The 143,100-nt window shown below is 39.8% G+C and overlaps 11 protein-coding genes across 17 annotated transcripts in view; 6 read left to right on the top strand and 5 right to left on the bottom strand.

The window, feature by feature from the left end:
* The window catches only part of mical2a (microtubule associated monooxygenase, calponin and LIM domain containing 2a), a 31,364-nt gene extending 27,396 nt beyond the window's left edge, over positions 1-3,968 (bottom strand). For all 3 annotated transcript variants that reach the window (XM_080032560.1, XM_080032561.1, XM_080032562.1), the window contains exon 1: positions 3,844-3,968. The gene's annotated coding sequence lies outside the window, so the exon portion shown is untranslated. The remainder of the gene's footprint in view (positions 1-3,843) is intronic.
* Positions 3,969-5,168: 1,200 nt separating this feature from the next.
* dkk3a (dickkopf WNT signaling pathway inhibitor 3a) lies at positions 5,169-8,402 on the top strand (the record flags this gene model as incomplete). Its single annotated transcript, XM_080028441.1, has 7 exons — positions 5,169-5,444; positions 5,743-5,862; positions 5,956-6,015; positions 6,824-6,916; positions 7,806-7,950; positions 8,049-8,205; positions 8,315-8,402. 7 exons carry the CDS (start codon positions 5,169-5,171, stop codon positions 8,400-8,402), a joined length of 939 nt encoding a protein of 312 aa, XP_079884567.1.
* A 3,789-nt stretch (positions 8,403-12,191) lies between these two features.
* Positions 12,192-31,338, bottom strand: usp47 (ubiquitin specific peptidase 47). 2 transcript variants are annotated; one of them, XM_080025037.1, is made up of 28 exons: positions 31,087-31,338; positions 25,972-26,166; positions 23,835-23,951; positions 23,551-23,704; positions 23,364-23,460; positions 23,131-23,276; positions 22,940-23,019; positions 21,919-22,068; positions 21,648-21,743; positions 21,396-21,548; positions 21,030-21,188; positions 20,496-20,627; positions 20,165-20,241; positions 19,927-19,982; positions 19,588-19,700; positions 19,357-19,458; positions 18,881-19,088; positions 18,549-18,664; positions 18,263-18,382; positions 17,326-18,148; positions 16,955-17,130; positions 16,783-16,863; positions 16,564-16,679; positions 16,356-16,474; positions 15,789-15,919; positions 15,455-15,502; positions 14,201-14,331; positions 12,192-13,779 (listed from the first exon to the last, which is right to left on the bottom strand). In XM_080025037.1, exons 1-28 carry the CDS (start codon positions 31,129-31,131, stop codon positions 13,605-13,607), a joined length of 4,116 nt encoding a protein of 1,371 aa, XP_079881163.1. In that variant the 5' UTR covers positions 31,132-31,338; the 3' UTR covers positions 12,192-13,604. The 2 variants fall into 2 exon arrangements, with proteins under 2 accessions (XP_079881163.1, XP_079881164.1); XM_080025038.1 differs by having other exon boundaries at positions 21,030-21,185.
* Positions 31,339-33,800: 2,462 nt separating this feature from the next.
* On the bottom strand, positions 33,801-35,042 carry clec3a (C-type lectin domain family 3, member A; the record flags this gene model as incomplete). Its single annotated transcript, XM_080025435.1, has 3 exons — positions 33,801-34,198; positions 34,754-34,840; positions 34,931-35,042. 3 exons carry the CDS (start codon positions 35,040-35,042, stop codon positions 33,801-33,803), a joined length of 597 nt encoding a protein of 198 aa, XP_079881561.1.
* A 3,869-nt stretch (positions 35,043-38,911) lies between these two features.
* vat1l (vesicle amine transport 1-like) lies at positions 38,912-49,595 on the bottom strand (the record flags this gene model as incomplete). The annotated part of the gene is made up of 9 exons (XM_080048750.1): positions 38,912-39,010; positions 39,836-39,919; positions 42,598-42,792; positions 42,953-43,008; positions 43,761-43,864; positions 47,750-47,892; positions 48,223-48,438; positions 48,603-48,732; positions 49,375-49,595. 9 exons carry the CDS (start codon positions 49,593-49,595, stop codon positions 38,912-38,914), a joined length of 1,248 nt encoding a protein of 415 aa, XP_079904876.1.
* A 2,941-nt stretch (positions 49,596-52,536) lies between these two features.
* bola3 (bolA family member 3) lies at positions 52,537-54,071 on the bottom strand. The gene is made up of 4 exons (XM_080033329.1): positions 53,935-54,071; positions 53,685-53,808; positions 53,098-53,186; positions 52,537-52,941 (listed from the first exon to the last, which is right to left on the bottom strand). The coding sequence occupies exons 1-4, from the start codon at positions 54,013-54,015 to the stop codon at positions 52,876-52,878; spliced, it is 360 nt and encodes a 119-aa protein (XP_079889455.1). The 5' UTR covers positions 54,016-54,071; the 3' UTR covers positions 52,537-52,875.
* A 1,877-nt stretch (positions 54,072-55,948) lies between these two features.
* Positions 55,949-73,098, top strand: LOC307251109 (polycystin-1-like protein 2; the record flags this gene model as incomplete). Its single annotated transcript, XM_080028430.1, has 41 exons — positions 55,949-56,270; positions 56,932-57,090; positions 57,188-57,376; positions 58,093-58,203; positions 58,462-58,609; positions 59,009-59,238; positions 59,328-59,738; positions 59,840-59,967; positions 60,096-60,237; positions 60,379-60,577; positions 60,819-60,930; positions 61,027-61,168; positions 61,365-61,544; positions 61,950-62,098; positions 62,198-62,377; positions 62,500-62,637; positions 62,946-63,092; positions 63,192-63,316; positions 63,400-63,520; positions 63,904-64,032; positions 64,127-64,352; positions 64,844-65,034; positions 65,138-65,368; positions 65,615-65,716; positions 65,867-66,045; positions 66,171-66,317; positions 66,418-66,617; positions 66,920-67,146; positions 67,234-67,450; positions 68,216-68,679; positions 69,463-69,559; positions 69,659-69,799; positions 69,893-70,078; positions 70,297-70,627; positions 71,222-71,355; positions 71,455-71,582; positions 71,686-71,846; positions 72,195-72,405; positions 72,507-72,608; positions 72,692-72,823; positions 72,928-73,098. 41 exons carry the CDS (start codon positions 55,949-55,951, stop codon positions 73,096-73,098), a joined length of 7,440 nt encoding a protein of 2,479 aa, XP_079884556.1.
* A 2,679-nt stretch (positions 73,099-75,777) lies between these two features.
* nfat5b (nuclear factor of activated T cells 5b) lies at positions 75,778-111,783 on the top strand. Of its 3 annotated transcripts, none has more exons than XM_080026917.1 (13): positions 75,778-75,999; positions 94,677-94,802; positions 97,323-97,956; positions 98,980-99,166; positions 99,954-100,144; positions 100,524-100,696; positions 102,214-102,348; positions 102,460-102,512; positions 102,928-103,060; positions 104,093-104,167; positions 104,299-104,402; positions 104,597-106,451; positions 106,974-111,783. In XM_080026917.1, the coding sequence occupies exons 1-13, from the start codon at positions 75,927-75,929 to the stop codon at positions 107,183-107,185; spliced, it is 3,951 nt and encodes a 1,316-aa protein (XP_079883043.1). In that variant the 5' UTR covers positions 75,778-75,926; the 3' UTR covers positions 107,186-111,783. The 3 variants fall into 3 exon arrangements, with proteins under 3 accessions (XP_079883043.1, XP_079883042.1, XP_079883044.1); XM_080026916.1 differs by having other exon boundaries at positions 104,594-106,451; XM_080026918.1 differs by lacking the exon at positions 75,778-75,999 and adding an exon at positions 96,742-96,804 and having other exon boundaries at positions 94,726-94,802; positions 104,594-106,451.
* A 1,302-nt stretch (positions 111,784-113,085) lies between these two features.
* kars1 (lysyl-tRNA synthetase 1) lies at positions 113,086-120,515 on the top strand. 2 transcript variants are annotated; one of them, XM_080027974.1, is made up of 15 exons: positions 113,086-113,145; positions 113,912-114,079; positions 114,357-114,501; positions 114,614-114,779; positions 114,880-114,973; positions 115,134-115,320; positions 116,761-116,886; positions 117,091-117,210; positions 117,419-117,581; positions 118,420-118,593; positions 118,786-118,871; positions 118,964-119,049; positions 119,138-119,264; positions 119,376-119,519; positions 120,061-120,515. In XM_080027974.1, exons 2-15 carry the CDS (start codon positions 113,940-113,942, stop codon positions 120,136-120,138), a joined length of 1,836 nt encoding a protein of 611 aa, XP_079884100.1. In that variant the 5' UTR covers positions 113,086-113,145; positions 113,912-113,939; the 3' UTR covers positions 120,139-120,515. The 2 variants fall into 2 exon arrangements, with proteins under 2 accessions (XP_079884100.1, XP_079884101.1); XM_080027975.1 differs by lacking the exon at positions 113,912-114,079 and having other exon boundaries at positions 113,091-113,145.
* A 4,374-nt stretch (positions 120,516-124,889) lies between these two features.
* gcshb (glycine cleavage system protein H (aminomethyl carrier), b) lies at positions 124,890-128,581 on the top strand. The gene is made up of 5 exons (XM_080033185.1): positions 124,890-125,135; positions 126,538-126,617; positions 127,773-127,836; positions 127,925-128,056; positions 128,188-128,581. The coding sequence occupies exons 1-5, from the start codon at positions 124,985-124,987 to the stop codon at positions 128,283-128,285; spliced, it is 525 nt and encodes a 174-aa protein (XP_079889311.1). The 5' UTR covers positions 124,890-124,984; the 3' UTR covers positions 128,286-128,581.
* Positions 128,582-131,544: 2,963 nt separating this feature from the next.
* Positions 131,545-136,433, top strand: rpl13 (ribosomal protein L13). Its single transcript, XM_080028189.1, has 6 exons — positions 131,545-131,588; positions 132,056-132,173; positions 133,837-133,978; positions 134,929-135,102; positions 135,873-135,929; positions 136,231-136,433. The coding sequence occupies exons 2-6, from the start codon at positions 132,070-132,072 to the stop codon at positions 136,387-136,389; spliced, it is 636 nt and encodes a 211-aa protein (XP_079884315.1). The 5' UTR covers positions 131,545-131,588; positions 132,056-132,069; the 3' UTR covers positions 136,390-136,433.
* Positions 136,434-143,100: the final 6,667 nt, after the last annotated feature.

Below are 143,100 nucleotides of genomic sequence, written 5' to 3'. Positions count from 1 at the left end.
ACACACACACAGACAGGACCAGGCTTGTGAAGCTCATCTGGCCCACAATGTGTGCTGCTCACCACCCCTTTGGAGAATGATCTATCTGGACACGCTGAGTCACACCTGCACAGCCAATGACGCAAACAATTCACTCAAACAATTAATCAAAATTTAAATTCATTGAAAACTCTAACTTCACATTCTCATGTGTGACAACAAATTAGTCAGAATATGTTATCATTACCGTGATTGTGTCCAATGTTGTAAAATAAAGAAAGCTGACCTAAGAAACAGATTCAGCCATCCAAACAATACGGGTAAATGAAGATGGATTCCCTTGGGTGTGAAACGTGCTCAATATAAAACAAAAAGAAAGAGACGGGCTACAAACGGACTAACACACTGACACGGTCAAAGATCAGTGGCCATTTCTCATTCATCCACATCACAAGCAGGGCACGGTGAAAGTTTAGATGGCAGTATTACTGCCTGGCAGGAATAGACGATTCTGTGAGCCAACAATCAGTAGAGCCAGGCTCAGAATAGATAAGTTTCATGTTGCAGAGGAAAACAGCACATGACCTGTAAATATATCGACAATTGTAAACAAGAGACCATGTAAACAAGACCACTTTATATCAACACGGAAATAGTGCAAAGTTCAAGGCAACTCGAAAAACTAGTTTTAGGTCACCTATTATGCAAATACACTTTTGTATGGTTTTTCAACATTAATATGGGACCCCGGTGTGGCTGGACACTCCCAAAGACTGAGGAAAAAACCAGCCTCTTTCTTTTTCTCCAACTTCACCTTTCTGAAAACCTGTGTTCATAACCCTTCATTGACCTTTAAAAACCAGCTATTCAGACACTATAGACCCCAGAGGCGTTTTGGGGGTCTAAGCTGAATCATGATGGTGATGCACTAGTAGAGTAGAAATGGCGATGCCTTGTTTTGCATGTCAAAAAAGTTCAGAGTGCTGCTCTGCTGCGTGAGCTCCCAGAGACGCCTCCCATCCAAACTCTTCCTGTGGAGCGTGTCTGGTTTCCTGTCCTGATCAAAGCTCGGAGGAGAGCTGCCCCTGTACAATTCCACCTCTTGTGATTTTAAAGCATGACTGTGATGATATGTTTAAAACCCCCTTTTTCCCTGTGTGTTCCTGTGCCCTCCAGATGGAAAGTGTTATTGAATGTACCACAGCAGCACAGTCTCCTTTGTAGTTCCTTCAGTGACTCCATCTTTAAAGGGAGCTATTGGTTTAGATGCGATAGGTCCCAAAATATATAATCTATCTATTGTTGTTTTTTCCTTTTTTTTTTCTTTCTCGTAACGGTGCAAACTTTTCGTTCAGGAACAATATCCCCCCCACCTACATATCTCTGGAGGTTCCCATCTCTTTTGTGCGGCTCATTCCTGGACATATGCGTCTGTTTTCCATGCTGTGGAACAAGGAAGGAAACATATTGCAGAGAGGAAGGAGAAAGTTTACAGCACCTCCCTGGCAATAACGAGTCAAGGCTTCCAGTTACAGTCACAGTTTGTCTGGTGGCGTTTAACACATTGACATCTTCATCAGCATGACAACCTTACATAGCTTTATTGCTCTGATTTATGAACCGATTGATTCATTCATTCACTGACTTCTCCATTTAATTGTGAAACTCTGTACAGTATATGTCCTTTTTAAATCTTGTGAACTATTTAAATAAAGTCTCACATGTGTTAGTCTTAATGATATTTTTACCTGTAAGCTGTAACCATTGACTTATAATATTAGTAGCTTTAAGCCTGAAGTAATTATTATAGCATATAGAGATCTTAAAAAGGTGATTCAACTGCTCTTGCATAATTGCATGAAACACTAAATTGTGTGTGGATCCAAGCTGACGAAGTCTATTGTGAGAGCATGGACAAGAGGCTGAAAATGAAAGATGTTTGAAATGCTTTTGTGTGTCGAGATATGCAAAAGACTAGGTGGTTAGTGCATTTTTAGATTTTGTTAGTACGCCGCATCATAATGTAGGCCCTTGGTTTTGGCTGCGGGGTTGTAGAAACCTGCACAGCTTTTTGTGTAATGCTGTTTTTCTCTCCACGCACCACACACACATGACGTTGTCGAGTTATACTCCAGTAAAGCTGGTAATTACGATCTATAAATGAAAGGCTGGCACAAGAACTTGCTGTTGTAAGGGACTTAAGACTCTCATGCCATGAGCTTTTTTTTTTTTTAAGTTTGGAGGTATGGAAATGTCAACTGATTTAGAGGTTTTGCACAGGTTTCTCATTGTTTTACATTCAACTACAGGACATTAGTTACATCTTGTCCATACGGCTCTAAAACGCTGCCTTTTGATCTATTGATGGTTGAGTGCTCTCTCACCTCTAAAGTCACTGTATTTGTTGAAAAGAGGGGAACTTGATTTCCCAAAAAGACTACTTATCATACCTAGCAACACGCTGTTTACTGTGCCTTTCCATATTGTTTATATCATAGCACATGGGTCGTGACTCAAAACAAATGGAAAAAAGGGCTTATCAAGAGGGAAATTCCAGCAGGACCAAGATAACTTGGGGAGCAGTGAATGTTTATGCACAAAGAGGTTGCTAATCTCCATGACCATAACTCAAACGTATAGCATCAATGTCTGGGCCAGAGACAAGGTACGACTGTAGCCTATACTGTATGTGTAAGCAGGGTGCACTGTTTAGATGTTAGTTCGTTCACTCCAAAATAAAGTTTCGAACCTTTACAGATGAACGGAGATGGCTACTCTGTATTTTCAGCAGAAAAGGTACACAGGAAACTATTGCTCATACAGCAGTGGGAAGGAGAAGCATCTGCTGTTCGTGTAATTCTGCTTGACCTTCCTCAAAAATGCTGCTGAGCGAACCATGCATCATCATGCAAAACAAATGAATCACACTCATGCAGTTCCTTGAAACATGGAAGAGGGATAAGCAGAGTTGATCTCTCTCTCTAAGAATCTATGTTGATCAAAGGGTCAATTGTGTGGCTGCATATTAACCACACTAGAAAACATGCAATGGCCAGCGTCTGTAAAGGTAAACCTGGCAGTATGGGCCCGCCAACACCACACCTTTCCTCCTAATTATCGTTTTTACAGCCACAAAGACAAGCTGGGGACTATTTACAGACTTGGAACTGCCGAGCAGGTGGAGTAAGAATCGAGGGGGCGAAGGAGAACATTGTAACCTAGATTTACCAGTTTTTACTGTCTTTGAGTAAGTTGAATAGAATTTTTCCTTGAGGCGTGTTTCGGCAGCAGCAACAGAAGCAGGTATTCAGAAGTTATTTATGTCAATACACCACTCAGCGTAACAGAATGCAGCTTGCTCAATACGTTGCTGATAACCTTTATGTGTTATCAGAGAGCAGAGACAAGCCCAGATGTCTGACTCCAGTCCTCCTCTGTGATGACGTTCAAACACCGCCGCGTTCGCGATAAAACACAGGAGATTTAGCACGTGTTGGTTAAACTCCAAACTCAGTAAAAACACCTTGTCACAGCCAATAGGCAGCACAACAAATTGCAATATCGTCAAAACTCCGTTGTAATTGGCTGGATTTGGGTTTCAGCGAGTTCATACAATGATCCGTGGGGGGTGCTTTTGTCATTCCCTCTGCCATAACTTTTAATATAGGCTAACATTGTCCAATTATCATAGCCTACCTTAGTTAAACTTGATAGCCTAAATACAGTTCAGAAGTTGTTTGTTTGTTTGTTTGTTTGTTTGTTTGTTTGTTTGTTTTTAATAAGAAAAACTTCTGTCAGGTGTTATCGCTTCACACCACCCACTTGAGGAAAAAAAAAACAAGTGTTTAAATATAAAGGACTCACCTCATATCTCAAACCCAATCCAAAGTCTTATTCCCTCCAAAGTTTTCCGTAAAAGCAGGTCCTGGTCTGTTGTGTGCGGCTCCTCACTCAGTCAGTCAGTCAGTCAGTTTGCCTGACAGGCAGCGGTGTCTCTCCGCAGCTGGGTCCACTGGTAGAGTTTGAGGGCGGTGCTCTGAGGTCCGACACATGCCTGAGCCTGAGCAGCTACTGTGGCTGCTGTTTAATCCAGAGGATCCACACTCTCTCTCATGCCAGATAGGCCTACACAGTTCACTTACTAAACCGACCACCCACCGTCTGCTTCTTGCCCCACACGGAGAAATAACACAAACGATTGGATTTAAGCATATTGATTGGGAAACATGGGAAGGAAGGAAAACATTGATTTAAAAGCTAAATCATAGGCTTCTTCAATCAAATAAAAAAGTTAGGCTATTTAAAAGCCTGGGCATAGGCCTACATTTGAATGTAAATTATGAAGATAATTGAATATGCCTATACCCAGAATTAAAGGTAAATAGCCTAGCAAGAGGGAAGCTTTATTCTGATGCAATAGACTGGCTTTTTCACGTGTTAGTTCCTCATTTTGCTTGAGGCCACCTGGCGCCATATGGACCCCATTTAGTCAACTCATTATATTTTACAAAGGGTCAGCAGAAACTGAAGTCCACACAGTTCATGGACAAAAGCATTAAACAAACACCCGCTCAGTAGTCAAGTAGGCTGACTGCAGCCGCAGCCCGGTTATATGTTTACAAAGAAAACAAATTGCGCCATCTTGTGGCCAAGCTATGGAACTACCTGTAGGCTACATCGAGTACGGTTCGGTTTGGTTCACCCATGGATACACCTGACCTGTAAAAGAATAACATGCTTTCTCACCTTCCCAAAGAGAATCCCTTACAATCTCAAACATAATGGAGATTAATCTAATTTGTTTTAGTGTAACCTATTTATTTTTTTGGTGCCATACGGATTAAATTCCAATTGTTATTATTATTCCAATTAATGTTCACAGTTGTTATCATTCTTGATATAGCCTACAATTTTCAATATTCAGCTCTGAATTTGAAGTAGAATATGTAGAACCATTTTTACGGAGAATGTAATGTGTCAAACGTATGCTTAGGCTATGCTTTGGATAGATAAGCCGCACCACAGTGTTTATTATTGCAGTCCCACTTTGGACACCTACAACAGCGGGAAAAAAAATAAAGAAAAAAAAAGATTTTTCGATTTGTTTTTAATTCCACTAAAGTTTTTACCTGTTTTAGAAGTGGAGATTAGCCTATCAAACGAGGCGATGACCCCGGAAGACAGCTGTGATGGTGGTGGTGGTGACGCTGTTTGTGTTTCTTCTCAGCATCACCGCCACACCCTCCTCAGAGTGCAGCAGCAGCAGCCGCAGCAGCAGCAGCAGAGGCAACATGATGATGCGAGTCGCCCTCATAGTTTTGGCTCTCGCAGCGGTCTGCAGTGGCATCCTCCCAGAGATAGTGGACTCGGGCATCAGTCACATCCTGCAGGATAACTACGCCCCGGGACAAGCGGGGCTGGACCGCGTGTTTGTGGAAGTGGAGCAGCTGCCAGAGAATCCGCAGGTAAAAAAAAATAGGAGCCCGAGGATGTGTTTCACCAAGTAGACTGCAGACAGTTTGAAAGACAGATCTAGCTTTTTGCATGACACTGCATTAGTTCACTGCACACTGGCGCTTTTATTAGGTTATTAGGCTGGCGTTTTAAGAATCTTTAAGAGCACTTATACTACTATACTATCTCTGGACAGAAGTATACAAGGCAGGCATAGAGGAGGCAATGGAAGGGTTTTTTTAAAATATGGGAATCCTTTTTTAATGCATCTCTTTCCTTGCTATCTGCACTCTGATCATTCTAATCTAGAGGAACAACGAGAGCATCAGTCTCATCCCTCATCCCAGTCACCTTCCTCCAACTCTTCACAATGAAACTGCTTCTGATAACGTGATTGACAGTGAACCCTCCCACTCCTCAGCAGACCACGTAAGCTTATAGTAGTAATATATTAAACTTAACATGTAGAGTATTTGTTTTCCCTCCTAAATGAAACTTTGCACATGTCCCACCTTCAAACAGGAGACAAACAACATTACCACAGGCCTCCTGTCCGGTGACCTGGGGAACAATATTGATCATGTAAGTGTTATTCTGTTTACCTACAGTCTAAAATCATACACAGACAAATCTATTTTTAAACAGAACTTGTTTTTTTTTATTTCGCCTTTGACAGCTCAGTTTTAATTTCTCAAGTGTGTGTGTGTGTGTGTGTGTGTGTGTGTGTGTGTGTGTGTGTGTGTGTGTGTGTGTGTGTGTGTGTGTGTGTGTGTGTGTGTGTGTGGATGTTCAATATGCATTCAATTCAAGTGGAAAAGAAAAATGCTGATACGTTGATACATTTTTGATAAATAATAAAGTGATGAGATATGCTCATAATGGGAGTTCACTTTCAGGAGTATAGCTTCTAGCATCAGTGGGTACTATAATATAGTTGTATAAAAACTCAGTTAAAGAAGCATTTTCCTCATAAATTCACTTTTCCCGGCTGAGAGTGTTCCATGACAAGTTAAACACAGAAGACAAAACTTTGACTTGAATCACCTTTTCAGACTAATAGCCTAATGATGGCGACCATTAGCTTACCTTGTCAAGTCTTGTTATCTTGCTACTTTTATATCTTTACACTTTGTGTCTGTTGAATGGTGTGCTCTAAGACACGTTATTGAATGACAAGAGAAGTGAAGTCGAAATGGTAATTTCTTCTGCCAGCCTTCTACCCGAAACAGCGTATAAGTGGTCCATCAGGAGATCACTCATGTAAACAAAACCATTCCATTTCACCTTGATACCTGGAAAGCTCTCTTCATGCTTGTGCCCCGACCAGACCACAGAGCTACTAAAGGTTGAAACACACTGCTGTGTTATCTTTCCCCTCTCTTTTCTTTAGGGATGCATCGCTGATGAGGAGTGTGGGAAGGGAAAGTATTGCCTGTATGACGGCCACAACTCCAAGTGTTTGCCTTGCAAAGCAATGGATGTGGTAAGTGAACCTCAGTAACCCTTGAATGAGCACCTGCCCCGTTCAGTTTTCTGTAATATGCACTGTTTCTCAATCGTGTCACTTTCTCAAACACACCCACACACACACACACACACACACACACACAGCTAGCTCACTTCCCGGCAGCTGGGGTTTCTCTCCGACTGCATTGCAGTGTGTCCACAGGTGTAATCGGAGTGTTGTTTGTGAACACTCCGTCCTATGAGCTTCACATGAAAGGACAGCGTGTGTCAAGGTTAAAAAAAAGAGCTCTTCTTTTCTGTCTGCTCTCTTAGAGGACGTCCAAAACAAAAATAATATTAATTGAGAGCCTTCTCTGTAGAGACTCCTTGGCTTTATTTAAGACCCAGTTATGACTGCTGATTCTGTAGTGTCTTCATTGGATGAATGGGTATTGGTGTAGCCGAGCAAAAAGCAATGCAACGGGATGAAGATACTGGCAGCATGCCAAACAAGGCTACAGTGGTACAGGGATAATAAATGCACTGCTTCTCATCCAAAGTGCTGCACCAGGAAACTCTGCATGTACATAAGCAGAACACTGTTTACCGTATCCCCAAATAAACGATTAATAGGAGGTATGTGGGAACAGAAACCTGTCTCGCCGCCATCGGAGACACTTTGACCCAGCTGATATCATTTATATTTAACCAAAAACTTCACGCTTAGGCAATCATTTATGTCATTAATTCTCCTGTGAGTTTCAGCTTCGTTGAACTGAAGGCGAATGCCATGTTGTATTTGTGACATTCTAAGACGCCAGTGTTACATTAATAATTTGCATTAGTTGAAATGCTGTGGCGGTTTGATGAAATATGTTCTAATGACAGGTCCGGAAAGTGAAATACATTCTTTATTTTTCTTTCAGCCATGCACTAAGGATGCAGAGTGCTGCGGTGAACAGCTGTGTGTTTGGGGTCAGTGCAGCCAAAATGCTACTAAAGGAGAGGCTGGTAGCACTTGTCAATACCAGAGTGACTGCAGCCCCGAACTCTGCTGTGCTTTCCATAAAGGTACGGTAAATCAGCACACAGTACTGCAGTATATGCTTCTCAGTGATTGTCTGATTCCTCTTAGTGTATATATCCGTCTTTTTTCTCCTTGTGTTCAGCCCTGCTTTTCGCCGTCTGCTTGGCCAAGCCCATTGAGCGTGAGCGCTGCTTTGGCGCCTCCAACCACCTGGTAGAGTTGTTGTCCTGGGACATCCAGGACCGGGGACCCAGGAAACATTGTCCCTGTGCAGGAGATCTCCACTGCCAGCACCTGGGGTGGGTGCAGTACAATGTATAGCACAAGATGTCAAAAAGCTTAAGTATTTGTTGTGATCCTGTTAAAATACACCAAGGTTCTTTTAATCATTACGCATTGTTTTGACAGACGAGGGTCCATGTGCCTCAGAGGAGAGGACTCGAGTGAAGAGGACATGACAGACACTCTATACTCAGAGATAGACTACATCATCTAGACACGGCTTTGTAAACAACTCAACAGAAGAGACGGGGGGAGGGTCCGAGAGCTTTGTTGCAGAGTCTTTGCACTTTTCTCTGTTTGCCAGCTTAATCCAAAGTGGCACAGCTACACAGCTATGCATGGGTGAATGTATATTTATTTTACCTGCTTTAATTGAGACCTGAGGTATACAAGCCCTTACGGAAAATGAAGGCTCGATATCAAAACCACTAACAGATTTTAGTATTGTGTGTTGATACCTAACCCTGATGTTAAACTGCTACTACATTTTCTGCATATCACCATTGTATCATAACAATAACCGTTCTCAAATGTTAATCCAAGTTATACAATTAACAGTAACACACTGAATACAACTCTAGATGCTGAATATCTAATTTTGTGAGACCAAAATAGAGCAAAGTTACCTGAGCCATCCAGTTTGCAGGCTCACTGCAAATATTGTGCACTAGTAGGAAGGAAAATAAACCATATTTGCTTTGTGTGCTGTGTGACTGATAAAACAGAAGCAGGCAATAATACATTTATATGTGGGCTTCCTAGAATCACTTTACTCAACATCAAATATATATTCATGAGACGTCAGCATTGTGTCTGGTTTAGGATACTTTTAACACTTCAATAACAGCTGCCACTGGCTAATTTGCATCCTTATACGTCTGATAAAACCAAAACCGAAGCTTGTTTGATGTTAAATCTAATTATAACTTATTCAACATCCTACAAAGCTTATTTTTTCTCCACTGTGCACTCAGTGTGTTGGCAAACCTTGCTGCTTATTAATAGCTTTATCTACTCTGCTGACAAAATCCTCATGTTGCATTGTTCCACAGAGGTTATGTTTTTGCCAAGACCTCGGCTTGTTATAAGCATGACAAGAGGAAACACTTTGCATGAAGACATGTTGTGATTTACTCTATCAATGTTTTTATGTAGCCTATGTTTATTTATTTATTGTGTAATGAGTTTGTTCATGAACAGTTGTGTTCAAAATAATAGCAGTGTGTTTAAAAAATTGAGTAAAGATCAAAATCCTTATCACAGCTTTTATTTCCAAACACGCAAATGCATTGGGGACATTGCACATTCTATTCCAACTCCAAATATGAAGAAACATTTGTCAAATGTTTCTTCATCTTTACAGAAAGTGAAGAAAAAGGAATATTAGACTGTTCAAAAAAATAGCAGTGTCTGCATTTTTCTTTACAACTCAAACATTTACTGTATCAACTGAAAAATGCATGAAGATTTAGCTTTCCTAGGAATCACTGAACTAATATTTATTTGTATAACCTCTGTCTCTGAGCATCTGTGTTGCAGGGAGCCGACCGACTTATGGCACCTGCGAACAGGTGTTTCACCCTAGGATGATTGGACTACATTCCACAATTCCTCTGCATTTCTTGGTTTTGCCAGCATTTCTGATGTCACCACATAGGTTTTCTATTGGATTAAGGTCCAGGGATTGGGCTGGCCACTCCATAACGTTAATCTTGTTGGTCTAGAACCAAGATCTTGTTCGCTTACTGGTGTGTTTGGGGTCGTTGACTTGTTGGAACACCCATTTCAAGGGCATTTCCTCTTCAGCATAAGGTAACTTGACCTCTTCAAGTATTCTAATGTATCCAAACTGATCCATGATCCATGGTATGCGATAAATAGACCCAACACCATAGTATGAGAAACATCCCCATAACATGATGTCTGTGCCACCATTCTTCACTGTCTTCAAAGTGTACCGTGGCTTGAATAGGGGCCGCAGACAGTTAGTCAGACGACCCCCAAACACTGAATTCAAGCCACGGTACACTTTGAAGACAGTGAAGCATGGTGGCACAGACATCATGTTATGGGGATGTTTCTCATACTATGGTGTCGGGTCTATTTATCGCATACCATGGATCAGTTTGGATACATTAGAATACTTGAAGAGGTCATGTTGCCTTATGCTGAAGAGGAAATGCCCTTGAAATGGGTGTTCCAATAAGTCAACGACCCCAAACACACCAGTAAGCGAACAAGATCTTGGTTCCAGACCAACAAGATTAACGTTATGGAGTGGCCAGCCCAATCCCTGGACCTTAATCCAATAGAAAACCTATGTGGTGACATCAGAAAATGCTGTTTTTGAGGCAAAACCAAGAAATGCAGAGGAATTGTGGAATGTGGTCCAATCGTCCTGGGCTGAAACACCTGTTCACAGGTGCATTAAGTTGGTCGACTCCATGCAACACAGATGTGAAGCAGTTCTCAGAAACAGAGGTTATACAACTAAATATTAGTTCAGTGATTCATAGGAAAGCTAAATCTTCATGCATTTTTCAGTTGATACAGTAAATGTTTGAGTTGTAAAGAAAAATGCAGACACTGCTATTTTTTTGAACGGTCTAATATTCATTTTTCTTCACTTTCTGTAAAGATGAAGAAACATTTGACAAGTTTCTTCATATTTGGATTTGGAATAGAATGTGCAATGTCCCCAATGCATTTACGTGTTTGGAAATAAAAGCTATGATAAGGATTTTGATCTTGCCTCACTTTTTTAAACACACTGCTATTATTTTGAACACAACTGTATACCTACTCAATTCTGTTTCTTTATTTTAACAAAGTCCACTGTCTTTTAAACTGTCTTATATGCAGCCGTGTGTCAGCAAGCACAAGAAAATATAACATGTACGATCAAAATAGTACCTTATTCAAATGCATTCATTCGATTTTCAATATTTAAGGTATCTAAAAATACATTGGAGGTTTGTCAGTTTTGAACATTGACAGTCAGCTACAGGAAAGACAGCAATTGCCCGCTATGGAGAAAATCCCCAAATAGTTACTCTTTATACTGTAATGTCAGGTGCAAGCTAAAACTGTGCATCGCTCCGTTGAGCACAGTACTTTGCAGCACTGTAAAAAAATGCTTTAAAAAGCACAAACTCAGTTACAAGATATCAGGTACACTTGCATGACCCAATGCGTCTAATTCCTCAACCATGTAAAGAATCTGTCAGCTCTTCTTGACACAGATGATAATTTAACTAATGGTCATTTTTGAGTCCACACTATTCTGTCATAAGCATCACAACCACATGATCTGTTGCAAAGCATTCCATTATACAAGTGTACCTAATAAAGTGCTGGGTTTGAAGTGCTCTTTCACCAACACAAATACCAAAACTGTCTTAAAAAAGGTCCAGTAAAATTTTAAATTGTATTTTCCCCTCCTTTTTCAACAACCGCCTTGCAATTAACTAGAGATCAGAACATGTGGAGTGCTTTTCCTCCTATGAGGTAACATGAGTGAGAACACCACTGCAGATGGAGCATAGTTGTGAAGGGGCCACTATTTAACTGACCTGCTACCTTGTCAATTGAGTTCTGCTTTGAGCAACAAGCATTCAATGTTTATTAGCGCAAATATATATTTCCTGCTGGCCACAAATGCATCTCTGCATAATGTTTCACACTCCTTAGAATTGAAAACTTGCCATTAGTTCAGAACACCTAATGTTGCTTGTGTATTTCATGTCCCGGCAGGAAAGTGTGATCCTAATGAAAGCAATACATGATGTATGTGTAATATAGCAGTATTTGTGACAGGTGTTAACATACACACAGCTATCACACTGTCAAATAAAACCTGTTTTTAAGCACTGCAAGCTTGTACAGACTCTTGCCTTTAGAAATATAAATGTTTTTTTTTAGACACCAAATCTCTATAAAAAGGTAAATATGATAATAAGAGTTAAATGGAGCCATTTTAATTTACAGTGACAGAAAACTGCAGTTATGAAAAAAAGCATTTTTATTCATTTCTAAAATCATCTTACACTATTTTCACACAGGATTTAAATCTCAAAGAAAAAGATATTTTTTTTATTTCCATAAATTGGCATTTCTACAGTGGATAGTTGGAGGCAGCATCAGGAGCCCCCAAAGGACCAGGATGCTGAGCTTCAGTCCTCAGACCAGTTTTTCTCGGACAGACTTGACGAGTCCAGCAAGACTTTCTACACCCTCTGGAGCACAGTCTATCAAGCAGCAGCAGGTAGAAGCGCTAAAAAAACAACCTCACGCTCTCTGCCAAACAACCAGAGACAGCTCCCTCCCATCAGTACACCACACACACACACACACACACAACAACGGATAACACCAGAGATGTACACCATGTTGTTGACATGGTGCAAAAGAAGAAGAAAAAAAAAGATAGATAGACAAAGAAATCCACTTTCTAAATGAAATATTAATACAGACAATGTATGTGTGCCTGGTGCCTCACAAGACCTAATTGAATGATTAAGTCTGGAGTGAAATAATAATTTACAACAAACTAAAAACAAGGATACTCATACATAGTCTACATAGTTTTGTTTCACTGTACTTTGTATTAGAAAGGTTCAATAGCCTATGTATCACACCATCTAGTGGACGTGATGTCAGAGGTAAAGCTCCTATCAACCACAAAGAGCAGCAGTAGAGACAAACCAACACATGACTCCGGCATCACAGGAGCAGAAACAACCTCCACTTTACAATTTCATAACTTGTTGCTTTTTTGTGTGAATAAATGTTGTCTCAACATGTCTCAAAGTGACTGAGAGAGTGAGGTTAGCCTCGCCAGAAGAGGTGAGGCCGAGGAAGGCTGGTCAAGTAGTTCTAAGTTGTATGTGCTGCTGGTTTTTCATTATCGAAAAGGAAAGTGAGCGATGCAAGAATAAGAATTATTTCTCTAATAGAGCAGTGTGCTCAAAGAGCATATGGACTTTCAAGGTGGTCACAGATGAGTAGGAATCAACATCAATCCTGAAACAGGAAGACAAAACACGCAGCGACAGGGAGGAAAGTGAAAGAGAGACGGATGCGAAAGGAGACTTAAATAAGAAGACGGGACAGGATGTTTGCCTTACAGCCCAGTTTCACAGTCCTAAACATCCCTGCATCCAACTCTGGAGCTTTTAGGTTCAATTGATTTGTCTATACAGTTTTTATTTATTTATTGAATAGCTTTCATACTTCCCTTTAAACTTTACAGTACAATACACTATAGTGCACGATAGGGTTTCTGAGCGAGTCCTGGGGCTCGAGGTGGAGGGTGAGAGCGCCTCACCACGCTGCTTGATGTTCAAGTAACTATCTGGCCGGACACTCAGACCGAGTCCCATCAGCCTGGTTGCTCCTCTGAGTGATGCAGTGCACATCAGTCCTGCCCCGGGTCCTTGACAGGGCCTCCGTCCAGATAGATCTTAAGAGCCTTCTCCTTGCGTGGAGAGTAGCTGACGCGGTGTCCGGTCTTAAGCAGACGACTGCTCTCCTTCTTCATCAGTTCATTGCGCTCATCCTCCAACAGCTCCATTAGCTCCTCTGTGCTGTCCCTGCACGGACCAAGATCACAAGAGGGTTGATACCAAGTAGCGTGCTTCAAATTGAATACACCAAGGGGCTGTGATGCAGTCCATTGAGGTAATTACTATGTACTCTGCGGTGGATTATATATTGTAGTAATTAATATTATTTGTAATTCTGCTGAATGATAGAATAGCTGCCTGGATTTTGGATACTAAAATTTTTATTTTATTGTATGTAGAAAAAGCTCTCTTCAAAATGAGTTGTGTACATTATTATGTACATGATGTTATGGTGCACAGTGCCACCATAAGGGATTGGAAAATAGCAGATTCAACCATATAGTGAAGTAAAATCCATGTTCTAAAAATGTAACTTTTGCAGAGTGACAGGACAGAAAAACCTCAATTGGTATTTGAATGTGGACTCTGATGTATTTTGAGCTCTCACCTGTAGAAAACCACAGCTCCGTCATCACAGATGTACAGAGGCCACACATTAAGAGTGGACACCTTAGGGTTCCAGTCCAAATCCTGATGAATCTCCAGCACAGAAATATCACAAGGAAATGTTCCTCTACCCTGCAAAAGAACAGATAGATGGATGGATGGATTCTCTTTCAAAGATGGAGTCATATAGGAGACTCAGGGCGCACTCACACTAGGCAAGTTTGCCTGTTCCGTGCTGCAGGAAGATTCAGCACGATTCCCCCCCTCCCCACTCCCCCTGCTGGCCCGTGGTGACACTGCTCGTGGCCTGGGCACGGTTGCACCTTGCCTACGTCACCGTGCGCGTTTAGGATTTGGAGCGTAGTCTACTTGTAGGCTATACGACTGTTTGTGAATATTTTCATCCGGTCAAATTTGCATCATATATTCCACTTCCACATTAGAGCAACGAGAATCCTTAAGCTATTGTTTTTTTTAAATGTAGCCTTGACATAATAGGTCGCGGTTGACAGTCTCATATTTGTGCAGCACGCTGTTTATTATTAATATAACGGCCCGTCATCAGACACATCGATCGCTCCATCAAGTTATCCAAGTCAGAAATTTTTGTATGGGCAGAGATCGTTTTTTAAAGTGTCTTTATATAGTTTTTTGTAGGCTACTGTTTCCTTATTACCGGGCCGCGGAGTCCCGCTGTGTGTTGTTTTTGGTTCGTCTGAACCGCCATGCGTAACGGCAGTATTATGACAGCTGACGGGATGAAAAAGAAAAAAATCATCTGACGAACGTGAGTAAACACAAAACCCTTTTTGCTTTGCTTTCTGCGCTCACCTATTTAGCTCTCTCCCTCTTTTATTAGCCCACACACACGTTAATTCTCACACATTTTATGTAGCTACAAGTCCAAGTGGTGAGCAATTCTGATGTCAACTAGTAAAGCAGCGGACGTTAACGGACGTTAACGGACTATGCATCCTTAATAAATTCACGTCAGGAACGCCGCCTGTGCGCTTGCTTGTGCACGTGTCATCTCATTAGCATCTGTACTTTGGCCACGGCACACCTCTCCCAAGTGTGCCGTGGCCAAGGGGCTGTTCCGTGCTGGAATACGGATGGCGTGGTCACACTAGCCAAACGTTCTAGACTTTAGTATGTAAATGAGCTCGGGCACGGGGCCGTGGCCCTAGTGTGAGTGGCCCCTAAAGCGATATAGAGAGGTGAGAAAGTGTCATGTGCTTTGCTGCATTTCACATACCTTTGCAAACTCCAGCTGTTCAAGAGGAATTTCACTGAGTTCACTAAGCTGCAAACAAAATAAAATAAATGAGTTACAACAGGCCAATTAATTACAATGATTTATCACCATTTCTGAATAAAAATGTAATGATGTTGCTTAGAGAAAAATACTGCCTAAGAAGTTTTATTATGGAATATAGTGTTGTTGGTTTTTAATCTATGGATATAATTTCCTGCATTTTGGTTGATCCGGATGAAGGCAGATTAATTCGTATTCATGGATGACTAAATGGAACCTGTCGATCAGTATGAACCCTTGTGGCCAAAAACACTAAGCAGGACCTAGGACATACCTTCTCCTTGAGTTCTTCTACACTGCTGCTCTCCAGAATCACTTCCTGGAAGGGTCCCAGTTTCATTGTAGAGGGCGTCCACCTCCGGGTCAGAACAGCCAGCTGAGACATGGACTTCATCTTCTCCGGTTCTGAGAAACAAGATTGTGACGGACCACAGATTATTCCAAATTGTACTTTATTTCACCTGAAACAAGCACATGATTCCCTGCACTCTGGTAGTCGTTATCCGTTGGCATTGTGTAGCTTGAGCTTCATGTCATTAATAAAGACTGACATTATAAATCAAGTAATAACATCATTACTGTTATATTGCATTGAGTCTTTGAAAGCAACCGATAATGTGTACTTTTGTTTCTTTGTTTTTTCCACACTGGAAATCACTTTTATTTCATGGATCTTATGACATGTAGCTAAATAATTTACTTTTAAGTTGTAATTTTAGCAAGAAAGCTTTAGTATCAAGTCACATTGTACACTAAATAAATATGTATAGAAATAAACAGACAATTTTTTAAACCATAACAATTGTAACTTGTGTGAAAGAAATCACAGAATGAGTGTTACCATTAAGAACCTCCAGGAAAACCTCCCAGTTGGAGGAGATGCTGATGTCTTCCTCATAGACATGGTAGTCCAGAAACACAGTTCCCGGGTTCTTCCAGGTCTTTTTCCTGAGACGAACCCTAAACAAACACACAAAGTTTAGTATACCTTTTTGGTTTATTTGAATGTTTTTTTTTTGTATGCAAGTGTGTGATGAAAAGAGCGTTACCTTTCTATGCTGAGGTCAAGCTTGCAGTGCTCTGTCAACTGAGGTAGCAGCTCCTCCTTAGACTGTCTGACAGTCATACCTTTGGCAAACACCGTGTCCACAAGGAACTTGCAGGGCTGGAGGCACCATGACAAACGGATACATATCAATATTTATGATTACAACGTTCAACCACAACCATATGGAGCCTATTGACAAGAGAAGTCTTTCGGTTCTTACCTCTGCTTCATTCACGAGCAGTTGATACACTTTCACCCTGTATTCACCCTTTTTCAGTGCTCTTCCTAGTCGAATAGTTATCTAGGGGAAAAAGTAAAAGGCCCAAGTTAAGCCTAAATTCAATTAAGAGAACTAAATTGAGGGTAAAAAACATTCTTAAATTGATCCTGACCTTGTTATCATCAGAGAACGAGGAGAGTGTTTCATTGAGCCGTACACTCTCAAACTCCTGGTTATTGGCGTACACCCGAAACACCTTGAACTGGGTAGAGACGACTCCCACATAGGGCTCCAGGTTCTGTTTAAATGCTGCTAACGTTATCCTCTTGTCCACATGAACCACTAAACCTGAAGCAGACCACAACAAACAACAAATACAAAGTAGTCATATTTTTTTCCTAAAAAGAATGATGAATTTTTTGCAATTCATTCACTTGCACAATACCGTCATGGTGCTCTAAATAATGTGATGTGAAAACATTTCTCTTACTACAAAAGGATGATTAATTCTTTTAAAATGGATGATAAACAGAAGACTCATACATTTTTGTGCTTCTGACGAGGAGTCATCCTGAGAACAAGCCTCTGTTCTGAAGTACATGAACTGTGCCTCCGCCTTGCTCTTGCCGTTGTCGTCATACTCGCTGTCTGTGCCGGAGTCTTCTTCAGCAGTGTCCCACGTCTCCTTTTTGCCCTCGTGGGCTTTGGAGCGACGGCTACTTGTAATGCTGTGTGAGTCCAGGCCGTTGGCCAGCTGTATGGGCCCGCTGTCCGCATTGCACAGCGTGTCACTACTATGGCTGGAGCTCAAGATGTCGCTGTCCACCGAGCTGGTGCTGCGGTCATTGTTCACTTCAGAGTCCGAGCGCTCCTCAGCGGCAAAGTGGTTGTCTGGGTCGGAGGAGGCACCACTGCTGCCTCCAGCCGCGGCCGCACTGATCCGGTTCTCTAGCTCTCTGTTGTCTGCAGCAACACAGAGTGAAGAGTTTGAGTCGCCCTCTTGGATCGGGGATTCAATATGTTCGAAGTCACTGGCGTCAGAGCTTTTCTGGCTGTCACTAGTGCTAGAGCCCTGCTGCTGCTGCTGCTGCTGCTGCTGTTGTACGGACAGGGTCTTTAACTTTTCTGTGCTCTCCTCCAGGATAGCCTCTACAGTTTTCCTGTCACCCTTTGCCTGGTCAAAGGGCGCCTCAGAGTCACCGCCTGCTTTTTGGCAAAGAGTTCTGTTGACCAAAGTACCAGGAGACTGTTCAGGAAGCAGCACCAGGAGTCGGATGGTGTTCCCATGGCGATCCAACAGTTTCCACAGGAGGGAGTCAGTGAAAGCAACCTGATGATCTGTCGCCTCAGAGCTCTCCACAAAGACCTGGTCAAATAATAAAGAAAAAGGTAAAACCGATCCAATTCAAACTTAGTACATTGTTAGGTCAACTGGAACAACACACTGAAAGTTCAAGATTCAAAGAAGACGTATAGGGACCTTGTTGCTCCTGAAGAACCCCTCAGCCTTCAGTGTCTTGTTTGGAACATACAGGAGCCGGAGATCGTTGTAGCAGCGCTCCAGCACCACACGCATTGTTTCTGCACAAAGACCCGCAGCCTGGGAACAAAAAGATACACAAAAGTCTTAAGACTGTAAAACTGATAACACAGGTAATGTACACAGTTTATTTGACCCAATTTAGTTTCTGTTGATTCTTAAGATACAAAAAAAAAGGACGAGGAGGCTACAGGACAAAGTGAATGAACCGAGAAGAGTAGGGAACCTGTGCAATAAGCTGTTTGAATTCAGTGATGGACTGGTTCAGGTACGCTCGAACACTTATAGGAGAGGCGATGGTCTCACTCTTCAGGTCCACAACATGAACCTTCACCATCACTTCTGTAGAAGAATCACACAAGAGATAAAAAAAAAATTCAAACAAGATTTACATGGGACTTAGTAATACTTTAGTTTCCTTTTTTCTTTTACAAGTAATTGCACACAATCAGCCGTGCAGCGCTAAGTACAACACCATCTAAAAACAAGATGATTATCTCCGTCACTTTCAGACATTCCTAAAAGAATAATTTGACTCAACAGCAGCAGGTGACTGACCTCCGGGTTTGTAAGGCTGGAAGACTTGCTCTGGCTTGCGAGACTCGAGCAGCAAGTCAAACATATAAGAGGACTTGACTCCCCCCAGCAGCAGGCCCATGGGCGTGTCCTCTTCTCCTTCGTAGGAGCGCTCCAGGTACTCGTGAAACTCATCGTACTTTACCAAGCGGCAGCAGTCCAGAGAAACCACTCCCTCCAGCTCCGTCAGCTGAGGTACAGAATTCAACAAAGACCACTTTAGGTTAACGCAAGTTCTCTCTTGATGAATACCATATGAATGCTTCATTCCAATATCATATATACGTAGGTGCAAAATTAGCTGACGCTCAGAATAACTCTTTTGGCTATGTAACATTATTGTGTAATACAGAGTATAGTACACAATAATGACATTCATATTCAATAATAGAAAGGTCAGCTGCTGAAACTTGTTGCACAGCTCAGCTATGATGAAGACGAACGATAAACCGACAAACCTTGTAGGCCATGTCTGTCGCTTCTCTTAGAGTTTTGTCTTTGTGCACTTCCAGTTTACTCTCCATCATCATCTTTACAGGATGCATGCAGAAAAGCTTAATCTGGAAAGTGTAAAGCAAAGGGAGCAGTAATAGTTAAACTTGTTTTAACAGAGAGGCAACTCTTCAACTGATCCACCCTTCAACAGAACAAAATGAAACTTGAAACGCTCCGAAAAGAGGACCACATACTTTGCAAGTGTTGCGCTCAATCTCCCTCTGTCGCTTCTCCTGTTCTTCAGACTCTTTCTCCTTCTGAACCAAACTCTTTATGTGCTCTGGGAAGTCTTCTGCAACTAAATACTCTGACAGGACAGATAGGGCACACATTAAAAAACGGTGTGCTAATCCTGGGACCAACACATTCAAGGCAACCCTAGTAATAGAAACATTAGGCTTCTGATTCAAATATTAAATATCTACATAGCCATGCTACGCTGAAGGTGAAATCGGTTACACAAGCATGTCTGTTTTGGTGTCTCAGTCATTTTGGCATTACCTATGGCAGATTTAAATGAACAAATGTCTTACTTGCGTTCCTTGAGGGATCTTTCAATCTATAAATCAGCATATATGCATTTGTAGAGCTGTTGGGGGAAAAAAAGGTCTTATTAATGAATGTAGTGGAATATGTATTTAAAACAAAATATTGTTCTGTCATATTGACTTTCCCTTTAAACACAGATGAATAAACAGGTCTGGTTCATTGTTAATGAAGCCAATGTACTGTAGGCATATGATTTGTCGACAGATATCAGAAACAGCTGACCTTGCAAAGGCACTGGAATAATAGCCTCTGCTCCCTGAGGACCCTCCATACGTCTTCCTGATGTCATCTTGGGTGATCTGCCCAATAGAAATGCAGAGAAAAGTACTGACAATGACTTAACATATTCTACCATGGTAATGATAAGTTAAGTGGACATAATTTAGTTTTTATTATATTTTTATAAAACCATTTAAAGAGCGCTTTAAAGTCGAGTCCATTTACCATTTATTAAATCTGATTATCAATTATTATGAGTCATTCAGCCCGATATAAAGAGCTGTAAGAGGGGACGGATGGGGGGGGGGGCAGTAATGTAAGGGCTGAGGCTAACCTTGCTAACGTGTTGATCATTGAAACTGTACCACTGGCCATCACTGAAGGATTTGATGCAGGCATAGTAGTGGCCACCCGCAGCGCTACCAGAATGGACCATGACGGAGAACAGCTCAAAGGTCAACGAACTCTAATGATACACAGGAGAAAATTGTATTGTTTATTATTAAAGCAACAAACAAGTTTGTAAGTGGTGCATTTAGTTGGTGTTTAATTTGCATGGTAACCGATGTTGACAACAGGGACATTGAATCTGTTAAATGAAGGTTAAGATCTGATGACTGCAGAAGTTATAGCATGATATTCATATGATCATTTTTGTACTCAAACTTTCAATGACAGCTCTAACACATTTGCTATCTCTAATATTACAGTAGAGCAGCGTATAATACATGCAGGGACATGCTTCACTTTTTGGTCGACACACACCATTGATTTCACTGGTCATATGCATTTCCACATATATCAACTGTAACTAACCAGAGAGATCAACAACAGTCAGCAATAATTATACAGCGATCAAGGTGATTACCTTTGGCTTCAAGACCCTCTCTGTGCTGCCGGTGCTGTCCAAGCAGATTCCCTCATCCACACAATCATCAGTGGAAAAATCGTTGCTCATCTGGTCACTGTGACAACTGCCTTCATTCTCTGCTCCGCTGTCAGTGCAGCTCTCTGTCTGAGGCGACTTCTATATCAAAAACAATCATAGTTTAAAAAAAACATAGGCTTGAAACAGTAGAGTTTCTAAACATTGCAAGGAGCTCCAGATTTGTTAAAAACAAGAGACACCTGTAACACATCTGGAGTTTCCATAATGTAAAGGTATTTGTTAATTCATCTTTTGTGACATTACTGACACAGAAGCTCTATATGATGCTGTCGTTTCTCCTCTCACCTCATCTTCCACATCAATGAATGGACTCATGTCAAGTTCATCGGGAAAAGCCATGCGGTCATTGAGCTTGATGCGGTGCATAGTGGTGTAGTCAAAGTCAAACCTCTTCAGCTGGAGTGTCAGCAGGTAGGGGAAGTGCAGAAATCTCAGACCCTGTTTGGAGAAAGCATACATCAAATAATGGGTCAGGTCAAGAGCAGAACATCGCCTTTACTGAACACAACTACCATTTCACAGTTTCATTGTGCTCACCTTCCGCGCGTCACATTTCTTTTTGCAGCGTTCACAGAAGTACTGGTTGGGCCCATCCAGAGTTTCCGGTTGGACAAATGCCTGCAAAGCTTCTTCCTGTGGCAGGGAAATCATCAATAACTGTATTGAAATGACTTGCATATACTGAGTTTATGGTAGCCTTGATGTTGCCGTGAATTCCAAAGAGTGTATGAGTGTAAAGGGTGGCTGTCTGCGCTGTCAATGTGTTAGTTAAATTATTAAAAAGATTGAAATGTGAAGAGAAACCCACCACACTGCCGTAGGCCTGGTTGGCTCCAAAAGGTCTGATCACAAGAGGGATGTCCAGGTAGGTATCAATCCTCCAGCTCTCGTAGCCACACTCCAGACAACGAACATAATCCTTTAGCTTCCCCTGGTACAGGTGGTTGATCAGCTCAGCCTGGGGATATGGATGCATGACAGTCAGGCCTTCCCAGCCATGTTTCACTTGTAACAATACAGCATTTGTTTGGCCAACAAAATTCCTGCTCCCTCCCTACTACATGCTCGCACTAAAATAAGCCAAAGATGTGCAATGATTGCTGTGTGACGCAACCTGCAATCCAAACAGTTGGACAGGTTAAAAAAATAAAATAGAATAGAGATTAAAACCAACTATACTTTGATGACAACATGTTACATTCTAGAATTAAGGGGATCTCCACTGGTTGACACAAAGTGCCAGCTCTAGTCACAAGGAGTGCTACTGAAACATTTGCATAAGGCTTTCTTTGGTACAACAAAACAACTGTTTCCACAGGCTGTGGACCAACAGGAAACTAACAAGGCTAAAAATGTATGCTCATCCAATTACTAAATTGGGCCTTACAAGGAAAGCTAAATATTTGAAACTCATTTGATTTAATTTATTAAATAGTTCTCCTATTTGCCGTTCACTGTTTTAAACTTCAAATCCTCACTTTCAACTTATAAAAAGGAAACTAGAAATATTAACACCCATTAAAATAGATCACAGTAGAATGCTATTTGTAGAGTTTAATGGGGCTCAGTCACTCGCATTCATTGTGTCCTATCCAGGAGCTCTTGTTTACAGACCACATGGCTGTACATTTGCACACTAGACCAAGTGTTTGCAGTTTAGAACTCACTCCTGAGATAAGAAACAGCCAGCCCCAGGGTTTACTGGCCCATTTTTACTTTTCCCACAGTAGGTCTTTTGTTTTCATTGTTGGGGGGTGGGGGGAGCTCAGCCCACAAACTGGTTGCTTAATTTTTTTTGTCAAGGTCTAGGAAAACTTGCTTTCTCCTACCTGCTCCGTCTGCTTCCACTTTTGCTCCAGGGCATCAAACATGACCCTGCACAACTCCTGGACGTCATGCTGCTGCCAAGCTAAAAACAAATGCAAAGAAAATATTATAAAGGTGTGCAGGAGCAGAGGGACATGTCCTCTCCTTTCACAACCCATGTGAATCTGGTTACAGGAGAGAAGAAAAGGCTCACCTTCACTGCTGTCCCAGCCAAAGCTGCGAGTCACATCGGTGGTCTCGATGGCCCGTTTCTTACTAGTCTGCAGCAGAATAAACAGCCTTTGCAGCTGGTAAGGGATACTTGTGACTGGATCCTCCTCAGAATCCTCAAACGCCCAGCTGAAGTTGGACAGAAGTTATAAAAAATAATTTAAAAACATGTAATAGTAGTACTTCACTAAGACTTCTACTAGCATAGTTTCTTACTTGTAGAGGGCATTTCTGAACTCAGGAGTCATGTAGAGCGTTTGAAGAAGACTGTTCAAATAGCAGGTCATAGCTTGGTTGACCAAGCCCACGTAACCTATAGTGGGGGAAAGATACAAGAGTCAATATGGGGTTGCAACAAAATTATGTAGTTAGGTCAAATATTCTAAATCAGACAAGACCTCACCTGTGTCAGATTTGTTGAGGATAGATGAGTAGGTGTAAGATGGACTGCTGTAGTCCCCACTGCAGCCCACAGTGCCGTCTCTCGGTAGAGGACCAATAAACCGCTCCTGGGAACTGTCATCCAGTCCACTGCTGTCTGCTGTTCCAGACTCATCCTGCGTACATGAACATACAAAGAAGAAACATCACTTCAGTTCAGTCAATCTCACTGTAGTAGACCCATCAACAAACAAATGTGTTTGTCTTATATTATTTAACATTGATTGCTAATCTTGTACCACTCACCGATGCAATCTGGGGCTGCTCTCCATCTTTGTCAGTAAGATGGAGGAAATTCTTCTTACCACCAGGCTCAAAGGCAGAATCTGAGAGGGACATCTCACTGCTGTGCTCCAGTGGTGCCTAGAGACGTCACAAAAGTCAAATGGACTGACGACATTCAGATAACAACCAGCTGCAAAACATTCAAGACAAGTGCTTCTCTATATGCGACATATATGCGGATGAATTTACAAGACGATTTTTCAGACTACAACCAAACTCATTTTGAGCAAATGCTCTGTACTGACGGGAACTAGGAAAGTAGCTTGAAGCCAACATATGAACAACGCTGCGTAGCAAAAGACTCTTTCTTTCTCCAGACCGAGCAGAGGACGTGCAAGCAAAGTGCCGCAGTGGACACATGCAGTAGCTTGTAGCTTAATCCACTGACCTACTCAAGTGAGATAACAACAGACACAGCACCTGGGCTTTGGCCTGGGTCAGCAGCAGGATTAGCCTGTGCTCATTTAAGAGAAGGGAAGGGACTGGGAGTAAGGGTGGGAAAAATAATCGATTTTCCGATTAATCGCGACTCTCTCTCGAATGATTCCGAATCGATTCAAAAAAGTTAATAATCAATCGATTTTTTTTTTTTTTACTAGTATTTAATATTAGTATTTCCTGCGCAACTGCACATGCACACCACACAAGTGCGAGTTGTTAAAAGTGGCGACAAAAGGGCAGAGAGCAGCAAACCCATATGACCTGCACTGGCTTTGTGTCTGTTTACGTTTTTGTATAAGAGCTGAATTCCAAGCCATACTTTTTGCACAATGTGTTTAAATGACATAGAAAATAATAGAATAGAAATCCTATAGAAACATGATTCACAAGAGTAGAAAGAAAATTAAACTGAATCGGTTTAGTTTTTACATACTTCCATATTGTGTTGAAAGCTGCATTGATTATTGCACTGGTCATAGAAAGTCATATTTGTGACAAGAAAAGCTTTTTCTCTAATACAATATTAGAGAAGGCAATTCATCTGTTGATTGTATTTAATGATCATCACAAAAGTAGGAAGTGATTAGCAAACTCTGAGTAGCAAACTCAGATGTGTAAATAAATATATTTTTGAAAATCACACATAGGTATGTATGTAAAAAAACATTGAGAATCGATTTTGAATCGAATCGTTGACCTCGGAATTGGAATTGAATTGAATCGTGAGTTGCCAAGAGATTCCCACCCCTAACTGAGAGTAGTATGTATATGTACACATTCATTCATTCTATAGTTTTCTGTGCTTAATACAAGAGTGCGCTCGTTTTGTAACACCATTCGTCTTACACACTTATTGTTGTAGCAGAGAACAATGGGATGGCAAAATCATGTTTCAACACAGATAGGCTAGCTTAAAAAAAAAAAAACAGTTCACACATTCTGACTTTCAAACTATTTCCATCACTCAGAGCGGCTGAGAATGAGATGGTGAACATTGTATGGTGACACTGCCATTTCAATGTAGAAATGTTTGGGGCTATGAGTCCCAACATAAAACAATATAACCTTATACTCAGGCCCTTATTGAAGCTATTCAAGTTCAACTGAAATACTAACCCTGAAGTGAACTTCCCCAATATCAAAAGGCTTACCGTACTATCAATTTGGAGGCAGAGGGTAAATCCATTAACTAAGTGTTGACTTACAAATTCATATTAGATTCGCTATAGCGTAATATTGCCCATTTACTGGTACACGTCTAGCAGAAGGATTGGAACTACATTAGCATTTCTTAAGAGTTGTGTTTCTGCCCAACTGAAAAATAACTAATAATTAAATTATTCATTCTATTTCTGTTGAGGGACATATCTGGCTCTTCTGGTGATACATGTCCACTTGGATTACCAGTAAGTCACTAAAGTTAGGTTATCTAAGCTATTATGTTATACATAGCTTTACATGCCAAGCTTGATTTAAGTCCACTTTGTTTTTGTGTGAATATTAAAGTCCAGCAAGAGGAGGAAAAGGCTTTGCGGGGTTCACACTAAATGTGTGCAAATTTCAGTTGATGACACCGAGTGCTGCTGTAGATTCATGTGAATAACCGTTATCACAGGCTGGAAGACAGAAAAGTGACCACATGAATTCATTTCCTTACCATGTCCGACGTATTTCCCCATGAGAGGTCAAAAGTGCCATTCATATATTGTGCTTTATGGGCAACATCTTCATAAAGTTTGGAGAGGGTGGTGGAAGCAGGCAGGTTGAGCGTGAGCCTCTCATTGATTGTCTTGGCGCTGGTGGTGTCCTGAATTATACACAGCACTCGGGGCTCCTCGGCTGCATTTTGAATCTGCAAATCAAAGACAACAAGGACAACATTAGCGGAATGAATTGTGTGTATTGTGTGTTAAAAAGCAGCATGTGCTGGTGAATAAACTAAGCGTTAGAGTAATTGGTTAGAACTTTTGTAAGGCTGTGCAACAAATGCCATCATTATCTGAAACACGCCAGTAACCAAACGAAGAATACCATCTCATATAATTCCTTAGTACTGATATGACCAAAGTATGCGTTTCATTTCTGAACTTAATGATGTATAGCTGGATATGGAACCGTAATATGTTTCTGGTACCAACTCAAACCTGTCAGAGCATCGGAAAAGAACACGCCAAAAGCTGGAAAATCTTGACCTTGTTTTAGTTTACTTATTCTCTGATCTTGTTTGGAGAGATCTTGATTTAAAATAAATGATTGCCAATATTAGAAAATGTTCCTGTACGAATGCTTTTGTCAAGATAAAAATTAACATTAAAACACTTACTATTCCCAAAAATAGGCAGTGTGTTGGGAACAAGTGATGGATAATCTCAAATGATACACAGCCCTAATGAAGTCAGATCAAATAAATCATCATGAAAAACCACAAAACTACAAAGAACTCTCCCTAGAACTACATTTTATTCAGCTAAGATAGAATTATTATTGTTGTATTATTATAGATGGTAATGTTATGTTGGTATCTTTAAAAATTATTCAAAAGTTATGTTTTTGCAGTATGTTGTTATCAGAGTAAATGCAGAAACAAATCAAATTCTTACAATAACACAAATTGTCTGCTGACATTTTCTCTTGTCATTGTGGTTCTTCAAGGATCAATAGGAATTTGCTTGAGATACACTTCTTATCAAGTAGCTGTACAATACATGAATTAGATATACTACTGACAAATCAGCAGCTAATCTTCCTACACATGATTGGACAAGCCATTTTCTGCTCGGAAGTGAAATAAATTTGGTCACGGTTATCAAAACAGGAAAACAAGGTCAGGTTTTAAAATGATAGACTACAACACTGTCCACAATCGGATGCATAACAAAACTAATAAATAAAAAACAGGCCATGCAATTTCTGACACTCTTACTGTATAACACAGACTGGCAGTGGTTTTCCAAAACAAGCAGGGATTTCAGAACACAGCAAGTCACTTATGTCATCATCTCCCCATCTGATTGATCTGGTATACTGTACCTGTTCATTTCAAAATGATTTGCAAACTTAAAGCTGGTATCTTCTTTCTCCTAATGAGGAATGGCCTACTAACTAATGGTCATCACAGTGCTGCTTCATGCATCCATTTAACACCATGCTTCATCATGTGTGCGCTCTCTCCCACACAACAAATGCACATAAGGCATGAATACCTTTGTAATCCTCTTCATCTCATCAAAAATACTCTTTCTGCAACTCCAAAACGCACCCTAGTAATTGTAGAGATAGTCAGGATGAGGAACAACTCAAAAACAAACACAACAAATAAAATAAGTTTAAAACAAGCATGTTTATTTGACCGTGAATACCACATTTGGGCTAAATATAGCTGACTCATAGGGCAGCACCTACCACTGTTTAGCTGGCAGGTTATTAGAGGAACACTCAGTTATTACAGTTTTTGCAGCCTCTTTGGGAGAGGGTTTGTGATCGTGGCTAAATGTGACTGACAGGTCCTATAAAGAAGCTACAGCTGACAACAAACACGTGTAGTATGAGATTAAAGGTTATTTTTACCGTGGATATAATCACTAGGTGCTGACATGAAGCCACAGGTAGTGCAAAGCACAGGCAGTATTTCTTTACAGCTGTCACTGATTCTTAATGGAACATTATAATGATACACTGCTAATGGTGTGCAGTGTGGAATGTCAGTATCCATTAACAATTATCATTTAACTGTAATGCAAAGACTGAATGGCACACACATGAAAACAAGAGATGCAGGCAGTTCAACTAAAAACATCCAATGATTTGATTCAAATACAATATATTGTATATGGCAAAATAATAAACCTGACAATTTGCCAACTAACCAGCCACAAATGTGGATGGACTGCCATATTCCCCAACAAAAATGTTGGCAAGTAAAACTATTGGGGCACTAGCTGTTGAAAGCAGTAGAAAAGATAAAAATGGCAGTAACTGTTTAAATGTCATAAGAAATAAGTACTAAATCTCTATTTTTATTTATTTATCTATTTTTGTTTATTTTTATCGTGGCTTAACACATTTAGCTTCCTCAAATTGCTGATTTGTTTTAACTACCTCTGTCAGTGAAAATAAAACAACAAACGAGGTTGTATGCACAAATGCTAAATAATATTTTACTAAAAGAAAAAAAGTCAAACGACTCCGAATATTTAAAAGTAAATGGTGAGGAACTCCAGTGGCAACAAAATGTATTTTAGTTGTGGAGGCAAACAACACATCATCGCCTGTTCTTTTTTGACCAGTCATTTCCTTTCCTACTTTTTTCGAACAAATTAACTAAAGTGCAAAGGCTGTTCATGTTATTGTCCTAATCATGTTGCTCATTCTCACAGGGCACTGTGGAAATTTAGAAACAGCTAAATGTAGTAATTAAATATTTGCAGATAATTACCTCTACACAAAGTGGTGTGCAATGATACTAAATTACAGGCATTAAAAGGCATTATCATTTTACCAATACCCAGTACTTGATGTTACAGCTTTGTCAAAGTAGAGCTATTTTGAGATCCAATATCTATCTGTTCCAACCAAGACACAGGAAGGGAAGGGAGTGTAAAATGGATCTGAGGATGTATACATAAAGTACGGTGACATTTGGTTAAGGGAGTTTATCATCATAAATCTAAACAGCAAATCCTTCACAAAAAAAGCCATTCAGTACCCAGTCATAATGAATGTTACAGGATAGCATGTGTAAGTGTATTTGTGTGCCTGCATTTATTAACTGGCAAACATTTTCCCTCCTGACAAATGTCGAATTTAATTGGGCCCGGAATACCACACCACTACTGCCATACACTTTCAACATCAACCGCATCTTAAGTTACCTACAATTCCATTCCTACACTTGAGCTCATGTTTTACTCCCCAACGTTAGTCAATCATTTGTAAACTTGCCATTGCTTCCAAAACTTAAGTTATGGAAGTGATATTTCACTAGGTTTTCTGTTCCTTGCCTACCAGCATGTCTACAGACCTAAAGGGTAATCTGACTGACATATCTTCATGGTCAGCTGATGTTAAAATCTTGTAAAGGAAAAAAATAAGTTGCTACAGGCAGAAAAGGCAACAAAAGGCTTCCTCATCTATTTCAAAGAAGTGTTGTAATGTATTTGTGTTGCAAATGCCATTGTGTAAATCATTGTGCCATTTTTAAATCTGTAAAACGATTGTCTACAGTTGCGGTAATGTCTCTAAACTATTGGGGTTTAAACTTTGGACTGAGTTGCGAACACAACTTAAGTATGTTTTTCTGATCAAAAAATTGTGTAGGCCTATATTTGATTATCACTAAGTAATCACAATGTGAAATATTTGATATGGGATACTTAAATTGATCTAAAGCAAATTATTGGAACTGAAGTATGTAAGTCCACCAACCATTCTCAATCTTATTTATTTATTTAACCAGTCAAAGGGGATTTGAACGTGCAGGACAGAAATGTCTGCTTTGCTGCCAAAGTGAAAGTATATTAACCCATTTCCTCCTCACAATCTGAAGGCATCCATTCCTGTTCACAGTAAAGGCAGGGTTTTATTAGATCAGTAAATGAATCAATTACAAAGATTGTGTGGCTGAGGGCTACACTGTTCTTTTTACATAGTATACTATTTGAAATAAATGAGTATGCAGTGCTGCATCAACAAATCCAATTTCCCCAGCAGCCATAATATATGACGAGTGACGTCCTATGCTTGATGTATGACTGCTGCTGACGTCAATGCAGACAAAGAGCTTTAAACAGTTTATAAATGAATAAATAAAAAATAAAAAACACAATTAAATTGGGATTACAAAAACCTTGTAGAAACCCTTTAGATAAATAATATGACTGCGCCAATCATGCGTAATCATCCATATTATTTTTATCTATATGCCTATCTATCTGTCTGTATATCTATCTATGACTACACAGCAACATTGTATATTAATAGATGATAGTTTTAGCGAACATAGCATCCATAAACGGGACTGAACAAACAAGACAAACATGGAAATATAAACAAGCAAAAGCTAAGTAACTTATCATCAGACAAAGTAAATGGGAGAGAAAGGGCTAACATGTTATTAGTGTATCATTAGGGGCATTCAAATAATTAAGGTTGACGCTAACGTTTTTACACTCACACGTCTGCATCTTTACGAGTAACGTTATCAAACAAACTGGGGCAGGAAGGAAACAATGTAAACATAAATAGATTTATAAAAGTTAGCGTAAGGAGTTAACGTTGCTTCAAAACTGCTTGTCCTTTTCCGTCATGTAGCTTTTGACAATGGGTTTATCAACAAAAACAAATACATTAGCTTGTAGTTGTTATTGCTATAACCAGACTTAAAATGCTAACGACATTAGCCAACCAAATTGTGCTACATAAGCACACGAATGTCGGTTAGTGTAGTATAAAAGGCTCTGGGCCCCCATAGGTAAGTACATGATAATAGTGCTAACGTTTTAGCTGCCTATTTAAACTCACTTTCTCTGAAAAAGAGCTATGAAACAAGCCGCTAGCTGGTGTTAGCTAGTTAGCCAGCCGTGTCACGATAGGCCGTTCAAGTCATGTTTAGCTCACTATTAGCAGCTAAGTTAGCCTCTGAATGCTACACTCAGATAAGCAAACTCCCAAAGTGATGCAAAAGTTTCGTCATTGTTGTTGAGCATGGTTAAAGAGGGTGACAGCTAACCGCCGATACGGAGACATCGATGTGCTGGGTCCGTGTTAACCTCACCTCTTTGGGTACGAACTGGTTCTCCTCGCTAGGCACCATCTCCATTTGTGCGACAGTTTAGACAAACAAGCATCTATCCGGACGAGGATGTCAGCGACAACACTTTGCAGCGAGCAACACAAACATGTTTTGTGTGTGTCCGGTTTGCTTTTAAGTTTCGGATGGTTGGGGTAGCGAAATTTAACTTGTCAGAAAACTTGCAGGCTTATCAAAGTGATCGCAACACTTTCGGTTTGTACCCAAGCACAAAGTGTGTCCTGCTATTAAATGGAGAAAGATGGCCGGTGTTTTGCTCCGCGAGACTCTCGGGGAGCTTTGGCGTCACATTCCATCCATACAAGTTTTTTATTTATTTTTTTATAATAGGTTAAAGTCATAATGTACAAACAGAGCTTACAGGAACAGTAGGCATATGCTACATATACAGAGAAAAAGAGCCACAATGTGATACAACAGACAGATTATGTTTGGGACAGCCTTTTTCAGTCAGAGTCAGAAAGTAGCCTAATCACATAGGCTAGGCCAGTGGTTTTCAAACTGTAGGGGGGCGCGGAGTTATGGCAGGGGGGGGGGCGCGGATTTTTTGAGTTTGTGTTTTTGATATTAACATCATATTAAGCAAATGTAAGTTATCATACAAAAAAATTAATACAATGTGTTGGTCTACAAAACCTACTAGCCTAATAATTGAATCAGATCATCTGGGAGATAATCCGAGGTTAACTGATCACGTCACGTTCATGTCCTAGCACAGTGTGTATTGAGTTTATTTAAAAACATTTGGAAATGGGGATGCACTGTGTATAGTCTATAGCCTATTTCAGCCTTGTCTGTGTAAATAATAATAGCTGGACAACAGAGTTCTTCTGCTTTGTTCCTCTCACTGCATTTAAATGTAGTCACTATATTACAGAGAAATATGTTCCGTAAAAAATAAAGAGCTCCAAGCCCAACCCAGAGGACCCTGCATAATATTTTATTTTAAATTAATATTTTTATGGAAAATCCATGTGTCTTTCTTCAATAGCTTCTAATTCATCCGACCCAGTGTCTCCAAATTATTTGTTCACACAACATTTCTCAGATTTAGCCTCTTAATATTCCTCTCAAAGTGCACCAGATTCCTGCATTTCACTTTAAAAAGGTAAAAAAAAATCTCCCGGGGGGGCATACCCCTGGACCACCCTAGGAGAGTCTGCTTCTCCGCTGGCTACTATTTTCACCCAATGCAGGACATTGGAGGCACTAGAGAAAAAACACTGGGGGGGGGTGAATGACATTTAACAATAGTCAATCATTTGGGCAAGTCTGTCTGCCTATCTTTTTCACTCCGCTGCACACTCAGTCACTACTATCCATGCTTAAAGGAAGCAGGATTAAACCATGGATTAAGATGTTCAAATGTATTTAAAAAAAGCAAAACAAAAACATACTTAGATAAAGATGTTAAAATGTCTAAAAAAATTGTTTAAAACGCACAAATATGTTTAGAATGTTTAAAAAATATGTTTAAAATGTGTTTTAAATATAATTAAAATATCTTTCAAAACACACAGGGATTTAGATTTTTTTTTTGGGGGGGGGGGGCTCCGCTGAAATTTGTTCTCTGAGGGGGGGCTCACTCTCTCACACTTTGAAAACCCCTGGGCTAGGCTACCATTCTCCATATCATTCACTAGGGCAACACATTTTATTTTTAAATGTACATTCAAGGAAAACAGAAGAGCAATTTAAATTGTTTTTTTGTCACCAAACAGATCAGGAAGTAGCCAGCAGAGAGAGGCCCATTTATTAAGACATTCATTGGAGTAGAATTTGCATCCTCTGTGTAATTCACAGAAATACAATTAGGCCTACAGTTATAGATTTGTCATAGGTTAATTTAAAGATAGTTCTGACTGGGATGGTTAGGCTAAAATTACAATAGGAGAAGGCTTTCTTACTTAAATAGGCACAACTTAGCCGTCTGCTTTTAATTGAATTAATTAACAGGTAGACTTAGTCAGGATGGAGCTAAAGGCTTACTAGAACTAAACGTGCTGCATTTGTTAAATGATAAAACCAGACATACCTCTGTGTATTACTCTCATGTGCATTACTTCCTAATTAAACTCCTAAACTTTGTTTTGGGATTTTGTGTCATAGTGAGGCTCATGAGAAAAATGATAAACAGGCCAAAGGGAATTAAAAACACTTTGAGGAAATAACTACACGAGCATACACGAGCATTTGCTTAAAAATTAGCTGTTCAGTGGTCAGCCATTGAGTATTAAACAGAAGAACTCACTGTTTTTTATGCATACAACTATGCAAAGCACATTGATGAAATTAGCAAAGTTAATGCTGGAAATGAAGTGGAATTCTGTAAAAAGTGCACATACAAGAGGAAATTGTAGCAAAACAACAAAAGTTTACATTGTTGTTTATTTCTATACAATCTCATCCAAAATGACTTCCTGTCATCATCTGAGGCTATGGGATCACAGGGAAATCCCATGATGTCATCTGATTATCTGATGATTACAGTTATAGCCTATACTGTGTCCATTAAAACCAATGAGTGATACATAACCATAGAGATACATTTTTATTCAAATACATTTCATCACACATCGCCTAAAACAAGTCATGTTTCCATTCATGAATTAGCAGAGATTTGACAGAAGACATTCTTCACATTTTTAATCAAGTTGTCAACAACCACTCTGTCTCCTTCAGGGAATGGTGACTTCACAGATGTACCTTTTGAGGCTGCGGCACACCTCATCGTACCACTTTCCTTGTGCCAGGACTGAAAGGGCAACACAGCTCTCCCTCTTGGTCCCCGTGGGCTGCTTCTTGGAGCGGTCCCAGTTCAAGTAGCTGACTGGCAGGCTGTTGACATCCACATACTGGCCTTCTTTCACTATGTCCGCCACGCCGATCCAGAGGTCCTTAGATCCTGGAGCACTCCTCTTCGCGTAGTCTCTCAGTTCATTGTTTTCCTCCACGTCCCGCGGCGTAGCGAGAGTTCCCCCCTGTGCAATGCAGTCTTCATTCGCTTCATGGTAATGCTTGGGTTCCTCAATTGTGAGATAACACTTCCTGTGAGTTTTCATGCCTCGGAGACAGACTGAAAACACAAAGCACTGACTCAAATTGAAAAGTTAAATAATTAGGCTATTTGCTAGTTGAAGAGTTCAACACTTTTTGCAATGTTTGGTGTCCTCAGTGATAGGAATATGAGGGACACTGAACAAAACATAATAGTAATGTCTGATTTTAATAGTACTTTTTGAGTGTTTTGCAAAACAATAACAAATATTCACATGCATAGTACTTTCTATATCATCAGATAACAAAATTATATAAAAATATATATTTGAGATGTTTTTACATCCTCCATAAATGTTGTCTTACTAACACCTTTCCCCTTGTGCAACTAACCTCTTACTTTAAAATGTAGTGGCTGATATGAGTGCCGCTGCCCTCTGCTGTCCACTCAGCACACTAAGAAGTTCAAAATCAAGTTACTACTACATGTATCACTTATCTCAGTGTCCACACTCCACTTGCATGATTCTGCATTGATCTAACTGTCTCCTCTCTCTCTCTCTCTCTCTCTCTCTCTCTCTCTCTCTCTCTCTCTCTTTCTGTAACCTTCCTTTATTCTAGTTTAGGCTAGTACCTGTCTGCAACGCCTGCATCTCCTTCAGTGAATTCACCTCCTGCCACAGCCTATCGAGCTGGGACTTCACATCATCTTCCTCAGCAGCTGCATCTCGGCGAGAAGAAAACACAGGTCAGTTGAAAGTTTCTGCTGCAAAGGTGTCATTCATGAACAACTGTGTGCATGCATGGTTACCTCCAGACTGACGGGCTGACACGGCCTTCCTGGTGCGAGATGGACGGCCGGAGCTGAAGTGGAGCAGCGAGAAGCAGAGGACGAGGAAGACAGGGAGGGCCAGACGTGCCATTTCTGAGGGCCAGTGGATCATATACTGGACAGGACACAGTGGCACACCTTGTACTGCAGTGAAAAGAAAACCCAAAATCACTGCAGTAAGCTCAATATATACTGGCCCCTCTGTGTGCCTCTCTCTAGCCCCCCTCTCCTTTGCATTGGCTCCAACGCTGTTTGTGTTTGTCCAGACATCAGGAGGAGGTGAGAGAGGTATTAAGGGTGGGGTAACAAATAATGACCTCCCTGTGTCTGTTTTTTTTCATAAATATTTACTTGGAACAAGGTGCGCTAAGCAGTATCCTCTTTCATTTCGCAAACAAACTGGAAATGTATTGACTGCTTCACTATTACAGAGTGTCCTTCATCCCAGCCCCCCGCTCCATGTCAGTTTTTGGACATGCTAAGTCACTTTTTGACGACTGTAAAATTGTCTTAAAACCTTGCTGTCAACTTAGAAAACACATGTGAACTATCAAATTATACCAAACAACACTAGAATATAGGATCCACGTCAACTAAATGGTATTAATCTAGACTTCTATGGCTATAATTTGCAACTTCCAATGCATGAAAATTTGTAAACAAGTAAATGCTGCAACTGGACACCTTTTCAATATTTCAATCACACTTCCAGTTGTATAATCTTCAAAAAAGAAAAGCTTCTATTGGACCAGAGGAAGTCCAGCCCCTGGCTCTGGTGCAGGCCAAGTTATTTTTAGAGTGAGATGTTGTATGGGAAGGGGGAGTTAAATAAGTAAGAACATTGGGCATATTGTCTCAGTATAGCAATATACTGTAACTCTGAATCCCAGCTCAAGTATGTTTTCCATTATTTGTATAGTCATTGTATTATTAAATAATACAATGTTTACCAACCAAACATGGTTGTTAATGAAACACATAATTAATTAAATACAGTCCCTAATGACAATCTCTCTTCGCAGTCTTGATTCAAACATAAAAGACCCGACCCTGAGTTGATGATGAGACACATAGCTACTGTACACAGGGTCAGTTATTCTGGTTTAATTAATAATTAATGATCAAGACCCACATACTGTATATTTTTAAAGCTATAGGTCGTAACCTCTGTCGCCCCCATGAGGAATTCTTATAACAACACTGTTATTACGTCTACATTACGTAAGGCTTTGTTGATCATCCACATGGATTTGATTCCTTCTGCTGTACATCCAGGCTTTTTTCTTAGCAGTAGAATCCACAACCTTAACATTTTGTGGGCGCTTCTTTAAATCCTTCATCAGTGTCGGGGGGAAACACCAGCTCATAATGTTGCCATACTGAGTTTTGTGGAGCTGATAGGCTTGATCAACTTTCTGTCAACTCAATTGCCGATTAATTAAATGTCACTGTCATTAATTTATATGAGAAAATTACGCACTATAGCTTTTTTTAAATGCAGTTTTGCCAGCACACAATCATTAATCAGACATCAGCTTATCTTTCTTTCTCTCCTCAACACTTATTAAGTTATGTAGCACAAAAGTATTACAACCACTGTATGTAGATCTTGAAAATCCCTTTCCTATGTTGCCATCTGGTGCCAAGCTCAGGGATTGTACAGACTATAGAATAGTACTATATTCAAAATGTTGTAATGTACACTAGTGTTGTAGTAATCAAGAACGGTCTCAACACCATGTTTTTAAAGGTCTCGCTCTTATCTCGGTATCGACTTCTCAAAGCCTTGGTCTTGTCTCTGTCTCGGACCGAGAGGACTCGAGAATTTATGTCAAGAACAGTCGAGAGTCGAGACTACAAATGTGGGGATATTGCAAAATGAAAAAGTCCTAGTGACTAGTCAAAATAAAGCCAGACAAGATTAACAGGGGCCCGTGCTCGGCTACTATCTAAGTTTAATTCAATCAAAATAGTGATTTGAATATGGTTTTATTGATTTACAAATGCTTTGAATTCTTACAGAAAACTAAAACAGCAGTCTTGATCTCGACTTCTCAACGTCTAGGACCAAAGTATGTGGTCATGACTACAACACTAATGTACACTAAAAGATTGTTGTACACAAAAAACTTTTCGTGAAATAAACCCGAACTAACAAAACACATAATCACAAAATAACTTTGCAGATACATTTATTCAAGTAAACACAGACTCAAAGAAACTTTACAACAAAAATGTGACAAAAATATAAGACTGTAGTTTATAAGGAATTTTGTGAACACACTACCGTGCTAAACATTTCTTTAGACATGCTTTTTTTTTCCTTGTTTAATTTTTTAACAAGACACTCAAAATCATGCACTCTCTCCCTTTCACACACACAAACAGACGTCACATTAAAGGCAGCAAAATTTAGATGTATTTCCTACACGTCTACACATCATTATCCTCAATTCCAAGTCTTGAAATTAGTTTCTATATCTAATCACTTTAATACAGCCATTAACACAGCCTCTCCACTGTGCGGGGTGCAACACATTGTTAATTGTTTTAATAGTTGAGAAAATACTTTTTGACATACAGCATACAATCTAGTTTTCATTTTAATTATTCAAGTAAATAATAAATTATTCAGATGAAAAGCCAATATTAAAAAATGTGCTGAATGAGTATGGCTGAACAAAATTGTGAAAAAAAAATTAGACACAATAGTTTTTTGTAAAAAACGATCTGCAGCAGGAGAGTGTGAGTGTGTGAAGTAAAGCAGAGGGCGTCACATTGAATAAAGTAATACACAGTGTTGCTCAGATTTAAATCCCCCCTGCCCTGTTTATTGTAAAAATAAATAACGTTGGAGTCTTATGGCACTTTTATAGCGAGGCACCAGCAAGTAAACAAGTTTGGTCCGATGAGCAAAGCAGAGACTCCACAGGCTTTGGGCTGCAGTCTGACTGACCAATTCATGAAAATGACTGTTTGTTTGTATTTGCATATTTTCTGCAAGGTTTTGACATTTTGAAATTTAAAACTGAAATTTGTCGTTTATGATGTATTTGAGCAAAAGTTTTCGAATAAAAAAGGTATTATTGGGGAAAACGTGTTCTCAATCAAATCATTTTCTACATAACCAAAGCTCTGGTTGCACCACAGATTCCCCTAACTACAAATGATATGAGCAGACGAGGAAGAATCTGTAATAGTCTACATATCAATTTTCATAATCCAGTTAAAAATACCTTTCTCGTTGGTTTGTTCAATGCATACTTGACACAAGGACAGCAGTTCAAGTACACAACACTTGTTTGTAGCTCAAAGGCACTGGTGATCCCATAATAATACACTGTTGGCAGCAAAGAATAAAGTATTATGCAGCTATCTACAGACTATTTCACTGGCCTACTCTTGTAAAATGAGAGTTCTTCACTCCCATCAAAACATTGGGAATTTTTTCTCACAAATGTGCCAATTGTTTGCTCTCATTTTACATCTGTTATGACTAAAGGGAAGACATGCTATTAAAACCTGTGTTTTACTAAATGTGTAATTTAAAGGTGTGATAATAACAAGTCAGTAGGTATAAATGCACGTTTAGTACGTTGCTAATTCAGTATATCAGTTGGCAGATGCAGTTAACTGTGAAATGGACACAAACCTATTAACATTGTTGGCTTACCATAAAATAACGTTGTATTAGAGAACATAATACTATTGTGTTGCCTTGGTGAACAAACATGTTGTAGTCCCCCCCTCCCACCCCCCAGATGTTTGCTCGACCGATCAACTGACAAACGAAAGATAGCAGACAAGAGGCACAAATATATTCTGTACATGCATACATTCGTGCATACAGCTCATGCGTACAGACATAGACCCATACTGTACAGCACATGTGGTTGTGTTTCCGTGTGGCAAATCCCTCTGGGTCTCCGGCTGTGTTGCAGTGGGGGCGTTTTGTCAGCTTTAATGGATGAAAGGCATTCGCTCCTTGCTGTCGTTGTCTCCCTCGGGCTCCTCTTCTTCTTCTCCCGCTTCACTGGTCTCTGTGCTGTCACCGGCCATCTAGGAGTGTAAAATATTATAGCAAAAATCCATAACTGTACACTGAGCTACCCACGCAGAAGCACAGTGCCCTCTGCTAATGGGCACTGTTATGTTACAATAATCTGGGGTTTATACCTTCAATACAAGCATGTGTAGCAATTAATGGTTTTTCACCATGGCAACGAACACTGTAAAACAGGATTGAATCTTCCTCACTGGCTCGTTCTAACCCTGACTGGAACTGAAAATGTAGCAGTAGACATCACCTTTTTTTTCTGATGTAGGAATTTCTCGCCAACAAATACCCACTGCAAGACAGTTGGCAAATTAGCTGATTGGTGGAGTTAAGTATGGAAATAGGTCATCTTCAGAATGACATCCTTATGTTAACAGTGTTTCCCAAAAGCCTTTTCAATACAGATGTTCCTAAAATTGAGCTCAAAATTGGCTAAATAAATAAGGGACACAACAACTGAGAATCTAAACTGGTTAATCTCCTCTAGTATGCAGATTTATCCATTTTAACTAAATTAACTTTATTATCTTTATTATACTTTTAAAAATGAATCATACATACTGTAAAAAAAGTGCTCAGTGTTAAATTTTAAGCATATAAGGTGTATCCTGTTCAATGTTATGTTTTCTTATATTATAGTATGTCATAGTGAATGTTAATTTAGCCTGGTCTCTTTGAAATAATCCATTTGACTCTTACTCTAACAGTAGCAGATGCACAATCTTTGCAGAATTGCTACGTAACAGGTCTGTCTGTGTTTGATTTCGGATTAAACTTCATTCCAACGATTATAGAAAAAACAAACAAATGGAAGACGTTGCTGCTACCAGAGGGGTGGGAGTCTTCTCCACATCCAGAATGAGCTTTCCTATATTGCCTCTGTCATGAATTCTCTGCATGGCCTCTTTTACCTGAGGATAAAAACACAACAATTGATTTACTTTCAACAATAATAATTGGATTGTGCATGAAACACAAGTGAAGCTGTAGCACATACAGGTAATTAGGTGTATCCGTACCAACAGATGTGTCACTTTGGTTGGGCTGTTGATTTTAATTTAGTAGAAATAATAAATCCTGACTCACCCTGCAAGACTGAGTTTGACACAACACTGAACAACAGTCAAACAAAAGTACGCCTCACAGCTTCATTTTTACCAATGAAGAATATGGCTGTGTTTTGCATGGAAATTTGACTAAGCAGCTTTAGACCGACAGGGTAGAGCGGGGTCTAATAACAAATAAATTAAGTTTCTGCAGATTCCTTGAGGACATTATATATTCTCATGCAATTATAAAATTAGTCACATCCGGCGAACACCATTTATTTGAATATTCCCTTTCTTAAAATAAGCATACACCAACATAATAAAGTCCTCGGCTCTGAAGATACTTTATGTCCTGTTGTATAAGACACCTCTTGCCAACACAATAGATTGTTCTAACACAGCTCTGGACTCTTGTCCCCACTTATTCTAAATTACCATCTACTATGTTTTAAAAAAAGATTTTCCACAGTTCAGACTTTTATTTGTCAATGAATGTAGAGAAATATCCAATCAGAATAACCTCAATGGAACATTACAAAGTAATGCAGAAATCGTGTTTATTGAAAAAAGATAAACACACTTTAAACTGAGGAGAATAGTACAGATTGAACCCTGACTACAACATCAAGTCCATTATGCTGACAGTAATGATTCACACCTAATTGCGCTGGAAAATTAAAATAAAGTGCACCCGTCCGTAATGTTTTACTAGCCAACATTTTGTTTAACTATAACAACCTTCCTCACATTGCTACTGCTAGACAAACATAACAATATGACAGGATGTGTGATCTGACCACTTAAAGAAAGTCAGAGGGTGGGTGCATGAAACAGGACAATCATTGCGAGTGCAATCACTTTCCAAACTTTCTCCAAACTCTACAGATGAGAGGCAAAACCTCTAACAATAAATTATGCTTTATATGTAGTTTAATGGGATTATTTAATACCCCATGATTATTTAATACCCCATGTTTTCATAACACTGATATTGGTGGCTTACATGTACCTTATTTTATGAGGGTTTATTATGAAGGCACTACAATTGTGCACATATTGTGGTAATGCTTCTACAGAAACATTTTCTCATCTACAGCAAGACAAAGACACAACTGAATTACCCTCTTTGTCCGCAAGCTATTGGGTCACCACCATTGATTTGTTAAAAGAAATAGCTGATATCAAGCCAAGAGCAAAATATAGGTCAGAAACTTGTCCGGCACTTTGCCGCTATGAAGCTCCATTTGAATTTGAGGTGTAATTTGACTTTGCTAGTACTTAAAAAAAAATCAAGATACTGTACCTAAGGTTAAAGGTTATTTGTTCCTAAGTAAAAGTGCTGGTTGTCGGACAACCTCCTGTTATTGCCTTTCTGTCATGCACAGTCTCAAACATTTTAATCCAAAAAAAAGGAGGTTGCCATGGTTAGCCTGTACACCAACGCCCTCTCAATTCTCCTTCCAGGCATATAAACAAATGAGGCAGGCTGTGCCCCTGACACTACACCCACGCCATCCTCCCCTCTAATGAGATTCTTCATGGGCAATGGTTTCATTGAATGGCCTGAGCAGTCTGCCAAAGTTTAATGACAACAGTACAGGGGGAGTTTCCCATGAGAAATGAAAAATCTGTAGAAAGCAATCATTTCATCAACTTGTTCTCTCCCTCTTTATGTAGAAATCAAGTACAGAATGATTTGTAACCAGCTTCTTATGATGTATTACCTGCACTGCTTCATCTTTTATCGGAATTCCTTTGAGCACTTGTTGGTTGTGAAACAAATTCCACACATTTTACTTGTGCAGATAGATGGTGTGTTAGACACAGATGTCGCTGATTTGTCACCATCCCATTCAATAGGAATTAAGTAAAACGGTTGTGTCCTGGCCAGACCAAGCACACATTGCACTATTACTTCTCAAAATTAATTTCAAAAGTGTAAATTGTTGGCAAAGAGGCTGAAAATGCTTTCTGTAGTTGACAGCTTTTTGATAATAATCTATAAAGACCACCGTGTACAGGTAGAATTTAACAGTAAAAAATGCTTTTGAGATTATATTCAAATAATATTCACACCACCAACAGTCATTTTACATTAAAAATACGTTCAACGATGCTACCATTTTGGGTAACCAATAGCACTAACATGTTGACCGTTTTCCTGTACATTGGGCGAACCAAAGCCAAGAATAAATTAATATTGTGATAAGCATGTGTTTCCACCTACTTTAATGAAATCTCCACACAGGAAATAACCAGTTAAAGGGACACTTGAAGAGTTTGTAATTTTTTTTTAAATTAAATTGTGAGTGAAGTGATTGATTGACGTATGTCGTGTTGGGCTTTTATGTGGGTGTAAAATACTTGTGGAACACGAAGATGCAACCTACCCACCATCTGTGGAAGTATGTCCCAGAACAGCTGACGATTTCCCACAGAAAGCAGCAGCGGAAAAAAAATCAATGGCCTATCTGCTTATTTTCATTTGATTATCACTGCCCTCACTGTCATACTCCCTCTGTTTACCCTCAGGCTCATACCTCTTCCAGTGCCCACAGGGAGTCTACTACCGGCTTGATCTTCTTCTGATCATAAAGACACAGGAGTTTGTCCATCACCGATTTCACAAGACTACATTTCCCATGCTTGAAGAGGAGGTTGAGGAGCGAGAATCCGGCTATGACTTTGTTCTCCTCGTATAGTTTAATAGGGTTCACCTTCTCCACCTGCCACCACTAGAGGAAAAGAACAAGGACACGGTAATCCTGAGATGACTCATTTGTGCATGTGTGTGTATGTATGTGTGTGTTTTAAATATATAATGAAATGTGACTTGGTTAGCAACAAGGTACTGTTTCCTTCAAATGTTCATAAAAGACTGTATCTTTGACTCACAGATTTTGCAAAGCTGAAGAAACTCTTTGTTTCCCCAGTTACCATGTTTGACGCACCTGAAAAAACAAAAACAAGAACATTTCAGTATGCTGTGCAAAAGGCTGGTCTGAGGTGACTAGTTATTAATAGGCAGCCATGGCACAAAGCATAAAGGGTGAGTTGGGGGAGGAAGAGTTGGCACCTTTAGACTCTTAGGTCTGTGCAAGCATGCCTTCGCACATATTCAGTAGAACTAAAACTAACTAATTAATCTCCCTCTAATGCATTTACTTGATTCATGAGGCTTGAAAGGAACTAAAGCAATTATTAGAAATCTGATGAGGATAAAACATTTCATTTGCAGGCTCTGGATGATGCTTATTCAAGTCAGCCTCACTTTTTCCAACCTATCCAATGCATCCAAGACTCATCTTTAAAACAATAAGTTTGATATTTAGGGAAATAGGCTTCTATGCTTTATTGCCATGATTAAGATGAGATGGAAAGATGGATAACGGTCTCATGTCTGTCTAAGCCTGAGGGATGGGCAGATACAAGGTTGTATCGTGCATCTCAATAAATAACACTCATGTCCATCAAGAGGAAATTTCCCTATTTTATGACAGATATGAGAATAGTAATGATCTTAAGATCTAAACTTCAGTAAGAAAAGGTTTAAGTGTATCTACCAAAAGCTCAAACTATGTATTTAACTGCTAATATTAACTAAAAAAATCTACTTAAAAGTTATTCTAGTTATTCCCACTTTGAAAGCACTGAATTATAAGTTAACGGCTACTTTGAGACAAAGAGAAAGTATTGTTCCCACCATAGAGGATGTAAGTTCCCAAAGGCCTCAGCAGACTCAGGCCTTTCCCTGTGTTCTCCCCACATAGGCAGTCCAACACGATGTCCACTCCCTCTGGAGAAATCCTAAAATGCCAAGACAAATAAAAAAGGTGAAGTGCACTGAAAAAAAGGATGATATAAACTAATGTACGTATTAGATATGACTGTATGACCGTGTTTATGACTGAGCACTGAATGTAAAGTTTTAAACATATGAGGAAACATATTTTCTCTGTACACCAACTCTCTCGGTTCTGTTGTTCACTCACATGGCTTTTCCTACCACAGCTACGCAGATGATACCCAACTCATTCTCTCTCTTCCCAAGACTGAAATAAAGGCAGCGGAACGAATCTCTGCCTGTCTGACTGACATCTCTCAGTGAATGTCCACATACCACTTGAAACTCAACCTTGACAAGACCGAACTGCTTTTCCTTCCAGGTAAGTGCACTCCCACCCTTGACCTTACTATCACCATTGACAACTCTGTGGTAGTCCCTACCATGACTGCTAATAACCTGGGTGTGACACTTGATAACCAACTCTCCCTCACTGCTAACATTGCTGCAACTACCCGATCATGTAGATACACACTGTACAACATCAGAAGGATCCGTCCCCTTCTAACCCAAAAGGCGGTGCAGGTTCTAGTCCAGGCACTTGTCATCTCACGCCTAGACTACTGCAACTCCCTTCTGGCTGGTCTGCCTGCATGTGCTATCCGTCCACTGCAGCTCATTCAGAATGCAGCAGCTCGACTTCTAAGTCTTCAACTTAACAAAGTTTTCACACACTACACCACTCCTCCGCTCCCTTCACTGGCTACCAGTAGCTGCCCGCATCTGCTTCAAGGTACTGGTACTTGCGTAACGTGCAGTGAACGGATCAGGCCCAGCCTACATCCAGGACATGGTCAAACCTTACAGCCCAGCTCGTCCACTGCGCTCTGCATCTGCCAATCTGCTGGCTGCTCCCTCACTCAAATCCATGATTATATGTCAAAGAATGATTTGATAAGTAATGCACAACATGCCTACAGAGAGGGTCATTCCACCTGCACAGCCTTGGTAAAAATGACTGATGATTGGTTAAGGGGGATTGACAATTCATTGATATCTGGTGCTGTCATGTTGGACTCCAGCGCTGCATTTGACCTAATTGACCATAAGATGTTGATTGAAAAACTCACACATTATGGTTTTGGACCTATGGCAACCTCTTGGTTTGAAAATTATTTATCTTTCAGAACTCAACAGGTTTTCTTGAATGGTTCTCTGTCCAACAGCATTAACATTGACTGTGGTGTGCCGCAAATAAGTTGTTTGGGTCCGCTCTTATTTTAAATTTTTACGAATGATCTCCCGCTTGTTATTCAAGAATCCACTATGGTTTTATACGCTGACGATTCTACACTGTACTATTCTGCATCTACATGCTGTAAACTTAAGTCCGTTCTGTCACAAGATCTGAAAGCAGTGGCCAATTGGGTTACTGCAAAAAGACTTGTTTTAAATCTATCAAAAACGGTCAGCATTGTCTTTGGATCACGGCATAATCTAGCCAGTCAGCCTATGCTTGATCTGCAGATTTTTAGTCAGCCAGTCAAGCAGGAGAGTAAGTTAAAGCTTCTAGGTCCTAGGACTTTCTATTTGTAACACTCTGTCCTGGACTGATCATGTTAGGCAGATAGCTGCTAAGATGAGTAGGAGCATTGCTACGGTCCGGAAATGTGCCACCTACTTACCAGTTACTTTACGGAGACAGGTTGTTCAAACATTAGTATTATGCCATCTCGACTATTGTTCTGTTATTTGGGCCTCTGCCTCTAAGACTGACTTAAACAAACTACAAACTGTACAAAACAGGGCTGCAAGACTTGCTCTTGATAGATCTTACAGATCAAATGTAGATTGGATGCATTCTGATCTCAAGTGGCCTAAAGCTCTTGATAGGTTATCATTAGGTCCTTGATATTTATTAAGAATGTAATTTCCACTCATGTTCCTAGAGCTCTCTTTAATGAAATTGGTTTCTGCTCTGATGCTCATTCATACGGTACTAGATCTGCAACAGCAGGACAAGTTGTGCTCCCACACTGTAGAAGGAATGCAATGAGGAGGACATCCTTTTATAGATCCATGTCTTTGTGGAATGTACTCCCTTCGCACATTTGTGTTATACCTGTGAAGAGGGAATTCAAGAGGCAAATTAAATCCTATTTTTATTTATGTTAAATATGAACTCGGGACTCTGACTTGGCTTGGCTTGGCGCTCAATGTATTGTGTTTTGATGTGGGTGTTTGCGCGCTCTGAGGCGCCCAGATGCCCATTTATTTGTTTGTTTGCAACTGTTGTTATGTATTTGTAGTCTTGTCACTGTACTTCTACTGTATTTGAGTGAATGTGATGATTTGTTGTTTGTGTGTTCAGATTTTAATTGGACCCCAGGAAGACTAGTCTGCCGCTTCTGCGTCAACTAATGGGGATCCACAATAAACAATAAACTCCGAGGGTCACCTAGTCACTCGACTAAATCACGGCTGTTTGCTGTCTTGGCTCCAAAATGGTGGAACGAGCTCCCCATTAACATCAAATCAGCTGATATTTTACAAATCTTCTGCCGCAGCCTTAAAACACATCTCTTCAGACTGCACTTTGACTACATTTTTTTTATTTTAAATAAATCCACTTGTTACATCTCTGTGTAGCACTTACGTGTGGCACCTTGTAGTTTAGTTTATTTGAAGTTATAGTACTTGTATGATTCATGTTGTTCTGAGTTTGTACCTTCATTGTTGAATGCACTTAATGGAAGTCGCTTTGGATAAAAGCGTCAGCTAAATAAAATGTAATGTACTGTAATGTAATATGGGACCATATATTATTCAGCCTGTGATTCGAACTCTGGAGCTGCTTCAGGTTTTGTCTGATCATGAATTCTTAAGATATGATCATTGATTCCCTGTAGTCTTTGTCTGAGGAAAGAGTTTTAGTGTACAGCCCATGTGGTTGGTCTTTTTCTTCTTTTTTTATCTGCTTACAGTTTTCTTTATAAGAAAACACAGAATTAAAGTCGGACATAAAAGTGTTTGCCCATTCAAGGGCATGGAAATGAAAGAATGAAAGGCATGTTATAATCAAGGCCACCATAATTCCTCACTTTCTGCTTGTCTTGTGATCCCCACGGTTTTTTGCCTTTTGTAAAAAGACTAATGTAATTGCACTTTGCTCTTGATCCTGAGAAGAATGTGAGCGCCAGAGAGATGAAAGGCATATTAACCTACCACCACTGTTGATATGTATGCAGAAAGCACCAGTATTCATGCATGCATTAATAGTTGAATTCCTGTATTTATTATAATCATTAAAAATATAGAGTCCCACAGCCTGTTTCGTGTATGTCGCATGGGCATGCACAGACACAGCAGTATAGCCACAAATGATGGTACAATACAGCTTAAGTTCTCTGAAGCCGAGGAGGCAGAATGGTGATGGGCGTAGGGCGTACATAACCATAGCTTCACAACATCTTCAAAAAAGACAAGAACTTTGCAGCCTGATTGCAGTAAACCTGTGACATATCACAGCAAATCTCAGGCAGTGTTTGCTACAAGGTGTTTTCCTTGTAAATCCCACAGCGGCAAACAGCGTGAATGAAACACGTTGGGGTAGCCTATCAATGCTCATCACTAATTGGCTCATTTGTTCTACATCGCCAGTGCAGACCTCCGCCTTGCACAGTGCTGCTGCTCTGTTAGATGAGCTGTGTGTTGCCATGGGGACCACGGCCACACAAGACCAAATAAGGCAACAGGTAACATCTGCATCCGAGCACAGCCCTCCGAGCACAGCGAAGGACAACGTTTATCGCATTAGCTTGCATGTTTGAAAACCCGCCCGACAATGCCTTAGAATTCAATCTCATCTTCCACTTTCAGAAATGAACAAACAAAACTTTTGTGCTTACTTTTTGATTTCTTGCATGTAATCAACGTTCCTGTCAAGGAGGTGAGTGACAGAGTCTCTGATGGCCGCGTGTTTGGAGCACGAGGCGATCCCAATCACAGTGACATTAGGCACAGTGGAGCACAGTTGAGCCACAGCTTGACCCTGGAAATAACAAACAGTTGCAACAATGTATCAGTCCCTGGGAACACGGGGCTTAACTCTAAATACGCCAAGATCACATGAAGGCAACATTACACATACACAGTACACACCATGAGAAAAATATGTAATCCTAACTTTTTCTTTTAGCATTTATATCATTCCAAATCTTTAATTAACCTGCTCGAAATTATGTTCAAGAAGTTCTAGAAAGAAATAGTTAAAATTTAGAAAACAACTTGTTCTATTTGTAGATATAAAGCTGTGGCTTATAATTGTAGTCGGTAGCCTAATTGAGGAAATGGAGAAAGTCGTTATAAAAAATTGACTTACTACACCACCTCCTGCCGAGTGGACCAACACTGACATACCCTCTCGCAGATTGGCAACCTCAAAGAGCATCATATAGGCGGCCACAAAGGTCAGGGAGAATGCAGCAGCCTCTGCAAAAGTCATTTCATCTGGCATCTTATAGACAAAATCCACTGGGGTGCAAACAACCTCTGCCCAGGCATTGTAATTCACAAAAGCCATAACTCTGTCGCCTATCTGAAAGACACACGTTAAGAGTAGCTGGATGACAAGCAGACAGGAGGAAGTTATTAGTGGATAGTGGATTTTCGTTAAAGAGGGATATTACAATATGAGAACATGAACATTCATAATACATCCCCACAGTACACAGTTAAAGGCCTTCATTTCACTTACTGTACCTCTAATCCCATTGTGTTTTCACCCACTGACTCCACTATTCCAGAGCATTCAAACCCAGGGACGATAGGAGGCTTTGGAGGATTATCGATAGTGCCCTGACGTACCATCAGATCCAGGAAATTCAAGCCACTGCAACAAAGAATACACACAGTACGACCTTACTGTTTGTTGACAATACATCTCTCTAATTCACCAATTTAAATCAATCGTCTGGACTTGTGCTAAACACTGACAGGCATTAAATCAATAACACAGATGCTTAGTAGGAGCTGTTAAGGGATTTAGTGATTAGCAATTTATTTAATTATAATCTGGAGTGAGTCACTGGCTATCCCCCTGTGAACACAAGGCCAGATTAATATAGACATTTTCTTTTAAACCATATTTTTTCCAACGCTGTATTTTGACAATATTTACCATTGGTTCAGTTGTAATATTCTGCAGTTAGAAGCTCATCAATACCTTGTAAATATTATTATCAAATGGAAAATGTGAAAGTGATTTGAAGTGACCGAATCTGCATTTGAAAAGCTGACGTGTCTCCCAACTGTGTGCTCCACATTTTTCCTGATATGAATGGGCTCCTGACAGCCAGCCAACCTCCTGCTCTGGAAAAGACCTGTGGCTTCATCATCACCACACCACCACTGCGAAATATCACCATGAGATGTGTTGTTCGGCGTTCATTATACGTGCAGGCGAGAACAAATCGCAATCCATAACATAAAAATAACATCTCACATAAGGACCTATATCTTTGATCATATTTACCATGCTTTGACGCGGATCTTGACTTCGCCCTCCTGGAGCTCTGGCATCGTCTTCTTGGTCACCCTGAGTTTGTTCAGACCGCCGAAACCTGACAGTATCACCGCTCGCATTTCTTTGGCCTCGCCGGTACCGGATGATTCCACGTTGTGTGCTTCTTTCGCCACATTTTGCTCTATCATGTACTCGGTCTCCTCCGTCATATCTGCTCCTTCTTTAGCCATGATGTCGGACACCAGCTGCTCTGCCTCTCCGCTCCGCTCCTCCTCGGCGCTCAGAGTGATGTGGTGCGCAGCCTTTGCACAGACAGGCGCTGGACGGATGCTCATTCATCCACGGTGGAGCCAGAAATCTAACCGACAATAGATTTTTTTTTTTACTCAATCATGCTCAAATTCAGTCCCAAACAGTCGATAGTTTCCCCCAAATTAAGTCACAGACAGAGGTGCCAATTTTATAAATTAAACTTTGCCATTGATTTCAAGGACCTAGAATAGACTATTATTCATCCCTGTGTTTCGCCTTTCATTGAAGCTTTGGGAAGCCTACGTGCACCATCTACTGGTGAAAAGTGTACAAAACTTTATCTGTATTAAAGTCTATATGATAATGATGGAACTACTGTATTACCGCTCCAACAAGTGTGGTGCCTTCAGGTGCAGTTGAAAATGTAGATTAAGCATCCTACAGCCCATTCCCTCACCTCCACGTTTTTGTCCAGTCTTGTCACTGGACATATGGCTACTCACTTATTATATCGAAAATTTTCTCAAAATAGCTTTCAGGTTTCACTTTGTTGGGTCTATTGTTGATTTAGAGATATTTCCACAGGGGGGAAAAATCCCTGAATTGGTTATAATCTAAGGAACAGAGCAGGTAAATTAATGCAGTGTCATAAGGATTTTTTATAAAAAAAAATCAGAATATTACCCTCCTGCTCCATATTTTTTATGTATGTTTTCATATACAGGTGAAACTCGAAAAATTAGAATATCGTGCAAAAGTTCATTTATTTCAGTAATTCAACCTAAATGGTGAAACTAATATATTATATAGACTCATTACATTCAAAGTGAGATATTCCATGCCTTTATTTGTTATAATTGTGATTATTATGGCTAACAGCTTATGAAAACCCCAAATTCAAAATCTCAGAAAATTAGAATATTACATAAAATCAATAATAAAAGGTTTTTAAATACAGAAATGTCGGCCCTCTAGAAAGTATAATCATGCATATGTACTAAGTACTTGGTTTGGGCCCCTTTTGCATGAATTATTGCCTAAATGTGGCGTGGCATGGATGCTATCAGCCTGTGGCACTGCTGAAGTGTTATGGATGCCCAGGTTGCTTTGAAAGAGGCCTTCAGCTCGTCTGTATTGTTGGGTCTGTTGTGTCTCATCTGCCTCTTGACAATAGTCCGTAGTTTCTCTATTGGGTTCAGGTCAGGAGAGTTGTCTGGCCAATCAACACAGTAATACCATGGTCAGTCAACCAGTTACTTGTGGTTTTGGCACTGTGGACAGGTGTCAAGTCTTGCTGTAAAAAGTAATTCAGCATCTCCATAAAGCTTGTCAACAGACAGGAGCATGAAGTGCTCTAAAATCTCCTGGTAGACACTTGTGGTGACTTTGGACTTGATAACACAGTGGGCCAACACCATCAGATAACATGGTGCCTCAGATCATCACTGACTGTTGAAACTTGACAGTGGTCTTCAAGCCCATTGGATTTTGTGCCCCTCCACTCTTCCTCTAGACTGTGGGACCTTGATTTCCAAATGAAACACAACATTTAATTTGGATCAGTGATGATTTGAGGTATCATGTCATCTGCTGCTGTTAGTCCACTGTGTTATCAAGTCCAAAGTCACCACAGCCATCTACCAGAAGATTTTAGAGCACTTCATGCTTCTGTCTGTTGACAAGCTTTATGGTGATGACAATTTCCATTTCCAGCTAGACTTGGCACCTGCCAACAGTACCATAAACCACTGGTAACTGGTTGTCTGACCATGGTATTACAGTGCATGAATGGCCAGACAACTCTCATGACCTGAACCCAATAGAGAAACTATGGACTATTGTCAAGAGGAAGATGATACACACCAGACCCAACAATGCAGACGAGCTGAAGGCCACTATCAAAGCAACCTGGGCTTCCATAACACCTCAGCAGAGCCACAGACTGATAGCATCCATGCCACGCCCCATTGAGGCAAGAATTCATACAAAAGGAGCCCAAACCAAGTACTTAGTACATATGCATGATTATACTTTCTAGAGGGCTGACATTTCTGTATTTAAAAACCTTTTATTATTAATTTTATGTAATATTCTAATTTTATGAGATTTTGAATTTGGGGTTTTCATAAACTGTAAGCCATAATAATCACAATTATAACAAATAAAGGCATGGAATATCTCACTTTGAATGTAATGAGTCTATATAATATATTAGTTTCACCATTTAGGTTGAATTACTGAAATAAATGAACTTTTGCACGATATTCTAATTTTTCGAGTTTCACCTGTACCTACAATGACCCAAAGACACATCATACTCAGTATAGCCTGAGCCTGACCCATGATAGATGTTTAGAACTAATACCAATATTGACATCCATAGATTTTAGATAAGGAGTGGACAATTACATTTGGTTAGTGAATGAGTATGATGACTAACAAATGCTGAGCTATAGAAAAATAAACTTCTCAGTGTTATCTCTTGGACAAAGTACAGTTATACAGTTTCTATAGTTCAAAACATATATTTGACACTAAAAAACTGCACTTTGATTTTTATCATCCAACATATGCGACAATATAATATGTTTATAATGGCTGACATATCACCCCAGCCAATAGATCGTTCAATCTTTAAAGCTTGCTTACTAGAAGTTTCTTTAAAGTTTGTGTGTGTGGTTGCTCAACTGTTTGTAACATTGCTTTGCAAGGAAAGCAGCTGTTTGAAAATATTGCAGCTTTAACTAGCAATCCACTGGTAGCATTAACACAAGGTAGTCAATGTTTAGTAATCAAATGAAAAATCCAACAACTTTCATTGGACAGTTAAGTTACACATGAATTGTGAGAGAAGTCAGTGCAGTTGCAGGATTGTTGTATTTATTATTTCCTCGACTCCTTATCATTAAATCAGCATCATAATCAACCTGAGAAGACATTTAACAGAGTCATTTTGTGCGCATTGTAGCCTTTGACGGTTTTATACATTATATCAGAGTAAAGTGATATCTCACTCGTTTTTTTAAGAAAAAAAATGCTAACATAGTGTACTTACATTTCCTTACACATTCCACACTCTTAATGTGGAACTGCCATAGACAAGGTCCATGTGCAGTTATGCCACTGGCACATTAACAATTTCCATATAATTCATTTACCACACAATATCCTCTTTAAAACTGTACATTCATAAAATATTCACAGATAGGGTGAACTAAGGAAAGTAAATGATGTGGGTCACCATCGGAAGGACTTTCTCTACTGCTTGGGCACATCAGTGAATATTCGCAGTCCATGCATTCCTTGAATCTCTTCCTTGAGTGCCTGTGGAGGACAAAACACAGCAGCTAATCGTTAAATCAGTATTTCATAAGTGACGCCAATAAGCATGTGTGCCAAAATGAAGTGTTAATAAAGACTTACAAGCATGGTTGACAACCATGATATGGACATGCTAGCTAATATGTTGTTGTGTTTTACCTGGTTGACTAATTGGTGTTGTTGAATGGTCCTTTTTCCTTTGAACTCACTGGACTCTATATGGATCTCATACATGGCCCCACAGCCACCTGTACACAGCACAGATCAAATCAACAACACTGTAATTTCTTAAAGTGTATGTTACAGTTTTTAAGATATTTTTTGTTAGGTCATTTTAACTCTGCCTAGGTAATGACTGGGTCTCAGTTTATGTGGTCTTCTACAAGTATGCCAGTAAACTTTTTTTTTTACAAAAACATAAGAACAGATATGCTTAATAATTACCATGATATCTATATTTGAGATGCATTGGACATGGGGAATATATCTGGAGCAGCTAGACACAAAAAAGCAACCTTTGGGTTTTTCATTCAGTGTAGCTTCAGCAAAGGAAATGGAACAAGCTCATACAGAATTGAACGTGTATCAAGTAGGTCTACACTATCGCAGTGAGCTCTACAATGTAGCCTTCTACAATATTTATAAGCCTGCAATATTGCACTAGAAATAACAATAAGAATATACGAAATATGCATTAGATATAGCCAATGCAGCAGTAAACAACACTATTGAAAATACCTGTTTACCTGATATATCCACAACTTTGAGCGAGGACGCTAAAGGAAACTTCTCCTTCAGAATCTTTACGATGCGACCTTCTCCGTCTGTTTGTGTGGACATGCATCGCTGCGCGTGGCCACTAAAAACAACCTGAGGAGGCAAGAGACGAGGAGTGATGAGGTGCGTTCAGGGTGAAGTTTAGCAAACTGCTAACGTGTTAGCATCACAGTTTGACCCTTTGAGCTGCAGGGCGCTGTTAAAAACAGGTGCATTTACCTGTCTACTACGAAGAACCCGGAGAGCAGAGGTCACAGCGGCGGTGAGGCTCCGTTTACCAGCCAACATTGTAACTGACATGTTGTATCATGGGACGTTACTAAATGCTCACACTGACAGGTTGCGCAAGAAGTCATGTACCCACAGCGTCACAGAAATATGACGTCATACATCCGGGTGCATGTTTCGTTCCTGTCTCTCTTGAATCGGTGACTGGGTCATAATAAAAATAGCCTAACATACATTATAATTTAATAATATACATATGTATTGGGGAACAAAAGCCTGTGAACACATAGTAAATCTCTAATATTTATTTATTTATTCACTTGGATCTGATGTTTTTTATTTTTTTAACTGTGCAGGCCTACTCATGCCCAGCCATTGTGTCTCTCTGACATATCCTGTGTCCTGTTTATTGTTTTTTATTCGCTGTATATTGTCTGTTATGTGTTGCTTAGTGTGTGTAGGACTGCTGAACTGAATTGCCCTCTGGGATAAATAAAGTTGTTTGATTTGATTTGATTTGATTTGATTTGATTTGATTTGATTTAATGTTTTTATGTTATATTGTATAATTGTTTTGCAGTATTATCTTTCCACTTTTGTCTTTTTATGTTTAAAATGCTCTTGTGTGTTTTTCTTTCTTCTGCTGAATTGTTGGAAGAGCCGGGGATTTAAGAATTTCATTGGCAAGGACTGTTGCTCCTGTAGGATATTTGTTATGACAAATAAAAAACCTTGAACCTGAACTGTGGATTTGGGGAGAAAATGGCAGTTGGGATAGAGATCCGAATCCAAATACCTCAACCGCTCCACTTGTTCTCTTTGGTTCCTCCCCTATGGTCCCTCCCTTACACGCTCTACACCAACAAAGTCGTGCCAAATTGAATGGACAGTCCCAACAGCCAATAAGAACAGCGAATCGGAGCCTCGCTCTGATTGTTCAAAGTTTACAGTTCATGTTAACTTTGACCAATCAGAAATCACATACCCCAGCTTTAACCTGAAAGTAATCAGAAGGTTTTAGGATAACAATACATAGGCTATTTTATTCTTGGTATATACTTTTATATGTAATTTACTAAGTAGTATTACTACTATTACTATTTGTTAATTTATGCAGCCTACTTCGGCTTAGTATTAAATTTTTATCTCCACTCCAGCTAACCAGCATGCACACTATGGGCCCTGAAATTAATTATATTATTTACACCTGTGCTTTTCCTACTATGAAAAGTCTAAAAGTCTGCTGATCTTTCCATTCAATAATACTATTTTACCAAATTATTGTTTAATGTTTATTTAGTAAGTTAAAGCTGGGGTATATGATTTCTGATTGGTCAAAGTTAACATGAGCTGACACTTTGACCAATCAGAGCGAGGCTCCGATTCTCTGTTCTTATTGGCTGTTGGGACTATCCATTCACTTTGGCACGACTTTGTTGGTGTAGAGCGTGTCAGGGAGGGACCATAGGGTTGGGACCAAAGAGAACAAGTTGAGCAGTTGACGTATTTGGATTTGAATCTTTATCCCAACTGTCATTTTCTCCCCAAATCCTCCACGCCAGCTTTAACCCTTTGTTAAAGTGAAAGCTATTAACTTTAACGTTTTACAGGTCAAACTTCCATATCAGTCTGAACAACAACAGGCCCATTGGACAGCCGAAGCCTCCGGCTGCTTTTTAAAGAGGACATTGACATTTTACATTGTACGAGCCGGACTGAGTGAGAAGCTTATCTCATTCTGCAGGTTGTGAAGCCTTGTGTTATTGGAGGCAGAGGAGCAATTAGTGGCTGTTGACAGTGGGCTCTGTTGCCTTTTCACTACCAGCCTGAGCTTTATTTGTGCACAAGAATTATGGGCCGCAACACAAAGCTGGACAGCCATCAAGGAAGCCACCCTTATGTCAGAAATAATCCTAGAGAGCCGGCTAGTGTCAGAGCTGCTGACGTCAGGGCCCTTTAAAGACATGATGTTAGCATTGACTCCCAACAGTGTGCAGGTGCAGAGATGGAACGCACCACTTTCCCCACACTGACTCTGATGATGCTCTTCCTCAGCTGCAGCTGTTATGCTGAGGAGGACATAGAGGCTGTCCCCTGCCCAGGGTACCAGGAGGGCTTTGACGGCTCTTGCTACGAATTTGTGGGTCTGCAGCGGTCCCTGCTCAGTGCCCAGGGCTGGTGTGAGCGAGGCGGGGGACATCTAGCCTTCATCCTGAACGATGAGGCGCAGCAGTTCCTTCAGAAGCACCTGGAGCCGGGGAAGGACTGGTGGCTCGGGCTGGCACCTGCAGCTCCAAACCTCACGCTGGACTCGGCTGCCACAGAGGGTGAGAGAGGCCATGTGGAAAGTGGAATTGCATGTATTTCAGTGCTTTAAATGAGGTCAGGTGGAATAAAAGCTGAGTGCTAAAGATTATACGTAAAGCCAGTTAATTTCTTATTTATGTAACTAACATTGTAGTTTAAGAACAACACATCCAATGTATCAGTGATCCGTGGTTTTATCTAATAATTGAGTAAACATTTTTTTAGAAATGAGGATTAGCCTACTTGACCTCAGCCGCTATCTTCTCAGGCAGCTTGCATGTCCATTGTATGGATGTATGAATAGTCTGTTGACATGTGTCAGGAGACTGGCACATTAAGATATCTCCCCAAAGCACCAGGTGCAGCAGGAGATATTCCTCATTCATGTGAACTCTTCAATAGGTTTGCTGTCAGGTGGCACTGATTTACCAGCGTGTCTTTATTTCCCTTCACAGAGAATGAGCCTTTATCGTCAGTTAGCCCTGTCACCAGCTCAGTCATTTACTCTGTTGTTTTATGATCCTAAATTTGCATCTTACTCCCCAAAGAGAAGAGATGAGAAAAAGCCTGTCATTACATCTGCTGTGAAAACTTCTTCTGCAACATTTTGCTAGAATAGCAGAATTTAAACAGATGATTGATTAAATTAAAAGGTGTCTTTTTGGTCCCTTTTTTGTTTAGTTTCCCTTGCGTGGCTGGATGGCTCAGATGTCAGCTATAATAACTGGGCGAACATGCCAGATGCACAAGCAGCCTGTGGACATATCCTAAGACATTCAGGCTTTCAGTGGGAAGCCACAGTGAACTGTAGCCAGGAACTCAACTTCATTTGCCAGTTTGGTATGCATCCTAAATTAAATGAATCAACGGATAGCAACATATGTTATGTATTCTGCCTTTATATAATACATTTTGTTTGGTATTTTTATTATGTCAGAGTCTGGGAGATCCATCGCATGTGATGGCCAAAATGCAACACTGCAGTGTGGTTCTGGTCAAGTTATAGAGGTAGACGACAGCTTCTACGGTCGCAAAACAATTCACTATTGCAGATCCAAACTAACTGCCTCGCCCACGTCCTCCCAAGAGGAGTGCAGCTGGATTGATGTGACAGAATCTGTAACAGGTATTGTGAATTATATACAATTCTTTGTTCATTAACATATGTGACAGATGTTAAATGTAGAGACCCAGCCTTTTGCATGTTCTGCAAACATACAACCTATACAAAGAAAAAGCGTGTATAGATCTGGTTTCTCCTCAATGGTACAGTATTTGGTACTTTGGTCTGAACGATGGTTTTGTTTAAAGGCACATTTGTACCTGCAATCTAAAATCTACAGGAACATATGGCTTTGTTATAGCTGCTTTAACAAATAGGAGCAGATAAAGCATACGGAAATCTCCTCAAGCTATATTTTGGTTTCAAGCTTTGTGTCGAACACAAAAACCCATGAACGCCCTATAACTGCAGACAATTGGATTTTACATACTGAAAAGACATCAGGAAAATCCCCTCTGAGAATCTGAATAGAATGGCCTTGGGGTAAAATTACATTCACATTCATCTCGGTCTGGGATTAGTTATGCTGGATGGGTACATTCAATTACAAAGCAAATATTTGTTGTTTCACTTTATTGTTAATACACCTTTTTAAAGAGCTATTAGACCCTCTCAGAAGGTTCTGACAACACCATCAAGATTATTATAATGTAATATGATGAAATTGAACAATGTCATACTTTTGTTAAACAATATTTTCAAGGCCTCTCAATCAATGATCTTAAAACTGATCCTGATAATCTGCAACACATGTTTACTTGATTTATGTGTCATTGCAGCCCATTGCCACGGACTGCAAGCCTGCCAGGCTCCAGTGGAGCTGAGCTCTTCTGGTGAACCATGTCCTGCACTCAGGAGTTACCTATCAGTAGAATATCACTGCAAACAAGGTCAGTTGCACAACTTACTTCTGCAAAAATGCTAATAATTAGATCATTACTGGATGGAGTAGATTAAAGAAATTTTCTTTGAATATATTTAATCCAATTTATTTTAACTTTTGACCTCAAGCAAACACTTCCCTTGTTGTACCTAAAGTAAACTTAGATGAAATACACTGTAAAATTCACTATTGCAACAAAAAGATCTATCTAGGAATATACTCAAAGCATTATTTCCATGATTAAAATTTGTTATTTACTCTGCAGGACTCCACTTGTTGTTGAGCAAGTTGGCGGCCGTCTTTGATAACGTCACCTTCACAGTGAAGTGGCTCCTTCATCCTTTTCAGGGAAACCTCACATGCTCACTGAATGCTGGAGATGGCCACACTATTGATCCCTACAGCCCAGAGGAGTGAGAGAGACTTTCCATCCAACCAAACAGATGGATGGATGAATGGATGGATGGATGGATGGATGGATGGATGGATGGATAGTTAGATAGATAGATAGATAGATAGATAGATAGATAGATAGATAGATAGATAGATAGATAGATAGATAGATAGATAGATAGATAGATAGATAGATAGATAGATAGATAGATAGATAGATAGATAGATAGATAGATAGATAGATAGATAGATAGATAGATAGATAGATAGATAGATAGATAGATAGATAGATAGATAGATAGATAGATAGATAGATAGATAGATAGATAGATAGATAGATAGATAGATAGATAGATAGATAGATAGATAGACATTTGTTATGTAACTGTATTCAAGCTTTTACTTTACCTGTCTCACAGGATGGAGAGCTCTGTGATGCACAAATTCACTCGTCCTGGTGTTTTCATGGTGGGAGTGGAGTGCACTACCAGTGACTGGCATGTTACTGCTCAGAAAGCCATAACCATTCAGGAGCCTGTTGGAGACTTTGGTGTCATTAAGTGCTACGGCAGGAATATGTCAACAGGTGGCACTAAATGCAATGCGCTTTATGTCAAGCCTATTCAAATCGAGGTGATGGTTGAGGCTGGTGAGTATATGGGTAACACTGTTGGGGGCTAAATGCTTCCAATAAAGAACAAAAAAATAAATTTTGATTTCCTTATCTTCTGTACAAAGGCACAAATGTTTCTTACGCTATTCTACATGAAGCCCACTTGATTGCAAACTTGTCGGTGGACAGAGGGATCACACCACACAACGTTACACTGAGCGCAAGTGAGGTGGAGTTGCTTGGGCGAGGCTGCCACAACCTGACTCTTACTGCCTCTAACCGGGTTACGGCTCGCACAGTGTCCACTGATCTGGAGCTGTGTCTGCTGGAGCCCGTGGAGGGCCTCAGGGCCTGGGTGAAGGCTGAGGACGACCAGTGCCCAGACTCTACTGATCTGGTCATTGGTGTGTCGTTGGAGCGAGGGACCCCCGTGGAGCTACTCTTCACTCTGACTGGAGCCGGTGACACCGTCAATGAGACCAGAGACATGATCAATGCCAGCTCACAAACGTATACATTCTCCAGCCCAGTTGAAGGTACTTACAAGCTGTAAGCTGTAATGTAATTATTAGATGATAACAATCCCCCATACTATGTAACACATGCCTTCAATGCTCTACAAACTATTTTGATATAGGATTGCTGAATGTGACCGTAAGAGCCACAAACGCCTTCTCTGCCTCGGATGTGGACGTGGACTTGGAGAACATTCTTCGGGCTTGCCAGAATTACTCTGAGCGTTCACCAGATGACCATGGAGATGCAGTGTGTAGAAGTCTTAGCATCAAACGATATCGATCTGTTCACCTCTGATGTGTATTTCACTTAACATAAAATATATACAGGTGCTCTTTGTCTGTTACATATCACAATGACTTTGTTTCCATCCACAGACAAATACCAGTGTTGACTTTCATGACTTGAAAATAATCTCTGCTCCTGAAACTGTGGTTGACTACAATCAGAGTGTCACACTGAGCCTAACTGGAACTGAGTCATTGCCCAGCAGAGGACTCACATTTGAATGGGGCGGTAGTGAGTACAAACATTTATTCAACCCTGAACATTTCAAATATTTTTTTTACGGAAGCTGAGGACATGCTATTGTTCTCAATAAGTCAGCAGCACTGTTTTTGCTTTATCTCTTAAAAATTCTAATTTCTTTTTTCCGTACAGATGGAAACTGCACATGCACAAACAAAACAACGGATGAAACTTGTGTCATTGAAAAAGAGTGCCTTCCAAATCCCTTTGAGTTCTTCATATACAATGTAACTGTGAAGAGAACAACCTGGTTTAGGAAAATGATCGACATAGCTTCAGCTTCAAGCTGCATCACAGTTGCTCCAAAGGAATTCAAAAATGTCACCATCAGGTAAAAGGGGAACATTTACAATAAATGCTAAATTATGCTCAAAATAACCATGCATTCTGCAGGTTCTTGATTTGGCATTGACATAAAAGTCTGCTTTTAGAATTCCCCACATGCATATTGGTTTTATGATTCAGGAACCAAACAATTGGACCAGGAACCACAAAAGGTTGAGGAACACTGATATGAAGATGTATAGGTATTGGAAGAGGTTATAGATATATAATTACTTTTATTCTTGCAGTTGTGATAATTGTGATTCGATAAATGTGAACAACAATGTGACGCTGAGATTGAGCTGTGAGAAAACTTGCCCGGACGTAGTATGGTTTACAGAGGACCACAGACCTTTGAGGGTAAGTCTAGAACAGAACTTAAAGTGATTTTGAAACTATGGCATAACGAGAGTCATGTCTGTGTCATAGAATTTTTAACTCTTGATCTTTTCCCAGGGTGACCTCAAAAACTGTTACTCCAAAGCAGGGAGAAGCCCACCTATTAAGAAGCAGGATGGCAAGACTGAATATGTTTTACGTAGCAAACATCTGAAAAATTCAAGCGCCAAGTTATTCAACATCAGTGTGATTGCTTATGGTACGTTTTCAGTCAGTTTACAGTATTTTCAGGTGCCACAGACATTTATAATGTTCTTTTCTGTAGTCATTCTGGTATGAATAGGCCCAGGGCCCTTTGAAGGTCTATGTTCAAAACTCATTATGAAAATGTTTTACAACTTCTGGCTTGGAAGAATTCATTTGCAAAATGTGAGTTTATCTTTCTTTTTGAACAGGCAAGAAGGAGCCAGGTTTTGTTCAGTTCACTTTGCCAATACCAGATCCTGAGCCAAACAATGCCCCCTCATGTAGCATCTCTCCACTGTCAGGAACAGTTCTCGATGCTTTTGACATTACCTGCAAACCGAGCCCTTTCTGCTCTAGGGGCTGTTTGTATTGCTTCAATACAGACACAGGTGAGATTTGTGGCACTGTTGTATCTTGACGAACAAAACATATCTCTGTTACAAGGCAGAAAGAAAGAAATGGAGGCAAGCATGAGGAGTATAGATCTGGTGGGAAGAAGTGAGAAATAAGCAGATCAAGGTTTGTTGATGTTATAAGCAAAGGAGTCAAGGTTGAAATGACAGCTGGGTGCTTAAGTATCTCAGCCAGACTTGTTGACATATCATTTGTGTCAGTGAGTAACTTTATGCATGCTACAAAAGTGCCTCAGGGTAAGAAAGCTTTGTTGGTCAGACTGAGATTGAAAATGTGTTTTAGCTTATTGTTATTAAAAGCATTAAGCATTTGGCAAACTGCGTGCAGAAAACTAATCTAAATGATTACAAAAGTTTTAGTTACACTTGTTTTTCTTTCAGGCAAACATCTGCGCTGCAGTCATGCAAATGAGGTGAAATCTGTCTTGCTGCCTCTTGGAGATAAGAACAACAATTACAGCCTGTCTGTTGTGGTGACTGTAAAAAGGGAATATGACAAAGACACCACCAACACAACTGTCTCCACTCAGGTTTGTAATCTGTCCCGGTAATCAAGTATCTTAGAAAGAGAAAAGAATATTGGAAACATAGGTTATCCATGTCAATGTTTTGAATCACTCCTCCTTAAGGTATTAAAAAGCAGCACCAGTAACTCTGTGGAGAATCTACAATCTACAATAGATGATACTATGAGTCAGTTGGAAGAGCAGGATCTGCTCTCTAGTGAGGCGGTGGGGCAGATATTTACTGCAGTTTCTGATATGCTGAACACAGAGTCGGGCGAAGATGAGAAGGATGCAAGGACGAAGGTAAAATAATGTGCCTGCTGTTGAAACCATAGAGGTTACTGTATATTGCTGCCAGTCACAACTCATACGGTGGGTGAGCTGTTGAGCACCGTGGTTTTAATCAGCATTTCCTTCTCTTTCAGCTCAGAGAGCAAATGTTGACCAAAATGACAACAGTTCTGCTGGACTCTCCCAGCAACACAACGCAGGGAGTGCATGTGACGGCTAGAGCTGTGGCTGGACTCACCCAGCGCCCAGACGAGCTCAGTCCCGCTGCTCAAGTACGCCACAGAACATCAGTACAGCAAATATCAGATTTATTTCGAAGTTATATTTGCACCAGAAGGTATAAATTACCTCTGAAAGCCACTGTTGTTGGCGAATATAAAGTGGAGACAAATGACGATGACGACAAATGAATCTCAACTTTTTAAGTGTATAGACTTCTAAACCAACCGTATCAACTCCAAATTAATTGTTAGAAAAATGATTTCTTGAATACATTGTTGTTTCTCTCAGTATAATACTTCTCACTATTTAAAAAAAAAATCAACTCTGATCTCTTCTATCCCCTTTATTTCCTCTCCAGGAAGAAGCCAGTTCATTGTTGGTAGACCTCAGCTCCTCCCTCAACATCATCAGTGTTAATCAGAACGGCGAGGATGATGGACAAGTTGTGCAAGCAGCTACACCGATAGTTGAAGCAGCCAGTAACATTTTGAATGTTTCATCAAATGTAAGGTCAAAACTTTGGCTGGTATATGCCCACAGTAATATCTGTTTTGTCACTTTGGCTTTTTGCTTTACCAAACAATATACATTGCGTTTTCTTCAGAAAAAGGTCTCCGATTTTCTCCTCTCTGGGATAAACAACGTTCAAAGTGCTTTGCTGAATAATAAAAAGATGAATGGAGAACCTGCCGTCATTGACTCTGGTCAGATCAGTGTGTATGTTAACAGGTAAGAAATGACAAGAACCCATAAGACTTTAACTAGGGTTTACCTGAACTTGCTGATATACATATTGTTTCTTAATCCTGCAGAGTGTCTCCAGGAAATATGCAAATGCAGGATATAAATGTACAGAAGGACAGCTCCTCCAGATTTTCCTTCCCCACACTGCCTGCTCATATTGTCTCTCCAGACGAGCCAATGGACGTCCGTGTAAGTGTGAATTTAAAGATGCCTAAGCAGTACAATTTGTATGTATCTCAAATTGTGTCAATGGCCCTTTTCAAGTGTTTTGTAGAACTCTGCATGATCCGAATGGGTTGTCTTGAGGTAGGGATTTCCTTATTGTTGCACTTCCATAAGGCCTGGACGAGTTCAAAAATAGTCAACAGTAAACTAGTGATTATTTGGCTCAATTACACATCTGCCTCCTTACTTTTAATGTTTGCACTTACTACAATGCTCAATACAACATGGAGCATTGTCTCTAAAAGGGCTTTGTTAAAAAGCATCTATGAAACCAACAGCAAAAGACTGAATGAACTAATATGAGTCAATTAATTTGTATTTATCAGCATATGCCTTCTTACTTCTAGATGATGAGTTTTGAGAGAAATCCGTACTCTTGGAAGGAAGAAAACATCACAGGAACTGTAGGATCCGTCTCTCTCACCAGAATGAACGGCACGGTCATTCCTGTGGAGAACTTATCTGAGGAGATTGAGGTAATATTTGTTCAAGATAAATACTTGCAGTTGCTTTGCCTAGGATGACATTGACAGATGGACTCAGAATAATGTGTTTTCCTGCTTTTTTCAGATTCTCCTACCGAGGCTTGACGTCGGGCAGGCGAACAGCACAGTCCTGGACCTGGCCAATTACAGCACATTAATAATTGACGTTCCCTCGCCGGATGTAACACTAGTGCTGAAAATGGAGCCGTCTGAAGATATTTCCTTCATGCTATTCCTGGGCTATAAAGAGTATCCAAATGATGAGAATTATGTAGCCAAGACTCATTTCCCTCTAGAGAATTCCAAAGAAGGTAACATCTACTTACAAAATTTACTTTTTTTTAGAGCATATATACTGTAATGTGGCTGAAAGTAACAATTTAAACTATACAACAATAGAAGGGTAGTCCGGCAATGAAACATTTCCTAGCTCTTCCTGCATAGGTCTATTTCTCACACACCTATGGACATTATCACAATCGAAATGTGAAAGTGACACTAAAGCGTCTGTGGTGTTTTGATTGTCCACTGCAAATGCATTGTCCTTCACATTTCATATCCCTTTTGGGCAAAGTTATGTCTGACAGGCTGCACTACATTTATGAGCTTAATAGTTTCAGAATTAGATTTTCCATAGAAGGAATATTACCTATTACCGATAAATTGAAGGTCCCAACCATGTAGCGGCCAGTGCATGGCTATAAACTGCCAAATTCATCGATATCATGGTGAGAGAATTTGCAACATACGTACATGTAAGCCTGCATGTGTGTGTTTTTTTGTATATGATCATATCACACAGATGAAAAATACACCTGGGTGCTGAGTCCCAAAGACAGAGCAGGAGATGTCGGAGTGCATTATCTCGTCATGAAACCCATTGCGGGGCCAGGCGTCAAATACATCAATGCCACTGTCGCTGTCATTTCCATTGCTGCCCAGTGCAAATACTGGAATGAAACTGAGTCTTCTTGGAGTGAAGATGGCTGCAGGGTAAGTGAAGATAACACAGACTCATCCACAGTGATGCACCAATACATCCCTGGAAAAGTTGAGCTGTGAAGTTTTTACTGGCTGTTTTTTTTGTTTTCTACAGGTGGGTCCGCTCACCACCCCTTTGGTCACTCAGTGCCTCTGCAACCACTTGACTTTCTTCGGCAGCTCTTTCTTCGTCATGCCCAACCTGGTGGACGTGTCTCGCACCGCAGAACTCTTTGCCACATTCTCCAACAATCCTGTGGTAGTGTGTTTTGTGGGCGCTATCTTTGCTGCTTACCTCCTGGTTGTTGTATGGGCGCGTAGGAAAGACATCCAGGACTCAGCCAAGGTAATTCTCAGCAAAGTCTTCCCCACAACAGTATGTTGTTGATTTGAAGAAAAAAAAACAGATCGATGTGTGAAGTTCAGAATTTTGCTGCATTGTATTACATCCTCAATCTATGTTTTGTATATTAAACCTTGTTCTACTAATAATTCATGAGTGGCTACAACCATCAGCAGTACTGTTACAGAAATTAAAACCATTTTAAAACAGTAAAATCCCTGAACCCTGTATCTTCCTATTCACTTATAGGTCAAGATAACTGTGCTTGAGGATAACGACCCCTTGGCTGAGTATCGTTACATGCTAAATTTCAGCACAGGTCATCGGCACGGAGCGTCAACCTCTTCTCAGGTCAGTAATGCCTGTCAGAGCTGGGAGAGGCCTCACAGAAACACAACTTTACTTCTGCTTCTGTTGCACAACATTTATGATGCTGACACTGTGGCAACTCTGGGCATCTCCGTGCCACCTTAAATCACCTTTTTTTTAAATCTATTTTAGGTGACAATAACTCTGTTGGGTACGGAGGGAGAAAGTGAGCCCCACCACCTGACAGACACTGAGAAGCCTGTGTTTGAGAGGGGTGGGACAGACATGTTTCTGCTGACCACACACTTTTCCCTTGGAGATCTGCAGAGCATCCGGCTGTGGCACGACAACTCTGGAGAATATCCTGCATGGTACGGGGTTTTAAGAGGGCAAGACATGGCGATGTGACCCAACAGCTGATCAAATATATTAAGTAAAGCTTGAGTTTTTAACTGTTGCCATGGACACAAGATCATTATTGATGTCACACGTGCAGGTATGTCAACAAAGTGATGGTGCAGGATCTGGAGAGTGGTCAGAAATGGCACTTCCTGTGTAACTCCTGGCTGGCTGTAGATGTGGGAGAGTGCACTCTGGACAAGGTTTTCCCAGTCGCCACGGAGATGGACTTGAAGAGGTTCAGGTAAGACCAGCCATAGATTTGGTTAAAAAAAACACATTAACTTGAGTATGTATAATGTCCCCTCATTCCAGTTTTCTATGTTGTTCCATACTTTCTATAGCAACTTGTTCTTTATGAAGACAGCCAAGGATTTCCGGGACGGCCACATCTGGTTCTCGGTCATCAGTCGGCCTCCCAGCAGCACTTTCACGCGTGTGCAGCGAGTGTCGTGCTGCTTTTCCCTGCTGCTGTGCACCATGTTGACCAGCATCATGTTTTGGGGCATTCCCACTGACCCCTCTGAGCAGACCATGGACCTTGGTAGGTAACAAAATCCGAAGCTCTCAAGACTAGATGCAACATAAATTTGTTAAGATTTCTGATTATTTTATTGCACAAAATAATATAATTCAATTCAATATATTTAGTTGTGTTTTCAGCACTAACCTGCTTTCTGAAGCAATAGATAATGTTGCGAATGAGTTCCCACATTTAACTTTTGTACGGCAATGAGCTGGGGCAGGGAAAAGTAAAACTTGGATAGTAGTGCTGACGGACGGTTAAAGGGATATACGTCTGCATGCATAATCACATCCATTCAAACTGAACACTTTACTTTGCAGGTCACATCGAGTTCACCTGGCAACAGGTTATGATTGGAGTTCAGAGTTCAATCATCATGTTTCCCATCAATCTCCTTATCGTGAGCATCTTCAGAAACACTCGTCCTCGAGAGAAGGCCGTCAAGACAGACTCGTCCAAACAGGGGAAGACCGGTCGAGTGTCTCCCTCTCAGACTTCCTCCCCTCAAAAGGAGCTGAAGGACATCACACCAGACACTGTGATCAAGGTGAGCAGAAAAACATATCATCAGGGATTTGGCAGTTATAATTACTCCTCTGTTTCAACATGTTTTTAAAAGGGGTTTTTCCATTAGGACATAAAGAGAATTGCTCAGTCACTCTCAAAGGCCATGAAGAGTCCTCTGCCAGACCTGGAGCTGTGGTCTGGTCAGCATGCGGACATCAACACTCTGCTGTCTCTGGTGGAGGACATCATCAGACAGCAGAACCGGGGGGTGGGAGACTTCTACAGCGACGCCTCCAAGAGGGATCGCTCTATGATCCTCAGTTTACGTGCAGTAAATCTACAAGGTACACAGCGCCATAACCTTTGCAACGCTATTGATATTATATGTCTCCAATTTGTACTGGCTGGTTTATTTGGAGCAACCCTATTATTGAGGAAAAACACAAGATAATTAATTATCTCAAGGTCCGATTTAACAGGAAACGTGTAAATGGAACCCTGTAAAGCGTCTTTGAGTGCCTTGAAAAGCGCTATATAAATCCAATCCATTATTAAATAGAATACATATACATGGAGATACGTTTTTTACAATAATATATAAATATATTTTTTTGTTTTATCAGGATTTGTTTTCCAGTAGCACTTTTTTTTATTGTCATGGAACTGGCCTCATTTTAACCACTGATAAACCATAGCTAAAAATGAAACATTATTTTCTACAATTTAAACTGAAAGATTGGTTTAGGACACCAGACAAACTGTGTCTTTTCTTTTAGATCCAAACCATAAAGTTGTCTAATAATCCCAGACGTTCGATGGACCGATCTGATTATGGCAATGTGATCTGTGCTGTTGTCAATGGTCTAAATAAAGCCTGACTATATGCTTGTTTCATATTGAAAGAAAAAAAAATGCAAGCTACTCAAACTAAATCCTTCTGAATGTAAAATAAATGATTCTGCATTTGTAAAGTAGTAAGTAGAAAATACATTTCCCTTGAATGAGAACTTTTAATTCAACTGTTAATTGTGTTTGTTTAAAATGTTTGGCTTAAAACGTGTGATATATTAACTGACTTACAAAGATTTTTTTTTTTTTTGCGTGGGCAGACGACAGTGTGTGTGGGAGCCCTGAAAAGACCTCTGATGATGTTCAGAAAAAAAGCACCAACAGCAGGTACCTGTACAGGCAGCTGCGTCATGTTGAGAAGGAGCTGGGTTTGTTGGGACCTTCTCGTTTCCCTAACCCACACAGCTACAACCGAGCCATGCAGCAAGTTCATGGAATGAAGGGTCTCCTGGAGTACAACCTGCCTTCCTCCGGCCTGGAGGGAGACCAGCTCGAGCGAAGCCCCAGTCCAGAAGAGAGCAACAAGGGAGAGCGCCCCAAGAAGGGAGGGCTGCCATGGTGGTTTGTGTTTGTCGGCTGGACACTGGTGATTGCAACCAGTGTTGTGTCGGGATACTTCACCATGATGTACGGGTTGACTTACGGGAAACAGCGCTCTATTAGCTGGCTCATCTCCATGGTGGTCTCCTTTGTGGAGAGTCTCTTCATCACCCAACCTCTGAAGGTGAGACAACTCAGTGGGAGGATGACATTGTTAGCGTGGCAGAATTTTACAAAGTAATTAATGAAATGAGTTTGAGAGGGTTTAACAGTCTTTTTTTGTGTTAAATAAAATGTTACTTTACTTTAAATGTTACTTATGATGTTCAGATCAAGAAGATAACACTATGGCCAGGCCAGCTTTAAACAGGGGATTACTTTGTTTTAAATTTTATTTTGTTGCAGACTGAAATTCATGCATGTATTTACAGAGAGCACCTTTTCAAAACCAAAGTTACACAGTTCTTCAAAGACTAATTTTATTCAACAAAATCTACGATATAAAATAATTTCAGTAATCTAAGATTATATAAATAAATGAATAATAAATAATGATGAGCCAAATATAAGTAAAATAAGCTATCTGATAAATCTGAGTCTTCAGAAGAATATACACATTTAAGCGTATTATATGAAACATATTTTTATTACATCCATGAAATTCAATTTGTTTTCATTGAATACAATTTCAATGAAGGAATAACTTTATCAGAATCAGGATCAGTATTGGTTTATTGCCAAATAAGTTTACACAAACAATGACTTTGCCTTGGTCTGATGGTGCATGCAATTCACATGTAATAAACATTGTAGATAAGTACAAACTTTAAAAAATATAATAGAAATAGAAAATATAAAAGAAAAAAATATTATAAAACTTTTACAAGGCAAAGTTCATACATTATGCATTATACATGGATCATTATGGGGCCCTCTGGTATTAAAGCCTGTAACTCTTCTGTCACAGGTTCTTGGTTTTGCTGCTTTCTTTGCTCTTGTCCTGAAGAAAGTTGACCAGGAGGAGTACGGAGAGCCTCAAATAGATGAGACGCGGAAAAATACAGGTATGTTTTCTTCCTGGTTTCATGAATTTTTTTAAATACATTTTTTCTCACAAAAAAAACCCCAAAACACATCATTGCAATTTAATTTTCCTCTCTCAGATGATCCCGATACGGTGCGGGCAGCGAGAAGAGACAGCACATGCGGCTTCTATCGTCCACCGCCTCCCACTGACATCGAGAGGATGAGGGATATCATGATTAAAGAGCAGAAAGTCTTCTTCCTCATCAGAGAGATTCTTAGTAGGAGGATCACTTTGATACAGTACAAAATTGGAAGCGGTATTAAGCAGTTTGGGATTCTGATCTAAGATATTTTTGATTTTTGTGTTGCAGCCTACATGGGATTTATGTGGATGCTGCTCCTAGTGGCATATGGTCAGAGGGACCCCAACGCTTATTTTCTGACCCAGCACATTCGACAGAGCTTCAGCAATGGGATCTCAGACACCATGAGTATTCAGGATGTGTTTGACTGGGCCAACACATCTCTGCCGAGCAACCTGTTTGGAGAGCACCCAGGTCAGAAAATTGTAAAGTTATTAAAAGCTTTGCACAAATTCCCATTTAACATTTGCAATATGTGTTATGACAAAATGGGACAGATGGAAAAGGATGCAATTTAGCTTTTATCCTTCTTCGATTTTGTTTTGGAAATGAATACACTTATTTTTAATTATAGAATGTTGTTTCATTGTTTTGATCAAATTCTCCTTTCAATGGGATTTTTCTTGTTCCAGGATTCATCACAGATGGAAATTCCAAGCTGGTGGGTAACGCTCGTCTTCGCCAGGTGAGGGTGAATAAAAACTCCTGCCAAGTGGCTCCCTCTATGCAGCAGTCCCAGAAGGACTGTCACACTGTGTACTCGTGGGATTCGGAGGACATTGGCTCGTATGGTCCTGGTTGGAGCAGCTTAGCAGGTGAAAACAGCTCACTGAACCTTCGGAGCCCATGGACCTACCAGACCCAGCATGAACTGAGGTCCTACCCCATCTGGGGCAGCGTGATGCTCTACAGAGGAGGAGGCTTTGTGGTGGACTTGGGCCCAGATTTACAAAATTCAAGCAGGTAGGCATTGTAATACTGTACATCAATCAAGGACCCTCTGACATGAACTCAACTAAAATGACGAACCAATTATCCGTCTACTGATCGACCATTTGATCGACAGAAAACTAATAAACAGAATTTTTAATAATGAACTTGTAAAAAAGAAGATTGTCATACATTGTATCTATATTTTCCAGCTTGATAGCTTCCCTATCAACATTAATTTATACAAATGGGCCTATATATTTTTTCATCTTAACACCTTGGTCTCTGGGAACTTGGAAATGGGTATTTATTCCTTTTTTGTTTTATATCTATATTTGAATAGACGGAAAATTAACAACTAAAGCATAATTTTTATGCTATTGGTATAATCAATTTTATAAATTAATACTGTGTTTTTAGATTTAATTTTTGATTTGATTTTAATTTTTTTTCATTAAACTTTATTTAAAGTTAAAGTTTGTGCAGCACCTACATTTATACACCACAACATTGTGCGTCATTGAACCCACCTCTCCACACATTTGGTTTCCGTCAGAATTTACTGTCTCATGATATCCGAAGAGATTTAGGCGCAAAATCTATAAACCACGTTTTTACGTTTCATAGGACCCTGCAGTACCTCTTTGACCACACCTGGTTTGATGTGTACACCCAAGGGATCTTTGTGGAGTTCACTGTGTACAACGCCAACGTCAACCTCTTCTGCATTGTCACACTAATGCTGGAGACCACAGCTATTGGTAGGTATAGTCCATGTCCAGTGACTGTGTGAGAGCTGCGCATTAACTTTCAAACCTTGGTACTGTTGAGTGTTGGTCAATTTAATCTAATTTTTTCAGGTGCTTTCCAGTTCCGCAGTGAGCTGCAAAGTGTGCGCCTTTACCAGTCCACCGGTGGCCTTCACGTCTTTGTCATGGCCTCCGAAGCCATTTACTTTCTCTTCATCTTCTATTACATGTTTGTCCAGGTGCGAATTGGTTACACCTTGGATTTACCACCAATAATATCCAATAATATGAGAAGAAGTTGCCTACTTGAACATCTCACACAAAGTCCTCTCCTACTGACAGGGAAAGCTGATGAAGCAACAGAGGTGGGCTTATTTTAAGAGTAAGTGGAACCTGCTTGAGCTGGCCATTATCATCCTCAGCTGGAGCGCGTTGTCGGTCTTCATCAAGAGGACTTTACTGGGGAAGCGGGACATGGACTTCTACCAGAACAACAAAGACCAGTAAGCAATAAGAGAAACACAACCCATGCAAGTATTACACTCAAGGGTCTTATCTTAGTAATGGTATGAACAACAAGTTTTGCTAATACACGTTCGGCTTATTTATTTTTCTATTTTCTATAATCTGCTAAATAATGCCACGAAGTCAGTGCATTTCACATCTCATACCTCAGAGAGAATGCCATATTTTGATATTTTAACCTCTGGAAAAAAATGTATACAGAGAGAATCTGTTTCAATTTCAACCCAGGACATAGTCAAATATTACCACTTCAACTGTTATTTCCTCAGTCAATTCAAAACGTTCCCATGAGAACAAGGTCCTGTTCCCTCATGCCCTGTCTCCAGATTTGCCAGTTTCCATGGGACTGCCAAGGCTGATGCAGTGCTCGGGTATCTGATTGCCTTCCTGGTTCTGTTGGCTACAGTCAAACTGTGGCACCTGCTGAGACTGAACCCCAAACTGCACATGATCACAGCAACACTGCAGCGAGCCTGGACTGATATTTCAGGCTTCCTGGTGGTCATGACCATCATGTTCATGGCATACTCCATTGCAGTGAGCAGTTTCCCACACTTGCCATCAGCATGCTATACTATAATGTGAACTCATTCAAAAGGGTGGGGATAAACAATCAAGATGAACTTTGTACTTTTCAGTCTAACCTGATGTATGGGTGGAAACTATACTCCTACCGGACTCTGCTGGATGCGGCACAGACCATGGTCAGCCTGCAGCTGGGTATTTTCAACTACGATGAGGTCAGTGTGAGACTTCTATAAATGCACAGCAGAATATGACAGCTGACTTGCCTTCACTTTATTTCTTCCTTCTGACCCCTCAGGTGCTGAATTACAATCCAGTGCTGGGTGCTTTCCTCATCGGCTCTTGCATTGTGTTCATGACCTTTGTGGTGCTGAACCTCTTCATCTCTGTCATTCTGGTGGCTTTCAGTCAAGAGCAGATACATCACAAGGTAACTCGTCCATGCTGTGTTGTTTATGTTTATGTCTTAGTGTACACATATTGAACAGAAACAGACTCGTTTCGTTTGAGTTATACTTATTGCTCCCATTGCAGCCATCAGAAGAGGATGAGATTGTGGACCTAATGCTGATGAAAGTCTGCAGTTTGTTTGGACTCAAATATAAGAACCAAGGCGGCGAATCCCTGACTGAGAGGCCGGTTGTTTCATCTGTTTCAAATAATGGACTATCGACGATTGCTTCTGGGAATGTCCGCGAAGGCTGAAATGTTCCCACAGAATGCCTTGCTTGTTTTTGCTTGTCAGAGCTTGCATTATATATTCAAATGAACATGTAGTTGCTTTGTGACTGAATATTTGTTAATTTATTAGCATTTCTGTCTCTATTGAAGGAGAAGCTGAAACAAGCTGAGAAAGTAGGTAGCTTAAAATGCACAGATGCACTGTATTAAGGCTGCAGTATATTTTGTTAAGCAAATAAATGTGTGTTTCTGTGACTTGATCTTTTATTCCATAAAATAATTATTTATCGATACCGGTGAGACATTGTATTTGCATCAGTCTGACTAATGCGTAATTGAACTGTCAACTTAGATTTGTCAGCAATGTTCAGAAGTAGTTGTAGATTACATAATATTTAGCAACAATTTACAGTAAGATATATCATTATGTTTCTTACAAGTGAATGAAGAAGTATCTAAATAATATAAAATGTCCATAATAATATAACAGTTGCCTTTTATGACAAAGCAATACTTGTATAACATTGCTTTGGATGAAAGTGTCAGCGACATTATATGTAATGTAATGTAACATCAAGCTTTTCTTATCATTTCCTCTAAGTAAGAGATTTTTAAGTAAAGTTTTCAGGCATATATTATACAATTTAACACTTCATGCAATAATGGCCTAAGCCAGCGGTTTTCAAACTGTGGGGCGCGCCCCCCTTTGGGGGCGCGGGGTTATGGCAGGGGGGGCGCGGATGAATATGTAAAAAAAAGAAAAACAAAAAAAAAACAAAAAAAAAATGTTTTTGTTTTTGTTTTTTATACTAAGATCACAGCATAGCTGGACACAAGTTCTTCTGCTTCGTTCCCCTCACTGCATTTAAATGCATTCAGTAAATTACAGAGAAATAGGTCTCGTTAAAGAAAAAGAGCACCAAGCCCAACCCAGAGGACCCTGCATACATTTTGTTTATTTTAAATTAATATTTTTATGGAAAATCCATGTGTCCTTCTTCAATAGCTTCTAATTCTTCAGACCCAGTGTCTCCAAATTATTTGTTCACACAAAATTCCTCATATTTAGCCTCTTAATTGTCCTCTCAAAGTGCACCAGATTCATGCATTTCACTTTAAAAAGGTGAAAAAAAATCTCCCGGGGGGGCATACCCCCGGACCCCCCTAGGAGGGTCTGGTTCTCCACTGGCTACTATTCTCTTCCAGCAGGACATTGGAGGCACTAGCAAGAAAACACTGGGTGTGTGAATGACATTTAACTAGTCAATAATTTGGGCAAGTCTGTCTGCCTATCTTTCTCACTCCGATGCACACTCAGTCAGTATTATCCATGCTTAAAGGAAGCAGGATTAAAACACTGGATTAAGATGTTAAAATGTATTAAATGTGTTTAAAAACGCACAAAAATGTTTAGAATGTTTCAAAAACATGTTTAAATTTTTAAAATAATAATTGTTTTTTTTTGGGGGGGGGGGGCTCCGCTGAAATGTGTTCTCTGAGGGGGGGCTCACTCTCTCACACTTTGAAAACCCCTGGCCTAAGCAATGACAATACATTTGCACTGAGAAAGAAGGAATACTAAATTACTTTTGAAACAAACTGGCTGCAAAAAAAATAGAAAAAATAAAAATCTACTACAGTTGTAGGGCATATGCTGCTACTACAATTGGATGTTATATTGGATGTTATCATATTCAACAAGATATGATTTTACTGCATAAATGTTGTCAAAATAAGTAGTTATATGTAATGCAATCTGGAGATCTGTGAAACATAAACATTAGTAAGGACTTGATATATGTTGCCCATAAATGCCTTTTTACCATTTCAGCGTGTTGAAAGTGTTTATTGTATAGATTAACAGCTCATTTGTGATGCAAAAAAATTATGGGAAAAAAATCATAGATGCTATTTTATAAATAAACCTATATTTAAATACATTTATATTTTAAAATCTATTCCCTACTGATCTCTTGATCATGAGTTTCAGTGATGAATATCTTCAAACCATAAACGATTTGTTGTTGACCTTTTTTGTTTTTATTCTGTGATTTTGATGAACATACCATCTTACTTTGTAAAGGGTAGGTGTTGTGTGTTTATGTGTAATATAAACCGAAATATATTTTACTGAACAAATGTAAAGGTCATATGATATAGAATGCTTGCTGTAACTCAACGCTTAAATAAATATATACAGTATACATAAGCACATTCAATACAAAAATATTAAATACACAATTGATGACAAACAAAACACCAATAAGACAAATGCAATAAATAGAAAAAATATGTGGAATAATACAAAAATAAATATGTGCAAAAATGTTGTACCGTAACCCACATATTAATGTGTACAGTACAACAACGTTTGCATGAATTAACATTTTAATTGGCCTGACTATATATTATAGGTGTGAAATCATAGCACAGCAGAAATACATGTAGGCTATGTAAATAATTTTTATATGAACTAACTATACAGACATCATATTTCAGCACATGCCGGATTAATAGTAAATACTTATAAATAGTAAACAGTACGCTACATAATGCTCATCATAGATATTCAAGACTCTGGTTTGGGGCTTTTACGTATTGCGTCACAGGTGTGGGCGTGGCTCCCGGCTTGAGTCGTCCGCTGACATCAACATGCGTCGTAGGCGTACCGAGGGGATACTCAGTAGCCGAGTGACGGCGGAGACAGTGAAGCAGCTACAAAGACAGGGTCGACACAACGAGACCACAGTTTTGAAGGTTTCCCGAAAGTCACGGAGAGAAAGTAATATCGTCCAGCGACATCACTTTGTATCTGGCTGAGGGTGTCCGGTTTCTAAGTCTGAGGGATTGCGATGCCCTCTGACTTTATCTCCCTTTTCAGCGGGGACCTCGACCTGAATTCTCCCAGATCCTTGTACTCAAAAGGTAAAAAAAGAAAAGAAAAGAAAAGTGAAAAAAGAAAGAAAAGAAAATCAGCATCTCTTAGCCTATGTTTGTCGCTATAGTTTTTGTTCTCTTCGAATGTAGTCGGCTAGTAGCCTTGTGGCTGTGTGTGTAGCATAACTTATCCACCTATAGTCTACTGTGTTAGGTTAACTGTTTATGTGGTGGTGTATAGGTCTATGTGGTTCAGCCCACCTCTCTCTCGGTGTCATTCATCTATTAACTGCCTGCTGTCACTTTCCTGTTGATAAGAGTTTTTTTTTAAACGGACACTTTAAAGGCGTCCTCCAGTTTCTTCGTTTTGTTTCCCGGAGCAAGGTAGCTTAAAGTATTTGTTTTTTACTTTTTCTCTTATCAAACTGAAGCCCTCGGCAGCTGAATTCACACCGGTCAGACCAGTTTGCTTTCCCCCCTGCCAGCTGAAAAGCAATGCTGTCTATTTTCTGTGGGTTGTTTGAATAGGAACATCAGTGCCCCCACCCGTCCCTACGAGGCACCACACGCGCACTACACTGCCCCTGTGAGTGGCGCTAGGGCCCATAAACAGTAAACATAAACGGTGTCATTATCAACATGGGGGCCTCAGGCAACCCTCATGTAGAATAACTGAACTCCTGCAGCAGGTGTAAGTCCTAAGGAAAAAAAGAAAAGAAAAACTCACTGAGATTCTGTATTGTAGCATGCGTAGGCCAGGCCTAGTCATAGGAAAGCTAAACAATTTCCCGCTCTCTCTCTCACACACACACACACACACACACACACACACACACACACACACACACACACACACACACACACACACACACACACACACACACACACACACACTTTTAATTAGAAGAACATTTTTTTCCAGAACTGTCTCTAACTTCTGAATAAGATATAGCCTACATCCATCATGACGTCATGCAACTGGAGTTTTGAAGCTCAATAGACTAGACTTGAGAAAATCAGATAATCGTATTTTGAGTAAAAAACACAACATAAACATAAAAATACCAGTACAGTATGTACATTATTGAGCAGGATATATGACGGTAGTGAAATTTAAATTTAACATAGGCTAACTAAACATTGGTCCGAACATATCTTTAGCATTTTTTTTATTTAGCTTTTGCGACATTGTCTTACCAGTTCATTACATGCAAAGCATGTGTAGATCACCTTGTAACATAGATTGTGTACTTATCTTATATATGATATTACCATGGCAGTGCTTAGGAGTCCTGAATTATCATTTGGTGCCTGAGGCAGAAAGAAAAAAATAAGTTAGACAACAAAACTTTAGAAAAAATGCAAGGCTGTTTTCATCATTCTTATTCAACTTTTCTCTAAATAGTATCATGTTTATCTTTGTCCTGGATGTATAGAGAATGGTATGGTTGATTGTTAATTGATTTTCTCAAGCTAACTCTGGGTAAGTCAGCACATTTCCCAAAATGTCATCTCAAATGTCATGTCATGTTTGATTGGTCTGAGTAGTTACTAACTACTGAATGACTTAATCACAGCTATACTGCCAAGAACTCTATGATTAAGTAAGATAGTTCTCAGAATAATACACAGTTTAATGCTAAGGGTCTGTTCATTGTTCAGATTATGCTAAATGTAATTTTGTTCAATCATTATTGAGAAAAATAATTGAATGTTTTCATCATCTGAAAAGAAAAGCTATTTGTTTTTTCTAATATCATCTTTGACTCACTTTACTTTTTCACTGATGCATCCAGTTTTGATTCCTTAGAAAAGCCTGTTGCACTTCCATCCTTTCTTCTGCACTGTATAAATCATCCAACATCCCTTTGATATCTAGACCGATTGAAACTTGTTCTTTGGCCTACCATGTTTGCTTACTAATCACACTATTGTGTATTTGTGTCAGCAGAGTTGACTCTGTGTGTGAGAGGTGAAGTCAGTTTTTGCATCTTGACTAAAGCCCAGTTCAGACCAAAGATTCGCCTTGCAACTGCTTGCAACTGCAACTCCTTGCGACGAGACTGCCGAAACGTTCTAAAACTGGACCTTGCGATTTGACATGTTAAATCTTCTGCGACGCCTTGCAACGGCTTGCAACGCGCTGCGACGAGCAGTTCACACTGCTGCGATTTATCCCCTGCGACGTTCTAAAACCGTCTCGTCGCAAGCAGTTGCAAGGTGAATCTTTGGTCTGAACTGGGCTTAACAGTTCTGTGGGATTGCTCTTTTTGTTTGGAAAGAAATAGCTAATTCATCCATTAATCCATCAAAATCCTCAGTATTGACAAGTCATACCCCACACATGGATAAAAAGAAAATCATTCTTTCTTAGGGACATGATTTAGGGCAGGGGTTTTCAAAGTGTGACAGAGTGAGCCCCCCCCCCCCCCCCCAGAGAACAAATTTCAGCGGAGCCCCCCCCCCCCCCTGCTTCCTTTAAGCATGGATAGTAGTGACTGAGTGTGCAGCGGACTGAGAAAGATAGGCAGACAGACTTGCCCAAATTATTGACTAGTTAAATGTCATTCACACACCCAGTGTTTTTTCGCTATAGCCTCCAATGTCCTGATGGAGGAAAATAGTAGCCAGTGGAGAACCAGACCAGGCCCCCCTGGAGATTTTTTTTCACCTTTTTAAAGTGAAATGCATGAATCTGGTAGCCTGGCATTCCCAGACCTGCCACTAGGCGCTGGCAAATTAAATTTGCTGCGCGTGTTGGTCTGGACATGCTCCGTTGAAGCTTTATCAAGAAAGCCAGACATCTGGCTGGTGGTTTCAATTGGTTCTATCTAATATGGGCGCGCCAGAGCCCTTTATATGGTGCTCTGGGGAGGACGTAACCGGATGACGACAGTGAAGTGCATGCAACGTCGAAGCCGTGATAGTAAACATCAAATATGGCTGCGGATATGTTGTGTGAGTTTGAGACTGCTTTGGCCTCGACCCTTAACGATTTGGAAGATGGCACTCAAATCTTTCATTAGCAAGTAAGTGGAATGTTCTATTTTGCCGACCGACAACGGCACACGTTTAATTTAACAGTTTAACAGCTGTTCGCTAAACGAAAGGGGCTTACGTCGCCTTGTGCATCGCTCTGATTGGTTGTAGTGCTATCCAACTGCGTGCAGTGGCATTTGAAATGCACGAGTAGGAGCCGCCCCTTGAGTTGGAAATTACTAATGATCGTGGCCAGACCCTCTATCGTTCAAGATATCAGGGTCTGGATTTCCAGGCTATGAATCTGGTGCACTTTGAGAGGAAAATTAAGAGACTAAATATGAGGAATTGTGTGAACAAATAATTTGGAGACACTGGGTCTGATGAATTAGAAGCTATTGAAGAAAGACACATAGATTTTCCATAAAAATATTAATTTAAAATAAAAAACTTTACGCAGGGTCCTCTGGGTTGGGCTTGGTGCTCTTTTTCTTTAACGAGACCTATTTCTCTGTAATATAATGAATGCATTTAAATGCAGAGAGAGGAATGAAGCAGAAGAACTCCTGTCCAGCTATATGCCGTGATCTTAATATAAAAAACACAAACTCAAACTTTAGTTTTTTTTTCACATATTCATCCGCGCCCCCCCTGCCATAACCCCATAGCCCCACAGTTTGAAAACCACTGATTTAGGGAATTCAATCATTGCTGCCTATTTATTGTTATTGTAGAAGCTACATTAGTCATCAAAAACCATGATGAGAAATGCATTTGGCAGTAAGGTGGTCATTGGAATTAAAAAGGAAAAACAACACTCCAAATTGGCACTGAGGATAGGAATGCTAGTCATTGTACCTTGTGGTCGGTAAAGGACTGCAGGTTAATAGATGTCATAAAATGTCTTTCCAACAGATTCACATCAAAGGCAAAGAACGTTATGGCTTTCCCGTACATTCTATTTAGCCCGGTTAACAATTATGAGAACACAGATTTCGACATCGTTTTTTTCTCATATTGACACCCACCAAATCATGCTCAATCATTAACTCTCTGGCTGCTCTGTGTGTAAACCTGGGCTTAAATAGCACTCTATTAATATTGACTCTGCTGTGTTAAGCAAACTAAGCGGCATGCGCTTCAAAATACTTGATTGCCTTAAAAGCTTGTTGATATCTAATGATGAAAGAAAAAATTTCAAATAGGGAAAAAATATCTAAAATGTCAGAAAAAGTGTTTTTACAGTTCATGAATGTGCTGTTGCATTAGGTTAGTGTTTTTCTTCTTTGGCTCTTGGACTCTCACAGAAAATATAAATAAATACTTTCTCTTACTGTTTTGAACATTGACTTAATGCTCTCACAACTCAGGAATCTTGTTCAAAATGAGATGATTTTTTCAAACCTTATAAGATAGAGTTGATAGTGTATTTTAGGCATGCAGAAGAGTCTTTTCTGTGTATTCATCCAGCTGTCATCAAACCCAACCTTTTCTGCATACTTCAGACTGTACGTCTAGCTGCTATAGTTTTGCTTGGTTATTTGCCACATGTCACAAAAGTAAGCACCCACATTTATTTGTTTATTTTTATTTCCAAATTTGAAATCATATTCTGAAGAAACACTTTCCCTATGTCATGACGTGACATACTAGGTGTTATAACTGTAGTTCTGTTATTGCATTGGATTATCACATTTACTTGTGCACGGTGAACACTCACCCAGCCAACCAAGAGACACCAACATAAGGACATACGGATTGAACCCATAAAGACGGGTCCAATCAGACTTTTAAGTTGGTTTTAATAGTACCCCACTTCTTGTAGGGCCCTTGATGTTTACCATGGGCCTTTAGGTTGTGACCTTCAGGCTCCTACAAATGCTGTACCTGGGTTTTTCAATTTCAGCATGAGAACCCCTCTGTGTACAGTGCCTCAGTGTGTTGTTGGTACTGTGTATAGTTCAAACTCAATTGCTCCTGGAGCTGCTAAGCCCAGGCCGAGGAAGATATGCACAAGTGTTATGGCCCTTTTCCTTCACAAACACTTTTCTGTTAACCTTTGAAAGATGCAGCAAGAAATGTTTCAGTGTGGATACATACAGTACAGTACATACTGAAACAGCTGAATAACTAGAAACCTTAAGCAGATTCTTTCTACTTCTTCATACCGCCATCCAACCTTTTGGCACATTTGGTCTTCCTTACTTACTCTGTTCCTCTTATTTCAATACTCATTTCAATATCACACAATCATTCCACAATAAATGTATGAATAATAAGTAACTTTACTACTGGCAGCATTACCTTCAAAATGAGTAGAAAAGTGCACTCCTCTAACACATATTGAGGTACGATATATTGTGTTCTGATGCAAATTACCCAGACCTACTTAACTTCTTCTAAATCTCTGTGATTAATCATTAACACTAACCAAACCTCAGTCAAAAGACTAATCAGTCTCAGGTCAACATATCACCTCCTCTGGTATTTACTGCACACTTGTGACTTTGCTTTGGCCATGGCAAATCAGTATATGAGTGCTTTGACCTGTTGAATCTGGAACACCTAAATATGGTTATTTTAGTGTTATTTATTCTCTCCGGGGTGTTTTATAGGGGTTACAATTCTGCTACAATTTGTTGAATTTTATGTCAGTTGTAGACTAAATCCTCTGCCTACCATCTGTTCTTGTCCAATTTTTTAATTAAATTGTTTTGCTACGTAAACAAAAGCTTATATCAGCACATTTGGGATATGTGAAAGAATAAAATCAAATATCTTAAAATATATCATATAAAATGTGATAAATATGTAATATTATTTTTAATGTCCAACAAAATAGGAGTCAAATGTCATACAATTATTTTAATGGCAGTCATTCTTATACTTCTATTTTAGTGATATTAGTACCTCAATATGTCTTGTCAACATTTATGGAAGAGAAACATCAACTTTGATCATGAAAGATTAACATTTTGTTATTCGCTATGCTATGCAGAGCCGGCCCGAGGCATAAGCGAACTAAGCGGTTGCTTGCGAACTAAGCGGTTGGGGGCCCCAACCCTCCAGACCCCCCTAGGAAAGTTCAGATCTTGGCTGTCTTATATTTTCACCCAGCTGCACATTGGAGGCACTAAAGGGAAAACACTGGGTGTGTGGATAACATTTAACAAAGGGCAATAATTTGGGCAGCGCTACGATTGGAAAGGGTCCCCCTAATCATATTCCGCTTAGGGCCCCATGAAGGCTTGGGCCGGCTCTGATGCTATGTGTCAAGCTTGATTTGTAAATCTCTATCAAAGTGTTCCAGTGATTCCACTGTTCTGTGTCCGGCACAATGATTGTATAGTTTATAGTTCAGCTCTGTCTTCACAGGCCAAACCTGAGAGGACAATATGCATATTCTGATAAAGCTGCTTTAGTATGGGCACAGTCCCTTCCTAGTCCAAAGCACACCATGGTGCCTTGTGCTTTTGCTTCCAATCATCTCACACTCTTCTGTGAAAAGCCCAAAGCACCTGTGAGATCTAACACCCACATCTTGGGTTTCTCTCCTGACCAAGATGATTCTGAACTAAGACATTAAATATTAAGTGTGGTGAATCTTGGCTGGCAGGAGTCTTTGCATTGGCAGATGAGAAGCAGCAGTAAAGGTGTCAGGAGCTCATAACTAGACTGGACATGATGCGGGTTACACTCTGCCAGGATATTTCCTGGCTCAAATGGAGGGGAAGGTATCATGTAATGTGTCACCTATTGACCTGTCATTAAGTATACTTCTTTATTATGAAGCACATGTGTGAGGTCCCATCTGCCTACCTGCCTATATGAAACACTGTGTATGATGTAACTGGTGCTTTAAGGTGCTTGAAGTACCAGACACCAGAACACCAGCTTTCTTGTAATCTAATATACCAGCCTTACAATAAACCTTCCACCTAAACCTTTTGTCAAGCTTATCATATTCAGTATGTGTTGAGACATTGCCAGGGAACTGTTGATTCATCTCATCTCTTTGGTTTTCTGAAGTGTTTTGGTTGGTTATAGTTTGATTTTAACATACTAAAATAAGCTTCAAATTGAAACAAGTGTACCTTTAACACCAGTCCTCTGACTCTCTCATTGTGTCCCTTTCTTCTGAGAAAAGAGTGACAAAAACAACGTAGGAGGATAGATGTTTTTTTTTTAAATTTTATGACCACAATCATTGTCTAACCTTAACCACATGTGTATTATCGTAACCATGATGAGGAAGTTCCCCTTACCTTAATAAAGTAATTTGAACCCAAACCAGAAACATGAAGATCTCTGCATTGTAGGTCCAATGTCAGTTTACTTTTGTTGAAGGAGCAATGAAAAGGCCCACACTTTTCTTTTGTCTATCCGTACCATATAGCCACTTCAGGGTTTCATAGATCTGATCCAGATTTATGAACTATGTCAGTTTATTTGTAGGGGGATGATACTTTCCATGCGCTTGCCTTTAATAAACTTGTCACAATGTCTCAGTTGAGGACCTTTGGCGTCAAGTAGTCAAACAATCCATCCTACAGCCTAAGGCTTCTGGTATCTCAATATCCTGTGCTTTAATTTTTTTTTTCTGAGTCATCTGCTCCTTCCTCGGCAGACTGGCAGGGTTGGAATAAATAGAAGCACTAGACCAGCCGATTACCCCTTACATCCTGTCATTGTTGGCATTCTTCTTTCTTGCTGTTTTTAACAAAGTGACTCTTGAGGGTTTGGATACTGAGAGGGATGCCTGGTATGAGGCCAAGGCCATGGAGGGAGGATGACAGATTATTGTAAAAGACTAATTCTCTCACTTAAAGCGGCAACGAGTAACTTTTAAATATCTTTTAAACAGCCTCATGTTTCCTCTCATAATCATAAATTACCTTTAACAGCAAACGAGACCATCAGTGCAAAGAAAGACGTTTTTATATAGTTTTTATTACTGCATTTGATCTGGTCGTACACCCAGTCCGATTTTCGGTTCACGCGTGCATGCTCTATGGTCACATATCGGTATTGGTCACAGATTTCAGTGAGGCGCAGTTACGCGATTTGAGAAGCCTATCCCTCCAGGTGAGGGAAGGGGAGCGGGAGCCTTGTTTGAGACAGTTGTTTGTCGTCATAATGACTGATAACGGGGCTGAACCATAAAAGAAAAAAAAGAAAATGCAATGAAGAAAAGCGAAAAGGGAGAGTGATAGTCGGGCGGGAGGGCGTTGCCAAGCAACGTATACACAATTTCACGCAGCGAACCTAGACTGCAGCATGGACTGCAGTGTTTACTCCTAAATGAATGAGCGGTAGCCTACTAAAACAAAGTTTACTTTGCCTCACCAGCATCATCAGATGACCATTATTCATCTGAAATAGTCATTATTTACAACATAAACACATTACCTCATCGTGATACTAACTAACTGCCATCTCTCGTTCATTCGCTTTGTGTGGGGACACGGACTCGTTCAGCTCCGTGAGAGGTGACAATGCATCAACTCATTGCAATCAGGTGTGTTTAGCACTTACTGGCATTAGTTGATGCTGTGTCACCCATAGACTCACGGAGCCGAAAAGAGTCCGGTGCCCTCACACTTTGCTTTCAACACACGGACACGCACCATATTGCTTCCTGATTATTTGAATCTGCACGCTGCCTGCACGAGCTAGAAAACAGCTTCACGACAGCTGGCGTCGTAATAATACTACCGCTTTTGTTCAAAGGTGTCGCCAACGTGCCGACTTACTCGTAGTGGCTTTAAAAGCAGAAGTGGTACCTAAGTGATAACAACTATCAGGATGACTGTGTTGTTAAGAAAAGTTTGGTGTTTCTTCTACTTTATAAATACTTAACCCCCCCCCATTGTCGCATGTAATCAAGGTCAAGTTTGCCTTTACCCCCGCACACATCGCAATATCTTGCCTCAGGGCAAGTCAAGGGGAACAACTTTACATACGTTCGTGTCCATTTTTGTCCCTTTTTTCCATTTGGCCTGTCAGTGTACCTTTTCATTTTTTGCCCTCTTTGAATTCAACTTGTTACTGCTTAAGAAAAAGAAACATACTGGTCATTTTGAATGTTTGATTATGAAATCAATTCTCATTGCGTTAGTAATAATGCCAACGCCATTATCAGCAAAGCTTACAAAATTGCATTGTTCATCTAGCACCGTCTCAGCAAGCCACAACCTGCTCGAGAAAGAACATGAGTTGTTACTTACTTCCTTGAATTTGTTTACTCAGTGTGTATAGCCTTATATACATCCTGATTTAGCACATGGGACAGAGTAGCGAACATGCTATTTATTTAAGCATTACTAGGGGAGGATTTTACATACTTGGCATGCACCTCCATGAACAAGTGTTCAGGTAAGAAAATTGAACTGCACGCCTTATAGGCTAGTTACACTAAAACAAAATGTATTGGATCAGTGGTGTTTTGAACAATAAATAGTCTTTCCAATAGGAGCTGTGTGGTGTTTTAATTGGCCGGACAATAGGCTTTTAAAGAAATCTCAACCAAATCCACCTGTGTTGTTGACCCCCAAAAATGAAATTCTTCCTCATTTTTGTTTTCTGTAAAACACCTTCAGGTTTGTTGTCACAGTCTGTTGTGGTTTTTCCTGACTAATCAGTCGACTTTCCACATCTTTGATTATGCTTACCACCAAATCTTCTTACATAATTATTATCTGCAGGCGAAGGCTCTGTCTGGCTTGAAAATAATAACGGAAAAGGGCAACTCTTGAGTGGACAGACAGACTGTGCAGTATGTAGAGGTTCTAACTGATCTTGTTTTACCAAGATCAGTTAGAGCCTCTTGGGTTTTACCAAGCCTGATCAGACCTGCAGATTGATCCTGCTGCTTTTTTTGTTTAAGGATCTGATTATTATGACCTGGCTTCTATGTTTACACAAAAAATAAGGGCTTTAGGTTTCTAGTCATGCATTCTTACTATTCTATTGTGAATGTCTGAGTGCCTCAAGACTCAAAACAGATCTGTAGGCCTATGCTAAATGTTGACCCAATGCCATCTCTTTTATCTGTTTATTCCCACTTTCTTATCAAGAGAGTCAACAGCTCTTTACAGAAATCAGCCTGCAAGGTCTACTAAAGTAGATCCCTGTGCCACAAGCTATTTTTAAAACCATGTTCACTGTGGGTGTATGGTAGATTGTGCACTGTGTGTAGATGCACTGTGCAAATTTAAGATGGTCTGGAGTCTAGTGGAGTCAACTGCTCAGAGCCAAGAAATGGTTTAACCAGATTAAAGGCAAATAGACGTTTTTACACATTGGTTTGTGCAGGTGAACCAAAGAAGATCTGACAAGTTCATCTGTGAGCTGTAGAGGTGTTGGTTGGTGGATATATTGCATTTGGACAGAGCCAGGATAGCTCCCTGTTTCCCGTCATTGTGGTAATCTAAGCTAACTGACTGGTAGCTACAGCTGTACAGACATGAAAGTGGTGTCAAATAAATCTCAACAAGAAATTTCTCAATGTTGAACTATTTATTTAAAGGAGATTCGGAGGGATTTGGTCCTTTTTAGCTATAACTTCCCTCCTTCGTCCCTCTAATGTCACCACACAGGCGTCTTGTGCTGCGATGGAGAGCAGCGAGTCTTCGTTCACATGCACAGAGACCCGCCTCTTTATAGTGCTCTGTCTCCTGATTGGATAAAAATGAGCAGGATACTCAAAATTCTATCTGGCAATTACTGCAAAGCTGGATGACTGGGAGACCTGTGTTATAAACTGTGCACATACTATTTAGGTGATTGCTGTATGAATATGGAGTGATTTAACACATACATTGACAAGAAAAGTAGTATTTTCCTTATTCTTTTAATGTGCTATTCACTGAACAAAATACTAGACTTTTACCAGAAAGTGTGTAGATGTAAGTTCAATATTCTGGTTGATGTGTTAATTTTGTATTTGTGTATTCATGTTACTTGAAGATGTCCCATCATATTTATGGTGTTTGATATAGCGGTTCTCTGTAATCCCATTTGGATTGTGCCAAATGTTTGGTTGTCAGGGATAAAAAGGAACTAATGAGCTGGCTGTTCCCCTGCCAGGTTCAGACAAAATGTGGTTAGCATGGTAGCTTGCTGATGTCACGCTAATGTGTCTGTGTGTGGTGTTGCTAAAGGCTCTTCCCGTTGCCTCAGCAAGGTTTTCCTGTAAACCGGACAGAAATGCATGCGTTGGCACACCAAACGACGTGTTGAACAGTTATTCTACGCTGTAGGTTAGTTGATACTTGTTTGTGTGTGTGTGTGGTCACCTTTGACAGGCAGTTGAGAAATCTCTTATCACTTTTTGGGCCTGATTCTATTGGCGGTTTAGTATCTTTCTATATCTGTCTTTTTTGGCAAGTGTGTGTGTGTGTGTGTGTGTGTGTGTGTGTGTGTGTGTGTGTGTGTGTGTGTGTGTGTGTGTGTGTGTGTGTGTGTGTGTGTGTGTGTGTGTGTGTGTGTGTGTGTGTGTGTGTGTGTGTGTGTGTGTTTTCCTCTGTAAATAGTTAGAATTTGCTTTCTGAAGTCACGCTTTCATGTTAAGCTCAGTGTCTGTTTCTTGTTTGGGGTCCACTAGTAACAGCAGAGCCAAAGGTAAATGTGTTGTAGACTATGTCTTTCCCAGTTATATTCACACCTAAAGTCTCACATTGTCCTGCTATCGAGTCACTGTGTTTTGGGCATTTTGCTGGGTGGTTTGGCCCTCACAGGGAGCCTCAGTAGGCTGTTTTGTAAAGTCAGGATAGTGGTGGGTGTTTGTTGAAAGAAAATCATGTAAACCGATGCCTGGAGGTCGTTCCTGGTCACTTGGGTCCTGGGATTAGCTGGACTGAAAGAGCTGCATGCCACAAACCCTAATCTCACGGGTCTTCCGCTAAACTCAAACTTGTTTTTGAAGAGAATCTAAAATATATTTACCAGATGAACCTTCTCTTTGCTTTGGTTTTTCTGTGCCCTGAATTGTGGGCTGGCCTTAGCTTGGACCGGATCAAATGTGGATTTGCAGTCAGACCTTTCATATAACTGAGGTCCATAAAAAATTAAAGTGAAGCTGTACTGTTTGTAGAGAGTGATCAGCACAAGGCCAACCAGAAGCTCATGGTCAAAATACTGGCTTATGGTCAATATGATATGGTAATGTGGGCTCATCACAAATGTGTAGTTACGTTATGCTTATTTAGCTGCCACTGTCATTCATGGATACAGGAGTGTCACACACGATGAACAACAACTGTGGTTTCACACGTCCTGTGTACTCAAGTGTTGTAATCATCGCGTTTCCTCATGAGGCCAAATATTTTGGCAAACAAAATTGTGGCGTCATGATCCTTCCTGAATGAAGTTTAAGTTTAAGGATAATACCTTCAGATATAATTGCTGCTATTGTGCGGTACACTGGGAGTAACCAAAGGCCTTTCCTTTCAACACATTTGAGTCATCATTTCTGGTGTAGGCTTATCATTTGGGGATTTAACTCTGACATGCTCTGAATTCAAAAGGAAAGTGGTGTGACTTGTATTCCACTTGTATCTGATATTATGTTAGTAGGGCATTTGTGTTTGTTTATGTAAACACTACAGTCTAGCTCAAACACCTGCTCTGTAGAGAAGTGCAGTATGCTTTATACAGAGCTCCATTTATTACCTCAAGTTGTGTCATTTTCTGCCATCCGCCCTAATAATAATGTGAGCTATGTACTCACTTCAGTTGAAGTGATTTGAATATAAATAATTGTGACAGTGACGGTGATGTAATTTCACAACAGACATTGATTAGTAAAAGGATAAACATTTTTTATCAAGGTTCCCAACTCATCTTAATACTACAACAGCAATGAAGGACTCATCATGACATATCAAGAACTTACTGTAGGGGAGAGTGGCCTAAGTTGTGCCGGTGGGGAAGTTGTGCCACCCCTTGTTTCTAGAAAACCATAGAAGAAATTGGAAATGTGACCACATATTTAAGAAGAGCCATCCATTTGACTCATCCTGTAAAGAAGGGAGAAACATGGAATAAGATATAAGCACATTTAAGCTCAAAAATCTGTGTTTTGCCTCTAAAAGTACAATTTCCATGATCAAGGTTTTTTGATTATTGTGTCTGAACAATTATAGACACGTTTGAAAACATTTGACACATGTTTTAGTGCTTCAGTATGCTACACTTTGTGTCTATATAGTTACGATGTCAGCCCTAAACTGCTGCATCATGCTTATTATCCAAAATTCTGGCATTGGGGTGATTTGTGCCAGAGGGCCTAGGTGAGTTATAAGTAAGTAAGTAAAATGTATTTATAAAAGCACATGTATAACAGTTTGCACTGTCCAAAGTGCTGTACATAGTGCATTCAGTAGGTAAACAATGAAATAACAATAACAAAAATAAAAGACATAAAGCCCATACATCCACATATAAACAAAGATAGTAGTGCAGAGGTAAGATAGTTAATGGGGAGGAAAAACCAGGGTGTACAGATGGGTTTTGAGCCTTGATTTAAAGGCAGCAATGTAGGGGGAATCGCATATGCCAGGTGGCAGTTGGTTCTACAAGGGCGGAGCAGCTAGTGCAAAGTACATTTCTGAGAGTTGTGCCATTGGCATGGCTGTTTACGCTGATCACCAAAAGAAAGTTATTGTCTACAGTAGCTCAGAAGAGACTGACATCTCCATTCCACTTAACGACACCACTGATGAGAGTTCAGATGGCCAGAAAGATGATGATGATGACTTTGTCATTGTGAGCTTTGCAGGTAAAACCATTAGATCTGCTAGGCCTTGTTTAAGAAAATTGTCCTTCAATCTTTGTAAAATATTTACTTTATTTACTTTAAATAAACCTTAAATAAGTAATTGTCTTATGGATTTGTCTTGCATTACAGTTTATGAGATATATATCAATGGCACAATTCACCCCATGGTATTCTCTCCAACGGCACAATTTACACCACACCGGGGGCAAGTTGTGCCACAAGACAACTTTTTTCCGAAAGCTATATTTCTTCAACAGTTTATTCCAGATCCAAAGTTTTTATTGCCAGGGATGCACAACACCCTGAAATATATGTACATATTTGAGTTGGAGACTTTACTGTCAAGGCCTCACTTTAAAGTCACTTTGAGTAAAAAGTGGCACAACTTAGGCCACTCTCCCCTATGTGTTAGCAAATGATTTAAAAAAACAAATATCTTGAAGTATTTGAGGAAATTCTGTGATTTTTTTGTGGGTGTTGGTTGTTTGGCAGCATTTCAGGCCAGTCATGCAATAATTTACACAATGAGTTTGACTGCAATTGGAATATGTCATGGACAGATGTTTGTCTGTCATTGCTGTTATGACTTTGCTGTTACAACTTCGGGCTTTTCTTCCACGTGGCCCTTCCCTTTTCCTTCGACTGCAGAAGTAACGCCTGCCGTATGTTTTTATTTCATAACACATATAAACTCACCCCACCTCCCTATCCATTCATGCTTGCATCACGTGTAACGCCACTTTTGGAGTTTTAAATGTACACCCAGTTGCAAGTTTACTAGGTATGCCTAGCTGAGACTATGGCAGTCTAAATGATCACTTCATTTGTGAGGCCTCAAAAGAAAGAAATTGTGACTTGATAATTTATTACTATTCAACCAGAGTTGTGATATATCTGATTCCTGTACTTGATTCAGAGAAAAGTTATGCATTAGCCATGCATTTATTAAGCTTGAATGGTATACTCAAACTTTGAAGGGCATTAGTAGTTGGTGTACGAGTGTTAACCCTTAGTAGTTAGTGTTGAAAAATATAATGTATGGTGAAATTGAGTTTTTCAGATTCAGATTTAAGGTGTAATGTTGTTCATGCGATACTCTGCATTGTTAATGTCAGGCTCTTCACTTGAGCTTGTATAATCCTGTTTTATTTTTCACCATTATCTCACGAGAGACTTAAACGCTCAAAAGGACTTGTCCCTGATCTGTGTTGCTATGGAGTCCCTGGCAGCCTACATGTAGGCTTGGCTGTAAACATTTCAGGGTTGTTGTACATGGTTTGCTGCTGCAGGTGCCATGCCCCTTGACAGTTTTTCATTGCTTCTCTGGAATACTGTCTAAAAGCTCTGACAAGGTGTGCTTGATCGTATCTTCCACCATCACTTCTTGTTCAGAGGTATTTCACCACCTTCGATGTATGCAACTATCTCTTTGGCCTGTATCTTTTAAGATAGGTATGTTATTCTACTGCTTCATTTCTGCCTGACAGGATACCTCATGATAATACAACTAACCTGTTGAGCAAGTTGAAGTACAGAAAAGGGTCTGGGAGCACTATAAACAAGACAGAGAGAGGGAGAGAGGTAGGTGGAGTGGAGGAGGGGGACAGAAGGGGAGTTAAATCAGTCACTCAGCCAAAAAAAACCCAGTGCCACGCCCCAGGTGCCAGGGCTAGTAAGAGCAAGCAGCAGGAATGTGAGGGAAATGAATGGGAGTGTAAGTCCTGTCTTTTTTTCACCTTTAGCCTGCACTACTTACCATATCAACACATCACAAGGCATTGTGATGGTATGAAGAGCAAAACTGTTTGACTATTGGCTCCAAAAATATCTCAATGCAGGATTTCTGACATGAAACTTGGATTTTTTTAGTTGTAGTTTGTTATTTGTCCCTCTGTTTACATGAACTTGAGTGCAGACTAAATATGTGAACCAGTTAACGACTGTAGCCACACTTTGGTTCAGCTGATATTTATCAATGTGTATTCATAACAAAGGTTGACCTGAACAAAGCTAACCACATGAGCATGGTGTCTGTCAGTGTGAACACTTCTGCTCAGGCTTTAATATGTCATGATGATGATCACAGAAGCCCAGACAATGAAAGGTTTTCCCTCAGTGGCTCTGCACAACACGACCGCAGTCTTAGGTAAAAATGAAAACATCACGTGGGCTGTGAGTCAGTACCGTTTATTTCCCAGCTAACGAGGCTGACCTTTTTAAAAAGAAATTTAAAATCTCCTGCTACGTGAAAGGAACAGTGTTTTGTCTCGTGTATATAGAGAATTGCACTCTGTCTGTGTATATGGAAACAAATATGCAGCAAAATAACTTTTTCAGTCTTTTAAGAACGTCAAGGGACTGTGGAAACACTTTGAACAGGCCAGCCACTGATTCGAGACCGCTGCTCCGAGCGTAGAGTACATATTTTCTGTCTGTGCGGTTGGCAATCTGTTTACTGGAAGGGTTGCTCACTCGGAGCACATGTTGGTGCATGTGCAGTCAGTCAGTGAGCCCCAAGAAGACTGTTGAGTTAAAGTATAAATGCAGGGGGCAGAGAGAGTGTTTTTGTGGAGGTGGGGAGGGGGGTTAAAGTATATAATGCAGGGGGCAGAGAGAGTGTTTTTGTGGAGGTGGGAGGGTTTGTGTGCATGTGCATGCATGTGTGTCCGTGATTTTGTTTGGAGAACTTAGCAAATAACCAGCAAAACCACACTAGAATCCTGTGTGCATGTGTGGGTCAGTGTGAGTTATATGAGTTTGCTGAGTGCAGATTTAAGCTCCCTTTCTGGGAACCAGCATTCCCTGCTCTTCTAAAGCGAGCTGTAAGAGACTGGAGGGCTTTGGGAATGAAGAGGCATGGGCTGGTTTCAGTATGTCCCAGGTTTGTCTATTGTACACAGCGAGTGGTAACAATGGGAGGGTTAAGTATCTGATATACACACCGAACCCTGGGACTCAGCTGCAAGTAATTAAAGCTGGCAGTTGGCAGAGAAGAGAGTCAGGCGACTGTAATGGCCGCTCTAAGTTCATACCATAATATTTGGATGATGAACCAGGCTGCTAGTAAAAGTGTTGTCATGCTGTTGATCCAAGGCTTTCTCCCCTTCCAATGTCCCCTTGGCCCTGAGGGAGACACAGAGACCAGAGAGAAAGGCCCTGGTGCCTGTTTGTAACCAGATCTGCTGTTTGTTTGGTATGCAACAGCTTTCACTTTTTTCCATTGGGCCTCTTTAAGGTGCAGTCAGAGCCCTCAGTTACTATTTTATCTTAAAAAGACGATTTTGTGAATGAGGACATCTATTAATCCCAAAAGAGAAGTTGCAACTTGGATATTAGCCTTTCAACTCTTTGTTAAAAGAAGGTAAACAAATCTGAGCTGAGGCATAGCTCCATATCATGGAGCTATGCCTGGAGCTCCATATCATGGAGCTACGCCGCATCCTTGTCATTGTATCAGTATTAGGGGAGAGTGGCCTAAATTGTGCCGGTGGGGAAGTTGTGCCACCCCTTGTTTCTAGAAAACTGTGGAAGAAATTGGAAATGTGACCACATATTTAAGAAGAGACATCCATTTGACTCATCCTGTAAAGAAGGGAGACACAAGGAATAAAATTAAAGCACATTTAAGCTCAAAAAACTGTGTTTTGCCTTTCAAAGTAAAATGTCCATTTTTTTGATTATTGTGTCTGAACAATTAAAGACAAGTGGGTGAAGCACAAAGCCGAGTGTGGTGAGAGACTGCTGTGCTCGCTCAGATGAGAGGAGTTTCCAGAAAATCTACATGGTTTTTTGTGATGTGATTCGTGTCAGGTTGCTCTATAGAAGATTTTAACAAGAAATTAAGACCAGCAAAGTAGTATAATAGGAGACACTACTGACAAGAGTTCCGATGGCCAGAAAGATGATGATGGTGACTTTGTCATTGTGAGCTTTGCAGGCAAAACCACCTAGATCTGCTAGGCCTTGTTTAAGAAAATGTATCTTCAATCTTTGTAAAATATTTATTTATTTACTTTAAACACACCTTAAATAAGTAATTGTCTTATGGATTTGTCTTGCATTACAGTTTATGAGATATATATCAATGGCACAATTTACCCCATTTTTATTCTCTCTTGTGGAACAACTTACACCACACCGGGGGCAAGTTGTGCCACAAGACAACTTTTTTTCCGAAAGCTATATTTCTTAAACAGCTTATTCCAGATCCAAAGTTTTTATTGCCAGGGATGCACCACATCCTGAAATATATGTACTAGGGCCCGACCGATATGGATTTTTGGGTGCCGATGCCGATTATTTTTTGAGAAAAATTACGATAACGATTAAATCGTCCGTTTTTTTTTATCCCATACATATTGAAAATGTTTACTTTTTTGAACCCTTAAATATATATAAGTACTTGTTACTGTCAATAGGTGTACATGAACTTTTTATTTATTGAAATATGCATTATCTAAAAAAAATAAAGTGTTACAAATATGTCTAAAGTGACATGACCCATTTTTAAACTCTGACAGTAAGCATTTTATGTAACTGCACCCAACCCTCTGGAACTCCCTCCCTCCAAACATCACCATCTCAGAAAAAAAAAAATCGGCGGACATTTTGCCGATTCCCGATTTTTCGGAGATGTGCTATAATTAGCCGATATATCGGTCGGGCCCTAATATGTACACATTTGAGTTGGAGACTTTACTGTCAAGGCCTCACTTTAAAATCACTTTGAGTAAAAAGTGGCACAACTTAGGCCACTCTCCCCTATTTGTTTTCAACCTGGTAACAGGTATTTTCTAACGATTCAGAAGAAGAACTAGTGATGTTGAATTGCTGTCCAATAATATGTTACGCTGTCTTTACAACATTAACACGAGCTGACAAATTCTTTGAGTTCCTGTTAATGTCACCTCACACCCCCTTTTATTTGAACCCCCCCCCACCCACCCACCGTTCCGTCCCTCCACAGAATCAGCATATGACCTTCTTCCCAGAGAGCTACAGTTGCCTTCCTCCACTCAGAAGAACCCAAAAGTCATGAGTCAACAGAGCGGCGGAGAGGCCGGGCCTCCCCCTTCAGCTGCTGTGGCATCAGGTAGGAACCTGCTCCTCTTATCCTTATTTTCTCCTCTGTGAGCAGGAGTGATCATGCCTAAAACCGCAGAAAACACAACTCATTTAGCAGTCTGTACCTGTGGGCAAACAAACACCTGCGTATGACAAGGAAGCCCGTCAGTTAACCAGCGTGCTGCTCTCTGATTCTCCCACGTCACTCATTGCAGTTTATTCAACTGAACATGCCTGCTATCTCTACCTGATGGTGTTTTACATATGTTGTGGTCTCCTGTTGCAACAAAGTGTTTAAGGTCATGTATAAGTATGTTAAGTTTAAATGTAGGTTCATCATCATCTTCAACCGCTTATCCGAAATCTGGTCGCGTAAATGTAGGTTGTGTATGTATATTAAATTCAAACAAAGGCCTTGCAGGTTTACGTAGCATTTACAACCCTCTGCTTTTTCCAAACTTTATTTATCTATTTTTTTTTAATACAGACTTTTGAAAAGGATTAAGGCTTTAAACTGTGCACAGAACACAATCATGATAATGAGAAAGCCCCCAACAAAGCTTGTTTCACACTCAACACAAAATCTTTGGTTGTTTTTAACGGTTTATTTTGTAAATATTTATCTTTGTTTTAGAGATTTAAGCAGCTTCGAGTGTCTGTAATCACCTTGTTGACCATGTAGCGCTTCTAAAATGTGTACAGCACAGGTTAGGCTGAAGCCAGTTTTTAAAGTCGATAAACTTATATTAAAGTTAGGAAATAAAAAAATATATATAAAAAATCTTGAACAATGTGCTTACAGTGTGGACAAACGAACACTTTCTCTGGTCTGGTTGATTTAATATGAGCCACAGATGTTTCGTTGGATGTGTGACGATTCAACAGTATTCCATTTTTAAACAGTTCTTTTGGAAAAAGTTATGCGTTTCCCTGAAACAGTAGAGCAGTTAGTTTGTCTAGTTTCATGCCGACACTAAACATGGCGGAAGAACAAATTAAGATGAGCTTGCTGCACATAAAAGAGAGCATTCAGGTTTGAATCCTTTTTCATTCTTAGAAATGTCCGCGGAAAGTGTAGCAAGACACTTATGATAGGTGACTTCTTCTGACCCTTGACATTTTTATTGTGTACTCTTTTGTTAATGGAGACTTCAAAATACTTCCCTCTGAGAAGAGACCGCCAAGCCTCCTTCTTACCCTCAGAACAGGCAATTCACTGGAGAAAAGATCTGAACCACTTACCGCAATGATATATAACCAGAAACCACTGTAAGAAGTAGAAATAATAAATAGTGGACAGATAGTGTTTTAAAATGTAGCACTTATTTAGTTTTAGTAAATTCAGTCTGCTTCTTATTGGTGCTTCATCATATGAGACTTTATATTTAACTTATTTCTCATTACTTACACAAATACTAATAATTGCTGTTATTTAGCAGAGTTATGTTATCAAGGGTTGTTTTTTCCGCCTTGTTTGTGCTTTTAAAAAATATGTCTTGGCGCTCATGCACTGAGTATAATAGAGCATAATAGAGGGTTAGAGGCTCTCAACATGTGTAATAGCATTGAACATCTGACAGTATGTTCTTAGATCTCGGGTTGCTATTGTATGTTTTTGGTTTGTGATCATTTATGTGAAACTACCTCCATACATGTTCTGTGCCTCTTTTTCTCTCCGACTGAGTGTTTTGAAAACTAATGATTCACCAAACAATCCAGAATGTCAGCAGCCCTCTAACTCCTTTTTTGTTACGATCTGCAACTTAACCAGACTTTTCCTCACTCTTCATCTAGTTCACTACATTACTATTTGAATGCTTTTCAAATTGCAGTGTATGTCAGCATGCTGGAGCATCTTTTTCTGACGAAGCAATTACCCTGTGTTATTTTCATCTCAATCAAAATCTGAATACATTTTAACTGTTCAGCTCTTATTGCTCATTCGCTGTCTCATTTTTATATTCCAGGAAGTTCCCTCTGAAGCAGGGAGTGTCTGCATATAAAATGGTCTGCAGTTCTCTGCTTCATAGGTCAGAAGCTTGTTTATTTTGTCTCTGTGGCTACGCTCAGTCCCAACGAAATGAACTTTTGTAGCAAAAAAATAAAATAAATTTGAATATAAAAGCTCTAATAATTGGCTTTGTACATATAACTGTTCTGAACTTCCCCCTCCATTTCATCATTTTGGCAAATCTTTCACTGACTTTGTCAGTTGAACTTGAACAAAATGCTAATAATAATGATAAATTCCTTCACTTTTAGACTTATCTAATTTTTTCTAATAAAGGGGGACTGCTCACCTCTCATCTCTTTTTTTTGGCCCCTTTTAATTCACACTTAGCTTCACACACAGTACATATAGAAATACACACATACACGCACGTAAGATCCAGTGAAAAGGGGGACATTTTAATTGGACGAATATAAAAAAATAAATAAAGAAAAGCAAGAAATACGAATTCATGAACAAATTTTGCTGCTTAAATGGGACTGCTAGCCAACACTGGTTGGGATGCCTTTATTCACTTTCTAATTATCTGCACTGTAGATGCCATGTCCTCATCTATGACCATGGAAGGCCCCCGCAGTGCTTTTCCCACCTCTTCCAGCTCCACCATGCATTCCAGTGCCTCAGCCAGTGACCAGAACCCAGTTCACAGCGGCAATGTTGACGCTGAGGACAGCAGGAGTAGCAGGGCCGTACCAGAGGTTGTGGGAGCAGAAGGTGGGAATGGTACCGGCGGCAGTGGTGGAAACTGCCGGGGTAGCAACGAGCTAGGAGGAGGAAGAGGTGCAACATCCCAGGAGGCCCAGCATCATCACCAGATGACCCCATCCAAGCGCCGCACCGTACTGAACATCTCTCCACCGCCACAGGACCTGTTTGATAATGACAGCCGCATGTCCTGCCAGGATGAAGCATCTCTGGACTCAGAGCAGAGTAACAGCATCTGGATGGACGACTCGCTTTCTAACTTCAGCGTCATGAGCACCGTCTCTTACAACGACAACACGGAGGTGCCGCGGAAGTCACGCAAACGTACCCCTCGCCAGAGGCCCGGTCGCAAGTCTGTCCCTGCAGAGGGAGCCAGCATGGATGTGTTTGATGCAGACAGTGCCAAAGGTCCACACTTTGTCCTGTCACAGCTCGGCCCTGACAACAAGACTGGACCAAAAGGAAGGTTTGTGAAAGCCTCATGTACTGTATAGTTGGAAATACTTCAACTGAGGACTGAGATCCTAACAACTACAACATGTCCACAAGCACAAGCTTCTTTCAAAAGATATTCTAGAGCTGCAAAACATACTTACTAATGCCATTATATATTTAATTGACTTTGTCGATATACTAAACGATGAATGTCTCAGAAAATAATCAGCAGATTAATTGATAATACAAATATGTGACGTGTTGCCCTTTATTTGGTGTTTTGATGAGCGTGTCTAAAACACATTGCTCAAATCCCATCCTGTTTGTGTTCAGCTAGAATCGGATCTGGTGACTGCAAAAACTAGAGCATGTGGTTCTCCCTTATTTTCACAATATATATTTGTATTTTCAATCTCCTCAAAGACTCCACGTACTGTAGGAAGTTGTTTACTGAGTAGTTTATTGACTCTCAACTCATTGAATATTCTCCCCGTGGTAGTTCCACAGTTAAGAAGATACTCCAGCTTGTGTTAGCATTGTCTTAAAGGGCCCTTCTGGATCTCACGGAGCACTCATCCTGGCGGTCAGAATAGCTGTTGTAAGGAAATTACACATTGCACAACAGATGGAAATCTTCGGCAAACTATACGCTGGCTCCAAATTTCCCACCACGCTTTGACTGAAGAGGAGCGGTTAGATCAGAAGGGAGGGAGGGGCAGGATACTGAAGTGCAAACAATGGTCAGGCACAGTGAATCACAGAGCCTCACTCAAAGACCTAGGATAAGCAGAGCCGATTGAATAAACAGATAAATCTGAGCGCTTTAAGAGCTGGGCTGATGCCTGTTAACTCTGCATTGCTCAAAACATCATGAGGTGTGGGCGAGGGGGGTCTGAACGATAAGGACAGGGTCATGATTTGTTAAAGCAAGTTCCACACATTCTTTGCTTCTTTCGGCCACCATATACCAGAATAATATGCACAGCTTGTTGCTTAAAACTGTTGCTTGTAAAATGTGAGAATCTGAAGTGATGGTGATTTGTGATTGTTGCAGCTCTGATGACCCTAAGACAACCAAACGGAAAGGAGGAACTCTTTTGATGCAATACCCACAGAAGAGTGAGGGGAAGGACCTGAAGATCCTGGTCCAGCCTGAGACCCAGCACCGAGCTCGCTACCTGACTGAAGGCAGCAGAGGGTCGGTGAAGGACCGCACTCAGCAGGGCTTTCCTACTGTTAAGGTGACTCATAATAAAGCCTCTGTCATGACTTTGTTAAAGGTTAGGTTAATGATTGGGTTAAGGCTAGAGGCTTTTGAAATACATGTGTGTGCATGATTTGCTATTCCTAAAGCCATAAGGAGGAGATGAAGGAGTGAAGGTCGGTGTGTGAAAGGGTCAAATAAGTAAACAAGTTTGGAGGTCTGAGCTGTATTTGAACAGCGCCTCTTCACCGCCGGCAGGAATATAGCACTTGATGTTATGCAATTGACAACCACCTACATTGCTTTTGAGGTGGAGGGGTTAATCTGAAAAATATTGATATTCTTCATTTATTACCTGTTGACTATCTTTATTCACTGGGAAATGTTGATTTATTTTGTGCAAAGTTGACAGTTTTAGGGACGGGGACCATCAATGCATTTGATCAGAGCTGTCCTCAATGTCCCCAATATTCACGACTGCACACCATTGAATACCTCAAAGGTATTTATTGAGTCACCAAGCACAGTGACTCAATAAAATATATATAATAGAAAAATGATCAGATCCTTACCGTGTCACACATGACACATGTATTTCTTCTAAGTTTTGAAATTATGTGTCTTATAAATAATGTCTTATTTGGTCTAAGACTTGAGTTTCTACACAACCTTGAACCACATAGTTCTACTGACAAAACGTCACAAAAGGTGACTGTCTGCATTCCTCAATTGATTATTCAACAGTATGTACTGTTTTGTTTACATTTGAAGTTTGGTAACATTTCTTTAATAATGCAAGCATTGATTGTCTTTTATTTCCACAGCTGGAGGGAGTGAATGAGCCAGTGGTTTTGCAGGTATTTGTGGGCAACGATACCGGCCGTGTGAAGCCCCATGGATTTTACCAAGCATGCAGGGTGACCGGACGTAACACCACAGCCTGCAAAGAGGTGGACATTGATGGCACCACCGTCATCGAGGTTTCCCTTGAGCCAAGTACCAACATGACACTAGCGTACGCACTTCTTTTATAAAATGGAAATGGGGTTGTTTTTTTGGGATAAATGTCACTCCAATGGAGAATTTAATTTTAATATTTTAAACTACAAACAGAGCCCCCTTTCGAGACTTTGTATGTGCCTGGTACTACTTCACAGATAATTCAAACCTGCTGCCTAATAAAGCCAATTCGTAACGGGACACACGTGTGGGCTGTTAGGAACGATACACACATTATTGTCAATCCCCTTGGGGGCATCTGTTGACTTACTGTTAGTGAGATGCTGAGGTATTTAGTGTTGTCAAGGGATGCTAGTTAAGCAAACACTAAGTGTGAACTTGTGTTGTTTAAACTGCAGTATTTTCTGAAGCTAACGTTGTCTGTCTGTATGCAGTGTGGACTGTGTTGGGATCTTGAAGCTCCGTAATGCTGATGTTGAGGCTCGCATCGGTGTGGCAGGGTCCAAGAAGAAGAGCACGCGCGCTCGGCTTGTGTTTCGGGTCAGCATCCCTCGGCCGGACGGTTCTGTGCTCACGCTACAGACTCCCTCATATCCAATCCTTTGCAGTAAGTCAATGTTTGTCCCTGTGAAAATGCTTTCATACAGGAACTGGTATACGGGTTCAATCTCTGACAAATGATCATATATTTTCTGCCAGTAAATAGATTCTATAGTTTTCTGCATTAATCATGTTGTGTTATATTACAAACCAGTTCAACTAGAACTGACAGTGTGAAAGAGTTGACCTGTAACCTGCTTTTAGTTCATTGCCATTATACACGGAGCTCTTTAACAAGTGAGGTCCTATTTGTGATGTTTAATATAGCCCGGGGTCAGGAGACTGATGTCTTTTGAGGTCCGCATTTGAAGACAATGTGTAAAGATCCCTTCAGATTCAAGTGGTATTTGATAATGCGTACAGTATGAGGGTGTGGTTAGTTTCAACAGGAAAGAAGCTCAGGGGCATAAGAAAGTCTCTGAGTAAGTGGATTTAGGAGAGCTGCTTGCTTTGAGAGAGACATGAGAGAGAGAGAGAGAGAGAGAGAGAGAAAGAGTATGGCCTTTTATTGTTTACACAAAGCCAGCATGCAAGCCAGAGAAATATCTTTCCATAAAACCGAAAATATAGTGTGCCTTTTTGAACATGTTTGTCTGTGTGCACGTTAAATGTTTTAGAGGAAAAGGGGAGTGGTTTTTGAGTTTCAGGTTGTTCAAAAGTTATGTTAGACTGTACTTGAGTTGTATGAAAACATCACATCTCTGTTCATTGTATCAGCATCTCTTGCAAATTGAAAAAACTACTTATTAAGTTTAAAATGGTGTGATTTGGCTGTGACAAAAAATTATGAAATTTCAGTTCCCAAAAAAATGTTTTGTGTGTTTGTTTAGTCTTTTTCATGTACTATTGGGTCACACAATTAACTACATCGCTGATAGTGTCCTATATTGTCAAAAATAACACTTAAAGGTGAAGTAAGCGGTTTATTTATGTTAATATAAGTGTAAAATCGCTCTTTATTCATACAGTGATGACTTACATAATGTGCGCGTTTCATAAAGCCGATCTCTCAGTCAGCTGCTTTGCATGTAATCGGCAAATAAACTTATTGGAGTATCCCGAAATGTTTATCCAATCAGAAGAGAGAACGCTACAAACCGACACTCGTCTCACTCATATATACTATATACACTCCATGGTCTCACTGCCGGTGCACGCCAGAGCAACAGATGGGTGAATGTGTATGCGCCTACAATGGCGGAGCAGGTAAAAATCCTTCCCAATGTCTGTTTTGATGGTTTTTATCATGTTTTATCACACTTATGGATCTGAGATGATGCTAGATAACTTGCTGCTTGAAGACCGCAGTGCATTAATGTGGTGACGTAGGGACGAGCGAGGGGACTGCTAACTGCGGTAACTGACAGGAAGTTAGCTAAAAGAACCATTCCGCTTACAGCACCTTAACTAAAAGTATTCTATATAGAAAATGTGTCCCGTGTGTGTGTGTGTTTTTTTTATTTTATTTTTTTTTAAATCTGTTAACAAATTAGAGTTAAATCTATTTCTTTCTGCTGTCTCCAGCTCAGCCTGCAGGGGTGCCTGAAATCCTGAAGAAGTCCCTACACAGTTGTTCAGTGAGGGGTGGGGAAGAGCTGTTTATCATTGGCAAAAACTTTCTCAAAGACACCAAAGTCGTCTTTCATGAGAATGTTTCTGGTAAGAAATTCAATGTGTTCTTTTTAACATACGTATGTTGGATACTTTGTGTTCCTGCATTGTTCCCTTTTTTTCCTCCAGTAAACACACTATATCTTCTCTCTGTTCCAGATGAGAAATCATGGAAGGCAGAGGCTGAAATTGACATGGAGCTGTTTCACCAGGTAAATTATGATTGTTGTTTTTGTACCAAATGATTAATGCCAATTACTAATGAGCTGAGTAGATACAAACAGCCATTACAGATTTGTATGGGGCTTTATATGTAATCATCTTAAATGGCTGCTGGTTTCAACAGTTTAAAGTAGTCTCATTGTGCTCTGACCCAATTACAGTAAGTCTCAGAGGCTGTACTGATTGTGTCTTAAGAGTCCAGTTCAAACCTTTGCCCTTGTAAACAAAATAAAGTAGAAGTAGCAGATGAATTGATGAATCAGCATCTTACTCTTGTGTTCAGCCAACTGGGTGTCATTTAGTTTCCGATTAAAGGTGCACTGTTGAGTGTACAGACAGACAAACAGCATTGAAAAACATAAAGTTAAAAAAATTTGTAAATCATTTTTTTTCATCACCACAAAGAATCACCTGATAGTGAAGGTTCCTCCATACCAGAACCAAGCCGTCACTTCTTCAGTCTGTGTGGGAATCTATGTGCTGACGAATGCTGGGAGATCCCACGATGTTCAGCCTTTTACATACACTCCAGATTCAGGTTTGATCACACACTTTCTATCTGTCTGTCACTTTTTTTTTTACAATCGGTTGATCAGAAGACCAGCTTGTCAGAAAAACAGTGGTGTAAAGTTACTAATTACAGTTCTGAAGGTCAATTTGGAGGTACTAGTACATAACCTTAGCATTTCCATTTTCTGCTACTTTGTACTATACTCCACTATTTCACAGAGGGAAAATGTTGTACTTTTTACAAAATGACATTTATCTGACAACATAGTTACTAATTCATTTACAAATTCAGATAAATAGCACAAGTTACATCAACAAATTGAAATAACAACCTTAAAATGTTTATTTTAAACATATTTTCCGTAACACAGCTTTGTTGAGTTCATGCTTTCAAAGCTCTCTTTAATTTGTCTTCACTTTAACTCAACGCCACCACCTACAGTTTAGTAGGACCAGAGCAATAATTAGCAATCATTAGCAGTGTCTTTCAAGACTACAATGCAAAGTTTGTTCTAAACACATCCAGGGCTGTCTTTCGTCAGCACAATTTTTAAGTGCAAGTTTTGATCTTACAAATAACTAAGGTAACTTTGGGGCGACTGTGGCTCAGGTGGTTAAGCGGGTTGGCCAACGATCCAAGGGTTGGCGGTTCGATCCCCGCCCGGCCACCTGTGTCATGGTTGTTGTGTCCTTGGGCAAGACACTTCACCCACCTTGCCTTGTGTGAATGTGTATGATTGCTGTATGTTTGAGGTGGTGGTCGGAGGGGCCGTTGGCGCTGAATGGCAGCCACGCTTCCGTCAGTCTGCCCCAGGGCAGCTGTGGCTACTCTCGTAGTTTACCACCACCGGTATGACTGTGTGTGAACGAATTGAACCAGGAACCATGTAAAGCGTCTTTGAGTGCCTAGGCAATAAAGCGCTATATAAAACCTATCAATCATTATTATTATTATAATTATTATTATTAAAGCGAAATAATGAACAGTGTCATTGACAGTCATATGCTGTAGATATTCATTGATTTAAAAAAAAAAATGTTTTGACTTTTGCCCATGCAGCCAAAAATGATGTTCCTGTGAAGAAAGAGGCGCCCTCTCCGGTGAAGACTTGTCCATTTGATGAACAAATAGAAGGTAATTTTTCTTAAATATTCTGCATGACCATGATTAAAGTTTTGCATTTAAAAGCTGTTTATTTCCTAATAGCTGAAAATGAAACAGTATAACAATAGTAGTTCATACATTCCTTGGTCATGCTTCTACAGTTCTGGATGGTGCCCTGATGCCTTTGCTGTTGCCTTTAGTGAAGAGAGAAGATGTTACTCCGATGGAGGTCACCAGCAACCTCCATTCTTCTGGTGTATTTAAGGTGATACATTGATCTGTTCCTTCATTACAGGCCTAATTTATAAATCTCATAGTGAGAGCTACAAAGATTGAATTGTAAATTAAATCAAAGGTGTCAGCAATTCTGTAAAAATGCTTGTTGTCAGAATCACTTTTTGTCAAAACCAGTGAATATCTCCTCACGATCCACTTTTTAAATTTTGGGTTTTTCAGCAGACCAGTGAACTGTGTCCGGCCCCGCAGAACACAGACATGACTGTAGGCCATCTAGATAAAAACAGACCATTCTCCAACAACAGCAACAACAACTTGTCTCAGCATTCCGGTGACCCTGAAAAAGGCCAGTCTCCTGTTTTTACCAACACAGAGCCCTTGAACACTATCCAGAAGCAGGACATTGCACATGCCAACTCCTTCTCCGTGCCGACTGCCGACTCCCTGCTCCAGCCAGGCTCACAGCAGCAGCAACAGTTCCTCCTGGAGCCCAGAGAGGGCCTGAGGCAGGAGAGGCCCGGGAGCAGCTCTGGGGCTGTGGGGAGGCTGTGTGGGGGAGAACCTGGGGCTCAACAGAAACAACAGCAGCAGCAACCAATGCCCCTGCTTCCCCCAGACGAAGTGGCCCAGCTGGAGGAGGCGGTGAGGCAGCTGAAGGCCAAAGGGTTCTGTAATTTACCCATGCAGTCTGAAAACGCAATGGCCAAACAGCAGCAGCAGCAACAGCACATCCAGCACCAGCAGCACATCCAAAAACAGCAAATTCAACAGCAGCACATTCAGCAGCAACAGCAGCTTCAGCAGCAGCAGCAGCAGCAGCAGGTGGTGTTGGAGAATTTACAGCAGCATCTGTTTCAATCCCAGATTCAGATGCAGTGTGGCATGTTTCAGGATGTCTCCTCTCAGGGCAAGAACACAGAGCAGCAGGGCTCAGCGCCTGGAGTGGTGCCCAACCAGGGGACGCTTTTCCAACAGCAGCAGCAGCAGCAGCAGCAACAAGCAGCTCTCTTTCAGCAGGCCAGCGACCTGCTCTCCATTCAGACCAACTTCCTCCAGCAGACTCCATCACACCCTTCACCCCCTATGTTCCACAATCCCGGCGCTTTGGCCGAAACACAGGACCCACAGGGGGCTTTGTTTCAGAAAGCCTCTCAGGAGCAGGTCCAGGCCGCTCTCTTCCAAAACAGCATGCCAGTGCTTCATTCTCCGGACCAACAGCCCTCAACCCCAGGACTTTTCCTCCCTCAGACGCCCCTGCCCTCTCAGCTTACAAGCAGCAGTGCTCAACAGCAACAACAACAACAGCAACAACAACAACAGCAGCAGCAGCTGGCCTTCCTCAATGCTTTACAAACACCTGCTCCTGAACCACAGTCAGTATTTCAGGCTCAAACCCAGCTCCCCCCCATGGAGCAGCAGCAGCAGTCCTCCCAGCCTCAGCCCCACACACAGCCAGCCCAGCAGGCTTCCCTGTTTCAGAACATCTCCCCACATCCATCTGCAAACACACTGTCTCCAGGCCAACAGCAGCAACAGCAACAGCCGATTGGCCTCCTCTTCTGCAACAACCCACTCTCCAGTCCCGAGCAGGCCTCCAGCCTCCTGTTCAGCAGCCAGGGCCAGATGCCACCTCTGACCAGCAGCAGTCTAGTTTCTCAAGAGCCCCAAAACCCCTCTCTGCTCTTTTCCCAAGCCAACATGGTGCCAGTCAACCAGCAGGATCGCTCCGAGCCCATGGCCTTGGGAAACCCCAGCGATCCGCGACAGCAAGTCATGTTTCAGGAGCAGCAGCCCATGCAGCTGGGCGGCGGCTCAAACAGCCGGCAGGAGCAGCAGCCAGTGGGCCTCTTCATGCCTCCGTCTAACATGGCCTCTCTGCAGGGGGGTCTGGCCGCGCAGGAGCTGGCTCAGTCCGCCATGTTTGCCTCGCAGAACGGCGTGGTGGCAAACCTCCAGACAACCACCTCCTCACCCGTTCAACAGCCGGGGACTCTGTTCCAGACCGCCGTGAGCGGGAGCATCAGCCAGCCCAGCCAGACTCCACAACCTGGCCTCTTTCTGTTTGGGATGCAGAACGGTGAGGAATTTATGACACAGGTGCACATGCTAAAACCTGCCGATAAAGAGACCGCGAGTGCCAACAAGTTCTCAATGGGAGAGATTATAAGAAACGTCTATATAAAGTTGACTTGGGAGCTTGTATTAACTCCCACGGCAAATTGACGAAGTAGAGCATAGTAGAGTTATCAAATGGGGAACCAATTGGGAAATCTATATGCAACTTGCATATCATTTCTTCATGGCACAAGTGTGTATTGATAGTAAATAATCAAATTTTCTTGCACACTTACATAAAAAAAATACATATTGTTCCCCCCAGCCTGTTACAGTATGATAAATCATATCGAAATAGAAATAAAAAACGTAAAAAAAAACATACAACATAACAGTGGAACGGCAGCACGAGCACTGTAAGGCAATGTGCTATGGAAAATGTGATAGTAAGGTCCATAGCAGCATAGTGTGTAAAAGTGCTAGTGCAGCTTGAGTCCGGTTGGCAGCACAGTGCATGAAAGTGTTTTCTTCTCCCTCCTTGCAGAATGCGGCCAGCTGATGAACACTCGTGGAAACACGCTGTCGGATCAGATCATAGCCATCAGCCAGTCCGGTCAGAACCAAAGAGAGAGTGACGCACACATCCAGTCCCTACTCAACCAGTCCCTGTCTCAGTCCGGCTCTGTGCAGAGCAACATGGCTCCAGATGACCTGCTAGTCAACCTGTCGGGCAGCAACTTAACTCGTTCGTACTAACAATCCAACAGTTCCCAGATTTTTCTTTTTTTACTTATTTCTCTTTTTTTCTGAGGATATCTGGAATAGTTGTAAAATTGTAGATAAAATAGTCCAAATATTGTCTGTTTTCATGAGTACATGCAGTGAAAGAATCATGAAGTTTTAGACAAACTGAACATAATGTGCTTATATCAGATGACCAAATATTTTCTGCCCTACCAGCATCATATTTATAGGAAAGAGCAGTGAACCCCCCCCCCCCCATGATTATTCTTCAGAGTTACATGAATTATTATTATCTATTATTATAAACTATTATCTTATTCATTATTAAGGACAAACTGGAAAAATGTATAGAAATAAATGTCTCTTCTTGGCTTCATGACCCATTGTTAAAGAATGCATGTTGCAAAATGAGACTGACTCAAAGTGAGAACTGACAATTTGTCATTACTGTTCTATGAGTTATTAGCCGTTGGTCCTTTTTCTTCTACTTTTCCTCCAAAAGCACAATATCTTAGTGGCCTTTTATTCATTTAACTTGTGAAGTTTTGTGTTTTCCGTTCTCGTGGTGTTTTCTTAAGTGTTCTCCAAAGTGTTTAGTGGTTTCCGTGAATAGTGTTCCCTTTATTACTTATATTTGTATTTTTCCGTTGCATGGAGGGTAATGTTTGTGGTATGGCAAGAACATTTAGACAGGTCATGGTAGGTATGGATGAGTGCATCAAAGATGTGGAAGGTGAGCACTGTTGACGTGGTTTGAATGTATTTTCACGTTGTCCAACAGTGCAGAAAGGGTATTGAACGAAGTTTAGTGGCGTAGAGAGCAGGGGGCTGCAGAAAAGAATAGAGAAGTTTTTGTATCATATACAGTATGTGGATGCTCATTATTATTACGTATGTCATGGAAAAGTGACTTTGGCTTTCATTAATGATACGACAAAGAAAGAAAGAAAGTGTCCTGTGATTGTATAACCAAGGTAATGGCATTTTAATACTATCTACAAAATGTTTGGCTAGATAAGGTCTAGCCTTGTCTCGACCTGTTTGCTTCAGAAATACCTATAAAATAATATTTGTATTTCAGCCAACAGGTGTTCAGTGGAGCTGGATATCTCCAGCTGTAAAAACATACCGTTCAATATTACATCTCCACCAGAGTGTGCAGACAGCATTTTGTGATATAGATAAGCAAACATGTTCGGGCTAACATTTAGTCCGGGTTCATCAAAAACCAAACTGTGTCAGTTTGCTACTTAGTGGAAGAGATTCTCCTTTTAATGCATTATAAAGAGATAGATCTTTAAAGAAAGTGTGGTGGTAGAAATATGACAAATATTGGCTGAAAAATATGTATTCAGCACATTATGATGTTGTTCTTTGTGACCACTTTACTCATTGAGAAGTACAGTACATTCCCACAAGAGGTCGCGTTTCATTTTTCTCAGCCACCTCTTCCTCATTGTTTACAGTGAAGAACATACTTTTTTACATGCACTTGGAGCAGAAGTTATTGTCCTTACTGTCCTGTGTATGCATGGCGACATTTGTGTCTCCGCACAGACACGCAATCAAATATCTCCAGTCTCAACCTGCTGTATCTCCTAGATGTAATATAACTGCATCCCATTGCCAGCCATGGTACAACTATCACTATAAATTTCCAAAAACATATACTTTATTTATACCTGAAAACCCGTGGAGAAATCTGGACAAATGTGGATCAAACCATGTCATTTCAGTTGACGTTTAACTTTCATTTAAAGACAAATCATCGACAGTAGAGGGAGTATGATGTAATATAGTATATTATTGTTATTTTCGTCATGGGTTAGATCGTTGTGTCTTTTAGTGTCATTTTTATGGCCTCTTTCTGCGTCAGGCACGCATGTACTGGAATAGTATTCTTAAATCAGCAATGTGGTGAATTAAGTGAATATTGAGGAGAAGCAACAGTTTTTTTGGCAATAACTGTACTTTACACATTTCATCCAGATTAAGGTATTAACATGCAGGAACAGAGCCCATTTTAGATGGTATCTTGTAAATAAAAAACATCCAAGTTCTAAAGACTTTGCCTGCAGTTGGCTGGTGGCCTCAGGACCAAAGTTTGAGTCCTATCTTGCTTTGCATAACTCCTGATGACAGGCCAGTTTTATGGCTTTTATTTTAAATTTTCCCCCTCCAAATTGCACGTTAATGTTGAGAAAAACATAGACATAGACTATTATTTGACTCATAGACACACAGATCTCATCATTAGGCCTGATGTCCTGCTGCCACACTTTTCTTTCTGCTTGTTGTGTTGTTTTGGCAAAAGGAAATACATATAATAATAACAATAACATGTTTGTGTCATATTTAGTTTAACTGTAAGTGTATGCATGAACAAGGGGCTGGTCTCTGATGATGACAGACTTAGATCAGTTTTATGCCTCAGTTGTTGTCTTGTTTTCTATGTACAGTTTGTTAGAAACACATGAACGGCGTTACATTTTATACACTTTAAAAATCCGAAAACAGCTGTTGTTTTGTGATGGAGATTATGTATGTAAACTTAACTAATGTGATTTGTGGATCTATGGTGCGTAGGGTGTCTGTTTGAGTGGTTTTTAAAGGGACCCTACTCCTGAAGGAAACCTGACTTTGGAGAAAAGAGCTATCTGTGATTGGCTTTTTTCAACTTGTGAAATAGAAAAACTTAAGATCTCCAGTGTTGAGTATTTATGATTTTATTTCTTTATGTTTGTTTAACAAGGTTTAGAAAGACTCATCTTTTTTTCTTTTTTGTTATTGGTGTAGGACTTGTTCCTCCTTTTTAAAGAAGAATCTCTAATTTATTTGTGCGTTGGTTATTATCTAGATTGTATCCCCAGTCATCAAAGCCGATATTTTTTCTAACTGTATACATCACAGCAATGTGATTTGGCCCCCCACACCTGCTGATACTGTAACTGGCACCTTGTGACGATGGTGCTGATGCCTTTAGATTTTGTGGTAAAGTGATTTGTACGCCATTGATACTGTGTACATTTCTGTGCAGTTAATGATACGGGTGGTTGTTAAAATATAAGCCTTAATGTACATATCATGTTCAAAGCTTTTCATTGGACCACTCCCCATCTGATCCTTTTTTGACCAAATAGGTAACATAATAGCACCAAACTGCTTTTAAAATTCAAATCCTTCAAAACAAAACCTCAAAATGTCAGTATTTTATGTTGATTATGCAGCACGACTGTGTTTCTCACTTTGATGCAGAAATATTTTTCCGTACACATACTGGTGAGGTACGGTAATTACTTTTTTTAAATTTCAGTTTCCTCATATGTGTAGGCTATTTACAATGTAACTGGAGATCAGAGATGTATAAAAGTTTGACTCATTCTACTGTCACTACTAATTGTATGGGAAAGGAAAAACAAGTTCTCAGTTTCTTGCAGTTGAACAAGATGTGGTTTTCCTTTTAACATTTTCAGTTCATTTTATATCAACACATTTGTTTTGCTCATAGGTGTTCAAAAGGTTCCATTTCCCCTTAAATGTCTCTTTAGACACTAGTAAATATTGCACATGTGCCTTGAAGAGGTGTTTTCTTCCCTCTATTCTTGCCTGTTAAATAGCCCACTAGTTCCGCAGTGAGCCCTCATTAATTAGAAAGTTTTTAAGCCATAAGACTTGTACTTTGAATACTCAACAACAGTGACCAGATAAATGTTGTTGTGGTTGATAAATGTGTTGTGCAATTTCTTTCATGTGTCTAACTTGTTTGGACTGAAGTATCCATTGCATTTATGTTATACAACGTAGATGCAGGCAAATGTTCTCTGAAACTGCTATGCAGCTAATATACTGTAAATGTAGATCTGTTAGTTTTTGAATATATATTTTTCTAAATAGCCTCTCCAAAGTAGAAAAAAGTAGATGTTCTTTCTATTATTTATGTTGCTTGTTCAATTATTTTTCTGATGCTTTAAATGCCGCCTGAAGCTGTTTTCTTTCTTTTTTAAACTCAGATTAAATGCAAATGTCTTCTCTCAACAACCATCACAGATTTTATTTCATTTTTTACAAGACAAAGTTCACTTGTTACTCAGTATTTTGTTATAACCCTTCTTTGCTTGTAGGGTTTATGTGAAGGTTGTGCGTTGTATCCAGGTTTGCTGGTGCAGTGGGCCCTAAAGTTTCTCTCAGAGCCCCTGAGTAACTTGGATGTCATATTTTTCTCCCACAGCTTATTATTCAGACCATTAATAGTCAACTCAAAAATAATGTGTTAAATCCCGTAATTTTAGGAACAATTTAAATTACAAATTCTGCAAAACATGTACTATGTTACTTATTTGAGTCTGTAATTATATTTAAAATAAACTATTTGCTTCCTTCACACTTCTGCAACATCTTGTGTTCTTTAGTCTTCTTTAGTATACAGCCTGTTCTTGGTCCTGGAAAGGCCAAGGGTGCAATCTCGCCTCTTTCTTTGCTTCTAACCATGTGAACAACCGTACAATTATCACCCGGAGGAGGAAAAATGATCATTCCTGAATACTTTCCGTTTGTTGGGATGTTTTTATTCTCTTGCATTTAAATTTCTTGTAAATGTGCTGCTATCTGTATTAAACATATATACTTTAAATGTTATGCCTTTGAGCTTTTTTTTCATGTTTTTTGTAAGATGCTGCAAAGAAATATTTACCTGTGGGATGATTCACAAATATAGACACAACTGAAGTTATTGACTTATTGTTCTTATAATTGAATTACATTTCACTGCAGTGCACACATTTGAAGAAATCTTGTCATGTCTTCTACTGGCAGACTAAAGTTGGGCTATGGGAACATTTAGCCACTTTGTTTTGCGACTGTAAATTAACATATTTTTTTCTTTCACATATGAAGCTCAACAATCTGTGTACATCCCGTTTACTTTTTCTTGATTTTGGAGCCTATATAAGATTTAGGCATCAGCAAGAACTGCCTTCGTAAAGGTTCCTGCAAAAAAGAACAGAAACAGTAACACTTTATAATAATGTTCATTTATAAGTCATTCATAGGTCATTTAGATAAAGATGCAGCAATAGTTTACAAAACAGTAATATATGTGTAGATGATTAATAAGTGCTATGTTAACATATCACAAATGTGTTGTAAGTCATCTGTAAAGCTTTTGGTAAATCATGACATTCTCATTAAAAGTTTGAGTTGGTTTCAAAGTTTCAATATCAGCCTATTATACTGTTCATGCCAATTTGAAACCAACTTATGCTTATAATCAATCAAGTGTGAGGTAATGAATAAGGTATACAAAAAAAGTATTATGCCAACTGAAGAAGCCAAACTATAATTTTCAACTAGGCTACGTACATTTTTTGTAGAGGATAGCCCTACTACACATTTTTACCTGATTAATGGTTTACACTTTAGATTAAGGAGATGCAGAAAGGTTTGTAAATGACTTATTAAAGTAGGCTATCTAAATGCCACAACTCTGCTGTAGCCTAATGATTTAGGATAGCCTGCATACGGGTTTTAAGTGACCATCTGTCCTACAGTACCACCATCAGGAGAAACATAATATAGTTCTCCCTACAGGCATGTCGTCTTCATAGCAGTCGTAAGAAATGCAGCCCCTAAAATCCACCAACAGAAACATAGGAAAGTCTAATATCATTATTGCTTTTTCCCAATTTTTATCAGAAATCATCCTCAAAAATTAGTTTCGGCGAAGCTGCATATTGTTGATCATTGTTGAACAGTTGCCATTTTAAAAAAAATGTTTGTAATTCAGAAACAGTCTGCTGTGTGCTACTTTTGTTTTCTTCTTGATAGTTTTGGGTGTACTGTTTTTTTAAAGTCACCCAAATGCACCACCAAGGTATCGCGTTTTTGCTGCGCGTGCGCGTCCGCAGTTCTTTCGGAGCGCCTATCTCCAACATGGCTGACGTGACAGCGGCGGACGACGGGAAACTCAGCAAAAAGTGAGCTTATTATTTTCTTTCATTGCGTTTGAACCTGTCTCGACGCCTCACGCGCTTTGTAATTGTCCTGCAATCATTTATTTTTTCAAGCAGTTCATTTTGGCTTTTATCTGTATGACTAAATGTTGCATCAGTACAGATGATGATAGAGAAGTGAGGTTCCCATATGGAGAGCCGCCTCAAACATACACATCCCAGGATTCAGTTCGTTTGCGTCCCTGGTAGTTGTAGTTCTGAACGTGATCCGGAGCCGAACACGAGAGTGCCTTTTACTAATCAGTAAAACTACAAAAACCAAAATACCCTCAAATAAATGTCGTGCATGCTTTGATCGTGTCTTCGTATGCTACTGGTTTTGTTTCGTTTTCTTTATATCGGATATAAGTGTTATTGTTTGTGATAAGCTATTTAATTGCAGACTTTTTATGAATCAGGGCACTTTGTTCACAAATATTTGATGCATATCAAAACGTCAAAACAGGTTCTAGGACTACGTTGTCCTTCGTTCGTCTTGACTTTGCTTTAACGTTACCTGCTAGCAGCACTAACGTTATGTTAGCTTTGATACATCTTTCTGGCTAACCAAAAGTAAAACTAATCAGGAACCGAATTCCCTGAAAATTAAGTCTGTTTATTTTAGTCAATATCAATTGGACTGGATTAAGTGCTCTGGCGAGGCTCTTAGTGCAGTCTAGTGGATTTGCCTGGTGGGCCAATGACAGCATTTTCTTAATGCTATACACAAATATATATCTATTTTTCTCAGGTGTGTTCGCTGACTGTGGTAGCTCAGCATGCTGTGTCTGGTCAGGTCAGCCAGGCAGCAGCTGTGCCAAGCCTTTGGGGTCAGGGGACAGTGCTTAAAATGGGCACCCCCATGTACAGCTGCAGTCCCAGCTCAAATTTACGGCAACCGCTGGAGAGGTGTCAAAAGGTTGGTGGCTTTTCCATTCCAGTGAGAAAAACAACCAACCTTTTGTCACCGGAGCAAATGTGGTCCCCTTTCCCTTTCCGCCTGATTTGTTTTGTTGTACATCTATGTCATTAATAGCGTGATGAACCTTGTCTTGTTATTTTACTCCATACACCAACAATAAATTCCATCGTAGTGTGCAGTTTAGTTTCGACATTTTGAACCTCCATCAAAAGAAGTTGCATCATTAACAGCAAACTCCTAACAGATGACTCTTTACTCCATTCTTTCTTATCAGTGAGCTCAAGAGGCGAATGAAAGCTGATAAGAAGGCGGCTGAGAAAGAAGCTAAGGTCAAAGAGCTTGTGGAGCAAAAGAAGGAATCCAGTGACAATGGAGCTGAAAATGCCTGTGGATTGGATGAGGAGACGCTCGACCCAAATGTGAGTTTTTTTTCTATGGTCACTCTATTGTACTCTTCTTCACCTATTATTAGGCACTTAATGTTTTGATCTTTGTATAACAAATACAATCATCTGTTTCCCTACAACATAGCAATACTTCAAGATCCGTTCCCAGGCCATCCAAGAGCTGAAGGGCACAGCCGAGGACCCGTACCCACACAAGTATCAAGTAGACTTGTCACTCACGGAGTTCATCGAGAAATACAACTATCTACAGCCTGGAGACCAGCTGACTGATGTTGTTCTCAACGTATCAGGTACAAGGGATATTCTATAATCTTAAAATTCATTTGATATTTCATATATAAAGTCATATCCAAGAGTAAACCCCTGTTAAACATAAGTTTCGCTTGGCAGGCCGTGTCCACGCCAAGAGGGCTTCTGGAGCCAAGCTGATTTTCTACGACCTGCGAGGTGAAGGCGTCAAGTTGCAGGTTATGGCAAACTCAAGGTACAGAATGACAGCCATGGTAAAAATATTTTAAAATATATACATACACTGTAAGTCCAGCACCTCCAACAAATTGCTTTACTCCATTTGGATACTAGGACAGTTGGTTAATTATTGTATATAACCTTTAATTTCTTTATATCATCTTCTACCATATCAGGAGCTACAAGTCTGAGGAGGCCTTTGTGGCCATCAACAACAAACTGCGACGTGGTGATATCATCGGCGTCCGTGGTAACCCCGGGAAGACAAAAAAGGGAGAGTTGAGTGTGATTCCCATCGAGTTGACCCTGCTGTCACCATGTTTGCACATGTTGCCTCACCTTCACTTTGGCCTCAAAGACAAGGTATTGCCCACCATGATTATCTAAGTTAGTGAGAGAAACCCTGCTCTTTTGTCTTTCTTTCTGCAAACACAACATATCGAAGATAATATTTGACACCTCAAATGCTTCGTTTTCACTCAACTGGTACGGTCCGGCATGGCACTGTCAGCTGTGGAAATGCAAGCCAGAGCTGGGTCACTGTTCCGTACCAAACCATACCATACAGTACCATACTGAACTGTAGCGGTCAGTGGAAACGAGGCAAAAGTAGAAGCATTTGTTATGTCTTACTATTTGCTTTGCATTAAGGGCAGTGTTTCTCAAAGGTTAACAGTGTGAAAGATGTGCTTTTGAAGATGAGCTTGGAGAAAAGACATCTATTCTACTGTACTATATACCTACCACCTCCTTAACTTCACTGAGGGGCAAAAACAAACCAACACATTGCTTGAATAGAAGCACTGAGCTGCAATATCGTAGATAAAACATTTTAAACGCGTTGTTTTATGTACCTTATCTTTTCTCCTGGTGGAACGTTGGACATAATGCTTACTTGAATTATTTTTTAATATGTTTTTGCGGTCCAGTGCACAACAATTCATTACTATTGTTGCATTGTTTTTAGTTGTTCTCTTTAATCTAGGGCTGCAACTAACGATTATTTTGATAATCGATTAATCTGTCGATTATTTTCTCGATTAATAGATTATTAATTGATCAGTGTTTTGGCCCGTAAAATGTCAGAAAATGGTGAAAAATGTTGATCAATTTTCCAAAGCCCATGTTGACATCCTCAAATGTATCGTTATGTCCAAAACACACAGATATTTCAGTTTACCGTCATAAGAGGATTAAAGAAACCAGAAAATATTCACATTTGAGAAGCTGAAATCAGAGAATTTGGACATTTTTTATTAAAAAATGACTCGAAACGATTAATCGATTATCAAAATAGTTGGCGATTATTTTAATAATCGATTCGTCGATTAATCGTTGCAGCTCTACTTTACTCCCTGAACACATAATGGCAAATGACTGCTTCTAAATTAGGCGTTGCCTGCCATGTACAGTGACATAACAAGTATATCCTCTCTTGTACACACTGCTTAACATGCAGTGCCTAAAATTTGATAGAACCATAATTATCATCCTTATCATCCTAACACCCTGTTGTTCCTGCTATGACAAGTCAACATTGCCTCGTGAGAAAGGTTGATCACATAAAGTATGAAGCCTGAAAGGAAGATTCCAGTCTTGTGACTTAAGAATGAGCCCACAGATTCTTGCAGAAGTGTCAAGAATATCAGCCGTCCCTGATTTGTAATGTCAAAAAAAAGTGTTGTAAATTTGCTCACTGTCGTCATTGATAAGAGGAATTCACTTTTCCATCATTATAACAACAGCAATAACCAGTGTTGAAGCATTTCTTTTTCTCAATACAATATACCCATTCTCTCAAAGGAAACACGATTCCGCCAGCGATACCTTGATCTGATTCTCAATGACTACGTGAGGCAGAAGTTTATAACTCGCTCCAAAATCATCACATACCTGCGCAACTTCCTGGACCAGCTGGGATTTTTGGAGGTAGGAATTGGACAACTAATCAGTTGAGCAGTACTTTTCAAGTCTTATGATTGGCTAGAAAGGTTTTTGTCTATATATACAGTATATTTGACTTAATAGGGATTTTAGAAGAATACTCTTATATAGTGTGTACAATTGTTACACTTTTGAGGCAGTTAAAATAAGTCTGTGTATTGAGCTGGATCATGTTTGTTGTTACTTTAGATTGAAACACCAATGATGAACCTTATTCCTGGTGGAGCAGTTGCCCGTCCATTTGTAACTTACCACAATGAGCTGGATATGAACCTGTTCATGAGAATTGCGCCTGAGCTCTACCACAAGGTAATTTATCCCCTACCAGTAATCGATATATATATATTGGATTGCTAAATATATTGTAACAATTTGATGCCCTGTCTGTAAATATGTTGTAAAGAGATGCATTGATGTTTTAGTACACTTCAACTTCACTTTAACTTTTAATTGTTAGGTTTTGTTACATTTCTAAAATGTGTCAAAATGTAAGTTTGACCTCGTGTCTTTCCCACAGATGCTTGTGGTTGGTGGAATAGACAGAGTGTATGAGATCGGTCGTCAGTTCAGGAATGAAGGCATCGATCTCACTCATAATCCGGAGTTCACCACCTGTGAATTCTACATGGCATATGCAGATTACTATGACTTGATGGAAATTACAGAGAAACTACTCTCAGGTTTGTGACAACACAGTCAACATTATGTCCAGTTGGGTGTGCTGTTTAAAAACAATTTGAATAAGCTTCGAAGGGCAAATTAATATGAATTAGGTTCTTTAAAAACACTCTCACATTGAGCTTTTCTTTATATTTCTTTGAAGAAAAAATCTGTCCAGATGCATTCAGTCAGAAAATTTAACTCTGAATAAATACTATACTACTACAACTGTACATCATGGTTCTGTCCTATTGTATTGCTGTGTGTCATAATGACATTCAATTTGATTCACTCAATGTTGTTGTACAATAGCTATGTGGTTGTCAGAGGGATAACGGTTATCCAGAAGGCAAAAATACAAAATGAATAGTACAGGTGCCATTCCTCAGCCTTGCTCTAACTTTCGGCTGGAGGATTAGCAGACTTAAATCCTTACCTAAACATGTATGAACTAAAATGTTTGACTGGTAGAGCTTGTTTGGGCAGGGAAAAACCTGAGGGGAAGTGTTGCCTTGGAAACTCCAATGCAAAGAGAGTCTGTGTGTTTTTCAGAAGAGCCATTCAGAAGAGTGACCATGACAGCATGATTCTGTTACATCAGATGAGATGCAATAAGTGAAATGGGGGTCAGAAATGAGCTGATTGGCAGTTGACCTAATAGCATGCAATGTATACAGACGTGTCATTGAGGATGACACTAGCACAATTAATATATTGTGTTATTTAAAATATGAATTAAACAGAGCTCCAATTCCTTTTTGTGTTCTAGTTTGGTCACTTCTCCTACACTTGAAATGCACATTGAACCAATAGGAAAACCGCTCTCCTTATCAGTGGTTTCTTCTATTTGTTTTTCAGGAATGGTGAAGCATATCACCGGAGGATACAAGGTGGCTTATCACCCTGACGGTCCAGAGGGACCGGCCCAAGAGATTGACTTCACTCCACCATTCAGAAGATTGAGCATGACACATGACCTGGAGAAGCTAATGGGAGTCAAATTTCCTCCTACTGACAGCTACGACAGTGCCGGTGAGAATCTGAAAATCAAATGTAGAGATTTGAATTAGTAAAACCGCATCCCCTCCACCCCCCGTGACTTTCTCTTCCTCCATCTCTCTCACACTTACTCCTTCACAAATGTAGGGTTTATTTTTCAGCAACACTTCATCATTAGTTTTTTATTTCTCTTTTACCTTTTTTCTTTCACGCTTTTGTCTTCAGAGACTCGCAAATTCTTTGACGAACTGTGTGCAGCGAAAGGAGTGGAATGTCCTCCACCCAGAACCACTGCCCGCCTCCTTGACAAGGTGTTGTATCCATGCACATCATCTGTTTTAGCGTTGTTGTTTTTTTTACTTTGAGGTCTTAAGTAATTACTGTTTTTTTTTTACCTCTACAGTTGGTTGGAGATTACCTTGAGGTCACCTGTATCAACCCCACATTCATTTGTGATCATCCTCAGATCATGAGTCCCTTAGCGAAATGGTGAGAAAAGCCTTGTTCCAGTTTTATATTTATCATGTAAAAAAATGTCATGCTCAGGTTCATTCTGACACGTATTCAACTGTCACAGGCACCGATCGCAGAAAGGACTAACGGAGCGTTTTGAGCTCTTTGTGATGAAGAAGGAAGTATGCAATGCTTACACTGAGTTGAATGATCCGATCAGACAGCGGGAGCTTTTCGAGCAGCAAGCCAAGGTTTGTTTACAATTTTCTCATTACCTGAAAGTTCAGGCTCCTTACTTCTATCCAAGCGAAGGTGTGTATTTGTGCATGTTATCAATCTGAATTTGATATTTTTTTTTTCAGTCCAAAGCCGAGGGAGATGTGGAAGCCATGTTCATCGACGAGACCTTCTGCACAGCATTGGAATACGGTCTGCCACCAACTGCCGGCTGGGGGATGGGCATCGACCGTCTCACCATGTTCCTAACTAACTCCAACAACATCAAGGTAAAGCGGTCTTATGAATTATGTCACTCTCTATAGTCCTTTATACCTATATGACAAATTAGGTGATTGATTTTCTTCAATATACGAGTGTTTTCTGATCGGATTTGTCCTGCGATTAAAGGATGTTGGCAAAAGGTGTAGCAAAAGGTTCTGGCAGCAACATGTACCTTGCTACTCACTTAAACATTACTGCCAATGTGTTCACAATATTCAGTTTAAAACTATAACCGTAAATGTTTCCTTCAAAAAAAAGTATTAATAGACATAACCATTTTTAGTAAAGGAATTATTTAAATGTTACTAATTACAGTAATACGACTTATTACCAAATCAACTTGTTGCATATTTGACTACATATTCCTTCCTTCAATGCATTGTCCTATCAGGACCTTTCGCTAAAACAGAAGAACACATGGTTAGAGATACAAAGAACAATGGGTTAAAGGGGTCACATCATCAAGAAAACAAAGTCCTTGCACTGTATGCTGCATGCACATGAGCGGCCTTCTCTGTCCCCAACTGACCGCTTGTTCTTTCACAGGAGGTGTTGCTTTTCCCAGCCATGAAGCCTGATGACAACAACAAGACGGCAGCACCCACAGAGGGCACATCTGTTTAATGACATGACCGCTCCTGTTTTTAGATCTCTGCAAGGATCTGTATGGATTAAGAGCCTTTATCCCACTGTGGTCATCAGTGGGGCCTGCCGGTTTTTGTCTGTTATCATCGTTAAGTCTGTATGCTCCTTACTGTCATTGAAGAGAATCATCTTGTCTAAGTTACACACTTGATTGGTAAACGATGAAGAAAGATTTTTTTTGTTCCCCGTTTGTATTTCTTAAGACTTTTCTGATCATATTTGCTTGTTTGAATCTAAGGAGATATTGTAATCCTCATTGTCATCCAGAAGATAAATGGATGGTATTTGATCAGGAAGTCATGTGTGACCTGCTGTTGTATGTTGACCTGAATAAAATACATTTGCATATACTTAGAGATTACTTCAAATGGAGCTTGATTCTGGCTACCAGATACTGAGTAGATGCACCACATAACGACGAAGCTCAAGCACCTTTTTAATATTTGCGTGTTCTCAGTATATTCATCTTGTTTTTAGCAGGTCTGCTCGTATTCCTTGTCTGAGATTTTTCAAGAGGGACACCACAATTTCAATATTTGTCTACCAAGATGTTTAACATATGGGTATGACTGAATAAAGTGTATGAATCTACATTTGTATGTTTGTGGTCTGTTTACAAAACAAAGGTTTGAATGAGCAAAACATTTGCACAACAGGCAGCCCCTAAAAAATTAAATAAATCATATTTAGAACTCTAAACTCTGTATAAAGAAAAAAAGTTATGTTTTCACTCCATAAAAGTGCAACATAAAAGGGTAATTTTTTAATTGGGATCCTATTGGGTGTCTCATGTCCAGGCTTGGGGGTCACCAGTTTAATCTTAATATCCTCCATCTACCGCTTTTTAGACCGCTAGGTGTTAAGACAGAGCATCAACCAGCATTAGGGGCCGACACAAGCTGTTTGGTTTCTTGCTCAAGGCCTTTAAGGATTTGTAGGGGGTCTCGCTTTTTCCCTGTGGCTACTTATTTTCCTCCTTTTGGCAACTGTGGCTGGAAGTCAGTCTGTGGTCAAGGGAAAGAGGATTCTGCAGTATAGAGCCGTTATGAGATGAAGGTCTCACAACTCAACAATCTGATTGGTCGACGTGGCTCGGTGAGGGTGACCAATCTGACCTGTACTTATCTGTTACATTTGCAATTGCAAAAAAAAGAAAACTTGACCGTCTGATCCAGGATCCATACCGCCTCAATCTGTTCCTTTGACACTCAAGAAAAAACCCAGTCAAGTGTTGTGAGAAGTCGGTGCTGCACTTGTAAAATACTAATACTTTGGCTCAGTCAGTTTGACCAGGATGCTGGTCAAGTGAACAATGGTTCTAAACACAAAATAAAAATATATGTGCTAGGCTATATATTGTCCATATAACTTTTTGTTATGTGGGTAATTCAACTAGGTCATACTTTTGTGTCCTTGGCAGACAGAAAGAAAACAAAAGCACATGTTCTATTTTTAAATGTTGTCTCACTTAATTTAAACCAAAATGACTATAAAAAATAAATAGCAGATCAGGCAATATTTTTATTATATAAAAAGTTGCGTTTTATATGTGGTTTTGGCTATACCTCCTTTGTCCCATGGTTTGGTTTTTGACATTCAACACTTCTTAATTGTAAAAATAAATATTGATATAATATTACTTTAAACATTTAATAATACAAAAAAGTCTATTTGAATTAGTTATATCCTGTGTTGTTAGAAATATTGGTAATTTATGTATTATTTCACGACAAGAACACCTGTCCCTTGATTTTACCGTCATTTCCAACACACTGAACAAAATGTGCATTATGGATGGTTTCTTATAGGTTTGTGTACTATGTGATCACAGCATAGTCATTTGACAGTAGAGCACATGGCTAGACGAGAAATTCAGCTCCATGGAGTGAACAGACAACCGTAGAAGTCAAGGTAATGGTTGGCCAAATCAATAATGTGCTAATTGTCATTTCCAAACAACTCATATTTCCTTTAAATTATAAAAGAATAAGAAAATAACCATTTTATATTGTGTATGTTTGAGTACATTTAATGCTTACTCTAAAAAGGACTTTTTCAAGCTGATATAATAAGAGATATTTAAAATAATATGACAAAATGTCATTTCCAACACTTTTTAAAGGTCACATATTATGCTAAATGCACTTTTTAAATGTGTTCTAACATATCCATGGGTCCACAGTGTGCCTAGAGACTGCCAAAATATTAAAGAAAATAACAATCTCTCCTGTTCTCACTCTCCCCCTTTCTGAAACCCCCACCCCTCCCCCCCAATATACTCCAGTCAGAATTTTCCCCTCTTCTGACCTCACAAACTGGAAAGCCAGAAGCTTCCACTGTGCAGCCCACACCCCTATTTCTTATTGGTCCACGGCCCTGACAGACAGAGGGCGAGGCGTATCTGGCTTCGCTTCCGGACAGGGGGCGGGAGCAGCTCAGAGATTGTATATTTACGAGGGGAGCTGCAGCTCTTTTTAAAAAATAGGCCATTGTGAGATTAGCTGAACATCAGCATAGTACAATAAATTATCTGAAAGTTTTTTTCAGCAAACAATTGAAGAAAAACGTATTAGGGACCACTAAGACCATATAATATGGTGTATAATAGAACCGAAAAGTGTATAATATGGGAGCTTTAAAGTGATGAAGGGACTGTGTTGGAAATGACTGTGTTGGAAATGACAATGGCGTTGTTAAAAATGCTTTTCATTTGGCTTATATTACTAGAAAATATGCATAATAAGTTAAAGAGTTACGAAAAACATGTTATTAGCTCATTCACATACACATTGTTCAACATTACTGTTTGTCACATGTCATTTCCAACACATTCTGTCATTTCCAACACACAGCCATTACCAACACAGCACATATTTTGAAGTAAAAATCATAAATAACAACAAAATAGCATAATTTTTTTAATGATTTTTGGAATTGCTCAGCTATTGTTACAATTAAACTATACTGATTTAGAAAAATCATGATTGTGCCATGTAAGAAATTGATTGAAAGACTTCAGTGGAATAGCTCAAGTAGATTTGCATCTTCACAGTGGGAAAATATTATCTTTAAAACCTTGAAAATAAATTAATTTTGTACATCTGGGTCACATCTGTCTGTGGAACTACATTACATATTTTGAAAAAACAGGCTAAGTTCATAGTTTTGTTCAAAAAGCAAATGTTTGCAGTGTGTTGGAAATGACGATTTCCTCTGGTTGTTAGAACAAGATGGCAAAAATTATATATTATTTAAATAATTTTAGCTTGTCCACTATCAGGAAATGTTTCTCCACAAGATGGAGAACTGAAACATATCAATACATTTCTCAAAATATTTATTACATTTTCTAAAACTTTCAACACCAAAAGTAGTAGCTACCTAGTTGAAGAATTGCCCATGTATTGACTGGTTATGATTGGCTTGTCAGGTTAAAAATTTTGGGGGTATTTTGCTCAAAGATGCCAATGCGCACTATAGAAATAAACAACTGTTTATTTGAATACAAAAACACAACAGACACTGACCTTACAGTTGTGCAATTTTGTTTGCTATATGCAGGTAAAATTACAGTACAAAACACAATTAAAGAAAACTTCTACTGTTTTGGTGCAATGCTATGCAGACACACTAAATACAAATAATAGACCATACACTTGTGTATGCACAACAAGTGCAAATTCAACTTTTTAAAGTTCCTTTATGGATGGGGGCTGTGATTATTGTGGACAATAGGCCTACTGTGATGCGATAGCCTATAATTCATTAATGGTTATTATTAGCCTACTTGCTTGATTTCTTTTTAAATACAGGTCGTTTTGGAACATGTCTTTCCCAATTTAAAACATAAAAATAAAGCAGCATTGAAAATTCAAAAAGTAAATCTTGTTGGCCTACACTAGCATGCTGTTCTACAAATAACTCAATAGTTGAAATAATAAATACAATGTGTTTTCCCCTTAAAATGTCTAAATGCATTTCAAAGACAGTAACAGTGTGGCACTTCTTTAAACTTACTGAAACTTGCAGGGGCCATCACTCTCATGTATTCATCTGACTTTTCTTTGCGCTGTCTGAGCTGATAGATAGGTTGTGTTTCCACAGTGATGTGGAGTCTTAAACTGTTCTAGCTTTGCCAGCACTTATATCTGTACAGCTAAATATCCCCATAGAAACATCGCTGCGTTTATTTTCGCCACCAGTTCAATTCAATGTCGGCTTGCTCCTGCTTACTCTCCCGCACACATGCCTTAGTCATGCGCAGGCCCCTGATCTCCTTGCAAGGGTCAGGGGCCTATCATGAGCCAGTCAATTATTTCTTTTTTTGGAATGGCATTGTTCAGGGCCTTCGAAGATCGGGGCCCCACATTCAGCTAAAAAAAAATATATATATATTTATTTTTTTCTGATGGGCCCCCCTCTGCCTTGGGCCCCCCGTGACTGTCGCACTTTCCCCCGCAGTCCGTCGGCCCTGGCTACATTATATTGCTAATAGGGCCATACTTTTATAAGTTCACTCAATTAGAATGTTCAATTGACTTTTAGCCTATTTCTAAAACTTTTAGGCCATATTAATTTAACAGTACAATTACGTTTACTTAAGCCACGAAAATTAATCTTATGATACAGTCCAATTGTTTTATTATACTTTTTTGGACACCATGGACTTGGCTTTGAATCACCCTCCTCCCCCTACACACACACCGCCTGCCCACTTTCCCTGCGGGAGCCCGCAGAACAGTGGGATGGTGCGCGCTCCCGCGGGCAAGTGTATAGTGGAGCCCTTTCGGCCCTCGTTAATAGTTTCGACACACACGGAGTGAAGATGGCGATGAAAGTGGCGCTGCGGTGCCTCTCCGCAAACTTTTCTCCCAGGCTGCCACAACTCTCGTCCGCAGCGCAGATCCCGGCCACTCGGCTGCTGTGGAGGAGCGGCTCTCCGCGGACGCTGAGCACGACCTCGGCCCTGTCCACAGGTAAAATAAAATAAAATAAATAAATAATAATTAAACAAACAAAACACAAATCACAAAGCTGATCTAATACGGAGCTGTTACGTTACTTAGCCACTATGTGCACACATTCCTAACTGTCTGCGATGAGCGAAGCAAAAAGCAAAAGTCACGCAGTTTGTTTCTCTCTGACACAGTGGAGCAGAGGAATGCTCTGCCGAAAGTTTGATTTTAACTCAGGGTTGGTTGTCTGTCTGCCTCAGTACGCGAAACGCCTACAGAAATGTAACAAGTTATTATATTTGACATGTGCACAATAAGGCTAATCAAGCAGTGGTGGGAAAGAAGAATTCTTAGTTCTCTCCAACAATGCTTTACAAAACGCATAATGAAAATCACGCGAGTAGGAAAAGTAGCCTTTCCAACCCATAACACATGAGAGAAGCAGCCACGTTTTATTGGTTGAAGTAGACACAATAAGGCTTCCTGCCCTCCCTCCCTATTTGTCAATGGGATACCACACGCTCCTTATTTTGATTTTAATTAATTATCCTAAACCACAGATTAGCCTACCAATATCTCGTGCACAAGCCTAAACTGCTTATTCGACAACAAGTCACCCACAATCTTGGGTAAGTGCCACACAAATAGCTGGGAAATGTTGTGAATGTCATGTGATCTACATTTTCAGCAATTGGACTATTTCCTCATACTTGCTGCTTCCATTTAATGTGTCTTTCACAGACACCACACTATGACATGTCAACGCCTATTTTTAAGGCACTCATCCTGTTTAATAGCAGCAGGGGAACTCAGCTCTCTGGACTGACTGAGCTCTACTCTGCCATGCATCAGCACCGAGCACAGTTTACAATCTGGTTCAAACCCGTATTTTTCTGCATGGTCTGACGTCAACACTGGAAAGTGTTAAGGCATGAGGTTCTTTCCCTCAGGGTATTATAAGGATGGCAGCATACCCTCTTTTCTATTGCAGATCTGACCTACTGTAACCACATGCTGTTTGACCATGCGTCTTGTTTGCATCCTCTTTCTGTCAAACGTCTGGATCCAAAACTGCCCCTGCAAAAATCTTGTGATTAGGACATGTCAGTTTCTGCATTTGTCTCATTACAATCAGTGAACTGCAGCTTTTCTATTTCTAATTGCCAGCACATGGTGTTGCATAAGCCTATACTCTTCCACGTTGGTCCATAGTACAGCAAAGTGTTCTTTGGACATCTAGATTACGTGCTTTGAGAGTGGCTTTCCTATGTATTTCACAAGATTCATCCATCCATCCATTTTCTTTTTCTCTACAACTTTTATGTTTGTATCATGCTTTATACAGATTCATAGTTTATTGTTGTAAATTAATTAATCTGTTCCAAACCACCTATTCTAAACTATTCCCTTGTTCTCTCTGCAGCCCTGAAGTTCACAGATAAGCATGAGTGGGTGCGAGTGGAGGGTGGAATCGGCACAGTTGGTATCAGCAATTATGCTCAGGTAGGTTGTTGGGTCGGTCTTCTTACTAATCATTGATTTATGGTCCAGACAATGTATTCATTAATGCACTTTGTTCTCACCTGTAGCACTTGAACTTTAGCAAACGCTAATTTACTGTTTTATGACCGTTGTTTGAGACTATTGATTAGCACAGAACAGCTGTGGTGTGCAGAAAATCTGAGTTCTCTAATGTGTACGCTTTAGCTGTGTTCAGGACCCCTGAATTGCCTCCCAAGTCGCCAATGTCATCTGAATGTCAGACTGATACTGCCTCTTTGCAGTGTTTTTACTGCCATCCGTTAATATTTATTAGCCCCTCATATCACCACTGAATTCAGACAGAAATGCTAATAAATCGTGGATGCAATTATGTCTGAGCAAAGTGTGGACTTTTATCCTTTTGCACTTATATACTGTACTTTGGAATGTGGTCTTTAACAGACATTTGACCATGTGCACCCACAGCACCTTAGGAAAGGTGGGCTGTTTGCAGATGTTGCAAAGTCGTTAAGATGTATGCACAGAACATGGTTCAACAGAGTTAAGAAACACATAGCTCTCTGTAAGTCTGTTTAAATGTGTATATATGCCTAAGGCAGCACTATTAGAAGTTCAGATGAGATCTGTTATCCCAGGGTACCACTATTGCAGTGCATTGTGTATGAATAAACAGGAGAAAAATGTGTCTCACTTGTCTGCGTCAAATCAGCGTTGATCAGGACGTCTGTGATTAGCTGTACTTTATGATTGAGCTATGGACAATCACTTTTTCTGTAGCAGTGAGCTTAGGATATTGTGTGTGGGTTGCCACAGTGTGAAAGTCAAAACAAGGGACTTCTTATTGTGTCTACACCGATAGTACTACAGCGCCCAGCTGTTTAAAGGTATTATTATTGCTTTGAAGTAAAGATCACCATTTTCAGTAGAAACTAATGGTTGAGAGCCGCTGTCAGGCCGGGAAAGTCATAAAGGGATGCAAGACCGACTAATTCCTTTTTGGTTTTACTCTTTTCATGGTATTTGTTTACACTGACAACTACAGAATACACATAACTGCATTTAAGAAATGATTAGATTATTGCTTTTACAGCTTTTTTTTTTAAATATAATACTTTTATGTAGCTTATTCCAATTTAAGTTTTTTGTTAATTTTAGGAAGCGCTAGGTGATGTGGTATACTGCGGACTCCCTGAAGTTGGCCAAAGACTTGAACAAGTTGGTAAGAGCCTGGAGTACACTGCACATTTTTGTGAGTAATTAAGTGCAGCAGTATGATATATGTCCCATTGTTTTTGTGTGTCATGAAGAGGAGTTTGGTGCATTGGAAAGCGTAAAGGCTGCCAGTGAGCTGTACTCACCGCTGACAGGAGAAGTAACTGAAATCAACACAGAGCTGTCAGAGAATCCTGGGATGGTGAATAAAGCCTGCTATGCAGAGGGTAAATGCTTTACAGTCACTGTTCTTTTCCAGCACATTTGTTAAAGTCATTTCCATAAATCTCTCCCAGCTTGTTCATGAAAACGTGTACAAATGTTTGGCCTTTTTAAGATAAGAACTCTTACGTTTCAGGGTGGCTAATCAAAATGACGATCGAAAAGCCTGAAGAAATGGATGGCCTTATGGATCAAGCAGCGTATGATTCCTTTATCAAGTCACTTGAAGAATAAATTGAAAACCTACCGTTTTGTAATGTAAGTGCAATCAAAGATTAGCCGACAGGGTTCCTAACATCTTCTGCGACACCCTGTTCTTATCTGTGGTATTTATTTTGATACTGGAGTGGTGCTTTCAAAATCATTTTTAATCCTCAATAACACTTTAGGAGGTTAGATTTTGTTTAGTTAAAAGCAACTTAAACTGTCAAATAAAATACTACCGATCTTTTTTTTTTAAAAGTGTAATTGCCATATCAAATTCCTTTTAATAAAAAGTGGTCCTCCTTACATTCGACCTGACAATCATGTGATAGTTTTACTTGTTTGCTTTTGTCTGTGAGAAAAATGGAAATAAAATCACATTATTTTCGACTACAGTACACACACAGGAATTTGGTGTCAAGATGTCACCATTGCATTTTCAATTTTTTATGTGTTGTAAACGGTTCACATGTTCATATGATGTTGCTGCACATGTGCTGACCATAGACTATGGTGCTGACACAGCATGCAACTTATTTTGGTTGATTGTAGTTCCACACACCTTGACCTTTGCCCTCAGGTGAAGATAGGAGCAAAGATTGCAGGAGCTAGTTGATCAATGATTAATGAAGCAGGGGTTTAGAGTTGGTGACTCTCAGGCTCTCTCAGTAATTGTTCTTACTGGCAAGAACTAATGGAAATAAAGTCAAGTGTGTTTAAATTCACTGAGAATACAAATTATTTTCACCTCTAGTTCATCCTATCATTCAACACTTCAGCTAAATAATAAAAGACTAAGTAATTTTATTTTATTTTATAACCAATTTTATATTATTTACTGATCTAGACATAATTATCTCTTCTTAAATTCCCTCATAGTCCCTTGAATGTGTTCACAGATGACACACTGACTCATGCCAACACTGAGATATACAGTACATGTTCAGACCTTATATCCAATCAATGATTGAGACAGGGCCAAGCATAGCAGAACTGCACACAGAATAAAGCAATATGTATTCATGTGACATGGAATATGGATATAGATAAAGTCAGTTATTCTCATACGGCAGGTGCTTGATCACTTGTGAATACACTCAGTTTCAACTATCACAAATGGGGAGATTTAGGAGATCAACCATGTTCACCATTCTGAACACCTGAACCATCACACAGCCACCTTTTAATACATGTTTCAACAGTGCTGTGTGCATTCAAATTAAATGCTCCTCTTGATAAAAAAAAACATATTTTTTTACAACCTGTACTTAAAGTGATGACTTTCAAGGCACAAACTCTGATTATTGAAGTCTCAGAAGACATGTTTTTTTATTGCACTTGCATGCTGTTTAACAAGGGAAAGACTCATGTCATAGACGAACAAGCAGGGGGGAGAAGGTGATATGAATAAAAGTGTACTTATTTCAAGCCTAAATTATTCCAATCAAAGTAAATTTAAGTTTCAGGGTTATAAGAAAGCGGTACAAGGAGCACATAATAATAATTAAAAAAATCTTTGCCAGGTCAGGTTCTGACAGTCAACCACGTATTTACATATAATGGGATGAGTTGTCGTAAGCCCCTGTTTTCATGGATGGATTAACAGACAATAGTCTGCTGGATCCTGACTTGAAAATTGCCCCCGGTCTTACCGACCAGAGAATAACCACAATACCATTTAATATAAGAATGAAAGGACTTGGATTAAGAGCAACACAACATCATAAACATGATCAGGTCATCTGTACAGTTGGCTATAACCTTAGGCTCTCCAACCAGAAATGCTAACAGTAACTTCAAACAGAGACCGGCTTTGGGGCGGCTTTACAGCCCGGGTGTGTGGTTTGTCGTCCACCTTTGTAATCCATGATCTGCTGTTTTTTTGTGACAGTTTTATTGAGCTCATATGTCAGTCTGTGTGGTAAGTAATACCCATTACACATATCATCTTTTTAGACTAGTATTGAACACATAGAAATAACCAGTTAGAAAGTTTACAGTATTTGAGCTTTTCCAAATACATCCACATACTTGCAGATACACCTTGCTATCATACAGTAGTTGTCGATATATGCTGGCTAACTAGAAAAATTGTATGTGATTCAAGTTGAAGCCTGTAATGTTAGCATAATAGTAACAAGATGTGGCCTGCCAAGCCTGCTGCTGACTGGATAAAAGGTGCTAGACATCTAGGGGCCATCTTAACTTCTAATTGTATTTTACAAAAACATACAGTATCAAACATCGATGAACACAAAATTAAATCATGAAATAATGCAAAACATAAGCTTGCAAGTCAAATGTGGTGTGATGTGTCCTGGGTCAGCAGGGCATGTCACATGTTCAAACTTTTCTACACTAGTAGGTGTTACAGAGCAATGTATGTAATACATGCCAATTATAACCTCGAGCACATCCACTTACTTTCGGTAGGCCTACAGTTTTTTTATTTATACAGTCTAAAATGCTTTTTTGATTTTTTAAATGTATTTAATATTATCATTATTATTTACATATGGCTGTACATCATCATGCACTTTTACTGTTAATAAATCATGCACGGCAGGCCTATAGATATTTTTTTCACATTAGCTATATTTATTGTATTTTTTTCTTTTTTTCACAACGCACACAAACAAACACTGCACCATCACAACATACAATGAAACAAATCCCATGTTCAGGCCTATAGATATTTAAATATATTATTAGTAGTACTATTAGTACTATTATTATTATTATTATTATTATTATTATTATTATTATTATTATTATTATTATTATTATTATTATTATTATTATTATTATTATTATTATTATTATTATTATTATTATTATTATTATATTTAAAGCCTACTAAATCCACTCCATGTAAACCCAAGATTTATTTTCTTTGCACTATTTGTTTTGTTTACAACTTACAGAAACCCTTTTATGAGACATTTTATTTATTCTGTGTTTGGTCATTGGTGATTTTATACTTGTAGTCTACATAATAGAAGCCTATAGCCTACTTTCTTCAGCTGTGTTGTTCTAGTTCCTGTGTTGCATTTTGAGAGCAATGAAAAAAAAATCAAACTCCTTGTTTGCTTGGATGAAAATGAGGTTTATCTTATATTATTTTGTATCTATTAAAAATAGGTCGTTTACCTGGGATGCCACAGTGGCAGATAAACGACTTATTTTAAAACATAAAAAATAAATAAGACTTATTTTAAGAGCGTGTTCCTGTGTCTGAGTATTTCTGTTTGATAATTGGCTGGCTGACACATATCCCACAATGCCCGGCATTACGACTTCCTTTTTCCTTTCGGCCATTTTCCTCCCTCGTAGGTATGATCATTTTTCTCTACAAAATTAAAAACAATCTACCTTAATCCTTGGTATTTTATGGACATTTTTACCTTTAAGTGACAACCTTAAATAGTGTGTTTTGTCACCTTTGAAACAAGGTGATTATTGTTACAGGTTTGCTCGTTGAAATCCTGCAAAACATTTGTTAAAGCTATGAACCCTGTTCAAGTGGCGTTTGTTAGCATTGCTGTTTTAGCCAGACTTAAGTACCAACGTGTTTTTAATATTGTCCCACAAAATGCAAGTGAGCATACATAACGAATGTGTAAATGCTAAAGCGTAGTAGTCATTGCATTTGTCAGCCTCCAATTAGTAATGTTTTATCAAAACGAGGTAGTTAACCTCATTAGCCTGCTAGCTTACCATCTCAGATGTAGCCCCGTGAGGACTGTTGGTGTGCCGGCATGACACCCTGCTCATGCCCGTTTGCCACGCTGTGTTTGCAGGGAAGTAGGCAGCCATGGCCCCTAGCCGGAATGGAATGCTCCTGAATCCCCACTTCCACAAAGATTGGCAGACAAGGGTACGCACCTGGTTTAACCAGCCAGCCAGGAAGATCCGCAGGTAAGAAGCGCCTGGTGCTCCACTGGCAAATGCTAACTTAAGCTAAAATGTCTACCAGCACAGATAATCTTTGTTGGCATCATGATTTTGAGCTACTGCAGACATTAGCAACCTATTATATAAATTGCTGGGCAAGGAGATTTGCAAAGATTGGTACCGCTTATCCTGGAAGTGATGGTTAAGTTTAGTCATGCTAGGATACAAAGATATCCTGGCCATGTTTACCTTGCTTCATAATAAAGGTCTCATGTCCTCAACTGCTTTTTAGCTTCACTGTTTGAATATAGCAGGAGTTTCAAAGCGACTAAGTAAATGTATTAAAGACTGACTGGGAAAAGTCCAGGCAGGGTAGTAATATATTGATGATCCTGCTTTGAAATTCCTGCATGTTTTTAAATGTCTCGACATCATGGCAAATGAGGGTCACCCTTCAATTGATCTCATGGAAATAAAAATTAAATGAAAAAATAGGACAATGCTAAAGCTATACTATAGCTTTTACATCAATAATGGTCCATCACGAAGTAATGCAATCACTTTACAATTGTATCATTGTAGACATGCAGTGGAAACAATTTTTCATTTCATTTCATTTAACTTTTATTTATCCTCAAGAGACCAATTGAGGGGTGACCCTCATTTTCAATGACGTCGAGTTCAAACAAATTCAAAGGAAAAACAACAATACATTAACAATATTCAACGCAAATACATCAAATACACAACAGGTGAAGAGAAAAACAATTGAAACATTTACACAGTGGTGAAATTAAGTGGTAGCAATTAAAATTAAATGGGTGAGAGTACGATATAGCCTAATTAAAACTGTTACAGGTAGAGTTTGGCAGATTTAAAATAGTTTGTTTAAATTGGTTAAAGGATATGAAGTTATTTAGTTTAATTTGTTGCTGTAAGTTGTTCCAGGAGTCAGGGGCACTGAAGCTAAAAGCTGTCTTTCCTAGCTCAGACCGGGCTTGTGGGACATAAAGCATAAGCATGTCAGTGGAGCGGGTCTGATAAAGCCCATCTGAGATTTGCAGCAATTCAGTTAAATAACGAGGAAGCTTCCCGGTCAAGGCTTTGTAAATTAAAATATGCCAATGTGCGTCACGTCTCTCTTTAAGGGAGGACCACCCAACCTTTTCATATAAAAGACAATGGTGTGTGTCATAAGCATCTCCTGTGATGAACCTTAAAGCAGAGTGAAAAACAGAGTCCAGGAGTTTAAGACATGAATGTGATGCATGCCGGTAAACCACATCACCGTAATCAAGGACAGACATGAAAACTGCTTCAATAATCCTTTTCCTACTAAATAAAGGGAAGGTGGTTTTGTTCCTATAAAAATAGCCAATTTTTTGTCGTAGTCGACGAACAAGATTTTTTATATGAAAATTAAAAGTGAGTTTATCATCTAACCAGATGCCAAGATATTTGTACTCTGTGACTCTTTCAATTAAAAATCCATTATTTGTAAAAATATTAAAATCATTCAAATTTGTAGTTCTTGCTCTGGAGAAACACATATATTTGGTTTTGTCTGTATTTAGAATTATTAGAATTATTAGTATTAGGAAGATATGAAAACAGACTTGTATAATAACTTGGACTGAAGGGGCGCTTCATGGTCGCTGAATTATAACTAAGACATCTTATTTTCTAGGCGAAAGGCTCGTCAGGCTAAGGCCCGTCTTATTGCTCCCCGTCCTGTGGCTGGACCATTGAGGCCACAGGTTAGGTGTCCCACGATCAGATACCACACCAAGGTTCGTGCCGGACGTGGCTTTACCCTGGAGGAACTGAAGGTAATTTTTTTTCTAGTTGTCTGTAAATATTATATATTTATAATGTGGGAAACATTATTCACCAATTTCACACCATTAACGTTAAAAAGAAACTGCAACGTTGTCCCCAATACATTTTTTTGAACGGGAAAAGTAAAAGAATATTTGTTGTGTTTATTATTGCTTGCCAGGGGAAATATATATTTGTATGTCAGCTTGACTGAACACTATTGACCTCCATGTCAGAAAATGCTATTGATAACTGGATGTCAGGCAGGATAGGCTCAACTGCTGCTTCTCATCCAACCAAAAAGTCAATAGCTGTAGAAGACTTCCAAGTGCAGCTCAAAGACTGAATATTCTTGCCAAACTGCCTCATCTTTGCTCCTATATACCTTGATTCAGTGGGAGGGAAGCTAAATGTTTGCCTATGTGTATCACCTCCGAACATGTACTCCTATTTGTTGTTAACTTGAAGTTGGACAGAAATGTGATTCATTTTTTTTAAGTATATCTTTTAGTTTACAGTATGCCATAAAATGGTAAAATATTCCTGGCAACTAAAATGTAATAGAAATAAGAAAAGTGTGAGACAAATTATTGGATTCATTAATGGGGTGTAATTTGCATGCACATGCCATGTGCAGTGTGACCTTAAATAGTGAGCTGTGAGTTTGCAGAATTTCTGTCATTCAAAAGGAGTAGCCATCAGTTACTGTTGGCAGATGTTCAGAAATATAAGAACCAGCTTATGTGTTTTGCATCACAGCAGTCAGATGATGATAAATCTCCGGAATCTCTGTATTTACTTGATGAATACTTTGAACCTATTCTCTGATGACTGACTTTTGTTGTGCAAAATGGTAAACAAAATTGAATGTCTCATTGGTCATCAGTATCTTTTATCATGTCATGTACAATAAATCAAAAGTGTTTGTAAAACCCTCCAATATGCTCTGCTCACCCCATAGGCAGCTGGCATCCACAAAAAGACAGCCCGCACCATCGGCATCTCTGTTGACTCTCGCCGTCGCAACAGATCCACAGAATCTCTTCAGGCCAACGTGCAGCGTCTGAAGGAGTACCGCTCCAAACTCATCCTGTTCCCCAGGAAGGCGTCTGCTCCTAAGAAGGGAGACAGCACTGTAAGTGGTGGTGTTGTTGTTTTTTTTGCATAGTCCATAACAAAATATTTAAAGAAACTCATTCTTTAGTAAAGCATTTGATATATTTTAATAAGCTTTTTTTGATTGGTTAATTTTCTTGAGAAAGACAAGAGTTAAAACGGTGAACAAAGATAACAGTGAGCCATTTCTCAAGTACAAGAGCCCAGTGTTTGTTTACTGTTGCTCTGTCTTGTGAAATATAATTAATCGTGTAAAAGTATTGTGTAAACATTCAAATAACCCGCTAAAAATTACTTCTCAGCATTTGAAAGATTTAATTTGAAAGGAAATAAACATGTTTATCATTGTACTTTTCTAAGTGCAGTCTAGAGATTACACTTGCTCCTCTGAATCACACTGTTAGCTGATCTGAATCTTGTTTTTTTACAGCAGCGTACCTTCAGTGAAAGATCATAATTTGCATTCTGAATGCTATTTTATTGGTTATTAGATGTGTTAGGAACTTTTTTAATCAAATCTGAAAATTAATTTGCCAGTGTGTAAACAAATTTTAATTTTGTTAGTGGGGAAAAAAAGTCAGAGGACCAGAGGTCACAGACACTTGCAAAAATCCACTGTATGGTCAATCGGAACAATGATAGAAGAAACACATTTTAGGACACGCTTACTCTTAAAAGTAAAATTTTTAATTTCATCGCTCAAATAATTGTGAGATTTGCCTCTTGGTGAGTGTAACCAAGCAAGATGTTTTTTTGGTCCCAGTTGACTTTAACTGTTTATCTTTGCAGGAGGAGGAACTGAAGATGGCCACTCAGCTCGGCGGTCCAGTCATGCCCATCAGAAATGTAAGTTTGAATTCCTTCAACACTCCTTTAGAACCTAATGTGACACTTATTAAACATACATCTATATACAAATCAGTTTTTTCCACATACTAGCAGTCAGATGATGACAAATCTCCGGAATCTCTGTATTTCATTGATGAAACATTTGAACCTATTTTCTGATGACTGCTTCTTGAAATCAAACTGGAAAGGCAAATTGCTTGTCCCAAAAAGGACTTCTATTTAAAAAAAATGGATGATAAAATTGTTAAGCAATTGGTGAAGTGTTGTATGTTGTAACTATTGTTTTATTCTCCTACAGGTACACAAGAAGGAGAAGGCCAGGGTCATCTCTGAGGATGAGAAGAACTTCAAGGCTTTCGCCAGCCTGCGTATGGCCCGTGCCAATGCTCGTCTCTTCGGCATCCGCGCCAAGAGAGCAAAGGAGGCTGCAGAGCAGGACGTGGAAAAGAAGAAGTAATAATAGTCAATATGGAACTTTGCAAAATAAAGTAATCAAAAAGATCTATGTTAAAATGTCGTGATTATGATCTTGTTTTCATGGTGTAGTCATAGATAAGGAGAATGGAATATATCACGCAACAGACGTGGGAAAAGATGCTTGAAGATAGTACAAACGCAACAACTTGTCCATTTACAGGTATCCATATAGATCTTTAGAGAAAAAAAATTGTTGAATTGTTGGTTTCACATAGCTTCTCCTAGCACATTCAGTGTAAATACATTAAAACTTATTGGAATGTAATTATTTACCATAATTTTGCTTTGAGAGCAGTGAACAAAATTTAAAATAACAAAGGTTAATGGGAACAAAGCATGTTACTAGAGACCATGTCTCCATTCAAGTGTCAACAGTGAGGCAGTTTGCACAATGGCTTCACCAGATGTAATAACACCTGTCCTTTTCTTACTATGTGGTTAAAGGTGTACACCTCTTTATAGGTCCATGATATACACTAACCGGCCACTTTATTAGGTACACCTGTTCAATTGCTTGTGAAAACATGGCTAATCAGCCAATCGCATGGCAGCAACTCAATGCATTTAAGCATGTAGACATGGGCAATAAAACATGCTGAAGTTAAAACAGCACCAGAATGGGAAAGAAAGGGGGTTCAGGTGACTTAACGAGGAATGGTTGATGGTGCACAGCAGGATGGATCCATGCTTTTATGTTTACGCCAAATTCTGACCCTACCATCTGAACTTCGCAAATGAAATCCAGACTCGTCAGACCAGGCAAGATTTTTCCTGTCTTTCATTTTCCAATTTTGGTGAGCCTATGTGAATTGTAGCCTCAGTTTCCTGTTCTTAGCTGACAGGAGTGGCACCTGGTGGGGTCTTCTGCTGCTGTAGCCCATCTGCTTTAAGGTTGGATGTGTTCAGAGATGGTATTCTGCATACCCTGGTTGCAAGAAATAGTTATTTGAGTTACTGTTGCCTTGCTATCATCTCAAACCAGTCTTATCCTCACATCCACAAGGCATTTTCATCCACACAAATGCCACTCACTGGATATTTTTCCTTTTTCAGACTATTCCCTGTAAACCCTAGAGATGGTTGTGTGAAAATCCCGGTAGATAAGCAGTTTCTGAAATACTCAGACCAATGTTCAAATTCACTTATACCCCCTTTCTTCCTCATTCTGATGCTCGGTTTTGACTTCAATAAGTTGTCCTGTCCAGGTCTACATGCCTAAATGCATTGAGTTGCTGCCATGTGATTGGCTTATAAATTGTACATAAATTTACATCAGCCTGAAGGCGAATTATATAGAACCTCACATTATACTATACTTATTACAGCAGTAGGTGGCACTAGTGTCACAAAATGTAGCTCATGAATGGATACACAGCCTTTGAGTAGAGATTAAGTATAAATGAGAAATGGTAAATACACTTATAGCAAATTATTAACCTGATTTGACACTAATTGGCCTACAACATTTTGCCAGATTAATAATTTAAGCAGAAGTAAGCCAGTGACAAACTGATGCATGCTCATTAAAATGTAAGAAGTAAAGTCACCAGTTGAGTAGCCAGGTGGACCCGTTTATAAATTAAGACCTTTACATTATTTACAGAATGTTAATGTAGTAGAGGAAGGTCCAGAGAGGTGGAAAGCAACAACACATTTTTTTTTATCTAATAGGGACAATTTTACACAGGGCTTCTGCACAGAATGTGAGTTGCTGGCAGTCATGAACCGACTGTTTCTAAGAAACATTGCTATGACAACGGACTATTTGCACTTGCTGTGATGTTTCTGATAACGTAAAATGTTGATAAACAAAAGATCACGGGTGCAAAGAAACTGTCCATCTGAGTAAGATTGCCTATTTTGAATGCAGTCGTCATTACTATCAGAAAATACAATCTTCAAGAAATACGTGTCAACAATGCCATCATATACAGACTGGAGAGAAGTCAGGATGGGGTGAGACTAAATATCATTGTCTTTGTGTCCTTTAGTGTCTCTTGTGTCCCAACCGTCAGAAAACAAATAAATTATTCAGTTACGGAGGTGAGTGGACAGACAGGTCATTTTTGACCAAGGGTGATTGATATGTCTCGAATGGACAGTCCTATTCACCTTGAAGATAGTATACTGCGGGGGCGCCCTTAGCTCAGTTGGTAGGGCGTCCCCCCCCCCGGGCCGGGCCCAGCAGCAGACCCGGGTTCGATTCCCGCCCGCGGTCGTTCTCTGCATGTCACTCCCCTCTCTGCCCCATTTCACCTCTGTCTCTGCACTATCAATAAAGCATAAAAATGCCAAAAATATATCTTTAAAAAAAAATATTTTAAATAAAATACTATAAAAAGATAGTATACTGCAAAAATCAACTGTTTACTAAAACGTAAATGTAACAGGACATTAGATTAGACCACATTCCCAGTGTTGACACCAAGTGAAAATTTCCCCAAGGCACAAAGAACAGAAATAATTTTGTCAAAATGAAGACCCTCTGAACCACTCCCACATCTCATTATTCGCCAGTGATGTGAATTCTATTTGTCCCATTATAAACTGCATATAAAAAGCCAAAATAACAAATATTACTCAAACCAATATCACTTGTGGTGCAAGTTGTGATGTGAATATATTTATTCCATATTTTTGATGAACAGAAAAAGATAAGGACGGGTTTTCTGAAACCAATGTATATGAAACAACTGACTGACTAATCTGTTAATCGGCTAGTCTAGTCTATTGAATTTCAATCTCCAACAAATGTGATCGTTTATGTCTTTAAATCTACAAAAACAACTACCATTTGCTTGTTATTGCCTCTCCAATATGAAGACGTGCAGCCTCTTTCCTGCTTGACATAATTGTAAATCAATTATTTGGGTTTTTGCATTTGTTGGACAAAACTAACATTTTGATATCTACTTGGATTCTGGGAAAATTGTTAGAGATATATTTAAATATAACAAAAACTATTAGAAGTGAATTCTCTGCAAAATACCAGCTGCGAACATTCACTTCATACTTGGCCCCCTGACCCCTGACTGAGTGCACAGTGTGAACAACTAGGCCCAATTCCAAACGACTCCCTAGGCACTTCCACTCCGTGGGCGAGTGTCACTCGCAATGGAGTCACACGCGCGGCTGTGGAGGGCCACTCACCGGAACTCACATTTGTAGGTTGGCTCTTCTATTCCGGACATAATTGATTGGTGGACACCTGTGTCAAACGTAGGGCTGAGCCCATGGACATATAAAGAGCCTCCATCGATGCAGACTCTGTGATCGAGTGCTTTATAACCCAATCCCACTTAAGGCTCGATGGTTTGGAACGGAACTCAATATGGCGGGCCCTCCACGCGAACGCGCAAACTGAAGGATAGGGTGTAGGGGGTGGATTGGAATTGGGCCCTAGAGTTTCACAGCTGCTCTCCTGAACTTCCACCTGAGTTTTCTTGCTGCAATGAACACATTTCCCACATGGAACCCTGTAGTTCAAACAGCATGCATCCAGGTTGTACGTCTGCTGGTATCCTGCATTGTCACCTTCACCCCTGTTATGTATCGTGTGTATCATGTTTACTCTGTAAAAAGACACTGACCACAGTATTTATAGGTCAGTAAGGCTAACAACGATGACAGGAGAATCATTGATATAGCTTTTCTATTCAATTAGCTTTTACCTGAAGTAAGAGCTGAAACACAAGCTCTGTGATTGATTACCACTACCAGTGATCATTCAGATGCCTTTTGCCTACCATCACGTATACGAAAGACTTTAAGATCAATAGTGTGCTGAAACATTTCCAAAAACCTTCCTATGTACAAAAATACCTCTACGCCGCCAGGGAGCTGCTGTTAGAGAACTGTGGATGATGTTACACTAACACACCAGAGCTAGTTTGACTGAAAATGTGAGTGCTTCAGGCCATGTTAAGATCTTCCTATTTGGGTTATTGCACATGCAATGTGTTCAACAGCAATATACTTATGGGAGTGGGGAGAAGCAGCGGGGAGTAATCTGAATAGATAATCCATGTGTAAATGTAGGGAACGTCCTGTGTGTTGAATTGACAGCAGCAGCAGATGGCTGTTGTTTGGAGCTGTGGCATAACGTGGCTCAGGTGTGTGTGCCCACAAAGCGAAAGCTTTCTGCAGACACTGAATACCCTTTGAATGAGAAGACAGCAGGGGTGAAAGCTGCAAGAGAGATCGGACTTTAGCTGATGGCCCCTGTCAGGATGCTGAGAGTGTCCATGTTAAGCACAGTGTGCAGATACAAGCATGAATTTGTTGCTTACAGAAATAATATCAACCTGTTAAAAAGGATTGTGTGTGTTTTGTGTTGCCTTGTCCATAAATTGCATGGTTATCAGCTTAACAGAGCTGATCCTTGTATAAACAGGGAGCCAATTGTTTTAATTTTCATCCTGTTGGAATAATCTGATGACCTGCCTGTCTGCTGAACACTCCATTGTACCAGCTCAAAGCTTCTGAGTGGCTCATCTCTTAAAGATTCAGCCTCATCCCTCTGGAATCAAAGACAAAGTTGTAGTGCCGCAAAGCTCTGACCAAAGAAAATAAAAAAAGTATTTTCTCTCTGAAAGACACTTAAGAATCCAGAGATCTGAAAGTTTCCATGACTGAAATATGACACCAGCTAAAGCCAACCCATCATTCTCTATCTATTATCTAAGTGCACAAGGTACCATTCAAAAGACACACCAAGGCTTTTATTTTCCTCTTCTAAATTGTAATTTTATCACCCCAAATCTCCGCAAGCAATCTTCTTTGTTCTTCTTTAAACTGCTTTGTCTTTCACAGCCTTGGCTTCTGTTTTGCAGAAACTCTGATGAGAGCTGCTGTTTTTGTCTGTGCAATCTCAAGATCTATAAATGTTATGCAATGTCTGCAAATACATTCATGAAAATAATACATTCGTGGGTGGGTTGTGGAAAAATACATAAACGTTGCGTGGAAAAAATGCGTTACATAACATATTGCTAAACAATCTACACTGTTAATCAGTTTATGATCCTTTTTAATGCGAGTGACATTGGACCGAAGTACGTGCAAGTTTATGTACATATTTGCAGTACACATGTGGGTGTATTTGATAGAGGCAATAGGGCAGAGAGTCACAGGTCCTCAGCTGTCTAGATCTCCCACATGGAGATGTGGTTTTGATGTGCTGCTGCTGGAAGATCCATCATTTAATGTTCCTGCTGTTCTGCTGTGAAATGTCTCTTTTTTTTTAAACTAATGTGTTACAAATAACAGCCAGGACTGATTGATTTAGGAATGGATGGCTTTCTTGTCATAGTACAAATTGACAGCCATTATTGTACCGAGGTGATTATCATTTAACCCAATGTTACTTTTAATTTGCACGTGCAATGGAGCCCAGGCATCTCAGCTGATATTATGAGCCAATATTGTTGAACAAAGGTCCAGTAAGTGACAAGGAAACTGAATCTGAGCAGAGGACAGTGTCGTATTTGTTTACATAGTGTAAATACGCTCACCCACCCTATTTGCAGAAGAACTGTGTTATGTATGCAATATGTCATGCATAATGCCAATGGAAGATGTTAACAGTGTGACACATTAATTAGAGTACGCGGAAGCTGGAGACAAATCTTATTGATGTATCAGTACAAATATATATTTAAACCCCTCCACTGAGCCCGCAGAGGATTATTGGTGCAGAGAGATTAACTTCAAACTCACAGGAAGTGTGAGGGAGTCAGATAGTGCAAGTCTTACCCTGCAGATTTAAATAGGCTACATTTAGTACATTTATTGATGGCGGTCAGACCACAAGTTCAGCCTGTACGTTAAGCCTGAATGTCAGCAGAATATCCCACGTAAAAAGCCTATGCACTTATGTTCTGCATTTCTGTCAGATCCTCATAAACCAATAAAAGCATCTGCATAGCCTACTCCCAATAATCGAGTACCAGCGAAAACCCCATCCTTACATCAGCAGCTGGACTCTCCTCCACTCCCCATCTCGACAAGCCGAGCGAACACACTCCCTCCTCGCCAGTCTAACCAATGAGTTTCGGCGGAGGAAATAAAGAAATCAAGCAGTGTTATGGAAGAGGATTAAACAAGTGTGTTTGAAGAGAAAAGAACAACGACAGGTAGGGAGTGAGTTTTTATTCTAATTGTTAATACAGCCTAAACTTGAATCACAGCAGAGTTGATGCTTTTATTTTTAAGGTGGGGGTTCGGTGTTGATTTTCTTATTGGAAGTGAGTATAGGAACAGCCAGTGAGATTGAGACGCTGTTATCAAATTAGACTATACGACGCTTTGTCTCTTCCAATTAGGAAAACTAACGCCGGGTCGTCATTTTGTCACCTCGAAAGGTAGGCTAACTGGTGTTGTTTTGTTCATAGTTTTTCCAATCCCCACTGGTTATAGATTTGAAGCGCAGCTCATACACTGTCATGAAATATTAACAAACAATTTTGGAGCGTTTCTTGTATCGCCTTCGTCAAGTTGTCAGCAATGATTCGATAATCAGCCCTTTCGCTCCTGAGCGGACGTGTTGCTCTACCGAAAGGTTTTACGTTAGACAACTTTGATTAATCAATTTGGTCTTACCTGGCTCGTAATCCGTAGCTCTTTATAGTCTGACATTTGGCCTATTTCGAGCTTTATTGAGTGAAGTTTCAGATTGCTTTTGGGTCAGACC

This window comes from Ammodytes marinus, assembly GCF_949987685.1.
Source record: "Ammodytes marinus genome assembly, chromosome: 1".
NCBI lineage: Eukaryota > Metazoa > Chordata > Actinopteri > Uranoscopiformes > Ammodytidae > Ammodytes > Ammodytes marinus.
This window is presented reverse-complemented; position numbering and strand designations above follow the sequence as displayed.

What these genes read in the sequence shown, in the direction of transcription:
- nfat5b (XM_080026916.1), top strand. Translation starts at nt 75,927, where the DNA reads ATGCCCTCTGACTTTATCTCCCTTTTCAGCGGGGACCTCGACCTGAAT. An exon ending in CAGATCCTTGTACTCAAAAG is followed by an intron (nt 76,000 to 94,676) that starts GTAAAAAAAGAA and finishes GTCCCTCCACAG; the next exon opens with AATCAGCATATGACCTTCTT. An exon ending in AAGACTGGACCAAAAGGAAG is followed by an intron (nt 97,957 to 98,979) that starts GTTTGTGAAAGC and finishes TGATTGTTGCAG; the next exon opens with CTCTGATGACCCTAAGACAA.
- kars1 (XM_080027974.1), top strand. Translation starts at nt 113,940, where the DNA reads ATGCTGTGTCTGGTCAGGTCAGCCAGGCAGCAGCTGTGCCAAGCCTTT. An exon ending in CGCCTGAGCTCTACCACAAG is followed by an intron (nt 117,211 to 117,418) that starts GTAATTTATCCC and finishes TCTTTCCCACAG; the next exon opens with ATGCTTGTGGTTGGTGGAAT. An exon ending in CTAACTCCAACAACATCAAG is followed by an intron (nt 119,520 to 120,060) that starts GTAAAGCGGTCT and finishes GTTCTTTCACAG; the next exon opens with GAGGTGTTGCTTTTCCCAGC.
- usp47 (XM_080025037.1), bottom strand. Translation starts at nt 31,131, where the DNA reads ATGGAGATGGTGCCTAGCGAGGAGAACCAGTTCGTACCCAAAGAG. An exon ending in TTCAGAAATGCCCTCTACAA is followed by an intron (nt 23,277 to 23,363) that starts GTAAGAAACTAT and finishes GTCCAACTTCAG; the next exon opens with CTGGGCGTTTGAGGATTCTG. An exon ending in CCAGCCTTACAAACCCGGAG is followed by an intron (nt 18,665 to 18,880) that starts GTCAGTCACCTG and finishes ATTCTTCTACAG; the next exon opens with AAGTGATGGTGAAGGTTCAT.
- bola3 (XM_080033329.1), bottom strand. Translation starts at nt 54,015, where the DNA reads ATGTCAGTTACAATGTTGGCTGGTAAACGGAGCCTCACCGCCGCTGTG. An exon ending in CAAAGTTGTGGATATATCAG is followed by an intron (nt 53,187 to 53,684) that starts GTAAACAGGTAT and finishes TGCTGTGTACAG; the next exon opens with GTGGCTGTGGGGCCATGTAT. An exon ending in AACACCAATTAGTCAACCAG is followed by an intron (nt 52,942 to 53,097) that starts GTAAAACACAAC and finishes TGTCCTCCACAG; the next exon opens with GCACTCAAGGAAGAGATTCA.
- rpl13 (XM_080028189.1), top strand. Translation starts at nt 132,070, where the DNA reads ATGGCCCCTAGCCGGAATGGAATGCTCCTGAATCCCCACTTCCACAAA. An exon ending in CCAGCCAGGAAGATCCGCAG is followed by an intron (nt 132,174 to 133,836) that starts GTAAGAAGCGCC and finishes CTTATTTTCTAG; the next exon opens with GCGAAAGGCTCGTCAGGCTA. An exon ending in CTAAGAAGGGAGACAGCACT is followed by an intron (nt 135,103 to 135,872) that starts GTAAGTGGTGGT and finishes TTATCTTTGCAG; the next exon opens with GAGGAGGAACTGAAGATGGC.
- gcshb (XM_080033185.1), top strand. Translation starts at nt 124,985, where the DNA reads ATGGCGATGAAAGTGGCGCTGCGGTGCCTCTCCGCAAACTTTTCTCCC. An exon ending in GTATCAGCAATTATGCTCAG is followed by an intron (nt 126,618 to 127,772) that starts GTAGGTTGTTGG and finishes TGTTAATTTTAG; the next exon opens with GAAGCGCTAGGTGATGTGGT. An exon ending in TAAAGCCTGCTATGCAGAGG is followed by an intron (nt 128,057 to 128,187) that starts GTAAATGCTTTA and finishes CTTACGTTTCAG; the next exon opens with GGTGGCTAATCAAAATGACG.